Source organism: Nuphar pumila, chromosome 11 (assembly GCF_984573655.1).
Source record: "Nuphar pumila chromosome 11, dmNupPumi1.hap1.1, whole genome shotgun sequence".
Classification (NCBI taxonomy): domain Eukaryota; kingdom Viridiplantae; phylum Streptophyta; class Magnoliopsida; order Nymphaeales; family Nymphaeaceae; genus Nuphar; species Nuphar pumila.
This window is the reverse complement of record NC_143259.1, coordinates 114,604,134-114,748,312: the sequence shown is the minus strand read 5'-3', so window position 1 is coordinate 114,748,312 and position 144,179 is coordinate 114,604,134. Positions and strand designations below refer to the sequence as shown.

Here is a 144,179-nt window from a genome sequence, read left to right as displayed (position 1 = left end):
TCTCATTGTAACATCATTTTGCTACATAAGCAGTCAGGCTTGCTCTTGTGTTTGACATAATGATTGAACATGTTTGATCTTATGTCACAAGGATACTCCACTTTACTCTTAAGTTGTGTCCCCTTGTATACTATTCTTAATGAAAAATTAGATAAAAACAGTGTCTCATGTCCTTTTAGCCATGCGACATAAGTTTGATCAGCCTTGTGTTGTTGGTAAACTTTTCTCAATCGTCAACACCCAATTCATTTGACATGCAATCATACAACTTCATCTGAATCATTAATTCATCAAGCATGTAGTATATCTCTGGTGATCCAGGATGTGTTTTATCTCCCACAATGAACACATGAACCGCATCTCTAATCTCAATGGAGCTACGACCAGGGGGCTTCTTTGTATCCTGATCTCCCATCTTGCGCCTCAAGTTAGCAACTGAATCCCATCGATTTGCATTAGCATAAATGTTAGACAAGAGCACATGGGCTCCTCCAAACTCTGGCAATGACTCCATCTCCTTGGTAGCCAGTTCACCCACTTCAATGTTATTGTGAAGTCTGCATGCACTAAGCAGAGCTCCCCATATAGCCAAGCTGGGTTTCATTGGCATTGATCTAACAAACTCAAGTGCATCATCTAAGAGCCCAGCTCTACTCAAAAGGTCCACCATGCAACCATAGTGCTTGATATCAGGCACAATTTTGTATTCTTTCTCCATGCAATCAAAGTGCAGGAAGCCCTCATTCACTAAACCAGCATGACTGCAGGCACTAAGAACAGCAACAAAAGTAACTGCATCTGGCATAACTCCTCGATGCTTCATTTCCAAAAAAATGGCAATGGCATCCCAACCATTTCCATGCATCGCAAACCCGGCAATCATGGCAGTCCAAGAGAACGAGTCCCGCTCAAACATTCCATCAAAGACTCGATGAGCACAACCTATACTCCCACACTTGGCATACATATCAATAAGTGAATTGCCAACAAATACATCAAACTTGATGCTCAATTTCTCTACGAACGCATGCAGATTCTTTGCCTGATCCAACGCCCCCAGCTGAGCACAACAGCCCATGACACAAACCACAGTGGCCGTATTAGGCTGCACACCCTCCTCTCTCATCAGCTTAAACATCAGCAACCCCTCTTTAAAACAACCATTAACAGCATGGCAAGTTATGAAGCTAGTCCAAGAAGCCATGTCTCTCTGAGGCATATTATCAAACACTTTCTGTGCTTCGCTCAAACAACCAAACAACCCATATATGTGCACAATCCCAGTGAGCACATACACATCTAAGGCATACCCAAGTGCCAAAACATGGCCATGAAGTGATCTCCCCAACCCCAATCCAATCTTAGCAAGAGAGCCACATGCCTTGAACAAAAATGGGTATGTGTATTTATCAGGCAATATGCCTTTATGAAGCATCTTAGCATAGAGAGAGAGTGCCATCATGGGTTGGTCAGTAGAAACAAAGCCTCTGATCATTGTGTTCCAAGAAAAGATGTTGGGTCTCTCTAATTGGTTGAAAACAAGGCATGCAAAGTCTAGATTGGGTGACGTGATGGCACAGAAATAGATGACTCGGCTCATAGCAAAAGGGTTGTGAGTGAGTCCTGCAGTGATGATGTAGCAGAGTATCTCTTTGAGTTGGTCTAGTGATCGGCATCTCTCTAGAAATTGAAGCCGGGTATGGTTGGAGAATAGTTTGTTTTCTGATACCCAGCTTGGATTTTGGACCCAGGCCGAGTAGTGGGCTCGAACCAAGCAGTTCAAGAAGGGTTTTGAAGAACGAACTACTCGAAGCATGCCTACATCTTTTTCATGGGCCTGGTATTGGCTACGCACATTATAATTAGGGATGTAAACGAAATGACCTGTCACAAAGACACGTGGACATGCGGATGGGTGTCATATATTGGACTTTTAAATAAAAAAAATTAAAATTAAAACACGAGGACACACAATTTTTTTTAATTTCTAATCAATAAAAAACTAATTTTTTGTTATTATAATGTTAAAATATACATTTTATCAAAATTAGTCATTAAATATTAAAATATTATCCTTGCACTTTAGTTTTTGAAAGGCAAGCTGGGGTTAGGGCGACCCCTACCAGTTATACAATTATAACATTAGAATTTGAACCTGCAATGTTCAGACACAAGGTGACGTGCGCCCCTGTTGGTTACCCTTATGCTTTTGTGTCCTAGTATCTCCATTCGTGTCACCTAGGACACCCCACCAAAATAGCGTGTCGCTGTGACATAAGGTAGGATGACTAGTAAGTGAGCAAAATGGTCCAAAAAAAGTATTCAAGTTCGGCTCATTATTGTGATTAGCCAAGCCGAGCTTGAGTTTATGGCAAGCCTGAGTTAAACGACCAAGTTTGAACTGGCTCATTAACAGAAAAAAAGTATCATAGTTGAAAGTGATAGAAACTGAAACTCTACTGAGCTAAGCTCAAACTAACTCAGTATATAAAATAAATGCATTGTTTCAAAGCTGTAAGCAATAGGATTTGACTCTAAATTTATTTTTTGCAAACCAAGCGCATTATTCATCTATGAGCTTTATGATATAAAATATATTTATTAATAGTTAACAAAGCTTATACAAGCCAAGCTGAGCCGGCTTCACGAGTTCAAATGAGCCCTTTATGAGCAGAGCCATGAGTGGTACATCTAATAGCAAGCCTGAGCGTAACCCATATGGTCTTGAGAACATCTAATATATGTATTTTTACAAAGAAAAATGCAAACGGCACACTCGGGTCAGCCATGCCAACCGAAACCCCATGCCCTAAGTTGTATACATAAACAGAAATCAAAACAACATAGATTCGAGTGATTGATTCCAAGGTCGAAAACCCCCAAATAAAGTTTTATTTTGATAATGGCAGCCACATCCCCCAATTTCGTTTGCTTTGGGGTTTCCGTCAATCCTCAAAATCTTCTCCCATCCCCTTATTCGTGACAATCGAAACCCCCAAATCAAAGATTTGGGGTTTTCCGATATGGGATTTACCAAAATCCCCAACTATCACCACCTAAGCATCTTCAATAATCCTAAAGAAAAACATAGCATCTTGTGTAACCCCACCTCCCAAATCACTACCCGAAATCGAACTCAAGTTCGATCCCTCACCCGAAATCCAAGAAGCACCGTACCTGTTTCCGATGGGTTTCCCGGCGATCGAAGGCTGGAGGCGCGTAGGCACAATCGGTTGGTGTCGCTCAACGCTGCTGCCGTGAAGAAGGGAGTGTGGCTGCTGTTTGCCACGGCCTTCGGTGGTTGCTGGTGGCCAAAACTCGCCGACGACAAGACCCTCCCTCCGGCGTGCGCACACTGACAGAGAGAGAGAGACGGGGGAAAAGAGAGAGTCCGAGAGAAGAGGCTGAGTGAAGAGGGCGAGACCCCCTCTCCACTCCCCCCTTTATCGGCCCCAAGCCCTCTCCCTTGCCGAGGGGTGCGGGGTCGGTTACGCCCTGCGTAACCCCCCCCCCCCCCCCTTGCCCCCCTTTCTTTTTCTGTTAAGGATTTATCGGGCAACCCTTATCGGGTTGCCCTTTTTTTTCTTTAAAAGGGTTGTTACATGGGTGCGGCTCAGGTCCGGACCCGAGACCCGTAACCCGACCCTAATGAGATTGATCCACAAGTTGGATCCAAACGGATCCAACTGTGGATCCTCGGATTAACTTTTTTTAAAAAATTAAAAATTTTATTTATTTAAGATTATACATGTATATATATATATATATTAAAATATATATAGGTACATAGATCCGGTATGTGGATCCCAGACCCATCTATGCACCTCTTTCAAATAATTATTCTCCGAATTATTTAATTAATTAAAAATTATTGTACTTATACATACATATCAAATTTACGAGGTAAATTTATTCGGAAAACCCCTTTATGGGTCCTGGATCTGCAATTTGGATCTAGGCCCAATTTGCATATTTTAAAATATTTTGTAACAAAAATTTTCGGGTTTTACAGAAATGCTTAGGATATTATTTATGCATAATTGTTTATCTCTTCTTGATGATTCATATGTCCTTTAATGATCAAATTTTCTTACGACCAATGTTATGTTTTCGTGAAAAATATGTTGATTTTAAGATTATAGTTTGATTTCATAAAAAATGATCCTTAAGGGATACTCCTCTTATCTTTCTTAATGATTATCTAACGTTTCTAAAAATTATTACTACTTTGTTTGAAAATTCTATTCTTGTTTTAAAATATATTGGGTTTAAAATTTTTATAACTATTGGGCTAGGATATTTTCTTTGTGTAGTTGGAACCTTTTGGTTTGTTCTCTTTACAGGCTCTTAAACATGCGATGGATTGAGAAAGAATATCTTTGATGCATCATGTCATGAAGATTGAGAATGTCGATGAAGGTATTTGAGAATGATCACCAATAAAGACATTTGAAGACTTGTATTTGCAAAATTCTCTATGTGATAAAGATGGAGATCTCCCTTGAAGACACTTGAAGACTTGAATCCTTCCCATTAAATCTTTGTTGTATTTTCAAACTTTCGGTATATCACACTATAAGTTTGAGAGAGAGTGTTAAGTTGTACATGTACATATATATATATATATATATATATATATATATATTGTTTCATATTGCATATATATATATATATTACATTATATATATGTGTGTATATATATGTTATTTATAATAATGTAATAGGTAATACCCTCTAGGGGTATTTTCATCTTTTTGTAATAGATGTTGTCCACTAGAAACGGTTTTGCTTTTTGTTCTTATTTTATTTTTTATTTTCCCTTTATGGCATTGTATGGTTATTGGGACCATAGAGTCGTTAGGAGCCCCAACAGTTACATTTATGACCGTTGGGAGCTCCCAATGATTCCTATGGAAGCTCCCAATGGCTTTAGGCCTTGCGTCCTTTTGTATATAATGGCACTACTTGTGCCTATTTTTCTCAATGCTTCTCTTAAGCATTTATGCTCAATAAAGATAAACATTTTTTATGTTTTGTGTTTTTCTATTTAGTTATTTAATGTTTTATATGCACTTAGTGTTTGTGTTGTTGTGCCTAGGGATGGCAGTGGACTGGGGGAAAGCGGGGCCCCGCCCCGCCTCGCCCCGTTTGGACCGGGGATGAAGGGTATGAAACGGGGATGGAGGCGGGGGTGGAGGATAAAATCCATCCCCGCCGCGGAGGCGGGGCGGGGGTGGACGTGCACTTTTCCCCGCCCCGCCCCGTCCCCTCCACGATCCCCGCCTAATCCCCGCCCCGACCACTTTTCCCCGCAATATCCCCGCCCCGCCTCATCCCCGTTTGGACCGGGGATGAAGGGTATGAAACGGGGATGGAGGCGGGGGTGGAGGATAAAATCCATCCCCGCCGCGGAGGCGGGGCGGGGGTGGAGGATAAAATTTTGAGGCGGGGCGGGGGTGGAAACCTTGTCCCCCGCCCCGCCCCACTGCCATCCCTAGTTGTGCCTTGTTGGCTATTGTGTTGTTCCATAGTGGACTTGTGCTTATGCACATTGTGGTTGTGATCTTGTAAGCCCTTAGTGATATTGGTTTGTGCTTATGCACTGTTGTGATTGTGTTCTTGTAAGCCCTTAGTGGCATTGTTTTTGTATTTTCCATTATTTCATTACAAAGGTAACTTGATATCATTTACTCTTTGGAATCTATATTGGGCCAACATTTCTTGTACGGTTACTGAAGCATGTTCTCTGAATAAACATTAAATGTGAAAGTAGTCACCAAATTGTTCATGTTGCTGGCTTTATTGATTGGGTTTTGAGTATGCCTTCGCAGATCAGATATGCAAGTGATAGTGAGTAGTCTAGGTCCTATCACCCTGCCAACTCTTGTAATTGGTTGGACTATTTGTTGCGGTGTTTTTGTCAAAATTTCAAAACATATGGCCATAATTGAAGATTTCAAATTTTAAAATGTATTAATGGAATTCTAGAAGCCATATGTCAGATTCCCTTGAACACTGACTATGTTTCCAGTAATTGAACAAATAGTGGTAAAACTAATGATCACAAAAAAATTTACGACTTGGCATCAATGAGCAAACAACGCCAGAAGGAACAGATTCTGGTACTATGCACCTTTTCATTTAAATCATAAGTAGGCTCTTCATTTATTTGACAAAAAAATGTAGGTAAATTGCAGTGATCAGGTTTCTCCTTGTGGCCCTCTGCACAATTAGGGCAAAAGATCCTTTGTTCATGTTACATTTGAGAAATTGATATTTTGGTCAGTGGGTCTTAAAGCAGAACTGTATGTATTATTTTTAGTAGTAATATCTTATCAATAGCGATATAACTGATCAAAATTATGTTACTTTACAATCGTATGAAAGTTTTCTAGCAGTATTGTATTGTGTTGAACACTCCCATTCAGTCTGGACCAGGGTTACCGGAGGGAAGCGTGCTTTTCCGAAGCGCGTTTTGGAAGCGCGAAACGTGGCACTTTCGAAACGTGCGAGGAGGCGCCAAAAAAATTGGAAAGCATGCTTCCCATTTAGGGGAAGCTCGCTTCTCCCTCACTTCCTCTTATTTTTTCATTTTTTTGTGTTTTTTTTATTTTTCTTATTTTTTCTCTTTTTTCGCTTCCCCTCGCTTCCTAGGTTGCTTCCGGTTCGCTTTCTAGGTCGCTTCCGAGACGATTTCTGGTTCGCTTCTAAGTCGTCCCGCACTTCTCGCTTCTTAAAATTTTGGAAGTGCCTCGCTTCCCCTTCCACTTTCTGAATCGCTTTCCGCTCCCGCTTCCCTGAGTGGCAACTCTGGTCTGGACAAGATTTCATTGCTCGTGGACTTGCACTGTGTTGAACATTTCTGATGCAGCTTTCATTTGTGATGCAGTTCTCAGATGGCTACTTGGACCTGATCATGATCAGGGATTGCCCAAAATTGACATTAGTAAATATAATGTCAAAGCTAAGTGATGGTGGTCATGTCAAGTCCCCATATGTCTTGTACCTCAAGGTAAGATTGCTTATTGTGTGTCCCTACTGTTTTTATCATGCATTTGTTGTGGTCTATATTCAATTACAAATGCTCAACTTACAGCCTATGTCATGGTTGACATATGGCCGTGTATGTCACGTAAAAAAAGATTGTAAGAGAAAAACATGCTAATATAGTTAAATCTCGGCAGATGTTCAAAAATGTCTTTATTTGGAAAAAACGACTTAACACGGGTCTAAGCTTAGAGTTCTTTGTGGATCATGTGCTTCCGACTCTTACGATCCAAGGAAGAGCTATAATGACTTCTTAATTTGGAATCAGACCTATAGTGGTCAAGCACTCGACCCGGTTTCTTTGGTCATGTATCAATTTTGATAATCGTGTTGCTTCAGCCAGTGGAAATACTTGGACTGTGTTTGCAGGTAAAGGCTTTATATTTGGAACCAGGCCAGCGTGTGGACAAATCACACAAGGGGGGTATCATTGACTGTGATGGTGAAGTCTTGGCCAGAGGTGAAGGAACATATAAATTTGGGCAGCAGGACCTTATGGCTTATGGTCCCATATATATGACTGTCGACAAGGGTTTGGCCACTCTGTTCTCTCCAAAGTAACATTTTGCCATTATTTGATTGGTGTTTTCATTTTGATTAGACAAGCTCGCTATATGGATCAGCAAACTAGGGAGAATTGATGATTCATGTGTATAGCAGAGTCCACATTTCTTGCAGAATCGTGCTGGACGAAACAGTTTTCGGTTAGAACACCCCTGATGTTCAAGATCGGACAAGACCTTGTGACTAGTTTGCTGGTCCGCATTACACATGCATCTGAGTTACTTGATCACCACTTTAATGTTATGATATTTCACTAATATTATGATGTTTTTCTTGTGGAGGTGCCTCAACTTGACCTAATTGATAGAAGAATGTCAATCTCCCATGCCAGTTGAAGCACAAGTGGTGGTTTGATGCAATCAATTGGACCACACTAACTCTTTACGATTCTTTTCTGCTTCTTTTGTTATGTTTGTTGTGGTTTTCTTTCTTCTTATTGTGATGTTTTCATGTACAAATATTAGCCAATTCTACTTTAACTGGTTAATAATCCTTTTTACCTTTCCATAAACAAATGTATCTATATATTCTGGCTGGTTTGGAACAGGGATTTGATTTATGTTTGAATGTAGACTGGTAAAGGTTTGGTGTGAACTCATAGATATTTACGCTGTTTAGTCTTGGTTTGGTAAGAAATACTGTGCCTGAACTTGTTTTGAGCTTGGCAAGCCATGTTTGAGCTTTTTTTTTTTCGTGAGCTTTATATCAAATTTGAGCTTAGGTAAAAGAGATTTTTCTATCATCCATTTTTGAGATATTTCACTGTAAAGATAATATATGCAGGAATGGTAGGACTTTAAGCATAATAACATTAAGCAAAACAAGTTGAGGAGTCTTATGATTAATTTCAACAGAGCAGAGCTAATCAGATGGCTTTATTGCCCAGAAAAGGTACGAACACAAGATGCAAGAAAATATAGTAGGAAGTCAGATATAAAGAAGCCTGCTTCAATGTTGCTGGTCGTATTGGTGTTTGGTTTGAATGCTTAAACTCAAAATTGCTACTTGAGATTGGACTGAGTTGAGACAAGCCTTTAACAAGCTGAGTTTAGTTCGATGATGACTCCTTCGGGTAGGTGTTAGAATTGAGTTTGCAGAGTAAATAGACTAGACATGGCTCATGTAGTCTTGGTGGACTTAGTTGAGCTTGTTATGCTAGTGGTCTGGCTCATGCTTGGCTTGTAAAGAGCTTGTTCGAACTTGTTAAATAGGCTATGCATGCCAAACGCCTCGAAATCTTAACCCAAAATTTGAGATTTTTTTTTTCATAACAATGGAAACAAGTCATACTATAAGGTTAAGCATTCCGGAACATTACAGTGGGGAGGAAATCAAAATCATTTATTTCATTTCAATATCAATGAAAATTAACATCAGAGTTTTTTGAACTATCCCTGGAACAGTAAATCCAAAATCTCGATTGAAGTCTCATCTCGCAGCCGCTCATATACTTTATTCATTACCTGAAAATTGGTAAAATTATAGGAATTAGACTATAACTGTCTAAGTAAAAAATCTGTAACTTTTAATGCAGGTATATCATGAATCTAGTATGTGATGTGGGTGTCATGTGTGATTTTTCAGTATATAGAAGAATAAGTAAAGATTTACACTATGACAGTCAATAATTTATCAGAAGCTAATTGGCAGGTAACATCAATAGTAATATTTAAATATCTCATAATCACATATACAAATTCATGCAATAATTCAGGGGAATGTGACAATTACATAATTCAGGTAAGCATTCATGCAACATGATGCATCTGTTAGGCATAAAATAACATTAATCAATACCATGATGCACAATTTTAGTAAACAGAACTTTTGTCATGCATTAGAAATTGAACATCATGCAACCATCAACATGTAACAATTATGATAACAGATATCATATGCATGTTCTAATGCATAGCAGGAATATGTATGATTTATGTGCAATTAATGAACATTTTATTATCTTTATTTAAGGTTTTCTTTTTCCATATGCATGCCCTATTAAATGCATACAACTTTAAGTTTCATCTTTTTAATTACCGTTGTTCGCGGATACACCAAATGAGTATAATCTTCGAGATCAAGTTAGGTTCTTAGGGTAGCTTAGCACACAAATTTATATTTTATTATTGGGTTACAAACTTAGTCTTCGACTGAATCACCTTCGGAACATTAGACCTCCACATCTAATGTCGAGAACACAAGGGACACCCTACGCCCACAAGTGTCACTTTTTTTGTACAAAAAATAACAGCGGTGTCAAACACACCACCCCCAGGTAAAGTGACGGTCTTTCATTAAAACCGTGGCCAGGAGAAGGAACCTCAATATCGGGTTTAAGGGACAAAATAAAGCACACGAAGTTTTTGTATCCTCACAATCTCCCCAACACCGGATCTCTAAGATCTTCATTCTCCAGATGGAAGATCCTAGAACATATATTACATTATTTTTAATTATTATATTTTTATTAAAGTCAATTCTTTAAGTTTGAACACCATGTGCAAAAGTAAAGTGAAAACCCGCATCCTCCATCGCGGGGACCCTTCGGGACTCCAGCCCGTGAGGACAACATGAACAGTGTAATAGTGTGTCATACCAACTTGTGTGGTTTAAGTAATGCAATCAAAATATATATGAAAATGAATCACACCCACGGCTCTCCTGGCCGGTGATGGTCCATTTAGGCCATCGGTGCATCACATAACAAAACCAAAATAGTGTTTTATTCTTAACACTAGGCCAAAGTGTCAAATGCATGTGCACTCATGCAAAAATAAACCCAATCATAAACATGAGTTTACCATCCATGTGCAAGTGCTTTCATGTAATCACTTAACACACTTGCATTCATCTAAAATTCATAAGTACATTAGAACATTTATGCATGATTATACATGCCAAACACACATCGATTTCATGTATGCATGTGCACTTGAGACCAAATCATAAATGCATGATAATTAAACATGTCCCATAAAGGTAGGCACATGAAACTTTTCGTTTATAACATGTGTTAATCATCCACACACATGAACATAACCCAGACCTAGGAATTAAATTTTTGGGTTGCACACATTCATATCATGTATGCACATGTACCAAAACAAACTTTGCAATAACCTATTAACAAACATGCATTCATATCCATCAGGCTAAATCCAAACTAAAGCATAAGGAGAACTTCATTCCTCAGATTAAGTCCACTATCATATGTTTGGAACCAATATAACAACCTCATTCCTCAAACACAATTAATCATGATGCATACAAGCAATTCAAATCATATGTTTTCTGACAAAAAGCAGTTTAAGCATATGATAAAAGGAAACATCCAACAACCATTGCAACCTTGGCAGATCTAGACCGGATCTATCATGTTGAAGAAATTGGCAGGTCTGTCCAGATCCATCAACTCATGGGAATCAACAGACCTGACTAGAACCTCATGTGCATGTTATTCCATAGGTCTGGTCTGAAACAACACTAACTGTAAGCAGACCTAAACATTTTAAGGAAAAAGCATATGTATAAACCAATAAGATCAGCCCATGCATCGACTAAGAAACCAGATTGCATAACAGGGTTTCTGACTGCTGACTGTCAGCTGGTCATAACCCGATAATTCTGGACCAGATTTGTCACTCCATTTCCTAATAGAAATGACTATACAACCCGTGTAAAATTGCACCGCATTCAATGTAATGGGCAATAGCATTAATGGTGTGTAAAAGTGATGAGCCACTGTATAAACAAATGATAACATTGATTCTGTTCTTTCATTTTGCTCATAAAAGTATCTACCATTACACGGGCAATATCAAAGAAGAAAATATCACATTGAAACAACTCTAAAGGGTAATACTAATGACACAATATAAGAAGTAGAATTTCGTATACAGAACATGATTCATAAGAAATTCCTATCATCTTTGTTGTTCCAAATACACAATGAAAATGCTCATTACCCTATTGAACAAACAGTGTCAAACCCACAAGATCACCAACAAAACAATAACCATCTTCCCATGTTTAAGTTTAACAATGACTTCTGATAATGAAGGCTTCAAATCACATTTAATAACAATGATTTCTTCGTATCTGATAGGATATATTCTTTGTATTTCAAGAACATACAAGGAATCAAGGAAATGTTGTAATTATCTATATCAGTCCAAGATCCACATTTACAACTCACATTCTGAACCAGTTTCAGAACTTATGCGGGTGCATATTCATGATCAACACCTCCAGAGAAAAAAAAACATCGTACGGGAAAGCTTCGATCAACACATTTTTTTTTCAAGATTCAGATTATAAAACACACAAACCACCCACACTCTCTTAACCACATTCCATTGCAAGAGCCACCATCATTTTCTAGGACAAGAAACCCCAATTTCTGTTGATTTTGGGGATTTCTTTAATGCCTACTTAAATTCCCCAAATTTCTTAATAGAAATCGGAACAAAAATAAAAAACCCCAATTTCTACATATAAAAACCAAGAATACAATTAAAAGAAACAATAATCATGCTCGTAGCATTTTGATTGCAGCCCCCCCCCCCCCCCCCCACCCCACACACACACACACATCCACCGGATTTATGTTTTTTGGCCACCGAGTTTCCAGCGAGGTTCTTGGTAGCAGGCATAAAACATGGTTTTTCCTCTTTTCTTGACAAACCCCAACACAACTAAAATCAATCCATGACCTAACAAGAAAAATCACAGAATCCCTACCTGTTCCGGCGATTGTAGGAGGTGTGACCGCGGTTGGGAGGTCGCCGGCATCGATTGCTCCACTGCAAGGGAGCTGGTGTCGATGGACGTCCAGCGTTGTCAGCACCACCGCACGTCGAGGAGGAGAGGTCAAAGAGTGTACCAGAGAGAACCAGCGTGGAGGCTCTTTCGCACGCAAGGAGGGCAAAGCCGAGAGGGAAGCGAGAGAGGAGACAGAAAAAAAGAGAGAGGAGAGTGGGAGGAAGAGAGAAACATGAGGGCCTTTGTAGAAGGTTGCTCGAAAAGGGAGGGCCGTTACCCTTACCTGCGGCGGTTGTGCATCCCCTTCCTTTGCCCCTTTGCGATTTCCCGTTACGGGGGTTAGGGTTCACTCTGAACCCTAACCAACTTTGTTTTATCAGGCAACCCGTATCGGGTTGCCTTATATTACACACTTTTTTTTTACCTACCGTATGTACGCAGGGTGCAGTCTGGGTCCAAGACCGAGACCCGAGATCCAACCGTGAGTTGGATCTGAGGTTCACTTGCAGCGTGAGACCACAGATTCGCCTAGAATTTGGATCCGCAGGTTGGATCCATATGGATCCAACCATTAAGGTATATTTAATATATTTGCTATTATATTTCTATTATTATTATTGTTTCTTCCCTATATATATATATATATATATATATATATATATATATATATATATATATATATATATATATTATACGTATGTTTATATATGGATCCTGAATCCTAAAATTTTCTCTTTATTAGACGATTGAAACTATGGGTCCAAATGATGTAAATTGGATCCAAACCTCCAGTAGATGAATATGGCTCCAAAATAAACTACTATGGATCATATATAAAGTTTTCTCCTTTAAGATCTGATTATAAATTCGCAGATCCACATAATAAGTTTTGGATCCATTATCAAATCTTACCATGATATCGAGATTCCAATATCAAGGATCCGAACCAAAAATTAAAATATACTATTAGGTATTTATCTGGATCCAATTATCGAAGATCCAAATAGTATTTTAAGGATTCAACATCGAAGATTCGAACAGGACATCCAAGATCCAATTAGATATAAAAAATAAAACAATGAAAGTATCCTTGTAGCAGCTTCTGAATATGAAATTCAAGTTTATTTATCTGATAAAATTCATGGTTATTACATATTTTGTCATACAATTTAGTGTAGAATAAATTGTTGAAATGTTTGGCTTGCAAGCAACAGGTTTAGAATCAAAATCATATTGCTTCTAGCTTTAAAACAACAAAAAATGATTATATTGTATGGCAAAAAAGATACATTTTTTGAAATACCCTATAATTTTTGAAATATGTCCTATTTCCAAATTCACAAATATCTGACTTTTTAAAGATTGTTTTACACGGGTATTGCAAACTCTCATTAAAAGGTAGATTCACACATTTTTTTGTAGTTCACGAAATTTGCATAACCATATCTCTGAACTTCTTGTAACTGAAACTTGTCAAAATTATATAAATATTTTACTAAATTCACATATATAGTATGAAGTTCGTATAATCATATATGTGAACTTTTTGTAACAAATCTGTAAAAACTTTATAAATATTCTACTAGATTTGCATGTATAGTATGAAGTTCTCATAATTGCAAACTTTCTGTAACTAAAACCTGTTAAAACTTTGCAAATATTTCACTAAATTCGCATATATAGTATGAAGTTTGCATAACTATATATGCAAAGTTCTTGTAATTGAAACTTACTGTAACTTTATAAATATTTAATTAAATTCTCATATATAGTAAAAAGTTTGCTTAACCAAATATGTGAACTTTTAATTAAAACATGTCGTAACTTTGCAAATATTTCATTAAATTCACATAAATAGTATAAAGTTTGCATAAACAAATTTACAAACTTCTTGTAATTGAAATATGTCGAAACTTTATAAATATTTTACTAAATTTGCATATATAATACAAAGTTCAATTAAACAAATCTGCGAACTTCCTGTTATTGAAACCTGTTGAAACTTTGTAAATATTTCACTAAATTTGCATATGTACTATGAAGTTCACATTAGAATCGTACAAATATTGTTTAAGTAACTAATCCTCCAAGAGTTTCGCAAATATGGGGCAATCTACGCATATAACAAATTGCAAAGTTTCGTGAAGTTCACATTCTGAAATGACTATGGCAAAGAAGGTCATTGTGAATATGCTTTTTGTATGTGATTTTTTTTACATATTTGCGGATTTTCATAATGATCGCAAATATTGAGGATGAATAAAATGTAAATTTCTTTATTTTTGCATAGTTTTGTATGATCATTAAATGCAACTATTCAATTGTTTACAACACAAGGCTATTTTCGCATAAAGTAAAGTTTTTTATGGTCCTCAATGTGCTTTCCTCTATCAACAAATTTTGGCCATTATTATCGATGATGTTTTCTAGTCATCGGTGACGGTTCATTAGATGAATTCTATCTTATTAATATGATTAAAATACCCTTAAAATAATGGCATTTTTTTAAAATATAAGGTTAGTTTTTTAGGTTAAAAAGGTAACTTTGGTAGTTTCATAAAATAACTTTTTTGAAAAAGGTGTTTGACTATTCATTTCAATTCAAGTTCGAAAGACCTATAATTAATAAAAAAATAACCATGTATTTTTTTAAAAATATCATTCTTTCAAGGGTATTTTAGTTATTTTAAGAAGGTTGAATTCATCTAATGTTAAACACAACTAGTTTAATGTTAGATTAATCCTACATTGCCGAAAAAACATGATCCAACTATGCACCAGTATGGGTTATTTTGAAAGTCATAGTTGCATGTGTTTTTGTACTTATGTCTTTGTTATTGTTTGTTTAGTAAGAAAACATGATTTTAAAAAGACTATTTTCAAAAGAAAATTCAAATTTTTATTGCAACGTGAGTCATTGATTATTAGATTATTTTGAAACTCATCTAAACATAAAAAAATCAACATTTAATCTATGTTTTCTGTAAAACTAATAGTCGTAGTGGACCATATTCAAATTGGTAAGAGCATGTTGACTCTTCATCGTGAAAATGCTTAGTTCATGCATTTAAAAAAATGTTGACTAGTGCTTTTTTTAATGTGCATGGGGAGCTCCTCCGTGGTACAAATTCTAGAGCTCTCGATTATGATTGTCTAACTATCTCATTCCATCCAAACAATGTTACATGTACTTTTAGAATGTCTATATAAAGAGTTCACCATCCATCTCAACATTTCTCAAGATGGACACCCTAACTATCTTGAAAGATGGAAAGATGGATGGAACCAGGACCAGGTGCCATCACATGGCACACTTTGAGTGTGCCTCTGCACATGGCTGCCCCCACAACTGACAGACTACAATCAAAGATTGCTGACATTAGGTGCAGCGGCACACTTCAGAGTGTGCCATGTGATGGCACCTGGTCCTGGCTCAGATGGATGGCTGTTAGGCAGATCACAATGTTGATGTTTAAAGAGTTCACATAAAATGGAGTGGCGCTGCATAAAAATTCCTTCATGTTTAAATTGTTCATCATTCTTTTAACATATAAGCAAAAGGTCAGTCCAATATCCTAATTGTTGGAACGAGAGAGCAGCTTGTCCACTTAAAATGAGTGACTAGTAGGGGTGTCAATGGGTTAGGTTTGACCTGAACTTGACTAGTACCAAACTCTATGGGGTCAGGGTTTGGTGATAAATAAGAATGTCCTATTAGAATCCGGGTTGGAGTCGAAGGGTTTAATACAGATGTAACGCCCTGAAATTTAACCCAAATTGTTGAGGAATTTTTTTTTTATTTCAGCGAAAAGATTCACAATTAACCAGGCTAAACATTTAAAGCACGTCACAGAAATCATCAAAGTAATTATCATTCATTTTATTTCTAATAAAAAGTTTAAAACATAAGGTCAGGGTTTTAAAATGACTGTTTGACATAATTAATAATAGCCAAATTAACTTTTGACATCTCGAAAACACAATAGATCATATATCTAGGTCTGCACACCATCCCGCAACCGCTCTTGATCTTTTACTCTTCTCCTGAAAAATAATAAAATAATTTATGTCAGACTACAATCAGTCTTCGTAGGAGAATATTATGATTTTGCAGATGTACTATGTAACAATTATGCAATATGTTTGCTTAATTATAGACAGTGAAGCATGATACTAAATATGGCATAAAGAAACACGTAACATGAAATAATTTATTGTATATCACTAATCTAACTCACAAAAACATAACATGAATTAACATCTAATCAGATAAGTAAACACTGGTTTAAATACTTAATCATATGCTCAATTATCTAATCCCAAGTTAACAAATTCAAGTACAAAGCTCACAATGTTTGGTCTGATTGATAAGAAGTAAAATTTAATGTTTCTCTTGAATTATCTCACGGGTACTCGCAGGCCAAGGCAACCATAACAGAAGAGAACATTCAGAGGTTTATTATACATTGGTGTTTTATTAACCCGAATGTCTAACTGAAACTGAAAATCCTAAGGGAGTGGTTGAATAACCGAGAGAACCTCCCAAAGGCTCAAATAATAGGATGCATCCCTAACTTCTGCAGAAGATCGTAGATCTACCACGTATGACAAATTTGGTAGTCTGGGTCCCCTAACTCTGAAAACTGGAGACCAACGAGTCATTGCCGCTCGAAGCTAAAAGCACATATCCCTAGAGTTGTGTACCACCTACCCTCTCCAAGGTAAGCTAGAGTCTGAGTGGGTTGATATTCTTATTAATTTGTATTACCCGATTTGTTAGGATTTTTCCTGATCTGAACCGAGTAGCTAAAAGATACTAGAGTTTCCCCAAAAATTTGAATCCTACCATCGGAGTAGCAGATCCCCAACCATTCATACCTTACATGGGTATGTTAACCATATCTTTATCCATTTAATCGTACATACCCACCCAGAGTGCTCTGGTATCTTTAAACTGTCAAGCACAAATGCCCTGGTACCTTTAAACCAGTCAGGCAAAGTATTCATATATGTTTGAATTTACATTTGGATTCATTTTATAACTTCGAGGAATAGTGTGTGACCCTCAATATTCTGGCTTGACATATATGTTCCCACATCAAACCGACCTACAGGATCGGTTATGAGTTCATTATTTAAGAATTATGGGTACATTATACTTCCAAGTGAATCATATAACAGTAGGTGTAAAGCCTCATACCGATATTCATTTCATCCAGCCTAATTCTATGCTTACTAAATCTTGAATTTGTCACTATATCTGAGTAAGGCACATATAGTCGTTCCTTTGCATTACAATGTTTTTAAGTAGTTGAATAACTTCAGAGACATGAAATGCATAATTCCCATTTTCTTATTGAACCTATATGCCAAATATTCTTTTTTTAAAGTAGATTGCACTCTTAAATAAAATAGAGTATGAAACATACATAAAGCAACACTAGAATTGGATTGTGTATGAACTTGAATATGCTAGGAATATGGCCAAGATAAACATGTTCATCTCTGGATATGTTTTAAGTATGAAGTAAGAGCACATTTACATAATAAAGATGCTTTCTGAAAATGATATAATAGACTCACAACCTTTCTATAGTATGCAGTAAAATCGCAGACCAATTTCATCTTATGCAATAATTGATTCCTGTAACTACCAACACCATATTATACATTTTGAATTCATAGTGGACCAAGGAAGAGCAATTCACATAATATGATTGCATGTAACACACAAATTCAAGAAATGACATTTTTTTCATAGTTTTTCTACAGAAAACAATCATCAATTTCTGTCATTGGACTCAACACTGCAAAGTTTTTGTCAATAACCTAACACAAAAATTTTGAATACAGAATTTCCAACTGATTTTTTTTTTGCAGAACAATATGCTGAAATTAAAAGTTTCACAGGAAGCCAATAACAGCTGACGTAACAAGCAGATCTTGAGTTTGATTTACAGGCAACAATTTAACCGCAAGAAATCATGCCAAAAACAAAACAAACGCAAGTTGGTCTAACATAGGGTCTGGACCTTTATACAAAATACTGATTTTTGAGTATAAGCACAATACAAAAATTGATATATATATATATATAAAAGTTGAAATATGCATGTGAAAATCACTACTCATTGATTACTCAACATCCTATAAAGATGACATAGTTGAATAAAAGAAATGGGGTCTGAATCAACATTTAGTAAACCAAAAACCCCAATCCTTACTAATTACTCGAACATTTTAAGATGAATCCAAACTAGGTGATAAGTAAACATGATCTTATGCAACGATCGTGTATGAGTGCGCAGAGATAAACTGGGACAATAGATAATCATATAGGGATTTTTTTTCAATGAATATCTTATCGAATCTTAAAAGCAATAACACTCAAATCTTAAGTTCAAATCTCTTTTCTGAAACAACACACACCTAGATTAGAACTATGGATATACCATTACATAACTTCAAAGCTAAGTATGCAGATCAAGAGTCCCAATATCGAATTTTAAACTGGAGCATGCAGATCATGAGTTCCAATATGTATATATTTCAAAATTTAAGGCACGCAGAATAGGGACTTGACTTATTTCAGGAAATATAACTAAACACATCCAGCTTTTACTCATGGAACCAAACATAAACCAAACTATATTCTTTTGTAAATACGCAGATCAGGATTTTAAGAGTACTTACCAATGTTAAGTCACATATATTCACGTTGATCGGTCATACCAGAAGGTATTGACTGATTAGCTACCCAAGGAATCACATATTGTTGCATCCACTTAAAACCCTTCTAAAATTTTGAAATCTTTTTGATTTGGGGTGTGTTACAACCCATTGCAAACTTGAAACAAAATACACCCACAACAATCATAGCAAAACCCTACCTTTTTTAAGATCTTCCTCTTTCCACCGGCTGCTGCAGTGATTTCAGTACCATTGTGTGTCGTTCGTCCCTGGTCGTGTGACGACAAGAAGAAAGGAGGGAGACAATGAGTGAGAGAGGAAAGGTGGGGTCAGTTAAATAGAGAGGGAAATGGGAGAGGCGGTTACAGAGTTCGTGGGTGGGGGAGAGGAGTTGGTTTTTCCCTCCCCACGCGTCTCGATATCCCCTTTCGTAACCCCCATTCACCCAAATTTTAGGGTTTTGTGTTCACTAATCCCCCCCCCCCCTTCCCTCTTATTACACGATTTTTTTTGTGACTTCATTTTAACGCACCAACGGGTGCGGGTTTGGTTTGACCGAACCTATGACCCATGACCCCCATATAGTTGGCTCCACGTTTTGGGCCTATCTGGATCCATCCATGGATCTGGATCTTTTAGTTTTTTTTGAAGTACTAATATTTAAAATTTCGAATAGGGATCCAAATTGAATTACTATGGATCCAATTACGTTATCCTGAAATTAACGTAACTTACTATGGATCCAGGATCCACTTTATTTATAAATCTCTATAAGAGATCTGAATCTAAGGATCCAAGGTTTTTTTTATACTATGATTTGGAACTATGGATCCAAATTAATATTCATGGATCCAAAAGACTCTATTGTGGATTCCAACACATTATTATCGATCCAACCATTAAAAATTTAATTGGATTCACACTATATTTAAATCTCCACTGTCCAGGATCCAAATGAAGTAATGTGGATCCAAACATTACATAGGGTATACCAGTCCCACTAAAGGGTTGTAGGCCCAATATAGAAATTTTCTCATTACAGTTTTGATTTAAACTTCGCGGATCCACTCCATGTGTTCTGGATTCAATATTGAATTTAACCCTGATATTAAGGATCCAAAACTAGAGATCTGATCCATTTGACCAAAATGATTATTAAATATCTCATCTAATATCCGTGATCTGATATCTAAGATCTGGATGAAATATCAAAGATCCAAACTGGATATCAGGGATTCCAATCATTGAAGATCCAAATAAGATATCCGAAATTCATATACGAATAAACAAATACGACACTAAAAATATCCTTGTACCAGCTTAAGGATATAAATTTCAAGTTTATTTACCTGATAAAATTCACGGGTATTACAATGGAGTCGAGTATGATTTGTGAAATTTCATACTAAACCAAGGTCCCATTGTATTATTGAAACATTGATGTCATCTCTTAATTGCACCAAATTTTTTATCACCACGTGTGCAGCCACCAATTATCTTTAGACAGAGACATTTGTATTGCCTCTGACAAGGTGCAATAAATTAGTTTGATCAATCCAATACACTAGAACTTTTTTAAAAGGGTAATGTTTTCTTCCCTGGCTCATGGGTAAGAATTCCCTTAGTGATAACCCTCCATATGTGATGGATGAGTAGAAATCAGCTCTTAGTTTATGTTCTATATGTTATTTTTTTAGGGGTTGAAGAATCAATAGTCTATAATATATTGAATTTTCAACCATAAAAAAACATATTTTTATGTTGAAAAATACGGTTCAAGGGTGGGTTCATACTATTTTGACAATACTGAACAAATCTCTGTGGTTAGATTTAGTCAAAACAACCTCCCGTATAAGTTTCAACTAGGGGTTTCTTACTCACGAGGATAAAGAATATTTTGGCTTCTTTAAAGTCATAATTCACAAAAAACACACAATGTAGAAAAACCTCAAATTATCAAGATATAACACAATATTCAGCCAGATCCAAACACAAAACAAGAGCGAGTACAAAACTGGATCCAACCCATGCTCCAACAAGAATCTAAATCATGGTAAATCTAGGCCCCATGTATTGACAACCTCAAAACTAGGTGCCTACAACCTAGTACACATTACCCACCTTAATGCCCACAAGGGCTCCACTAATCTGGTAGGGGCTACTTGTAAATGTCACCTGGACGTCACAAGTTCAAAACTCATGGGTAGCGTCCCTTGCTGCAAGGTCTAAGTTGGGTGTACTCCCAGGTGGATAGGGGTACCTCAAGGGTTTTACCCACTGGAGGCCAACCAATGTGCAGTCGGTGGAGGGTTTTTTCTTTGGATTATCCAAAAAAATATATACACCCAATCTTAAATTAATATATAGTATGGAAGGACATGATTGATATGAAATAAATAAATAACTTGCTAAAAACTGTCTAACCTATCAACTATTTACAAAATATCATCCAACATTTATGTTACTTCATTTGTATATACTTTAGGTGTTATTTGGGGGCATTGAATTGGAGTTGTTTTGCAGTTCTCATCTGTGCTCTCATGCTCTACTGTTTGGGAGTAGTAGTATTGCTGAAACAATGCATTGGGAATGGAGTTAGCTCACACCAGCACCTATATCATAGGGACATGCTATTTTGGTTGTGTTTGGGGGCATGAGCAGACATGCCCCCACATATGGACACAAACACTGACAAATACAAATATTATTTTAATATTAATTATTGTTTAAAAGTATTTTTTAATATTAAAATATTAATAACATATTTTTAATAATTAAAAATAAAAAAATTTGTTTTCTTTTACCTATTTTCTAAAAAATATTAAAATTTATGAGTCGAACCGGCATCATGCTTCCACGTGTTCACGCCTCTTTGTGACATAGCCCCCTCAACACATTTCAACACCATTCACAAGAGGATGTTTTTGGCAACTCCATCTTCAATGCCACATTTTAGCAACGGAACAAAATAGGGTTTTCATATCAATGCAAGGCTCCCAAATAATTCTAAAATTAAAATACCTGCTTAAGGCATAAATTCACATTCATGTCTTTCTTCTTCATCTTTTTATTGAACAACTCTTTTTTGTCATCTTATGGTCTCATTAAGCAAATCAACAATAAGGGCATTTTACTCACAGCCTTTGACTAAAGAAAGGTCAACTAACTGATTTCTGGATCAAGTGTCTTTGAAATATAATTTATAAAATCATGTTGCTAAATGTAACAATAAAGAGTTAAAGCAGGTTTTGTGAACTGATTTCTGGATCAAGTGTGTTTTTGAAATATAATTCATAAACTCATGCCGCTAAATGCAATAATAAAGAGTTATAGCAGGTTTTGTAAATAACTGATAAGTTAGGCAGAAAAGTTTGCCTTTGAATGGAGCATGATTACCACAGCTTCCCTATTAATTCCAAACTGCTTCAAGGACCACGGCTACGTGCTGAGGTGTGCAGTAATTATTTATAATTAGAGTGTGATCTTCTCTCAGTGGTTTAGTTAGCTTAGGGTCTCTTGAGGCGGTACTTGTTTTGGTATTTTTTTCGTTTTGACCCTCATCAATTTCTTTCTTATTCTATTCCCTTTAATGTTTTCGTGCACGGCATGTTGGAACACTAATTACTTTAATTACAATATTAAGAAGATCTGCATGCTATGACCCTTTTTAATCTTAGTATTACCAAACACCCCCACCATTTCTAGTTTGAAGAGTCATGTTGTACATTAACTTGGAAATGGTGCAAGAAAATGATAATGTCAAGCGTAGGCTTATAAAACGGATTGGATCTGGACTGATCCAATTTGGCGGTTTGGCTTAGGTTGGATGGTTGGGTGCAAACGGATCAAGTTTGTAAGGACCTCTATTATGAATCTAACAATTTATTTTCAAATACATATCCTTGAAGTAATAAACATATTTACATATGTTTTACATCAAAGAGTGTATATGGTGGAAGTGTTTGGCACTTGCAAGCAATAAGTTTAGAATTCTAAAAATGACTGTATTGGACCTAAAAAATGAAGCATTTCTAAAAATGCCCCATAATTTATCAAATTCATCGAATGGACAATTCTACAGGTTCACAAATTTTTTTTATGCTTTTACCCCTCGTAGGTGCAAATTTTTTATATTCGCACGTCCTAACGCTAAAATAATACACCAATGAAATGTCAACAAAATTGCATATGAGGTTGCGATATTTCACGAAAGATTATAAAATTTTAAAAAATTGTGAAACTTGTGATGAGTTTCGCACGATAACTTGCAAAAATCATAAAATTTGTGAAAGTTCGATAATTGTGAAATTGTGGACGAGTATTGCAAGGCACGTTGCAAAAATCTTTTAAAGTGTTGTAGATGTCTATACCTTATGAAATTCTGAAAGAGTATCGCACGACGTATTGCAAAATTATGAAAAATTATAAAAGTTTGATACTGTGAAATTTATTAATCGAATCACACTCGTATTGCAAAATTACTTTTGCTTGCAAAATTTTGTCCCATATAAATGATGATTTGTTTATCAACCTCGTTTTTAGTTTCTCTCAACCAAGTTTTTCCGCAACCCCTATCGTTCTTGTGGTCCCCAATCCTTTCGGTGACATTTTGATAACATTCAGGTGAATATTTTGGCGGACAACGACTTTACAAAAATCCTTCATTGGTGGTGAAAAACCTTGAATTTTGGAAATTTTCAGCGAATCTCTCATGAATATTCTGGTAAAAACCTTTATCGACGACTTCATCAACGTCCCTGAACCGAGTTTTTTTTTGTAAGGTTACTAATGGCTAGGTTTTTCGGTGAATAGTTTTCCACTATTGTTTTATGGTAAAAATGTTTTTTTTAATTGGTTGCATGTGTTAGCTATGTCCATTGGCTAGCTTGTTTTTTCATATATATTATCCAGTTTAATCCAAAAAAAAATTAGGGGGGGGGGAGAGGGTTCGATGGTTAGAACATTGCATGTGAGTTTTCTTGATTTTTTTTTGTTTTTATTTATATTATCCCATCTACTATTGTTATCATAAAAAATATGTTTTTTATTATGAGATTGCACCAAATAAGAGAAAAAACATAATTTACACTTGTCATCACAAGAAAAAAATAAAAAGCCAGAATGAGTCGGTCAGGTTCTAAGGATTTGACGGTTATATGGTGTTTTATGAGACATCTTGACATGTGCAATAGGCTTGCCACTCCAATAGAGAGGGATCATGCTCCAATACTGAAATTTTGGTTGTTAGATCTTGTCCACCATAAATACAACTTCAACGATCTGTAATGTAGAAATTTGTTCTTATCCAAGCAGTTTTATGCACTTTCAACAAATCAACTACTAAAATCTTCAAACTAACCTACAAGTGCTGCTAATTTTGAAGAAAAAAAGTTGATGATATTGCGGCCATATATTTGTCTTCCATCCTAGAAGCATCAAAGGATGGGAGAGGGGACTCATTGGTGAAGAAGTGTAAGTTATTGGTTCATAGTGAGGTTGTCTCTAAATTGAAAGAGAGTAATCACCCAGATGTGGAGGAGAGTGAAGCTCGGGTTGGAACAATTGTGGAGTGTTGTCAGGTAGAAAATGTGATTATGGACCCATCAAAGAAGAATGAAGGCCCAAAGGTAGAGGAGAGCAATGTTGGGTTATACAGTGCACAAGAGGTTCCTCCTCTCCCTCCGGCGAGAGTGCATGTTTCGAGTAGGAGGTCACAACAACAAACAATGTCTGGTGTCGAGGAAAAAGTACTTTTCTATATTTATTTTGTATATAATTGTCACTTGATGCTAGATCATCCATTAAAAAAATTGAATTTTGATATTACATCTATGTAAATCAAGAATAATATCTCACCACAAGTTATAGTCGTTTAGTATCACAATAAATACACACATAAACACACACGCGTGCATGCATGTGCGCGCGCGCACACACACACACACACACACACACATATATATATATATATATATATATATATATGCTATGCATAGCTATGTGTTTATTTGTGTGTTTGTGTACTTGCATTTTAATCAGTAAAAATGTTATAACTACTGAATATGTGCATATGAGTACGAGTGACCCAACCCAAATCTATTTGTAAATAGTAATAATTATCAAATTTCCAACTTTTCATGCACCCAATTAATTATCTTTCTAGTTTTCATAAAATTAATGTAATTAATTAGGTAAATAGTAATAGTTACCAAGTTACTATGCAATAGATGTCTTTTTATTTATATTATTAAAAAATAATAAAAAATTCAGGCCCATCGGGCCGGCCTGGTAGCCCGGGTCATCCCAAGTCTGACCCACTTATATAACGAATCAAATTTCAGCCTGGTACCTAACAAGCTCAGGCCTAAAACCTTGGCCTAAACCCGGTCCATGGTCGGGTTGGCCGATCTGGCAGACTAGACTGTTGCCCACCCCTACATGTGAGTGCAACAGGCACATTAGTCTCCACCACCCTGCATGCATCGATTCTTCTGGCACAAAGCGCACTCGTGGTTTCTAGCACTAACAGAGTCCCACAAGGATTTGCTAGATCGGATGCATTTTTTAAAATCCTTGGAGGTCACCCCATGGAACATCAATCATAGTCTCGTAAATTCTATTATGCAATTTTGGAGTCCATCTTCAAAAACTTTTTGTTATATACATTAACTAAGTTTATTTTATTGAAATTTGTTATGTACGTTAATTAAACTTTGTATATTATTGAATTTTGTTATGTACATTAATTGAACTCTATTATGTTAATCATAAATTAATGAATGTGTGTGTGAGGTAATAAAGTTGTTTATGAATGAATTATGTATATAGCAGAGAATGAAGTTGTTTGATTCTCATTTTTTGATGAGGATGAGTTGTGTATATAACAAGTGATTGGTTTTTTTATTCACTTCAATTGTGTATAATGTGTATATAATAGGGAATGAACTTATGTTTATAACTGATAATTTTTTGCATCAAAAAAAAATTCACAAGGTATGTGATAATTTTCCTTGAGAATGAACAAAAATTATCATGTACCTTGCAAAAAAAAATTCTGATTTAAAAAGAATGAACGGAAATTTGCACGTACCTTGCAAAATTTCTTTATGATTTAAAAAGAATGAACTGAAATTCACACGTACCTTGCAAAATTCTTTCTTTTTGTGAAAATTACTTAAAGCCTATTGTTCAAAAGAGTAGTAATGCACCTAACTTTTCTCAAGTATGGATGAATGACATGAAATTCAATCATGATTGGATTAGAATATTGTTTATTGCAAGGATGAATAACATCAGAGTGACCCCTAAAGGTAATCCATCAGGAGTACCCTTGACCTGAACTTGCACATGGTTGAATGGTCATTGGTTCATTGCTTCATTATGTAATGGAGCCAACCGATAAAGAAAAATACAAAATAAATAATTGAGAAATATATGGGATACCAAAATCATTTTTGTATTTCAAATTTTCCATGGTTCAACTGAATTATACTTGTTCATAACAATTCAATATGTATGAGCCTTACTGCATCAAAGAATATTTTTGACAATCATTTTCCAAAGCATGTGGACATCCCAAGAAAAATTCATAATTGATTCTCATAAATAAATCAATTACATGTTACATAAACAACACATATAAAAAAAAAACAAGATCAAACAACTTTATTCCTTGTTATATACACAACTCATTCTCATAAACAAATCAATCACTTGTTAAAAATAGGTAAAATACATGGTAAAAAATCTGCTTAGTTATCCACATTTATAGTAAAAATTTGCATAGTCATCCACATAAAATTAAAATTTTATGTGTATAACATCCATAGTCACTATGTAATATCATGTTCACATTCATAGACTAAAATCGACATAGACATCCACATAGTCCTTAATATATACACATCCATCAACAACAATACCAATGATTGCTCAGAGCTCCTGTAATCTCTCATTGTCATCCGACAACTCATTGTCTGCTGTCGTCTCTTGAAAACTACTAAGTCTATGTATAAATCTTTCTAGGTGTTGCATTAAATAGGTAAATACAATCATGCTATTTTTAAAAGAATTGACATATGATCAGAACAAACAAACTCACTTAAAAAAAACTTATAATATACTTAACAAACAAAAAAAATAGTAGCACTTCACTATATTTTGGCTTTGCCTGATCTTCTTAAGTTTCAGCCACCACAATTGTGTTGTGTGATTGATCGTTGACTCCTTTGCTTGCACCACATTTATACATTGTGAGCTACCTATGATTTAAATAGCATACATTATACTTTATAGACAATAGAAAAATAAAGCATTTAATTAAAAAAACATTATATAAACTATAAAGGTTTGCTTGGGTAACCCAATATCTAAAAAATAAAATCCAATAAGTGCATTCAAAAAATAAAAAGTTTAACCTTTTCATGAATATTTGTAAATTTAACATCAAAACAAACTTATATGCAATTACTTTTATATGAAAAACAAAAAATAAGTTCAACTATAAGAATTAAAAAATATAAAAGGTCATATACATACCAACGCATAAATATCAAGATCATTTTTCTTTCTGCTAGACAGAAGTCAATTACCCATGAACTTTGTATTTCATTGTATAATCATAATTTGATCAAATGTATGTGTTCTAATGGCTAAATGACTTTCACGTTCTTTAGAAATAATGCACCAATTGAAGCAAAGATCAAAGAATCATGCAATATTTGTCCCCAAGTACTTTTAACTCATAATAACAACCTAAATTATGGACATGCATAGTTTTCTTAAAAAAATATGTGTTTGATACATTCAAGAAACTATGAACTAGAAAGCAAAATGAACAAGTAGAAAGAATTGTTACTTGCTACAAGCAGATGAACTCATGCGTAATTTAGAGACATGCACATGTATTATCATGGAAATAAGAGTCTAGTTACAAGCTCTAGGAATCTATGCATGACCCTAAAAACAACTTGAAGCCATCAAAGTATCTTGAGGAGATCAAGTTCTCATCTCATGGATACCATGAAAGATAAGGTCTCCAATTTCAGTCCAGAATAAATGAAAAAAAAATGTCATTTATGTAAAAGTTTCATGATCAAATGACAATAAAAATTATTCAGTTGAGTAATTAGCATGTCAGTATCTTCACTCTACCTTTTTTTCTACCTTTCTTTATATGGCAACATGCCACTTAAAAGCAAACTCTATGATGCATATTGGTGCCGACTTTTGCAAATGATATTAAGCATATAGCCTCTATTTATATATGTTAATGTTGACAAAACCAACGAATATTAGCAAGAAACATACAAAAATAAGTAATTACATCCAAAAATCATAAAGATCGTAAACCCTAAATGATAAATTCTGTGACAAATATTACATGTTTACATAGGTAACATTCACAACAACGGAACATGCATAACAAGTTAACAACAACAACCAAACAAAAAGAAGAGAAAATTACATTGTAAAAACAATAACAAAACAATAGATATATTGTATGAAATTTACCTTAATAGCTAACCAAATAAGTGGAGGAGAAGGATATCACAACCTTGTACGAGGTGGAACGAACAACTTTTACACGAATCACCGGAAGGGTTGGGGTTCAAGAGGGAGAAGGATTCAGGTTACTACTCTTTCTAGATACAAACGAGAAAAAGAAAAAAAACTTAAATACATATTTATATGAGACAAAATTTCACAATGTATGTGTGATGCAAATAAGAAATTTTGCAATATCAGACTTTTGCAAATATTTTAGAATTTGGCAATATTTCATGCGATACTCGTATGCAATTGCACAATTTTTTAGAATTTTACAATCCTTTTTGGAATATCACAATCTCAGATGTGGCTTTGTTGATGAGTTCTATGGGTATGTTATTTTAGCGTCATGACGTGCAAAAATTCAAAATTTACACATGCAAAGGGTAAAAGCATCAAGAAAAAATTGAAAGCCTATGATCTTGTTCATTTAGCCAATTTGGTAAATTGCAAAAGATTTTTCAAAATGCATTACTTTTTCATACAATACGATCATTTTTTATTTAGATTTCAAATCATATTGCTTATAACTTTGAAATAATGTGTTTATTTTATAAAATAGCTTGTTTGAGCTTGGCTCAGTAAGTTTAAAGTTTAATTTTTATATTTTTAACTTTGAAAAATATAATTTTTTTCTTAATGAGCTAGCTCAAGCTTGACTCGCTTATCTCAAGCTCGCCATGAGCTCAAGCTCGATTGGGCTTCGCTCACCAAAATAACGAGCCGAGCTTGAACTCCCTTTGTTTGGTTCGTTCAACTTATTTACCATCCATACTTTTCTTTGCTCCATGTGGCATAAATAACTTGTAATATGTTGTAACATACATGTATAATCAATCTTTTCCATATTTTAACTAGTTATAAATTTTGCAAATTCTACTTTTAGATCTTATGCTTCGATGGATGTGGAAATACAATAAAAGATAAGATTCGAAATGAGGAGATACGTAAGAAGGTAGGCGTTGCATCCATTGAAAATAAGATGAGAGAAAATCGTTTACGGTGGTTTGGGCATATTCGGCGAAGGCCTAATGATGCTCCAGTTAGAAGGATGGAGAAATGGCAAAATATATAAGTTAAAAGAGGTCGGGTAGGCCTAAGAAGACTTGGATGGAGATGATAGGAAAGGATATGAATGCTTTGAACCTCACCGAGAACATGGCATTGGATAGAAATGATTGGAGGAGAAGGATTCATGTGGAGGACCCCGAATGATTTTCTTTTTTGGTTCATATCGCCGACCCCAATTGTTTTGGGATGAAGGCGTAGTTGTTGTTGTTGTTGTTGTTGCTACTTTTAGATCTTATAAATATTGATCTTGCCTTAAGTCGGTTTGTGTTATTTATCTAATTAACGTGAAAGATTATAAGCATAAAAATTGCAAACCCTAATGTTATACCGCTTGACCCGAACCTGACCCAAATAATGTGGGTCGAGTTTGAGTTATGATTATTGTCAACACTCGCAGCTGACTGAAATTTTTGTACCTGGTTAGGTGAGTTGGTTTAAGGCTTTCAAGTTGGAGGAGGTCTAAAGTTCGATACTCGGGGTGCATGTCCTTTGCCAATAGTCCAAAACCAAATGAGAAACTATTCCTAGTAGGGGGAAGTACTCATGGAGTTTTAACCTACGACATCGACAAGTTCATGGTGAATGTGACATCTATCGTCCAATGATGGAATGTCTAAACCAATTTCGTCAGTATCGATATCAGCCCTGAATCGTTTGGCCAACTATTCAGGCGAATCCGGTTCTCAAGTGAATCGTTTTGAATCAGTTAAAAAATATTTTGTGTCAGAGTGTAACACTTGTTAAAACCATTAAAATAATATTAACAAATAACTTTAAGCATTTTTTATATTTATTAAAAAACAGCCAATTCAGGTTGGTATCATATGGATTTTCTGCCGATACGATACATATCGGCCACTAGAGGCCGATACTGACAACATTGGTCTAAACCATAGCAGTGGATATAAATCAAAAAAAGAAAAACAGAAACATTTCATATATTCTTTAAATATTATTGGGTTATATGTTTGAGCGACCATTTTCCCGTCCATACACGACCCTAATTTGAACCCGAATCCAACTACTTGTTATCTAGGCCAGGTTAGAGTTTACTATGGTGGGTCAGATATCTGACTGGTTGACAGCCCTACCGGCACCAAATATTTGTGACATTAGTTGGATTGAAGCCAAGATCCAAACCATCAACCCAATAATTGGCTTCAATCATACATTTACTAGGGAAGAAAACAGCTTAATACTTTTTTTTTTGGATAATCAAGGGAGAACCCCCATCATCTACTGCACAGTATAGGCTGACCTAAGGTTGAAAAAAAAAACTGAAGTTCTCCTGGCCACCTAGGAGTACACCTAGCTTCAACCCATTGTGTAATTTGGCCTTTGGAAAGTACGGTTGCAAGGTGCGTAAACTCAATCTGATCTCACAAATGTGTTCAACATGGTCTATTTGCTAGCAATCACACATTGGATTGTGTTTTCTCAACACAAAAAAGGTTTATGCTTTTTCAGTCATGAACTTTTGGCACATCATAAGCTATTATTTTTTAAAACTTCTGAAAAACATATTTATATATCATAATTAAAGGATTCAAAACCTATTTTTTACTAAACAAGCAATGGAGATCATGCCCCAAGGGAGGTTGAAGTAGTGGGGCCTTGGTTGCTAGATGGGCAGTCAAGGTTCGATTGTAAAGTCTATAATTTTTTTTGGAATCAATGAACTTTTGGATGTTAAAAAGGTATCTAGTATTTATAAACTTGTTGAGAATCTGGATCTCGATAGGGGATTCACAAAGATTGACATCCATAAAAGCCGGTTCCGACGGTACATTTGATACTTATGAGATTCACTGAATCTCTTAGTATATTATGTTCGGATCCAATATGGATCTGAGCTTATATAGCGTATAACTAAGACTCGGATCCATTTATTGGACCCGATCCGGGTTTATAGTATTTCAGAAAGAACAAAACTTTGGGGAGATCCGGAGTACTCGAAACCAAAAAGACATAAGCCTGGACCTATGAGATGGATCCAACCTCAAATCAACTTGGATCCAAAAGAGATCCATATTGATTTGGAGTCTAGAATTGGATCTAGAACTAGGGATCTATGCTCAAAACACGTGAAGACCTATATATATATATATATATAAACTATTACATAGATACGTGTATTTGGATCCAAGATCCAAATGAGACAAATATGACTCTCACATAAAATATTTGAGGTTCGAGTCCTTTCGGACCCAAACCGATTAAAAACACAAGCACCAATACATGAGTTGGTATTGAAATTCAATCTTGATCTGATCCAACTACAAACCATTTCCTAAAATTCTCTTTTAAGGTTGTTTTTTTTTTCATCTTTATAAGATTCAAATCCAAAACACAACCTTTACTTATTTGTGGATATATATATTAGAGTAAATGATTGAGTTGGGTCCAACTTGACCCAACCATATCCAAAACCTGACTCATACCCAAATCTTTTGGGTTGGATCCAACCAGGGATGTCGACTCCAACCCCCCTTCTCCCCTATTTAAACCCCCCTAAGAGGTTTTTTTTATTTCATTTGAAGTCTCTCACTGAGTGTTCTCTCTCTCTCTCTCTCTCTCTTACTCTCTCTTTGTCCCTTCTTTCATATGCCACCCCCAAAAGCACGAGAGGGTGGTGTATGTCCCCCCCCCCGATGATTCACTGAATCCCACGTCTGTGTTCGGGGCTTTGAATGAGCACCACGTATACAAGCACATGGGGCTCGTATTCCCGTGTATGTTGACATAACTTTGCATCAGACTCTGGTGTTGTTGAAAAGACTTAAGTACCCTTTCTTGCTATTCTTCTCATAAAGTGATGGTTTGAGAAAATGACAAAAATGCCATTCATTAAAAAAAGAAAAAACAAACAGTTCAAAAACAGGACAAACATGTCCTCCATCCAAAAAGTCGAGGATGATGTTGACTCTTCAAAGTCTTCTTCTTCTTTCTCCGTTCAAAAAAAGGACAAACATGTCTTCCATCCAGAAAGTTGAGGATGATGTTGACTCTTCAAAGTCTTCTTCTTCTTTCTCCGTTCAAAAAAAGGACAAACATATCCTCCATCCAGAAAGTCGAGGATGATGTTGACTCTTCAAAGTCTTCTTCTTCTTTCTCCGTAAAACACTGTAAAACCCTCTCTCTCTCTCTAGAGAAGAAATCAAGGGAGACAAAGAGTTCTTCCTGGAGAAGGCCATGAACATCAACCCTCTCACACTCTCTCTCTTTTCTCTCTACTTCTGTGCACATCCAACAGACGATCTTACATTGCTCCATCAAACACCGACTGACCTGCACACTGACTCTAGCATCGTTCAACTTGAAGAGTTGTGGAGTCTGATTCAGAGTTTTTGTCCTTACAGGAGAAGGGTTTGGGGGCTCCTCCCAGCGTGGGTAGCATCGTTCAACTTGATTTGTTGTGGAGCCTGATTTAGAGTTTTTTTCCTTACAGGAGGGAGGTTCAGGGGCTCCCCCCCGGCGCGGATCCCCTGACGGGGGGCTCGGGGGGCAGCGCCCTCCGGACCAAATTTTTTTGAGGCCTTCCAACAACGATTTGTAGTGTTATCGGGCTTTCCTACAGCGATTTATAGTATTTTCGGGTCTCCAACGAGCCCCACGATGATTTATAGTGTTATCCGACTTTTCAACAGCAATTTGTAGTGTCTTCCGCAAATCGCTATAGTGATTTATAGTGTTTTTTGATCTCATTATAGCGATTTGTAGTGTCTTCCGCAAATCGCTATAGCGATTTATAGTGTTTTTGAATCTCACTATAGCGATTTGTAGTTTCTTCCGCAAATTGCTATAGCGATTTATAGTGTTTTTGAATCTCACTATAGCGATTTGTAGTGTCTTCCGCAAATCGCTATAGCGATTTATAGTGTTATTCAGTAAGCAAATCGCTATAAATCACTACCTGAATTAGGACCAACTTGTCAGGGCCATATCTCTTTAACCGGAGGTTATATTTCAAATCTGTAAAAAATGGTGTCTTCGTTATTGAGTCTAGTTTATTCCTGTAAATTTTAAGCAATTTCTATTGTCATTTATTCTCCATTTTAACTAAAAACCAGACCCTTATTATTTTATGTTATTTGAGTTGCACAACACCATTCTCGCTTGACATCCACATCTTGATTCTGACATGCTCCCTGTTAGATTTTCCATTGATTTCTTCTAACCTTGCTTAAAATAAACATATGTTTTTCTCACCACGACACCTTGTGCATTTTTTTACCACGACACCCGGGACCCGTGCCGGGGGGGAGCCCCCAGACCCCCCTCCTATAAGGGCAAAACTCAAAATCAGGCTCCACAACGAATCAAGTTGAACGATGTTATCCACGTTAGGAGGAGCCCCCAAACCCTCCTCCTATAAGGGTAAAAACTCTGAATCAGACTCTACAACTCATCAAGTTGAATGATGCTACCCACACTGGGAGGAGCCCTCAGAGCCCCCTTCTGTAAGGGTAAAAACTTTGAATCAAACTCCACAACTCTTCAAGTTGAATGATGCTACCCACGCTGGGAGGAGCCCTTAGACCCCCCTTTTCTATAAGAGTAAAAACTTTGAATCAGACTACACAACTCTTCAAGTTGAATGATGCTACCCACGTTGAGAGGAGCCCCCAGATCCCTCTTCTGTAAGGGTAAAAACTCTGAATCAGGATCTACAACTCATTTAGTTGAATGATGCTACCCACGCTGGGATGAGCCCCTAAACCCTCCTCCTGTAAGGGTAAAAACTCTGAATCAGGCTCCACAACAGTCAATGTACAGGTCAGCCGGTGCTTGATGGAGCAATGTAAGATCTTCTGTTGGATGTGCATAGAAGCAGAAATAGAAGGGAGAGAGTGAGTGAGAGGGTTGATGTTCATGGCCTCCTCTAGGGGAGATTTCTTTCTCAGATAATCCTGCAGTGCAGAGACTGGGTCTTAAATAATCATCTTTGGGGCACTTAAGTCTTTACAACCACTCCTTTTCAAGAATCGTCATTTTTTTTTGCACCAATGGAGGAGAGGGTACTTAAGTCTTTGCAATCGCATCAAACTCCAACGCTAATTAATGCTGACAAACATGGGGATACGAGACGCACATGCTTACATACATGGTGCTCTTTGGGACCCCCGAACATGAGATGTAGCTAACTGCCCTGTTCGGGGGGGGGGCATATAACCTGCTTCGCCAAAGCACCGATGTGTTGATCCCAGTAGGTGTGTAAAACCCATGAATTTTAAGGAATTTTCAATGAAATAAAAACATGTGTTTATGTGAAATAATATGGTTTATGAAATATTCAATGTGATTTTGAGGCTTGCGGGCCAGTAGAGCGAACCCGGTAATGAATACTAGAAAGGGTACTTGGATCCGAACTTTAGCGAGATCCGATGATCCGACCCGGTTCATGAGGCCAAGTGGAGAAATCCGATGGTTTCGAGATAATAGCGTGAGATCCGAAGCACATTTATGGTGAGAGAGTGCAAGTTTAGAACCAACGGGTGAAAAATTCACTTGAAAATGAAAGAAATCCATCAACAAGGTAAAACATCCAAATATGACATAAATAGAATTTTCTTGCAAAAAGTAAACACCAAGTGATGGTGTGGTGTAGTGGTAGGATGCACGGTTGTGGGGAGCCACAACCCAAGTTCAAAGCCCTGGAGTGCCTACCTAGAAATGAAAAACATTATTTTTTTTCATAAAATCCGGAACAAGACTAAAGAGTTAAATACACTTTAATTCACACAATTTGCAACGAAAAATAGTGTAGCACAAGTGGTGGGGCTCGTTACCCCGTAGGTTGATGACCCCGGTTCAAAACCCCTTGTGCATGGATTCTTCCTTTTTGCACAAAAAGGGGATAATGTAGGAAAAAAAAAACTGCTATCTCATAACCACCTCCCACCAAAAACGTGTGGGAGTTGGTTTGAACTCCACTTTTTTCAAGAAATAAGGAAAATCCCACCAAATGGGGGAGGGTACCAATAAAGCAAACAACAAAAGTAGTTAGAGAAACTTGTGTTGAAGGTAAGTGGGGGCAATTTAGGAAATGTACACACCCACCAAAAACGTGGGATGAGGGTTGAGAATTGAATATTTGAAACTCCCCTAAGAAGGGGGGGAATTAAATGAGAACATTAATTATGATGGGGAGCCACACGAGACTACCCATCTCTCTCTCTCTCTCTCTCTCTCTCTCTCTCTCTCTCTCTCTCTCTCTCTCTCTCTCTCTCTCTCTCTCTCTCTCTCTCTCTCTCTTGTGTACAACCACCATTGTTGGAAGGTGAAAGTTTTCTTCTTCGTGACCAAGTGTGCTCCAACGTGGGAAAAAAAAAGCCACCATCGTTGTCGGTCAAAGCTTCAAACGAGGTAAGGAGTATTATATTTTATTTGTGCAAGTGTTCGATGTCCTGTAGCACAACCTTGTTGCAGCACCACCTTGTTGCAACACCACCAAGGTTGTTTGCGACAACACCATCGACTTATGCAGACCATAAGATTATTGAGGCCACTTGTGTTTGGGGTTGAGCCACCTATCCGTCTATATGATGGAACGCAGTGGTCCTGCCAATGGTTTTGGCCATGATGGGCATTGAGTAAGCTGGGTCTTACTGCTACACGCTTATACCCGAGTCAGTACTGTGAGTGGGCGTTGATTTGGTTACGCTATATGTATGGGCGTGCACCTGTATGCCAATCACTATGATGGAGTTAAGCATTCAGCAGTATATGCAAGCTGGTTTGCATATTTTGTAATGAATACAGACCAAGACAATTCTGAAAAAAAAAAAAACGTTAGGTAGAATCTTACCTACGCACAACCTTATGCATGCTGAACATTATAAAATTTCATATATAAAAAAAAAAAAATTTAAAACAATAACAGGCTGAAGGGAGCCGTCACATGCCATCGTGTAACCTTATTGATGCTGGTGTAAAACTGCTATACATATAATAGATATATATATATATATATATATATATATATATATATATATACAAGAGTACCAGGATAGAAATATATAGATCTTCAGGTTTGTAAGTTCAGAAATTTATATATTAGAAATATAGCACAAACAACTTGTTTCATCCCTGTTGTATCATGCTAATGCACAGGTCGATTACGGTAGTTCTTGTTTAATGAAATCTGCAATTTAGGAAAGCATTAAAGAGGTTTATATGTGTATGACATAGCATTAATTAAATGCTTCTTTTTCTTCACCTATGGCTGAACGTTGGACTGTCATAAAGGTTCTTGTTTTCAATCAAAGAAAATTATGTGCATAGATGTAATTGTAAAAGCATGTATATTAGCTCCTTGTTGTAACATGCATTGTGGTGATTACGTTACCACCATTTAACATGAGAAGTGAAGATTTCTTTTATGCTGTGTATGACAACCAACATATATAGTTAAGTTGGATTGGCATCAGCCATACAACTATCCACCTCGAAGGGGTGTGACTGGTGATATTAAAATATATATATATATAGTTATCTACCTATACTATTGTTGTTAAAATCGGTTCTGTACATAGGTGCAGGGAGATCGGGCTGGTTCGCTTGTTCCTTGTTGGAGTGAACCCAACCCACTGTGGGGTTAAATCGGATGGTGGCTCCTACCATCGTGTGGGGATAGTAGGCTAAATTAGTAGTATTTCAGCATTGGTGATGAAATTGGCCATGCCAAAGTAGGACTGGAACACCAATCTTTTGTGACGTGTTGGGCTGAATACCGATGCTAAATTTTCAATAGGTATGGGTGTGCCATAGTTAGCAGTGCCCATACCAGGTTTTGGGCTGGGGTCGTTTTGACTCCAGTCTGGTTCGGCTCATACCATGGCCGCAATACTGAATGGACCATGTGGGCAGTAGGCATCCGGAATATGGTTAGGTATGGTGCAACCACAGCGTCTAACTCTTCTCAAACCGGTAGTTGTAGCCTTGTACCAGTGAGGGTGATAACCAGACCAAGTGGTCCAACTCTTTCTGAACCAGTGGCGTTAAAGAGGTTACATGTTTCGGGTCTCCTACATCATGGTGGTAACTATAAGACCACCTCTAGTCAATGGTTCATGGTGCTGGAGCGTGCCTAAGGTTTTACCAAATCATGCAGGAGCCTGTAAAATATATATATATATATATATATATATATATATATATATATATATATATTAAGCCGCGTGGGTGGCTTGGTACGCGGGAGGCAAGTGCATACACCCTTGCTCCTAACTTAGATGATGACTGTGGGCTCCGAGTCAAGCCTTATTCCGAGAGATACTATCTTGATGGTGTTCATGGCACCCTAACAAAAAAAAATAAAATATAAGAACATATGATGTGTGTGAACCCCAATGCGGGTTCGGGATTTTTAGAATCCTCTGTGGTGCAACGACTCGCACGGGAAAATAATTGAGAAATCAAATATGAGGCTCTGGGTATACCTAAAAGAAGGTATATGTTACCGGACCCCTCGTAGTGTGATAGCTCGCACTTGGTTATAAAGAAAATTGTAAAATGAAATATAAAACCTTTGAGACTCTGGGTATACCTGAAAGACGGTATATGTTACCGGATTCTTCGGGCTCTGGGTACACCTGAAAGATGGTGTATGTTACTGGACCCATGATCTACCTCGGAGAGGGTAGGTGATACAAGCTTCGTGGACATTCTTGTTTTCGTGAGAGCTAGGCGTCTCACTGGGTCCCCAGTCCACGAAGTTAGGGGACCAGGACTACCAGTGCGTCCTAGGTGGTAGATCCAAGTCTTCTGCAGAAGTACAGGGTGCATCCTAATTTTTGTTCTAGCCACTGGGGAGTTCTCTCTCGGTCACTGACCGTCCCCTTTGGATATCCGTACGGCTAGTCATACGGGTTATTAAAAAAAAAAACACCCGTATGGTCTCGGTCCGCTACGAGGTCTATGTCTGTGCGTACCCACAGGGTAAGAGTAAGATAAACATTAAATATATTAAGTTAAATGAAATACTCATTCTTGAGGAATCGTGAATTGTTGATATGTCTTTCGTAAAACTTGTAGAATCTACAGATTATGCTAATGTGAATAATTGTATCTTTAGTTTAGTCATCTTTTGCACTATATCATGAATTAGAAAGTATAATCATTTTCTTAGAATGATATAAATTTCTATGCTGGTTATATCTGTAGTTGTTGCACATACTTGTACACAGGACACTGAGCACCACATATAAATATAATGCTTCTTACGCAGACAGGGGAGTCTGACCCTTCTGCTTTAAATGTTTTTCAGGTAGTAATTAAATCGGAGCATCGTTGGCATCGCGTATGGAAGTAGTCAAGAAATCTCAGTTTTTCAGTGTTTACTGTTCGAACTCTGATTAGTAGATTTACATTTCTGTTATGGGATGTAATTAATGACATTAATGTTTCAATTAATGAATGGTATGTTTAGTACTTCTCTGTTTTACCCTGTAATGCACCCGACTTGTGTTTTCTTACTTCCGCTATTTCAAAAAAAAAAAAATTTTACTCTAAAATTTTTACTATAAAAAGTCGGGGCGTTACAGCTTTGGTATCAGAGCCGGACTGAAAAATCTGAGATCTTGGCCCTTCCAGCGACCGCGATGGCTCTGTAAGTATGCAGAAATGTTGTTTTCTTAATGTAGAGATAAAAACATATAATTGCATATTATATTTTCATGAATTTATAACTAAGGTTGTAACGGCCTTTTTATTGCCCAAACAAATGGCTTGGGTAAACCATTGCAATGATATTATGGAGATGCTACATAACCTAGCCGAAGTGGTAGGACGGCAGGCTGCTGTAATGCAGCTGGTGGGCGACAATTTATATCATGTGACCCATTAGAGGATACATAAAAAATGAGTGCCACTTAATGTATGGTATAGATAATTTTTTTTTTTTTGGATGGGAAATATGGATGCGCTTGAGGGCGCAGCTTCCCAAGCTAGTTTTGTGACAACTCCTGCGAGGGTTGAAGTTCTGGACCGAAACTCAGAGACTGCTTGTGTATTTTACTGTCTAAAAAAATGATTGGTGAATCATAACGAGTCTCAAAATTATTATCCCAATCGCATTAGAAATGATGATTGTTTTGATAAGAGTCATCGGATTAGGCTCTAAGTTAATGTTTTTCCTTTTCCAACTTCGTTGGAGATGTTAGTGACCCTATCATTGATGAAGGGTACCTTATCGAATAATCTTTTGGACAGAAGGCGAAAGCCTTGTCTGTGCCCGTTGAACTTTTGAGTTCCTCGTAAGAGGATGTTGTAGATCCCCAGTTGTTCTTGGTGATGAGAACGTAAATGATGTTATATGCTTAGCAAATGGCTTCTGGGTTGCCGATGATGGCAATCGACTCCTGAGAGGGTCATAGTTGGGGACTACATAACACCAGACTTCTGGGTGTTATGGTTTTTGAGAGAGCATTGTGGGAATTCTTGTTTCTCAACCACAGTCGAAAGGGATTGTGGTGAGTTGTGTTGGCTCAGGTGGTGATTCCTGGTAATGCCAACATTGTCATTAGGGTGGTGATGCTCTAATAATGTCATTAGAGTGGTGATTCTCTAATGAGGGTTGTTGGAGTGGTGATTCTCCGGCAATGCCGTTAGAGTGGTGATTCTCTAACGATGCCGCTAGGGTGGTGATTCCCTAACGATGCCATTAGAGTGGTGATTCTCTAATGAAGGTTGTTGGAGTGGTGATTCTCCAGCAATGCCGTTAGAGTGGTGATTCTCTAACGATGCCGCTAGGGTGGTGATTCCCTAATGATGCCATTAGAGTGGTGATTCTCTAATGAAGGTTGTTGGAGTGGTGATTCTCCAGCAATGCCGTTAGAGTGGTGATTCTCTAACGATGCCGCTAGGGTGGTGATTCCCTAACGATGCCATTAGAGTGATGATTCTCTAATGAAGGTTGTTGGAGTGGTGATTCTCCGGCAATGCCGTTAGAGTGGTGATTCTCTAACGATGTCGTTAGGGTGGTGATTCCCTAATGATGTTGTTGAAGTGGTGATTCTTCAACAATGACATTAGAGTGGTGATTCTCTAATGATGTCATTAGAATGATGATTCTCTAATAAAGTGGTGATTCTTCAACAATGTCGTTAGAACGATGATCTTCTAACGATGTTATTCGAGTGATGACTCTTTCTTTATGATATCGGAGTGGTAATTCTCCGGATAGTTTGTTAGAGCGGAAGTTCTCTAACGTGAGTCATCTAGAATGGTGATTTTTTGACGATAGTGGCCTTATGCGGTGTCGCTTGAGGTCGTTCGAAGAATATATATATAAAATAAGTTATTGCACCAATAAATTTTATTGTGGCACTGATTGAATTGAGCATCGTGCATTTGAGAACTATGAAAGATTGCTAGGGATATTACTTAGCAAGCATAATTGGGTAACCTAACGATTAATGATTATTATATTTTTTTTTTCTGTCCTGATAGATGGCATGGAAGGCTAGGTGCAACGATATCATGAACACTGTGAACAACCTTGCCGAGGTTGTGCAACAACAGGTGGTTGCAATGCAACAAGTGGGTACGAACCTCCAACAGGTGGCCCAAGATAGGAAGAACCTAGGGACAGTCACTTACAAGCGCTTTATGGAAATGGATCCTCCTGCTTTTAAGGGCAAGACGGACCCTGAAGCTGCAGAGACATGGATACGCGCGATAGAACGTATTTTTCGTGTTCTGAATGTTCCAGAGGAACACAAGGTGAACTTCGGTACTTATCGTTTGAAGGACCATGCTGAGAAGTGGTGGGACACGATCTCTGCGGTCAAGTTCCAGAATAAAAAGGTTACTTGGGACGAGTTGTTTGAAGTTTTTAACTCTGCATATTTTCCTAAGCATGAACGTAGTAAGAAGATGCAAGATTTTTTAGACCTACAACAAGGGGCAACAACACTGGCAGATTATATTACTAAGTTTCGCTGTCTAGAACGATATTGCCCAAATGTGTACACTGTGGAAGAGGATTGAGCAATGAAGTTTGCTCGTGGATTGAAGCCAGCTTTGAAGACCAAGGTATTCACCCGAGGGCCAAAATCACTTGATGAGGCCATCGAAGTAGCGACCCTGTTGGAAGAAGACTGGGTCAAAGAGCAAAAGAATCAATGGAATAAACCCGAGCAACAGATTAAGGTGAGTACTAATGAGAAAAATCCTAGTGAAAAGAAGTTCACACCACCTACAAAAAAGAAAATGCGGCAGGAAGGCTACTCGAACTGCCAACAACAAAGGAAATCGCAATAGCCAAAGGTTCAACAAATTTGTCGACGGTGCAATGAGGATCATCCCTTCGGAGTTTGCCCTCTCTATAATGGCAAGTGTTTCAAATGTGAGCAACCAGGACATATTGCTAAGTTTTGCCCGAAGAAGTCTACTGAAAATTTACTTTAAGCTGATTTGACTCCATTGAAAGAAAAGACGTGTGCCATTAACTAAGAAATACCATAACTTTTGTGTAGATTGATGTTTGTGATTTCGCGGACGAAATCCTTTTTAAGGAGGGTAGAATGTAAAACCCATGAATTTTAAGGAATTTTCAATGAAATAAAAACATGTGTTTATGTGAAATAATATGGTTTATGAAATATTCAATGTGATTTTGAGGCTTGCGGGCCAGTAGAGCGAACCCGGTAATGAATACTAGAAAGGGTACTTGGATCCGAACTTTAGCGAGATCCGATGATCCGACCCGGTTCATGAGGCCAAGTGGAGAAATCCGATGGTTTCGAGATAATAGCGTGAGATCCGAAGCACATTTATGGTGAGAGAGTGCAAGTTTAGAACCAACGGGTGAAAAATTCACTTGAAAATGAAAGAAATCCATCAACAAGGTAAAACATTCAAATATGACATAAATAGAATTTTTTTGCAAAAAGTAAACACCAAGTGATGGTGTGGTGTAGTGGTAGGATGCACGGTTGTGGGGAGCCACAACCCAAGTTCAAAGCCCCGGAGTGCCTACCTAGAAATGAAAAACATTATTTTTTTTCATAAAATCCGGAACAAGACTAAAGAGTTAAATACGCTTTAATTCACACACTTTGCAACGAAAAATAGTGTAGCACAAGTGGTGGGGCTCGTTACCCCGTAGGTTGATGACCCTAGTTCAAAACCCCTTGTGCATGGATTCTTCCTTTTTGCACAAAAAGGGGATAATGTAGGAAAAAAAAAACTGCTATCTCATAACCACCTCCCACCAAAAACGTGTGGGAGTTGGTTTGAACTCCACTTTTTTCAAGAAATAAGGAAAATCCCACCAAATGGGGGAGGGTACCAATAAAGCAAACAACAAAAGTAGTTAGAGAAACTTGTGTTGAAGGTAAGTGGGGGCAATTTAGGAAATGTACACACCCACCAAAAACGTGGGATGAGGGTTGAGAATTGAATATTTGAAACTCCCCTAAGAAGGGGGGGAATTAAATGAGAACATTAATTATGATGGGGAGCCACACGAGACTACCCATCTCTCTCTCTCTCTCTCTCTTGTGTACAACCACCATTGTTGGAAGGTGAAAGTTTTCTTCTTCGTGACCAAGTGTGCTCCAACGTGGGGAAAAAAAAACCACCATCGTTGTCGGTCAAAGCTTCGAACGAGGTAAGGAGTATTATATTTTATTTGTGCAAGTGTTCGATGTCCTGTAGCACAACCTTGTTGCAGCACCACCTTGTTGCAACACCACCAAGGTTGTTTGCGACAACACCATCGACTTATGCAGACCATAAGATTATTGAGGCCACTTGTGTTTGGGGTTGAGCCACCTATCCGTCTATATGATGGAACGCAGTGGTCCTGCCAATGGTTTTGGCCATGATGGGCATTGAGTAAGCTGGGTCTTACTGCTACACGCTTATACCCGAGTCAGCACTGTGAGTGGGCGTTGATTTGGTTACGCTATATGTATGGGCGTGCACCTGTATGCCAATCACTATGATGGAGTTAAGCATTCAGCAGTATATGCAAGCTGGTTTGCATATTTTGTAATGAATACAGACCAAGACAATTCTGAAAAAAAAAAAACGTTAGGTAGAATCTTACCTACGCACAACCTTATGCATGCTGAACATTATAAAATTTCATATATAAAAAAAAAAAAATTTAAAACAATAACAGGCTGAAGGGAGCCGTCACATGCCATCGTGTAACCTTATTGATGCTGGTGTAAAACTGCTATACATATAATAGATATATATATATATATATATATATATACAAGAGTACCAGAATAGAAATATATAGATCTTCAGGTTTGTAAGTTCAGAAATTTATATATTAGAAATATAGCACAAACAACTTGTTTCATCCCTGTTGTATCATGCTAATGCACAGGTCGATTACGGTAGTTCTTGTTTAATGAAATCTGCAATTTAGGAAAGCATTAAAGAGGTTTATATGTGTATGACATAGCATTAATTAAATGCTTCTTTTTCTTCACCTATGGCTGAACGTTGGACTGTCATAAAGGTTCTTGTTTTCAATCAAAGAAAATTATGTGCATAGATGTAATTGTAAAAGCATGTATATTAGCTCCTTGTTGTAACATGCATTGTGGTGATTACGTTACCACCATTTAACATGAGAAGTGAAGATTTCTTTTATGCTGTGTATGACAACCAACATATATAGTTAAGTTGGATTGGCATCAGCCATACAACTATCCACCTCGAAGGGGTGTGACTGATGATATTAAAAAATATATATATATATAGTTATCTACCTATACTATTGTTGTTAAAATCGGTTCTGTACATAGGTGCAGGGAGATCGGGCTGGTTCGCTTGTTCCTTGTTGGAGTGAACCCAACCCACTGTGGGGTTAAATCGGATGGTGGCTCCAACCATCGTGTGGGGATAGTAGGATAAATTAGTAGTATTTCAGCATTGGTGATGAAATTGGCCATGCCAAAGTAGGACTGGAACACCAATCTTTTGTGACGTGTTGGGCTGAATACCGATGCTAAATTTTCAATAGGTATGGGTGTGCCATAGTTAGCAGTGCCCATACCAGGTTTTGAGCTGGGGTCGTTTTGACTCCAGTCTGGTTCGGCTCATACCATGGCCACAATACTGAATGGACCATGTGGGCAGTAGGCATCCGGAATATGGTTAGGTATGGTGCAGCCACAGCGTCTAACTCTTCTCAAACCGGTAGTTGTAGCCTTGTACCAGTGAGGGTGATAACCAGACCAAGTGGTCCAACTCTTTCTGAACCAGTGGCGTTAAAGAGGTTACATGTTTCGGGTCTCCTACATCATGGTGGTAACTATAAGACCACCTCTAGTCAATGGTTCATGGTGCTGGAGCGTGCCTAAGGTTTTACCAAATCATGCAGGAGCCTGTAAAATATATATATATATATATATTAAGCCGCGTGGGTGGCTTGGTACGCGGGAGGCAAGTGCATACACCCTTGCTCCTAACTTAGATGATGACTGTGGGCTCCGAGTCAAGCCTTATTCCGAGAGATACTATCTTGATGGTGTTCATGGCACCCTGACAAAAAAAAAAAAATATAAGAACATATGATGTGTGTGAACCCCAATGCGGGTTCGGGATTTTTAGAATCCTCTGTGGTGCAACGACTCGCACGGGAAAATAATTGAGAAATCAAATATGAGGCTCTGGGTATACCTAAAAGAAGGTATATGTTACCGGACCCCTCGTAGTGTGATAGCTCGCACTTGGTTATAAAGAAAATTGTAAAATGAAATATAAAACCTTTGAGACTCTGGGTATACCTGAAAGACGGTATATGTTACCGGATTCTTCGGGCTCTGGGTACACCTGAAAGATGGTGTATGTTACTGGACCCATGATCTACCTCGGAGAGGGTAGGTGATACAAGCTTCGTGGACATTCTTGTTTTCGTGAGAGCTAGGCGTTTCACTGGGTCCCCAGTCCACGAAGTTAGGGGACCAGGACTACCAGTGCGTCCTAGGTGGTAGATCCAAGTCTTCTGCAGAAGTACAGGGTGCATCCTAATTTTTGTTCTAGCCACTGGGGAGTTCTCTCTCGGTCACTGACCGTCCCCTTTGGATATCCGTACGGCTAGTCATACGGGTTATTAAAAAAAAAAACACCCGTATGGTCTCGGTCCGCTACGAGGTCTATGCCTGTGCGTACCCACAGGGTAAGAGTAAGATAAACATTAAATATATTAAGTTAAATGAAATACTCATTCTTGAGGAATCGTGAATTGTTGATATGTCTTTCGTAAAACTTGTAGAATCTACAGATTATGCTAATGTGAATAATTGTATCTTTAGTTCAGTCATCTTTTGCACTATATCATGAATTAGAAAGTATAATCATTTTCTTAGAATGATATAAATTTCTATGCTGGTTATATCTGTAGTTGTTGCACATACTTGTACACAGGACACTGAGCACCACATATAAATATAATGCTTCTTACGCAGACAGGGGAGTCTGACCTTTCTGCTTTAAATGTTTTTCAGGTAGTAATTAAATCGGAGCATCGTTGGCATCGCGTATGGAAGTAGTCAAGAAATCTCAGTTTTTCAGTGTTTACTGTTCGAACTCTGATTAGTAGATTTACATTTCTGTTATGGGATGTAATTAATGACATTAATGTTTCAATTAATGAATGGTATGTTTAGTACTTCTCTGTTTTACCCTGTAATGCACCCGACTTGTGTTTTCTTACTTCCGCTATTTCAAAAAAAAAATAAAATTTTACTCTAAAATTTTTACTATAAAAAGTCGGGGCGTTACAAGGTGAGCTCCACCACACTCGCCTTCTTCTCCTTCTTCCTTGCTAAATCATCAACAAACCAGAGCCACCATCAGCGGTGTCTCTAGCTCGCCAGATGAGAGGGTGCCTAGAGCTAGCATCCTCTCCTATGTTTTTCACGTGAAATCAACAGCAGTCGAAGGTTGTTGTTGATGTTCCTGGTGTGGTGATCGGAAGGAGTGGCGAACGCCACTCCCTCCCCAGTGACATCGTCCTCATTTGTCCTTTGACTTTCACCATCGAAAAACTAGAGCCACCATCTCATGTGACTTCGACCCACCGGTTGAGAGGGTGGTTGGCACCCTCTCTTGTTGGTTTTTTAGGGAGGAGGTTGAGCACCCCACTCACCTCCGCTCCGCTTCCTCTGTTCCACCACCTTCGGCCCTGCTACGCCCTACCTCCTCTCCACCTCGGTTGCTTGGCCACCCCTTTCACCCTTGTTTTTTTGATGACAGCAACATCCAGTTGCCGTTGTTCCCTAGACTGGCCTGCCGAGCTGAGCTCAGTTTGAACCGAGCCCAACTTGGTTCTTTCAGTAGGAGGACCGAACCTAGGCTTGGTCTTGTCTCGATTGAGGGACAGATCTGGCTCGGTCTGGCAGCTAAGACCTCTTCCCTCGTCCCCCTTTGATGTGCTCGAGTAACAACAACTTCTAGTGTTGTTGTTGTCTCGAGTATAATCAAGTTGAGCTTGGCTATCATCGAGCTCAACCCAATTCGGCCCAGTACCTCAGGCCAACTCAGGTGCACTGAGTTTGACTCAGCTTCACCGAGCCAGCCGGATTGGTTCTGCTTGCTCTCATCTTGGCTTGCCTAGTCAAGCTTAATCGAGCTGAGCTCGACTAGCACCAAGCTGAGCTCAGTTCACCCTTGGTCTGACACCTGCTCAGTTTTCTAAAACTGTGCCCGACTCGGTCAAGAGGCAATCTCAAGTTGCCTCTTGCTCGACTTAGCCAAGCTGAGTTTGGCAAAGGCTGAACTTAGATTGATCCATTGTTTTTGTTTTTAGCACCAAGCCCAGCTCGATCAAAGCTTGTCAACTCAGCTCTTTTTGTACCTCGTTCTGTCCTGCTCGGCTTGCTAGCCAAGTTATCTCGACTTGCTAGCTAAGCTAGCTTGGCTTCTTGTACCAAGCACCCCTTCCCTTTCTTTTCGAATCTAGCTTAGTTAGATAGAGTTGGCTCGAACTTGAGATTTCTGATTCGTAAACCAAACCAACTCAATCCTTTTTAAAGCAAGCTCGGCTTGGTCCAGTTGGCTCGAGTTGTGTTCGAGTTTGATCCCTACGACACAATCATCACCTCTTCCAATAATATGAGATTTTAACCTCATTCTTTGCACAATGATCAAATCCTTTTAGCGCATTACATCAGTGCAATGGATGAGACACACTTACCGAGGCACAAGCTTTTAAAAAACGACACTCGGAATTGTCAGAGATTCAGACCATCTTTGAGGTAGGGGAAAATTGCATGAGATGATGGTGGTGGAACAGTTTTGATATATATGTATTATATTTATGTCATATATATATATATATGCTTTTAACTCAAGGACGCAATTTTACATATTCTTATCCCATTTAAATTATATTATTTACTTTGTCATCATGCTATTACATGTAGAGGTTCCTATTTTTACGTAATTTACATAGCCTGATATATTGGTTTCATACACTAGGCTCTACTTTACGCAATTTACTTAATTCAATCTATGGTTTCATACAACATGCCATGTTTACGCAATTTACTTAGTCCGATACGTGGCTTCGCACGCTGGGCCTTGCTATATGCTATTATGTGTACATGCTTCTCCTTTAATATATGGGTCCTATATACACATATAATTATTTTGCATACTCTTGCTCTATTTCAATTATAGATGCATTTATTTATAGTACATAGTTTTGCGTACTCCTGCATACTTTAAATTACACTAGTATTTATTTAAAGATGCAGATTTGTGTATACTTACTTTAACTCAATTTCAAAAGTGTCTTTATGCGAGTTTTTAAGTTCGCATGCCCTAGATGTCTCATAAAATAAAATAGGTAGTTTACGTTAGCATGTTTGTGATATTCAGTGTACACATGTGTCCTATGAACAAACTAAACTTTTATGCTTACATGCATCAAAGTTATTACGCTCGTTTTGATTGGACAAATTCCAAGCGTTGGAGTGTTTTTCGAAATATCATTCCAACCTGGTTGAAACTTTAAAATAAATTGAGATTGACATGACTCAAGCATTCACAATCAAGTCTTCTCTTCAAACCAATATAACGCAAAGACTTTGACTACATAGACTTCTGTAATATAGATGTTAGGTCCTTCCTTTTGGCATTCAAAATGACCCGGATATGCCCCCGACCTAAACCCCAGGAAATCATGATTTCTAGTGTTATGATTGATCTTCTTTCTGAGAAACTAATATTATACTCATCATTGTAGTACTATCAAACATACACAATATGCTCATATGATGATGAATAGATTGAAGGTTTATGGCAAATCTCGTCGTGTGATAATGCACCATATTATAGAAAAAATACATAAACATACATGATCACCTTCACAAGTAAGATGCTCTATTTGATTTAAAAGATTAAAGCATAATGAATGAGTTATTGGATAAAAGAAGACCCGATGCACCTATTTATTTTTTTGTTCTGTCATGAGAGCGGATAAGAAGTACAAACTTTGATGCACAATATTGTTAATAACTATGTTCATCGAGTGACAATGACTGAGTGCCCTCAATCATCAGAGTTAGGGAACTGAGCTACCAATTATTATCCTAGGCGGTAGATTTCACAACTTCTGCAAAAGTTTGGATGCATTCCCTCGTTTACAAGTGACCTCTAAAGAGTTCTCTCAATCATTATACCGTCCTCTTTGGAGATTCAGCTAGTCATCCAGGATACCAAAATACATGAATTAATAAACCCCTGAATGGTCTTAGTTATTTATATGTTTTATCCTGTGAGTACCCATAAGTCGATAATTATCGAAACAAGATTATGATATTCACTCTGCTTTTCTTGAAATTGAATATTGTGAAATATAATAATACATATGTTAGTCTTGTTCTCTTGTATGATATCATTGCACCTATCAGGCTTTTATAACTCTGACCTGTTTTATGGGATACAGGTGAAAAATAGACGAATGCTGCAGGCGATGATGCAATGACAAGATGACATCAAGAATCTGCTCTCTCTGTTGTTTGCTCATGAATACATTTTATAATTTTGTACAATAAATTTTGTATAAACTTTTTATATTTAAAACCTTGTTTTGAATCTTCATGGTTTTGAATGAATGTATGAAAATGTGAACCCAAATCCAAGGCTTTTAAGGACCCAATTGGTTGGATGAAAGTTTCACCTTTAATCCACCCAAGGTTTGCCGAATTATTCTTTAAATTTTTTTTTGCTGAAGTATTAGTTTTAACTCTAAAAAAGGGTTGGTGGTTAAAATATTGTTTTTAGTCAAATTTACAAGTTTGAGATTTTAGAAAGTTATATCAATCCTTATGGCTGTCACCCCTTTGCGCAAGCCAACCCGTAACATAGGCCGTGGGGCAGGGGTCTTAGCCTCAAAGTTTTAAGCTACCGGCATGAGGATGATAGGTATGGCAGGCTAAGCTAGTGCAACAAGGTCTTCGTGTCGAGGGTGGTTTTTTTGGGTTATAAATTAAAAAAAAGGAATGGAGTTCACATCATGGTGTCTGATTCATGCAAACAAAAAACTGAAAAAATATGGAAAAAATAAAGATTTTTATGTGCGCTATGGCCAAAATTTAAGAGAGAGAGAGAGAGTAGGCCGTTCATGTTCAGGATGCGGCCAAGATCAAATTTGACTAGTCGGATGTTGACTAGGAGGATTTCAATTCAAATGATGAAATGCTTATACCAGATTCACTTTTTTACATGTGAACAGTCTCATATCCATAAAATTTGGAAATGGCCAAAAACCAAAACCTTATCTACATCCAATTAAAATCGGTTGTGGTTATGGCTTACCAAGTGCAACTAACGGAATTGAATTACGTTATGTCAGATTAAAATCCGCTTCATTGACATCTAGGGATGCAAACTGACCGGATGTAAAATGCCACTTTTATGATTTTTGGCAGTCCGACTTGATCCGGATCTGACTTATGGATTTAGCTAATCCGGATTCGATCCGTTTGCACCACTCTATATATGGAGAGAGAGAGAGAGCATTAATCCCACCTTATCGTGAAAAAATTTTCTACGTTAATGGCCTTTTGCGTGCTTGATCAATATTGCAAGGGTCTTTTGGTCATTTACCTCTACAACGTTTGTGGAGACAGTCACGCTGGGTTTGCCCCCTACGTTTTTGTCCGACTCCCGCGCCCAACGCCCACGTGGACAGAACAACCCTCCCAACTTATATTCCACGTCAGCAACCACCAATCCGACGTCAACGGCCATTTGTCTTTTTCCTCGGAAGACCTCAACACGCTCGTTGCTTCACGGACGGATTTGGCGTTTAACTTTTCAAGATGACGAGACTACCCCTTAAACGACTCGAACCGTTGCTGACCCTGTCAAACTCTGACCGATACGCCTTCCGGTCAAACCATGTAAAGCCGGTCAAGTTTGGAGTATCCTTTTTCTCATCTTTTTGGATCGGGCTTGGGCTCAAGTTCAGTCAAGTCAGGATAGTTAGAGGTTGGGGTTGAGGTTGACCCGGTTCCTTTCAGGATGGGTCTCATGGTTGACCCTCGGGGACTGGATCAGGGTTCTGTCAATTTGACTAAGATCTTGACGGCTTGGTTTGAATCATTGTTACCAAGCTGGTTGTTGGCTCAGTGGGTTTCTAAGCTAAGAGCCCTTAATGGTGGCATTTGGATTGGGTCCTAAAAAAACATGATATTTTAAGAATAGGACCCATTTTTAAATATTACCAATATATCGTGATATTATCTCAATATAAACAAGTTTACTTTTGTTTTTTATGTTGTATATATCCCAAATTTTCGTGATATTTTTCAGCAGAAGCAGATCTTTTAAATTTATCTCGAGGTTTTCTTTCATCTAGAAAATCATGCATCTTTAGTTTCTCTGATTTCATTACCAACATCACGTGAGAGTTAAGATGGCAATGCTGGATCGAATCCCACTAATGTGCAGGTGTGTCCGTAGCTTTAACATGGGTTGGGCACATAAGACAGCACGGTCGTCCACCCCACCAGGGGTTTACCTTGCAAGAAGGCAATGGGTTGGGTTGGGGTGGGGCCTTAGCTTCTAGATGAGCAGTCAAGGCTCTATTCTCATGGCCACCACCCTTCGGTCCAAGCCAAAGCGTAGCATAGGCCCCGAGGGCAGGGGTCTTAACCTCAAAGTTTTACACTGCCGGCACGACGACTGTAGGTATGACAGGCTGAACAAACGGAATGAGGTCTTTGTGTTGGGTGCGGTTTTTTCGGGTTATAAATTTTAAAAAAAGAAGGTAAGCCCATTAAGTGACCTGATTCTTAATGCAAGTTTCTCACCTTAAAAAAAAAAAAAACAATAAAAAATTTATTAGCTCCTCTCAAATGCAAAAAACTTCTTGCCATTAGTGGGAACCCCGAAATCTTGTAAAAAACTGAAAATTCAAAATGATCAAAACATACACACTTGGAGGTCATGACCAATATTATTGAATTTCCTTTAATTATAGTTATTGTTCCTTCTTATGGAAAAAAGTTATTATTCCTGTTAGTTGCCTCAAAAGCAGAAAGAAATCCAAAAACCATGACAAGTCCTAAATCTCAATATCCAAAAAATTTAAAACCCCAAGAATTATCCAAGAAATCACAATAACCAAGAAACACAGTCATGGGTAAGACAGTCTACCATCAAAGCCATGATTAGGTTGGCCAAGGCTTCGTTTGACCAAGACTTAGAAAAGGTTGACCGGCCTGCAGGACTCGGTCAAAGCAGCCTCGACTCCAAGCTTAGTCAACCAGTAAAAAGGTTGTGCTCAACCCGAATCAGTGAGGGCTAAACCGTTACGATCAGTTATCCGAGTCTAATTTCCGAGTCGTTTGGGGGTCCATGATAGTCCACCGACCAGTCCTTCGTTTTCTCGACATCGAGCGCACAACGTACGACACGCGAAGAGCGGCGTCCTCAATCCTATGATCCGATTCCCATCCTTTCAAGTCTCCAAGATAAACCGTTTTATTAATGATTTTGCTCTCTTTTCACTTTCAAGCAATGCCTGCCTGCGTAATAAGCCAGAGAATCCACAGATATTACAACTCTACCATAGTTTCAACAAATTTAACTTTTGGGCTTCCCCTTAGCATGAAGTCAGCCCTATCTTGCAGTATTTGTTGGACAATGAGCACTTTTTATTTACAAAATTAAAAAAAAAATCATCACAACTGTGGATTGGTTGATCTACTGTTGATTTATTGCAGAGTACACCCAGCTTTGACCGTTCAGCTTGACAAGCCACCAGGGAGTTTCAAACGTGTGATGTCTCGTCAACTTGGTGACATCCACAAGCTCCCTTACCATACGAGAGGAAGCCTTGTAGGTAACAATGAGCACTTAAAGCTTATAAAATTATAATAATAATCTCACTAGATTCATATAAGATATAATGGATGGCACGTAATTTCATGCTTATGATAAAAAACACTATCATCGTCATCATCGTTACAATTATTATCATCATAATAAAGTCCCAGTTTTCTAAGAATATGTTTGAATGTGTTTTTACCATTTAGGTGGTATCCCGTGCGCTAAATGGGGTTTTGTGTCAAGCTAAAGGCCCAGGATCGAATCCCTTTGCCATATGGGGCAGCTGTTATTCTGGTAGGGGTCCGCCCAACTTTAGGTACGAGAAAAAAAAAAAATAAAATAAAATAAAAACTACAGGTTTTGCTAAGTCGATTGCACGTACAATCGATTGTAGCAAACCTTTTCCCGGTATACCATCTGATTTTGTATCAAGATGGTGTATTCGTGATTTTATTGCAATATGCGTGCAGATTGGGAGAATCAAGGTATCTCCAAGGCGGGACGCCAAGACCTACGTATAAAAGGGCAGAGTGCCGGGAGGGCAAAGGAGAAAGAAAGAACGACCGCGCGCGCGCGAGAGAGAGAGAGAGGGAGGGTTTCGGGGGAAAAAGAGGGAGCAACAAAATAGTGTGTGTGTGAAATGTGTGGGAGGGCGTTACGTGCCTGCATGACCTTCGCGGGCCATGCAGATGAGATGCCAAGGAGCTACGGGAATTAATGACAGCGACGAGGCCGACGACGGCACCGAACCAGCGAAGCCCCGCCGGAGAAGGAGGAGGAGGAGCCCACGAGTGAGCTGCCGAAAATCCGTCTGTCTCTCTCTCTCTCACTCTCCCTTTCTTCCCTTTTTCCCTCTTTTTTCTCGCTGGGAAGATTGACAGGGAAGTTTTCTCGTTTTTTTCCCTTTTTGTTTTCTAGTTTTGGCCTCGTTGCTTGTTTCCTGTCGCGCTACGAGTGCTCTGAGTTCGTTCTTCTTCTTGTTGCGCGTCGGAGGGATGGCGGCCCTCGCCTCTTCTTCGAAGATCTGCTTCAACCCGAAGTGCGGCGCTTCGATGTCCGAGCGGTGGCGGAAAGGGTGGAGGCTGAGGTCAGGCGAGGTCGCCGAGCTCTGCGACCACTGCGGGTACGTTCTTCCGTTTTCTGCTTCGGTTTTGTTTCTTCTGGCCGGAGATCGGCGGAGGAAATCGGCGTTTTCGCGGTTTTTCTCCGGCGTTCTCTCGATCCGTGCGGTTTTAGCTCGCCAGATTTCAATTTCTATCTCGATTTACTGTTTTCGAAGTGTTTTCCCACTTCTTCGTGTCGGTCGCGCCGCGGATCGCTCGATCCTTGGAGTATAGCAGAGGATTTAGTACCGATAGGTGGATTACTGGATTTGTTGTTTGTTTCTCCTCCTCGCTTCGTTGCTCTGCCTTTTGCGTTTTTGTTCGGGGTTGGATTTGATGATCTTTGAGTTCTGCGGAAGGAAGGGTTAGGTTTATCGGGGGATTGCGTGAAGCCGAGTTCATTATCGTTGTTGAAATAGTTCCTGACGTTCTTCCTTCGCAAGATTAGGTTGAGGAGTGGCAATCTGGAGTTTTTTGTGCTTTGTAAAAGTTATCTGGGCCGCGCGGTAAGGATTATGATTCTCCGGGAAATGTTAACTTTATTGTTCTTCACGTTATTTTTCGCATAAATTGTCGGAGTGTGAGAAGTTTTGCTATTTGTGGATTCGCATGGTTTTCGTTCAGTTTTTCTCTCTGGAAATAATTAGGAATTTCGAAAGGTTAAGACATGATCTAGGATTTGACTCTTCGCGACATTTTTCTCACGAATATACGTGTACATATCCGGATTTTCGTCGATTATGTCAGATTTTGAGGTTTCTCTGTAGAAGAGGATCATCTTTTTCGGAAGGCTACCTGAAGACGAGGTCTTCTCTTTCTCTAGTGGTTTCGTCGCATCAATTCCTTCCACAAGTGCTAGGAATGCCATAAATAATTTCTCTTTTTTCGTTTTTGGGTGGAATTATAGCAGAGCCTCTCTGAATCTTCCTTTTTTTGGAGAATTTGTAGCGTATTCCATCTCTCTCTCTCTCTCTCATGTGCGTTTGTGCTGTTCTGGACGGTACCGGGGCACAAGGCTGTATGTCTTACAGTGGGTGTTTTCATTTTTCTTATGGTACAAAGTTGATCTTTCATGTCACTGAAGCATTGGTGCGCCAAAATGCGATCTTTCTTTTCCCCTTTTTAGGCCAACTTTGTAAAGAATGAAGCTGAATCTTATTTGCAAATACTTGTGAGCTGAAGAGCGTTTTTATTTTACATGGGGCTTACAAAGAGTGAACTAGGGTTTTTTTACCCCCGGGTTGGGATGGGGCGTTGGGTTGGTTATCATTATTAATTTTGCATGCTGGGAGTCCGGTCTTCATTGTCCTGGTCTAGTGATATGGCTCTAGAGTGGGCTATGCCTTAGGATCACTTCTTGCATTATTTGCTAGTATTGATCCCGAGGAACTCCTGTGAAAAATGTTTTGTTTGGTGAATTTCGTGTGTAATACAGGGACGTGCTTCCTTTTCCTTTTATCCTTTGCATTAGTGGGTTTGGTTTGTGGAGGATACCGGCAAGTTACCTCTCATTTTAGAGGTTTCATGTTGTATGTGTATCTTCTGTTTCCGTTCCTCTTTGCTTGGTTCTTTTTCTGTTGATAAAAAATTCTACCCGGTTATTTGGTCATATTCGTTTTTCATGGCTCTTGAAAATTTGATCCACTTTGAGTCTCTTTAGTTGCTTCCTACAGTAATTTTCTTTTATTTGCTGGAAAGTATTGACATCTATTGCAAAATGTTCTCTTTTGGTCTTGTCTTTTTCTTAAATATCTGTTTGTAAAAACTTAATATTTTTCAGAAAACAAATGTCAGTTGTCAGTTCCTGGCTTTCAATACCACTGGGATGGGTGGAAAATAAGGGGTGTGCTTTTCATGCTGGAAGATTCTTGACAGTATTGATATGTGAATGAATACTCTTATTTACTCTGGTGCATCTCAATACATTCTCTTGTTTTAAGCTATTGATATTTTTCATTTTGTTGATCCCATAGATCTGCATATGATGAAGTAAGATTTTGTGAAGATTTTCATTCTGATGCTGCTGGATGGAGGAACTGTGAGACATGTGGCAAGGTTAGAAACTGAGATCTAGCACCAGTTCTACTGGCATTCTGTTAGAATGTGGAAGATGTTGTGAACCACTTGCCTTGTTACAAAAGCAGTATCTCAAAGTGAAATCTGATTAGACTTTCTTGCTGAATTGCCATAACACTGACTCGAGAACACAAACATCACCTTGTTTTTTCTGTTGTAAAGTGTAGTTACATAGGTTCTGCTTCTATTAAAGATCATAAACCAGGACCCTGGATATTTTTTGAAACTACTTGAATTTTTTTCTTTCCCTAATGAGAAATTTCTTTGTCCAGCGTTTACACTGTGGGTGCATTGCTTCAGTCCATACGTTCTTGCTTCTGGATGCTGGTGGAGTAGAGTGCATTGCTTGTGCTAAGACAAGTATACTTGGTCCGGTAAGCCTTTTAATTATTGCCGTGACATGTCCTGTACCTTAGTACACTGCATTCTTTTTAGTTTAAATATTCTACTGCCACATACTTGGATTTTTGGGCATATGGCGACTGCTGATTCATGATGTAAAGCGCTGATGGCTATATGTTAATCGTTTGCATCATCAGTTATGAACTTGCACTCTTACTGGTCCATGCTCTGATGTTTATAATGGCTCGAGCTCCCAAATATCTGTGCTTCGTTCAGCATTTTCTTTTCCTTTTAATTTTATGCATAGTTTCAAGCGGTTCTATAGATAGCAACTTTTGGCTTTTGCATAAGGGATTGAACAGCACTAAAAACTGGTTGTGTAAGCCCAAAGAGCTACAAGTTCTGTGAGTTTTCATTGCACGTGCAATTAGGCTGGATTACCCTACAATGTGTATCCCAGATATGCACAAAAATTTAGCAGGTGAAGAGTATCCTGATCTGTTGGTGCTGCTTTGGAAATCCCTGAAAAATGCAGAACTGCTTTTGTGATGCTGACGGCATCAGCATGGAAATGGAGATGCTCAGCAACAGAGGATGGCTGATCAATGGTTGTGGTTCCTTGATCACGTACATGAAGGAAGACACTTGGAGTTGCTGTAATTCATCAAAATGCAAAGGGACCTGGGCCATGTTGATTTTACTAACTTGGTCTGACATATACAAAATATATATGTACATATGTATTATCTCTATGTACATACTTGGATAAACCAATTATTTTGTTCATTTCTTTTGTTTATTCTTAGTGAATGGATGTTGTGTTCTGTCTTTGACTATGATTGCCTTTTTTTTCATCATACACAAAAGAATAATATGACTGAGTCTCAACTAAAACCTGTAATGAATATATAAAAATATTTCAAGTGGGTGCCTCTTATGGGCATACAAGAACGTACACAATCAATGCCACTTGTGGGTCAATACAAGAGCACAACCACACAAGCCACTTAGGGGCTAAAACACAAGTAAAAAATATAAAAATATTATTAAGATAATGCTTGGAAGATCAACTATGGAAGTTATACATCTTCTTAGACAACTTATTGAGAGAAATAGAGAGAGGAACAAAGATTTGCATATGGTTTTTATTGATTTGGAGAAGGCATACGATAGAGTACCTAGGGACGTTCTCTGGTGGACAATGATGAAGAAAGGTGTTTCTCTCAAGTACATTAGTATAATTAAGGATATGTATGAAGGAGTAGTAACCAATGTCCGCACTTGTGGAGGGGTGACAACCAATTTTCCTATAACGGTTGGGTTACATCAAGGATCTGCTTTAAGCCCTTTCCTATTTGCTATAGTGATGGATGAGCTTACGAGATCAATTCAAGAAAATGTGCCGTGGTGTATGTTGTTTGCTGATGATATTGTTTTGATTGATGAGTCTAGAGCTGGGGCTAATGCTAAGTTAGAATTATGGAGACAGACATTGGAAGCAAGAGGTTTTAAGTTGAGTAAGAGTAAGACAGAATACATGGAATGTCGGTTTAGTAAGCAACAAAGTAGTGATGGGAGTGTAGTGAAGCTTGGTGAGCAAGAAATACCGGTGGATGATTGTTTCAAATATTTGGGATCTATCATTCAAAAGTATGGAGAAATTGATGGAGATGTAAATCATAGGATAAAGGTTGGGTGGATGAAATGGAAAAGTGCAACTGGAGTGTTGTGCGATCGTAGAATGCCATTGCGGTTGAAGGAAAAGTTTTATAGGACGACTATTAGGCCCGCTTTACTATATGGTACGGAATGTTGGGCTGCCAAGAGACATCATATTCAAAAAATGAGTGTAGCTGAAATGCGTATGCTGAGATGAATGTGTGGAAATACAATAAAAGATAAGATTTGGAACGAGGAGATACGTAAGAAGGTAGGCGTTGCACCCATTGAAAATAAGATGAGAGAGAATCGTTTACGGTGGTTTGGGCATATTCGGCGAAGGCCTAATGATGCTCCAGTTAGAAGGATGGAGAAATGAGAAAATATATTAGTTAAAAGAGGTCGGGGTAGGCCTAGGAAGACATGGATGGAGGTGATAGGAAAGGATATGAATGCTTTGAACCTCATCGAGGACATGGCATTGGATAGAAATGATTGGAGGAGAAGGATTCATGTGGAAGACCTAGAATGATTTTCTTTTTTGGTTCATATCGCCGACCCCAATTGTTTTGGGATGAAGGCGTAGTTGTTGTTTGTTGTTGTTGTTGTTGTTGTTGTTGTTGTTGTATAGTGCTTGTGCACAAATGTAACATACAAGAGGGGTTACACCCCCTATTTATACACAAAAGGAAGCAAAGAAGAGCCATTGAGAAATGCTCCCAACAACTAGAAATATAGCTGTTGAGAGCACTCCCAACAACTCCATTCCAAGGGCATTATAAGGACTATAATGCCCTTGAGGAAAAGAATAAAATACATTAAAAAGAAAAACCCTAAAGTGCCCTCTAGGAATTGTCATGAAATGACATGGATCCCAACACACTCCATAATGGTCTCCAAGAACATAAAACATTTTGATAAAAACATGAGAGTTAAAAGATTACATAGAAAAGTGAATGAACAATTCTATTTATAATGGACAAAGAAAAATTATATTGAATAACTCTAGTCACAATGGACACTAGAGATAAAAAAGAAAAATTACATAAGTTCTTCACTACATAATTTTCAAAACACACATAAAATACCTAATACTACCCATCACTCTCTCACTTTAGAAGGCACACACCCATACCCTTTTATAGAAAAAAGTAAAGGAAAGAAGAAGAGAAGAAGTAGAATAGAGAGGGGAGATCCTCTCTCATTAAATAATGAGAGAGAGCAAGCAACAACTAGAGTTCTAGCCGTTGGGAGCAAGTCAAACTAGCTTTGACTTGACTCCCATATATATTATATATATTTACAATATATATAATACATATTATTACAATATATATATATATATATATATATATATATATATATATATATATATATATATATATATATATTACATTAATCTTAATACCCCTCCTCAAACTTGCAATGTCTCACTGTAAGTTTGCAAATACAAGCTAAGAACCCATTACATTTGATTTCAACAAGTATTTCCATTCGTTGTTTCCTTGAAGGGTGCTCTTGATCTTCAACCATATGCTCTAAGCCGGTCTCTAAGATTTCCAATATCATCAAAGCTTCAGACCTTGAAAAAAAAAACTCACAAAATAGCCCAACTATACACATATATCTCTCTCTCTCTATATATATATGTATCATAAAAGATTTTGAAAAAGATTTTTAATTATATATTATGGAGAGAGGATGGTCAAACACACATATAGTATATAAAGTTAATTTAACATCATTTAACGTGAACAAATCATATGCTAAACTTTTTTATCACTTTAATCATTCATGAGAACATGCATTATTTAAAGTGAATACACATATTTATTACATAAAAAACATGATTTTTAAAGAAAGAACTCATAAAAGAGTTAAAATTTGAAGACATTTTTACACAGCGGAAGACATAAAGGCTATGTCACTTGGGTGCGGGTGCGGGGATGCGGCACTTCCAAAAAACTCGGGTGCGGGGGTGCGGCAGGGGCAAAAATGTAAAAAAAAATTATATATATATATATATATATAATTTTGAAGTTTTAACAGTTTAACATTTAACAGTAAACATTGTCATAAACTCATAATATGATTCATCATGCATACAATATATCAACCTAAATATCAAAATATCAATCAAATATGTAAAGCAATTACATAAATCGACCTAAATATCAATCAAATAAGTATAGTATAAAAGAACTAAATTACATACCAAAGTATATCCTGATGAAGTAATGGATGTTAATAATTTTCTTCATCATCAAATGCATCATTAGAAGGAATACTAGGCTCAGCTAAATCCATGTTTGTTACGTTGAATTCATGTTCTCCCTCGAAGTTACACTCTTCTAGGTTTACATCCCAAAATTTGGATGTTTCTTGTCTGCGTTATAAACCCAATTTGAAAATGATAAATACAATACAAGTATATTTAAATGAAAACTAAGAAATAATCAAATAACTAAGAGAGCAAATTAGTACCTGTATTCATTATTGCTTCACGAAAGTAATCGAAGATTTGAATGAACATATACTAAATCCTCTGCACGCTTGTTGGTGAGTTTGTTTCTCTTCGTGTTGTAGATTTGAGAATATGTGCTCTAATTTCTTTCACAACAAGATGAACTAGCAGGCTGCGATAGCAATCTTAATGCAAGACGTTGCAGAAGAGGTGTTTTTGATCCAAATGTTGACCACCATGTGATAGGATCTATATTATCTTCTTCTCTCGCGAATAATGCCGGTGCATATAATATCGAAGATAAAAATTTTCCAAACTCTTGTGTGACTTGATGTAGAAGATATGCTTCTGGAAAAAGTCTTGTCATACACATATTTCTATGTCTTGATAGCTCTGGGTCTAAATTTGGAGGGACACGACCAATACCACCAGCCCGCCACTTATTTGCATAATATTTTGGATTAAGAGAATATGCCATGCAATGCAAAGGAGTGTTGCTCTTATCTTATCTTCTGACTAAAATTGAATGAATATGATTAAAAAAATCTGAATCATCCAATGCTGGATTTTTTTCTTCATGCATGAAAACTATAGCTTGTATTTTTTCAATCATATTATCCCATATTTCATAAACTCTGTGAAGCATTGGCTCATCCTTATCAACTTCTCTTAACATTTCCCAAATAAGTTGCGTAAATTGAAGGAAGTATACCAATCTGTCCCAAAACTCATCATCAAGAATGAATTTCTTAATTTCTTGAGCCTTGATATCATCATCAGCACGATAGAATGTCCAATTTTCATCAGTCACCATGTTAATCAAAGCATTCTTCACTCTTTTAATCCTCTTCATCATCACAATGATGGACGCAAAACGTGTTTCAGCGACCTTCAACAATTTCAAATCAGAATGCCTATTAAATATAGCATTAGCACGATGGTGGTTAACAACAAAATTCCTAATGCTTTTGACATTTCTTTCTAAATCTTCAATCCATGAACATAAAACATATGCTTGTGAATTTTCTTCTTCTTTGGGGTTGCAGATGCTCTTTAGGGCTAGATTTAAGCTGTGTGCTACACAGGGAGTCCAAAAAATATGAGGGTACTCACTCTTCAAATTCAACCCTGCACTTTTACAAACTGGAGCGTTGTCTGTAATGATTTTTGTCACTTTCTGATCACCCACTTCTTTTATCACTTCTATAAACAATCCCTTCAAATACTCTGCATTTTTATATTCCGCAGATGCATCAACTGCTTTCAAGAATATTGGGTCAGTAAGCGAACAAACAATGAAATTGATTAATGGACGCCTTTGAATATCTGTTCATCCATCAGACACAATAGAAACTTCATTTTGCTCCCATGAATATTTTTTAATCTCTAACAACCTCTCCACATTTGCCCTCTCTTGGTTACTACTCCTTCATACATATCTTTAATTATACTAATGTACTTGAGAGAAACACCTTTCTTCATCATTGTCCACCAGAGAACGTCCCTAGGTACTCTATCGTATGCCTTCTCCAAATCAATAAAAACCATATGCAAATCTTTGTTCTTCTCTCTATTTCTCTCAATAAGTTGTCTAAGAAGATGTATAGCTTCCATAGTTGATCTTCCAGGCATAAAACCAAATTGATTCTCCGATATCATGACAACCTTCCTCAACCTAGACTCAATCACCCTCTCCCAAAGTTTCATAGTATGACTCATGAGTTTTATACTACGATAGTTTGTGCAATCTTGTATATCACCCTTATTCTTGTATAGAGGCACCAAAGTACTCTTTCTCCAGTCATTAGGCATCTTATTTGTCCGCCAAATCTTGTTAAAAAGATTTGTCAACCATTCTAAACCTTTTTCACAATTTGTGAGGTCTATTGTTTAAAATTTAATAGGTCAAATATTTAGGTTGGACATCGAAGTTTCTGGTTACTGATTTCCTTGTATTGTGTTGTATTGGACTTTCATTGTTTTAACATGTATTATATTTAGTTAGCAATTGGTTTCATGTGCAAGCATAGACTATCAATGTGAACATTAAATCCCTTTTTGTGTAACATGATACATGGAATATTTGATATATATATATCCATGGAATATACTTTAAAACAACTGGAGTGTTGAAGGATATGTTATTGATTCAATCAAAGGACAATCTTATTAGACCTTGACGGAAGCCCAAAACTTCAATGATTTTCCCCGTTAACTACCTAACATAGATTAATTTCTGTTTATATTTTGAAGTTTATAGGTAATGCTAGGGGTTCTGTCATAAATGTATTGAAAATGAATTCTGTGGTTGTCGATTTCTATAACTTGAAACGTCTATACCTAGTAGGTTCAAATTCTGTTTTGCTCTCGCTACAGACAATTAATCATTCAAGATAGATGTTGCTCATATGAGTTCTTGTTGTTTGTCTTTGAAAATCCCTGAAATTTTATAAAATGAGTTATGTCCTGAATGATTTTCTGAAATATTCAACGACCAATATGTTTTGAAATTAATAATGTTCAAATGCCTATTAAGATACATATACCTTTAGAAAGCACATGCTTATGAATAATCTATTTGCATATTGATAAGGCATTGCATGTGTGTATGTGCATATGGAATATGTGATTCTTTGTTATTGCTTTGGTTTTGGCGTGGGATGCATCGATGGCCTAAATGGACCATCACCGGCCTGGAGAGCTGGGTTGCTTTTCATATATGTTTAATTGCATCACCTAAACCACGCGGGTTGGTACTACACACTACTACATTGTTCTTGTTGTCCTCACGGACTAGAGTCCCGTAAGGGTTCTCGCTGGAGTGGATACGAGCTTTTACCTTTACTTTTGCATATGGTGTTGCAAAACTTAAAGAATTGATTTTTAGCAACAAAGGATAATAATTAAGAACAATGTAATATATGTTTTGGGATCTCCCATTTGGAGAATGGGGATCTTAGAGATCCGATCTTGGGGAGACTGTGAGGATACAAAAACTCTGTGGGCTTTATTTTGTCCCCTGAATCCGATATTGAGGTTTTTTCTCCTGGCCATGGTTTTAGGGAGAATCCGCCACTTGACCTGGGGGTGGTGTGTTCGACATAGCTGTTGTTTTGGTATACAAAGGAAGTTGCACTTGTAGGCGTGGGGTGTCCCTGGTTTCACCGACATTAGATGTGAAGGTCTAATGTTCCGATGGATAATGTTGTTTCCTGATATCGGTCAAGGGCTAAGATTGGAACCCAGTAAATAAATTATAATTTGTGTGCTAAGCTACCCTGAGAACCTAACTTGACCTCGGGGACTGTACTCGTTTGGTGTATCCGCGGGCAATGGTAATTAAAAAGAGGAACTTAAAGTTGTGTGCATTTAATAGGGCATGCATATGTAAAAGAGAACTTAAATGAAAGATAATAAGAGGATTCATGCATTACACATAAGTTATGTATTTTCCTGCTATGCATTAGATCATGCATATTCTAATTGTTCCCTCAATCATTACATGATAGTGAGTGTATGATATTTACTTCCTAATGCCGGTTAAAGGTTTGTTACTTGCTTCTGCTTTAATGTTTCTGCATGCTTAGCACTTATAACTGTTGTATAGAAAATTCTTTAAATGCTATAAATTTTCATATTTGCATTTATTTCAAAATAATGCATGAACCTCAAAATTATAATGGTAATTCATATGGAAATTGTAATATATAAATATTTTTGCCTGATTGGTTTAAAGGCACCGGGGCTTATGTGCTTGACTGGTTTAAAGGTACCGGATCACCCTGAGTGGGTTGTGAAATTAGTATAAAACGATTGGGATAAGATAAGATAAACATTAATTAGAACATTTTAGGTATCACACTGAGTAGAATTACTAGATTTGCAGTTTCACAGTTAAACAGTTCTTTCATAATGTATCTCTTTACTTTTAACATGCTTTAGAAATTGTAGCGGTGAGATTTAGATCCTGCTGATGTTGAAATGGTCAGTTAAGTTTTATACATGTTACTGTTGTTGTGTAGCTTCCTTTACTTGTTTCTATATATGCTGAAAATCATACACGACACCCACATCACATACTTGACACATGATATACCTGTGAAAAAATTTACAGTATTTCCTATTTAGACAGTTGTAGTCTAATTCCTATAAATTTACCGTTTTTTCAGGTGATGAGTAGAGTTTATGAGTGGCTGCGGGATGAGGCTTCGATCGAGATTTTGGATTTACTGTTCCTGGATAGTTTGAGTTCATTTTTAGAACATGTCATTAAAACTCTGATGTTATTATTCATTGATAATGAAATGAAATAAATGCGTTGGCTTGCTCTCCACTGTAATGTCCAGAATATTTAACCTTATAGTATTATTTGTTTCCACTGTTATATATATATAAAAAAATCCTCAAAATTTGGGTTGAAATTTTGGGGCGTTACAGTAAAGGAATGATGAAATTGCTGGTAGTATGGATTGCATGTGAGATATTCTGTTTGGTAATGATCAAGTATGCGAGGACCCCAATTATTTGGCAGTAAGGAGTAAGATCATTCAATGGTGTGCCATCATCTATCTTCATTTTTGCATTTATTACTTCATAAGTGTCCACCCTTTTCTGTAACGCCCCAAAAATTTCGACTTGTGATTTCGAAAACCTTATCGAAAAAAAAAACCCTTCAAAGATTTAAAGTTTAATATTTAAAACAACAGCGGAAGACATTTAGAAAGGAACACAAGTCAACAATCATGGGTACGTTAGCTGAAAAACCATCATTCACATGTACAACATCTTAAAGAAATTTAAGAAATAAGGCAAGAGATTAAAATCTGCAGTTTATTACAAAATGAGTATTTTATTCCAAAGTTCAATAAATCTAAGAAAACTCCAAAAAGTCCCAAAGCCAGCCGCCAGCAGAAAGAAAAATGAATCTTGATCCACGTTGCACCACGCCATCGGCCGTCAGTGAAGTCCTACTCCTCACCTGCCCATGAAATGGGTCAGTTTCATAACAAACCAGTAGGTGCACGAAACAGATAAGTAGAATAAAACAAAACAGGGCATTCATGAGATAAGCAGTTATGATATTTAAGCAATTAAAACAATTATAGTCTATTCTAACAAAAGTAATAAGTGCAAAGAGATGTTAGTTGAAGCAGTGTATGTCTTAGCCATCTATAACTATTCATGGATATATTCTTTAAGTTCTGATATTAACTGGCCTGTGGGTACGCACAGACGCGAAACGTAGAAACAGCCGAGACCGATCCGGGGGTTTATTATGTCAGGTGTTTTCATTAACCCGGATGGGTGACTGAGTCCGCCTTAAGGGGACGGTCAGTGACCAAGAGAGTAAATCCCCAAAGGCATTCGTGGCCCATGGATGCATCCAACTTCTGCAGAAGTGCCTGGGAATTACCACCTAGGATAATTTATGGTAATCCCAATTCCCCTAACTCCGATGACTGGGGAAAACCGAGTCTTTTGCTCGTAGGGTGGTTGTTAATAACCTGTCCATCGGAGTCTTTGTACCATCCATCCTCTCCCTTGATGAACCGTGAAGATCGGATGGGTACGACGGGGGTTTCTTAACCGCCGCCCCATCCTACATGCTCTGGTTCATTAGACCCACTCGAGCATCTTGCCTGTGAAGGCGAAAAGGTCACCATTTATGTGATCTCAGCAATGTGCTAATTGCACTCATCGAGGTTGCTACGACCTCATCAACCCACCATCGTAACCCTCATGGGACGTACTTGTCCAAAAGTACGATCATACCTTCTTAGAGGTACAATTACGATAATGTTTTATTATTTCTTTGGTTCCTACATGACATGTTTTGTTTTTCTGAGCAATTGGCCTGTGGAGGCCGATATTATCACATCAAAATCAATAAAGTGTAAATTTCACACTTCAATACACTCCATGTTCTTACATAAAATTCATACCGTACCTGCCTTAAGGTTCGATTACAATAGCAATTGCAGTGCATTCTGAGTCTATTCACAAAATCTACCTTAAGTATGCGGTTTCAAAGGAATAAGCATGCAAAATAGACAATTATCAGTTAAGTAATCTTACACGTAAACAGGCATGCCAATTAAACTACTTGATGAGTCTACCCAAAGAATTTACATTATGCAATTTCAAAAGATTCACAAAGAGGGAATTTTGACCAGTCAATATTTCTTCAGATACACCAGTATGCAAAATAACTATTCTATCTCAGAAGTCTTATTTTATTTTGTTCATGCATACTATTCGTGCGACTTTCCCCTACCTCGGGATGTCGTGCAGCTGCGTACGTCTACGCGTGTAGACGATACGAGGCTCGGGCCGCGGAGCCAGAGCGGGGGTTCGATGCGAGGTCTGCAACAGTGCGAGTATTCAATAATGATAATTTAATTAAATGGTGCGACGGGAGCAAGGGTAGGATTAAGTGACCGGGGATACCGGCCCCTTTCAGACAGAACAATAAAAGGCAGGGCCCTCCGCCCTTGCCTGACGAAATAGGGAATGGCAGGGGCCTCGGCCCCTGACTGACAATAATAGCGAATGGCAAGGGCCTTGGCCCCTGCATGACAAAACGCGAAGGGCAGGGCCCTTGCCCCAGCCAAACAGGTCACGCATGGCAGGGGTCTCGGCCCCTACCCCAAGATTAGGGAAAGGCAGGGCCTCGGCCCCTGCCTGGTACAAACAGAATGGCAAGGGCCCTGGCCCTTGCCTGACAAAAATGAAGAAATGGCAAGGGCCCCAGCCCCTGCCTGTCGAAAATGAGGAATGGCAGGGGCCCCAGCCCCTGCCTGACGAATCAAGAGACGGCAGGGGCCTCGGCCCCTGCCAGAAACACCTACAAATGGCAGGGGCCTCGACCCCTGCCAGTCAAAAATCGCGGAGCAGCAGGGGGGTGTCCGCCCCCCCCCCCCTGCGTGCCGAGGGTCAAGAGCGGCAGGGGGGTATTCCCTGCCCTCCCAGAAGCCAGAGGGCGGCAGGGGGGTGATCCCCTGCCAGCCCAACAAAATAAAGGGCGACAGGGGCATTGCCCCTGCCAGCCTAAACAGGAAGGCGGCAGAGGCACTACCCCTGCGCGCCAGAACACAAGAGGCAGCGGGGCGAGCCCCCGCCTGCCGGAAAAACAAGAAGCGGCAGGGGCATTGCCCCTGCCTAAAGATGGTCGAAAGGTGGCAGGGGAACTGACCCCTGCTGAAAGAGAGACCGGGGTGGGGGTGACAGGGAGGGAAACCGACCTCTCGTCAGTTTCCCTGTCACCCACAGAGGTGAGGGAGTGTCGCAGGGGCCATTGGTCCCCTGCCGGCACTCCGGCGCACCCTCAGAGGGAAGATGGGACGACAGGGGCTTTGCAGGCCACCTGTCGGCCCTCCGGTGATTACCGGAGAGGCAGGAGGGCACGGCAGGGGCTGTGCGCAGCCTGCCGGCCTCCCGACGAGGTGACAGCGAGGGGGGGGGGGGGGTGAGGAAAAGAAGAGGGAGGAGAAGAGAAGAGGGAGGATGGCGTACTTGGGAGCGGTGGCCGGCGTCGGCGACGTGCGCAGCAGGGAGGAGACCGGCGTGGAAGGGGGGCGAGGGCTGCGAGAGGGAGGAGAAGAGAAGAGGGAGGCGTGATCCCCCCCTCGCCCTCCATCCTTTCTCTTAAAGCCACAGGGGGCACCCGAAAGGGGAAACCCTCGATGGGTTTCCTTATCCAGCCCAGAACGAAGGGGGAGAAGGGGGGGGTTTGCGGCGCCCGACTGCTCGGGTTTTTACTTTTGAAAACCCTAAAATAAAAAGGGGGGGGGGCCCGGGTCGGGTCCGGACCCGACCCGGCCCGGGTCCAAACAGATTTTTTTTTATGGGATTTTACATCCTACCCCTCTTAAAAGAATTTCGTCCGCGAAATATCTATTACCTTGAAGAATCAAAATACAGGTGAGGATATTTTTCCCTAATATCGTTCTCAGGTTCCCAAGTACATTCGTCAATTCCATGATGTTGCCACCGAACCTTTACAAAGGAAAAGGTTTTTGATCTAAGCACTTGGTCACGACGGTCGACGATCTCCACTGGTCTTTCTTCGAATGTCCAGTCCCTTCTAATGTCCACATCATCATAATGAATGATATGCGATGGATCATGAACATACTTCCTCAACATGGATACGTGAAAAACATTATGGATCTGAGTATACTGCAGAGGTAACGCCACGCGATAAGCTGCTTCTCCAATCCGCTCCAGGATTTCGAACGGTCCGACGTATCTAGGACTTAGCTTTCCCTTTTTCCCGAACCGAAATACGCTTTTCGTCGGAGATACCTTAACAAATACCATCTCGCCAATATCGAAGACAAGCTCTCGTCGGCGTCTATCTGCATAGCTTTTCTGCCGACTCTGAGCGGTACGGAGTCGTTCTCGAATCATCTGTACTTGTTGAGTATAGTGTTGCAAGACTATAGGTGCCTCCAATTTTCGCTCGCCAACCTCGTCCCAGTAAACAGGTGATCGACATGGCCTCCCATACAAAGCTTCGTATGGGGCCATCCCGATGCTCGCATGATAGCTGTTGTTATATGCGAACTCCGCCAAACTGATGTGGGAATCCCACTCTCCCTTCCAGTCCATCATACAGGCTCGAAGCATGTCTTCCAAGGTTTGAATCGTACGCTCCGACTGCCCGTCCGTCTGAGGGTGAAATGCAGTACTAAACTTTAACTTTGTGCCCAACGCCAACTGAAGTTGTCCCCAAAACCTTGAAGTGAATCTAGGATCACGATCGGAGATAATCGAGACTGGAACACCGTGCAATCTCACAATCTCTCTAACATAGAGATCAGCGAGACTATCTAACGATTGGTTGAGACGGATAGGTAGAAAGTGAGCCGACTTGGTGAGTCTATCGACGATCACCCAAATCGCGTCATGCTTTCTCCGCGTCCTCGGAAGACCGACTATAAAGTCCATGGTAACATCTTCCCACTTCCATAGAGGGATCTCTATCTGCTGCATGACCCCACCGGGTCTCTGGTGCTCGATCTTGATTTGCTGACACGTTAAACACTTTGAGACATACTCAGCCACGTCTCGCTTCATACCGTTCCACCAATAACTGCGTTGCATGTCCTTGAACATCTTCGTGCTTCCAGGGTGAATGGTGTATCTAGACTTGTGGGCCTCCGCCAAAATTTCATCTCGAAGAATCGGGTCGTCAGGAACCCAAAGGCGCTCCCTCAACCATATACTTCCATCCTCCTTCAGACGAAAAGGTGTATCTGCCAATACCGCTTGAGCCTTCAACTTCTCGTAGCGTGCATCCGTTCTCTGTCCATTGATGATCCTCGCGAGTAGCTCAGGTTGAGCAACAAGGTGGGATAAACCGATTGAACCTTGAGTGATTGCGAAAGGTTCCCATGAGGCTAGGTCTTCGACCAACCTCCATCTAGCGAATAAGGCATTAATCGAAACTTCCGGTGTTTTGCGGCTGAGAGCGTCAGCCACGACGTTCGCCTTTCCTGGGTGGTAGGAGAGGGTGAAGTCGTAATCCTTGAGGAATTCAAGCCAACGCCGTTGTCTCATGTTCAATTCCTTTTGCGAAAATAGGTACTTAAGGCTCTTATGATCGGTGAATGCTTCGAACTGCTCCCCGTCTCCATATCTTCAGTGCGAACACCACTGCTGCTAACTCTAAATCGTGAGTTGGGTAGTTCTTCTCGTGAATTTTAAGTTGCCGAGAAGCGTAAGCGATCACCTTCCCATTCTGCATCAGCACAACCCCTAGGCCTGACCCAGAGGCATCGGTATAAATCACAAATCCGCCTTTACCAGAAGGTAAGGTCAAAATAGGAGCACTGGTAAGTCGCTCCTTCAATAATTGAAAACTCGCCTCGCACTTCTCGTCCCATAAGAATTTAGCCTCTTTCTTCAGTAACTTTGTCAGGGGTAACACAATTTTAGAAAAATCCTGAATGAATCTTCTGTAGTAACCCGCTAGTCCAAGGAAACTCCTGATATCACGCGCGTTCTTTGGTTGTTGCCAACCAAGTACAGCCTCCACCTTTGCAGGGTCCACGGACACTCCTTCTTTAGAAATAACGTGTCCCAGAAACATGACTTCCTCGAGCCAGAATTCACATTTAGAGAACTTGGCATACAACTGTTCCTTTCGCAAGGTTTCTAACACAACGGTTAGGTGCTCTCGATGTTGCTCTCGACTTTCTGAGTACACCAAGATGTCGTCGATGAACACGATCACGAAGGTGTCCAAAAATGGCTTGAACACCCTATTCATCAAGTCCATGAAAGTTGCGGGGGCATTGGTCAGTCCGAACGGCATGACTGTGAACTCGTAATGTCTGTATCTCGTCCGAAAGGCCGTCTTAGGAATATCCTCATTCCTAATTCTGAGCTGATGATATCCAGACCTAAGATCGATTTTCGAAAAAACCTTGGCCTTCTGCAACTGATCGAACAAGTCTTCGATACGCGGCAATGGGTACTTGTTTTTTATTGTGGCCTGGTTGAGCATTCGATAGTCGATACACAACCGCAAGGTCCCGTCCTTCTTCTTCACGAAGAGCACAGGAGCTCTCCAAGGAGAAACGCTGGGGCGAATGAATCCCTGATCCAACAACTCCTGCAACTGCTTCTTCAGCTCTTCAAGCTCAGCTGGCGCCATTCTGTAGGGTGCTTTGGAGATTGGTGTCGTACCTGGTAGCAATTCAATATTGAATTCCACCTCACGAGACGGGGGAAGTCCCGACAGCTCTTTAGGAAAAACGTCGGGATAATCGCGAACATCCAGCTCACCGATGGGAATAGGCATTGGATCTGACTGGATAACACTAACCAAAAAGGCAGTGCATCCCTTCCGCAAAAAGTTCTGCGCCTTAAGCGCCGAGATCCTCCGGCTTGCTCGAACAGGTCTGGGGATTCTGAATTCTACTCTCGAAGAGCCTGGAGGTGATAAAACGATCTTGCCATCATGGCAAAAGATCTTGGCATGATACTTGTGCAACCAATCCATGCCTAGGATAACGTCAAATTCAGTCATCTCCAGCAGGATAGCACAAGCAGGCAAGTGCCGCTCTGCCACAACTACGTCCAATTCAGGTATGAAAGTGGTGCAAACCGTGTTCTTCCCAACGGGGTTATACACGTCTAATGCATTATCAAGCGTTTTTACCGTTATATGCAATTGTTTTACGAATTTTTCTGACACAAACGAGTGTGTAGCACTACAATCAAAGAGTGCAAAAGCTGCTTGATCAGCAACAAGAATGGTACCTTGAACGAGATCTCCCTTGGTCAATTGATCGACCGTGGCTGCATAAACTCGACCCGGCTCTCTGCCGCTGCTTGGTTGTGCTCGTTGTTGCTGCTGATGAGGTGGTCGAGGAGGCTGAGCTACGTTGCCGGTTCGCTTGAGGTCATCTGCTGCTTTCTTCCGGCAGTCGCGTATGAAATGACCCATCTTGCCACAATACAGGCATCCGCCAGTGTCCCGCGGACAAGATTGTCCCACATGAGGCCTCTTGCACCTGGGGCAGTTATCACTCGACGGTTGCCTGGGCAGTGGAGGGCCCTGTTGTCGCTGGCGTTTTGCTGGAGGAAACTGTTTCTTCCCTGCTTCAGTCTTCACTGGAAAAGGTGGTCGCTGCCCTGGGCCGCCGGAAAAGGTCTTCTTCTGCTCACCACCTGACGCGGTTGACTTCTTGGTTTGCACACTTTTTGAACGCTCCCAATCCTCGTTTAGTAGGGTGGCTGCTGCTACTGCCGCAGAAAAAGTCGCGGGCATACTGGTGAGAACCCTATGCCTGAGTCCTTCCTTCAGTCCGCGTATAAACTTCCCGGCCCGCTCATGATCATCCTCAAATAGGTGAGGACAATAACGCTCCAACCGTTGAAATTTGGTGATATAATCGTTCAAATTTAAGCTGCCCTGGCACAGCTCCAGAAATTCCACCTTCTTCTTTTCCCTCGCATGAGGAGGAAAATAGTTTCCGAGAAAAACCCTTCGGAAGGCCTCCCACGGAATCACCTCAGCACCCGGAAACTGCACCTCCCGCGTAGTGTCCCACCAGTCGCGAGCGTCGTCCTTCAACCGAAAGGACCCGAACATTGTCTTCTTATCATCAGGAACAGACAACACTTGGAACACCCGTTCCACCTCTTTAACCCAACCCTCCGCCAAGTCAGGATCAACCTTGCCCGAGAAAGTAGGAGGGTCCAGCTTCAGAAATTTTTCATATGTGGCGGTTGGTGCATTCCCAACAAGGGAACCTGGATCCTGATGGGGGCGACCCTAGTTACGAATCGCCTCAGCTAAGGAGTTGAGGGTATCCATCATGAATCCCCTCTGTTCACGCAACTCATCGGCCATGCTGTGGCTTGAGTTTCCCGTCATCCTTAAAAAGCAACCAAGATAAAAATCAAAAACACTGAAGACGTACTAGTAGGCATAAGTATAGAAACAAAGGCAAGAACATAAATCTTTATTCCGAGAGTCAAATATTTAGAATCCAGCTGTGCTGGTACATAAGCAAAAGTTATATTCCACAGTTATAAATGAGTTCACAGACTCCAACAAAACTGGGTGCGTGCTACCTCCCCTTAGGGACGACTAGAATACTTCCTAAGATATTTCTTTCTATTGCCTGTGCGCCTGAATCTGCGCTTAGGGGTGAAGGGAAGTGACTCATCGTAGGAGGGCTCCTGCCCGTAAAGGGGCGTCGCCGGAGTATATTCCGGTGAGCCAAGACTATAATCTGAAAAATCCATCGCAGGTGTATATGTGGGTGATACACCGCCCACTGGGTCTGCCGGAGGTGGCGGTTGCTCGCCGGCAGTCGAAATTGCGATCTTGTCGTCATGCTCAGCCTTGTGGAAGCAAGCATCCATGGTGTGGCCTGTTTCTCCGCAGAAACCACACTCCTCTGCTAACTCAGGGGGAACAAAATCTCCCGATGACTCCTGTGGTGTCTGATGGTGCACCTGAATGTGTGAAGGCGCGAAACCACCTTCTCGAGCATGCACTTCAGCCCACGCTGCTGCCAAGGGTATCTGGTAGGTGATCGGTAGTGCGAAGCCTTGCTCATCCGTAAAAATGGGTAGAGGAGGGCGGTTAGCCCAGTAACCAGCCCCGAACATCTCACGTCCGCCCCTCCCCCTTACGGAACGGCCACGTATACTACGCGTGCTCCTACCGCGAATACCATTAGAACCAGTAACTGGATCCATATATCCAACGGTACTACGAATAAACAAGAATATCATTTAGTCTAAACATGCTATGAAATATCAAAGATTTACTTACAGCGCGATGGGATGCTCAATAGTCAAGATTCACTTCTTTCTGACCTGGCTCTGATACCAAGTTGTAACGCCCAAAAAATTTCGACTTGTGATTTCGAAAACCTTATCGAAAAAAAAAACCCTTCAAAGATTTAAAGTTTAATATTTAAAACAACAGCGGAAGACATTTAGAAAGGAACACAAGTCAACAATCATGGGTACGTTAGCTGAAAAACCATCATTCACATGTACAACATCTTAAAGAAATTTAAGAAATAAGGCAAGAGATTAAAATCTGCAGTTTATTACAAAATGAGTATTTTATTCCAAAGTTCAATAAATCTAAGAAAACTCCAAAAAGTCCCAAAGCCAGCCGCCAGCAGAAAGAAAAATGAATCTTGATCCACGTTGCACCACGCCATCGGCCGTCAGTGAAGTCCTACTCCTCACCTGCCCATGAAATGGGTCAGTTTCATAACAAACCAGTAGGTGCACGAAACAGATAAGTAGAATAAAACAAAACAGGGCATTCATGAGATAAGCAGTTATGATATTTAAGCAATTAAAACAATTATAGTCTATTCTAACAAAAGTAATAAGTGCAAAGAGATGTTAGTTGAAGCAGTGTATGTCTTAGCCATCTACAACTATTCATGGATATATTCTTTAAGTTCTGATATTAACTGGCCTGTGGGTACGCACAGACGCGAAACGTAGAAACAGCCGAGACCGATCCGGGGGTTTATTATGTCAGGTGTTTTCATTAACCCGGATGGGTGACTGAGTCCGCCTTAAGGGGACGGTCAGTGACCAAGAGAGTAAATCCCCAAAGGCATTCGTGGCCCATGGATGCATCCAACTTCTGCAGAAGTGCCTGGGAATTACCACCTAGGATAATTTATGGTAATCCCAATTCCCCTAACTCCGATGACTGGGGAAAACCGAGTCTTTTGCTCGTAGGGTGGTTGTTAATAACCTGTCCATCGGAGTCTTTGTACCATCCATCCTCTCCCTTGATGAACCGTGAAGATCGGATGGGTACGACGGGGGTTTCTTAACCGCCGCCCCATCCTACATGCTCTGGTTCATTAGACCCACTCGAGCATCTTGCCTGTGAAGGCGAAAAGGTCACCATTTATGTGATCTCAGCAATGTGCTAATTGCACTCATCGAGGTTGCTACGACCTCATCAACCCACCATCGTAACCCTCATGGGACGTACTTGTCCAAAAGTACGATCATACCTTCCTAGAGGTACAATTACGATAATGTTTTATTATTTCTTTGGTTCCTACATGACATGTTTTGCTTTTCTGAGCAATTGGCCTGTGGAGGCCGATATTATCACATCAAAATCAATAAAGTGTAAATTTCACACTTCAATACACTCCATGTTCTTACATAAAATTTATACCGTACCTGCCTTAAGGTTCGATTACAATAGCAATTGCAGTGTATTTTGAGTCTATTCACAAAATCTACCTTAAGTATGCGGTTTCAAAGGAATAAGCATGCAAAATAGACAATTATCAGTTAAGTAATCTTACACGTAAACAGGCATGCCAATTAAACTACTTGATGAGTCTACCCAAAGAATTTACATTATGCAATTTCAAAAGATTCACAAAGAGGGAATTTTGACCAGTCAATATTTCTTCAGATACACCAGTATGCAAAATAACTATTCTATCTCAGAAGTCTTATTTTATTTTGTTCATGCATACTATTCGTGCGACTTTCCCCTACCTCGGGATGTCGTGCAGCTGCGTACGTCTACGCGTGTAGACGATACGAGGCTCGGGCCGCGGAGCCAGAGCGGGGGTTCGATGCGAGGTCTGCAACAGTGCGAGTATTCAATAATGATAATTTAATTAAATGGTGCGACGGGAGCAAGGGTAGGATTAAGTGACCGGGGATACCGGCCCCTTTCAGACAGAACAATAAAAGGCAGGGCCCTCCGCCCTTGCCTGACGAAATAGGGAATGGCAGGGGCCTCGGCCCCTGACTGACAATAATAGCGAATGGCAAGGGCCTTGGCCCCTGCATGACAAAACGCGAAGGGCAGGGCCCTTGCCCCAGCCAAACAGGTCACGCATGGCAGGGGTCTCGGCCCCTACCCCAAGATTAGGGAAAGGCAGGGCCTCGGCCCCTGCCTGGTACAAACAGAATGGCAAGGGCCCTGGCCCTTGCCTGACAAAAATGAAGAAATGGCAAGGGCCCCAGCCCCTGCCTGTCGAAAATGAGGAATGGCAGGGGCCCCAGCCCCTGCCTGACGAATCAAGAGACGGCAGGGGCCTCGGCCCCTGCCAGAAACACCTACAAATGGCAGGGGCCTCGACCCCTGCCAGTCAAAAATCGCGGAGCAGCAGGGGGGTGTCCGCCCCCCCCCCCCCCCTGCGTGCCGAGGGTCAAGAGCGGCAGGGGGGTATTCCCTGCCCTCCCAGAAGCCAGAGGGCGGCAGGGGGGTGAGCCCCTGCCAGCCCAACAAAATAAAGGGCAACAGGGGCATTGCCCCTGCCAGCCCAACAAAATAAAGGGCGACAGGGGCATTGCCCCTGCCAGCCTAAACAGGAAGGCGGCAGGGGCACTACCTTTGCGCCCCAGAACACAAGAGGCAGCGGGGCGAGCCCCCGCATGCCGGAAAAACAAGAAGCGGCAGGGGCATTGCCCCTGCCTAAAGGTGGTCGAAAGGTGGCAGGGGAACTGACCCTTGCCGAAAGAGAGATCGGGGTGGGGGTGACAGGGAGGGAAACCGACCTCTCGTCAGTTTCCCTGTCACCCACAGAGGTGAGGGAGTGTCGCAGGGGCCATTGGTCCCCTGCCGGCACTCCGGCGCACCCCCAGAATGAAGAGGGGACGACAGGGGCCTTGCAGGCCACCTGTCGGCCCTCCGGTGATTACCGGAGAGGCAGGAGGGCACGGCAGGGGCTGTGCGCAGCCTGCCGGCCTCCCGACGAGGTGACAGCGAGGGGGGGGGGGGGTAAGGAAAAGAAGAGGGAGGAGAAGAGAAGAGGGAGGATGGCGTACCTGGGAGCGGTGGCCGGCGTCGGCGACGTGCGCAGCAGGGAGGAGACCGGCGTGGAAGGGGGGCGAGGGCTGCGAGAGGGAGGAGAAGAGAAGAGGGAGGCGTGATCCCCCCCTCGCCCTCCATCCTTTCTCTTAAAGCCGCAGGGGGCACCCGAAAGGGGAAACCCTCGATGGGTTTCCTTATCCAGCCCAGAACGAAGGGGGAGAAGGGGGGGGGGGGGGTTGCGGCGCCCGACTGCTCGGGTTTTTACTTTTGAAAACCCTAAAATAAAAAGGGGGGGGCCCGGGTCGGGTCCGGACCCGACCCGGCCGGGTCCAAACAGATTTTTTTTTATGGGATTTTACATTTTCTCATTTGTAATGCCAGACCTATCTATGATGTCAGAAGTAAACTTGGATTGAGTTAGAAAATAGCCACGAGCGGAATATGCAATCTCAATCCCTAAAAAATATCTATGAAAGCCTAAATCAGTCATTTCAAAATTTTGTTTCAAAACATTTTTAATAAAACTAACTCCCTATTTGTCTTCACAAGTGATGATTATGTCGTCAACATAGAGGTGAAGGATAACAATACCTGCATCAGATATCTTAATAAATATAGTATTGTCAGTATAACAGAAAGTCAAGTTTAACCATAACAGAACTAAAACGATCATACCAACATAGTTGGCAAACCCAACGAGTTGACTCGGGAATCGCCCGAGTCGACCTGGATCGGACCCCAATTGGGTCATGATTCAGGATTGTCGATCCAACACTTTAAAAAAAAATTATCATGTATTTTATTATTTTATTACATAATTCTTATATAAAGTCACTTGTTATGAAGAATCTAATATTGTTTAATGAAAAAAGTTAATAATCATGTATAATTATATGTTTTTATAACTTAGCTATTGACATATTAGCTTGAAGTTTAGTTATTTTCATGTCTTATTCATGTGCTTACACTATAAAATATAGTCTTGACTCGTTCGAGTCACCGAGTGTGGTGGGTCCATATAAATTTCTTCCTTCAATTCACCAGAGAAAGGTATTTTTGACATCCATTTGATAAATAGGCTAACATCTAATGACATCTACAACTATAAGGGTTCTAACAGAAGTCATTCTAGCTGCTAGAGCAAAAGTTTGATCATAATTTATGTTATACTCTTGAGAGTAACCCTTGACTATTAATCTAGCCTTATGCCTCTCTAAAGTTGCATTACTTTTGCTTTTAATTTTAAACACTCATCTGTAGCCTGTCGTCTTCTTTCTATGAGGAAGATCTTTTATATCCCAAGTTTTTGACTTTTCTAAGGCTAGTATTTCATCATTCATAGCATTCATCCATTCAGGATAATTCTTGGCCTGTTTGTACGAAGAGGGTTCAAAGTAAGAGAAAATTTTGGCTAGACAAACTCTATATTGAAGAGTAAAGTTTTCATAGAATAGAAACCTATCTGGAGGCCTATGTATTTTTTATGGTTTCTTAAAAGTGTTTTGTTTGGGATTTTCTATGCTATAATATTGTTCTAAGGTAGTGGGATATCTATCATCAATTCTTTTTCTATATTGGATAACTAAAGATCCATCATTAATACCATGGGACTCACCACACTAGATGTCATATTGAGGTTCATCATTAACAACATCATTGTTGTTTAACACTTCGTCATTACATTTAGGAGATAATTCCAAAAAGGAGTAATCATTTTTTTCTTTAATAGGCATATTTAAATCAAAGAAACTTTCTTTTTCTATAAAGATAACATATCCTTGATATATAAAGTTTATCATGCTTAAAATCATAAATCTAAATCCTTTTTTACTTTCCCCGTAACTAAGAAAGACCAAGAAAGACACATGGAATGGTTCTTGGAGAAAGTTTATCATTTTTATTGGTAAGAATAAAACATTTACATTCAAAAGTTCTTAGTCTGAAATAGATAGGGGTAGTTTTATAAAGTTTCCTATAAGGAGAAATATTTTGAAGTTTGAATGAAGGAAGTCTATTTATAAGGTATACCGAAGTAAGCGCAGCTTCAGCCCAAAAATGTTTTGGAAGTTGGAACTGTAAAAGTATCTCCACTAAGATACTAGGATCAAGACCTTAATATTCTTGATAATAAACCCACCACGAATACACAATAAGAACACTTAAGAACACTTGTGCACAAAGGCACAGCTCACAAATAACTCACAAATGCACAAAGGCATAAAAACAATGGAATCGATTTATTGAGAACTTGGGCTTTGACTCAACGTCTATTTGAGTGGGCCCCCAAGCTTCCTTTAAGTACAAAAAATAAAAAAGGAAAATAAAGAAAAGGAAAAAACTAAAAAGAAATTACAAACACATTCAAAAGGTGAATGTGCGTAAAATGGAGGAAAAGACGAAACTACCCCTACGACTAAATAAGAAGAAATATATATTTTATATATATAATAAGTAGATACATATACATATATATAAATATATGTATATGTATTACCTTATATATATAAAATATATATATTTCATTAGGTAATAAGGTACATAATTTAACACCTCCCCTCAAACTTAGGGCAGGATGACCGAGAGTTTGCTAAGAAGAAAGTTGAAACGCGGAGCACACAAGGCTTTGGTGAAGAAATCTGCCAATTGATATTCGGGCGTGACATATGGAAGGTCAATGATTCCTTTGAGGTACGTCTCTCGAACATAATGACAATCCATCTCTATGTGTTTGGTCCGCTCATGAAAAGTGTGATTTTTAGCGATATAAATCGCACTTTTGTTGTCACAGCAAAGCTTGGTAGGTCCTTCAATAGTGATTCCCATGTCTTCCAGCAATTGGTGAATCCAAACAATTTCCATGGTAGTAGTTGCCATGGCACGATATTCGGCTTCAGTTGATGATAGAGACACATTTTGCTGCTTCTTGCATCTCCATGAGATTAATGAGTTTCCTAAGAAAACACAAAAACCAGTGGTGGAGTGACGATTATTTGGGTCACCTCCCCAATCAGAGTCAGTATAAGCAATTAACCTTAATTCAGAAGAAGAAGACAGAAAAACTCCCTTATTAATGGTGTGCTTTAGGTATCTTACGACACGTAAGATAGCACTCATGTGAACAGAAGTTGGTGCATGCTGAAACTGACTTGCCGTATGCACCGCATGAGAGATATCTGGTCTGGTGATACTTAAATACATCAACGATCCTACAAGTTGCCTGTAGGGAGTAGGATCAGAGAGAGGAACATCATCAGCAATCTTCATTTTAGCTCCTACTATAGCAGGAGTTTCACAAATTTTATCATCTGTAATACCTGACCTGTCAATAATCTCAGATGAAAGCTTAGTTTGAGACAAAAAATATCCTCTATGAGAGTAAGCTACCTCAATACCCAAAAAGTAAGTTAAGAAGCTTAAGTCAGACATTTCAAACTTATCCTTTAAAATGGATTTTATGTTTTTAATCCCTTTAGAATCGCTCCCAGTTATAAGCATGTCATCCACATAAAGTAGTAGAATAACAATCCTTGCATTAGATTTTCTAACAAACAAAGCAGGATGAGAAATTATTTTCTAACATAACGGAGTTAAACCTATCATACCAAGCCTTGGGAGCTTGTTTCAAACCATAGAGTGCTTTTCGAAGACGAAGCACTTTTCCTTTAGGATACTCCATTCCAGGAGGAGCATCCATATATACTTCTTCGTTTAGATCTTCGTTTAAAAAAGCATTCTTAACATCCATCTGATAGATGTTCCATTTATTGATTGAAGCAACGGTTATAAGACATCGGACGGTGACCATCCGAGCAACGGGGGAAAAAGTCTCCTCATAATCAATCCCATATTTTTGACCATATCCTTTTGCTACTAAGCGGGCCTTATATCTCTCAAGAGACCCATCACTCTTAGTTTTGACTTTAAAAACCCATCTACACCCAATTGCTTTCTTGTCTTTAGGAAGGTCTTGAAACTCTCAGGTCTTTGCTTTCTTTAGGGCTTCAATTTCATTATTCATAGCGACTATCCATTCCGGGCATTTTCGTGCTTCCTCGAAATCCCTAGGTTCTATGTATGAGTGAATGGCGCTTAGACAGACTCTATATTTTGGTGAAAAGGACTCATATGAGATGAACCTAGAAGGGGGTCTTCTTGATCTTTCGGTCCTACGAAGATTTCCTTCACTTGAAGGGGTAGACTCACTATCATATCTTTCGAGAGCACTTCTAAAAGTATTCCTATCTCTATGAGAGTAGGCTATAGGATCTCTATGTTCTTCATTGATATGTTGATAAGAATGAGTTTCATTATTATTCAAGTCATTTTGATTTGTTTCATCATCACTAGTATCATCATCTTCAGTTAATAAATCAAACAAAAAAGAATAGTCTATATTCTCGTCATTGGTTTCAAGTTTTTCGAAACCACTAACATTTTCCAAAAAACTTACATTTCTGGAAACATATAGTTTATCACTCTTAACATCATAACAGCGAAAACCTTTATGAGTTTCAGAATAACCAAGAAAGGCACAAGGAATGGCCTTACGAGAGAGTTTGTCATTTTTATCAGTAAGGACAAAACATTTACATCTAAAAACCCTTGACCTGCTATAATCAGGTTCTTTTTCGTATAATTTTTCAAATGGGGAAATTTTGTTCAAGTTTTTAGATGGGAGTCTGTTTATGAGATAGACAGAAGTAAGGGCGGCCTCTGCCCAAAGTTTCTTTGGAATATTTTGTGAAATGAGCAAAGTTTGTGTTGTTTCAATAATATGCCTATGTTTTCGTTCCGCCAACCCATTTTGTTGGGGAGTTTTAGAACAAGACTTTTGATGGAGAATTCTATAATTTTCAAGATAACTTTTGAATTCATTGGAAAGATATTCGCCACCCGAATCGGTTCTAAGAATTTTTAACTTTCCATTGAATTGATTTAAAACCATCATATGAAATGTTTTAAAAGTTGAGAAAACTTCATGTTTATGTTTAAGAAAATATATCCAACTAAACCTAGTGAAATCGTCCACATAGATAACATAGTATGAGAAACCTCCCTTAGAGATCACCGGAGCCGGACCCCATACATCAGAGTGAACAATTTCAAAAGGTCTTGTTGTAAACATAGATCTTTGAGGAAAAGGGAGACTTTTCATTTTTCCAAGAATACATTCATTACAAACAAAATTTTCATTACAAAGATGCTTAATAAAGGGCAAATAAGAGATTTTAACAATGTTGGGATGACCCAATCTCTTATGCCATACATGAATATCTTTGTTTTGAACAACATTACAAAATTGATCCTTGGGAATTTTAAGAAAATCGACATAGTAGAGGTCGCCTCTCCTAGAGCCTTCCCCAATCAACTTCCCGGACTGGCGATCCTGTATCCAACATTTATTAGAAGAAAACCTTATATCGCAACCATGGTCCGAGAGTTGAGAGACGGAAAGTAAATTTAAGTTTAATTTGGGTATAAGACGAATTTTTGGGATAAAGAAGTCTTGTTTTTCAAAATTGCCCATTCCTTTAATTTCAAGAGGTGTTCCATCCGCCGTTGAGACAAAAGATGGAAGAAAATTTTTAGAATAATCAGTGAGAAAACAAGGACTTGGAGTCATATGAAATGAGGCACCGGAATCAAGGAGCCAAGATGACTTACCGAGAGAGGATGAGGATGACATAGCGGCTCCAGAAATGCCTCCTTTGAGAATAGGTTGAAGAGCATCCACAATTTGTTGAAGCGAAAGAGACTCATTTGATGACGAAGGTCGTTCTTCTGATTGGGATGCTAAAGCCGCGGCAAGAAATTTCTTCCATTTAGGACAAAGTGGTTTGATATGCCCCGGTTCTTTACAAAAATGGCAAGTTAATTTGCTATAATCTCTCTTCCCATATCGATCATTTCCTCCTTGCCCTTGATTCTTGAAATGTGAAGGTTTGTAGGTTTTCAAGTTATTTCCGGGTCTTGACACGGCATTAACCCCTTCATAATCACTTTGAGAAGGGGTAGCAAGAATACTCAGATTATTTTTACTAATCCCCATACGTGTTTCCTCACCACTTAACTTGGTGATGACATCTTCAATAGAAGGGGATGTGAAAGCGGATAAGAGAGAGGACCGAATTTGCTCAAATTCGGGTCTAAGACCATTTAAAAAATTAAAAAATCGATCTTCCTCTAGTTGCTTGTGTCTTAATTCAATAGCTTCTCCGCTCCATTTTGGTTCGAGCATAGCAAGCTCGTCCCAAATAGATGATAATTCGGCAAAATATTCCCGAATAGACAAATCATTTTGTTGAAGAGTCAAAGCTTTCTTTTGGAGATAATATTTGTGTGATAGGTCCTTTGAAGTATACATTTTTTCAAGGTACAACCACGCATCGGAGGCCCTTTTAAACTTAATGATGTTGGCATTGATCTTGGTTTCTACAGATGAAAAAATCCAAGATAAAATTTTGAAGTTCTTCATTTCCCACTCATCATGCTTTTTTGAATATTCTTCAAGGGCTTTTTGTCTATCTTCACCTTCAAGGATCTTAATATCCCCTTTCTCTATGATAGAAAGTTTGGGTTCGGGTTCCGATATGGAACCTTGAACGTATCCCCAAAGGCCTTTTCCTTTGATATGTGCTTCCATATTGCCGACCCAAACATGATAGTTCGAGCCACTAAGTTTAAACCCAAGAGAGAAGTGGGAGTCTTTTTCACCCATTAGAGAGGTAAGATGATAGAAAATAATGTGTACCTTAAGAGTTTTTCCAACTTTTCTTGACAAAAGTTGCTTCTAAAATATCGCCCGAAGAAGATGATATACCTCAAAACCTCACTTACTTGAGGGCACGATTACCGAGGTACTTCACAAGTGGCGGGATACTCTATCCTCCTTCTTCAACGAGGCTCTGATACCATGTAAAAGTATCTCCACTAAGATACTAGGATCAAGACCTTAATATTCTTGATAATAAACCCACCACGAATACACAATAAGAACACTTAAGCACACTTGTGCACAAAGGCACAACTCACAAATAACTCACAAATGCACAAAGGCATAAAAACAATGGAATCGATTTATTGAGAACTTGGGCTTTGACTCAAAGCCATGAGAGAATACAAGGGGAGAACCCCTATTTATAACCACACAAAAAGGAGCCTTGGAGGGGCTCCACTCATAGACGTTGGAGCCCCTCCAACGGTCACAAATGTGACCGTTGGAGGGGCCCAACGTCTATTTGAGTGGGCCCCCCAAGGTTCCTTTAAGTACAAAAAATAAAAAAGAAAAATAAAGAAAAAGAAAAAACTAAAAAGAAATTACAAACACATTCAAAAGGTGAATGTGCGTAAAATGGAGGAAAAGATGAAACTACCCCTACGACTAAATAAGAAGAAATATATATTTTATATATATAATAAGTAGATACATATACATATATATAAATATATGTATATGTATTACCTTATATATATAAAATATATATATTTCATTAGGTAATAAGGTACATAATTTAACAGGAACATGTTTGAAAATAGGCAATGTTCTAGTGGTTTCTATTATATGTCTGTATTTTCTTTCAACCAAACTATTTTGTTTAAATGTGTTTGCACAAGATCATTGATGAAAGATGCCATGATTTTTTAAATAATCTTTAAAGTCATTTGACATGTATTCTCCTCTTGAATCAGAATGAAATATAGAAACATTGGTTTTAAACAAATTTCTAACAAGGTTATGAAACATTTTAAAATTTTCAAAAATTTCATATTTGTGCCTAAGAAAATAAATCCACATGAATCGAGAAATATCATCCACAAAAATTACATAATAAGTAAATCCTTCTTTAGAGGCAATAGGAGTAGGACCCCAAACATCCGAATGTATTAATTCAAGTCGTTTGGAAGCAAAAAAAGTTCTCTTTCATTTTCCCAAGAATACAATTCGTACATTAGATTTTTTTTTCATTACAAAATTTTCTTAAATGAAATATATCGGATAATTTAGAGATGCTAGGATGACATAGTTTGTGATGCCACAAAAACATATCCAATATTTGTATATTTAAACAAAAAGTATCTTTGGGAATAATCAACTGGTCCATGTAGTAAAGGTCTCCTCTATGACCTTCCTCTATCAGCTTGCTGGACTATAGATCCTGTATAAAACATCAGTCAAAAGTGAAGGAGATACTATAACCATGGTTAATAATTTGAGAAACTAAAAGAAGATTTAAATTAAGTTTTGACACAATTTTGACTTTTGGAATACATTTTTTTGAAGAATTTATAAATTTTTTAATTCTTTTAATTTCAAGAGAGGATCCATCCGTAGGAAAAACATTAGATCTACTTAAATTAATACTATAGTTGGAGAATATAGTTTCATTAGGGGTCATATGAAATGAAGCATCAGAATCTATGAGCCAAGAGATCTTACCGGGTGGTGAGGAAGAGTTGACCGCGATACCGATTAAGGAGGATGAGCCTTTAAGGAGCGGTTGTAGAGCTTCAATGAGTTAAGGCAAAGACATTTTTTTGTAACCGGAGTTGTTGGTATCTTTGTCTTCTTGAAAAACTTCTAAGGTAGCTACTCTTTTCTCATCATTTTTGAATTTTGGACACAAATGTTTGATGTGCTTCAGTTCTCCACAGTTATGACAAAAGATTTTCCTTTTCTATTATCATTTTTCATGCAAACTTAGGCTAAAATTTCATGTAAAGGTGGAAGCTTTTCGTAACTTTTGTTCCGGTGGGTGATAAATACTCGAACATGTTCAAACTCGGGCCTAACCCCTCTCATAAATTGAAAAATTGCTCACCAAGGATTTAATTTTTTATACAGCGAGCATCATCAATGGTTTCCCAAATTTGCTCCATTTTGGCCATTTGGTCCCAAAGTCTTTTAAGAATACCATGGTACTCTCTAACACTTTTTTCACCTTGCTTGCAATTGTTAATCTTATCTTGCAAGTCCCATTTATGGGCACCATCATGTTGGGTGTAGGTTTGTTTGATATAAACTCATGCTTCATCGACCTTCTCAAATTCCAATATATTTTCACATGGTTTTTGTCCTTCTCAAATTCCAATATATTTTCACATGTTTTTTCACACATAGACCCCATAAATGGGGTTAGAACCTTGGCATGACCAACATCCCATGCTTTAATAGCTTTTTTGTAGTTTAGGAGAGCTTTTTCTCTCTCTCTGTCTTTAAGAGTTTCCTTTTTTATTTCACTATCTTCCCCACAAATAGATTTTATGAGAATAGGTTGAGGTTCTTATATGGAGCCATCAACATAGTCCCACGAGTCTTTGCCAACTAAGATTCTTTTCATGGTATAGGCCCACATATTATAGTTTTTCCTATCAAATTTGATGGGAACAACCGTAACTACTTTTTCGGCTATTGTATCAAGAAAAGAAAGAGTAGAGGAGGATAAAAGATAGAGAAAAAAGAAGAGAAAATGAAGACAAGAAATGTGTTGAAGAAGTTTGATGGCAGACTTTCCGAGGCAACAAGCCAACAAATCACAACTTCACCGCTTTTCACGATCTTCCTCTTGTTCTTCACATATGAGATACAACCCAAAAGCACCAATGCTCTGACAGCATGTAATGAAAATACAAAAAGAGTACAAGTGGGCCTCTTATAGGCATACAAGAACATATACAATCAAGACCACGTATGGGTCAACACACGAGCACAACCACACAAGCCACTTAGGGGTTAAAACACAAGTAAAAAATATAGGAATATTATTAAGAGAATGCTTGTGAACTGTTAAATGATGATTAATGTAATATCCTATGTAATTTTTGAAAATGTCACAACATTTTCATGTCTATTAGCTGTTGCAAAAATATGATATGATCGTGATATTTTCAAAATATCAGCAACACTGGTGACTATGATATACTTTTATTTTTACAATCCTCATATCATTTTCAAATCAATTAATGCTGTGAAATTTTGTGCATTTTTTTCGTGCTTTCTTAAATTATACGTTTAATGAGAAAATGAAGAACTCTTTCTTTTCTTTCCTAGTCAATGAAATTAGAGATCACTTTATGCAAACAAGAACTTTTTCTTTATAATATATTTGTTTTTATCATAAATATTGGAAGGTTTGCTTTTTGAATGCAAGAGTTTATGTACTCAAATTTCCCCATTTCTTATGAATGCTTTATTAATTAGTTTTCCATTCTATTATTCTTTTTCATCAATCTGCTTGCTAGGCATCCAACCAGTTGAGGCCACCTTCTTGGTTCTTTTCTCTACCTCTGCTTGATGGCCTGACAAATCAATCCACAAAAACATGGAGCCAGGTTCCTGTGACAAGCTCTGGCGTAGGACAAAGACAGCAACTTCCCGGTCTTTGGAACTCTCTGGCTTGGCATTCTGAGTCATATTCAAGGATGAAATATAATGACACAGAAAAGGCAAGTAATAAACTTCTAAATATGGAACGGTCATCTACCTGCTTTGTGGAGAGCAAAAATGTTGATGACTCACTTGAAAAGGAAGCAGATAGCATCTTCAAGTTCCCTGCTCACAACAGGATGGATAATGGGAATTCAGAAATTGATGCACAGAGTTCTTTGGGTGCATCTGTTCAAGAATATATAGAGGGGTTGCGGGATTCCAACCATGTTAAAGGAAGGAAGAGCCATGAAACTGGAAGAGACATGACTGCGGATGAGCTTGAGGTTAAAAAATCTGCTAATGGTTGTAAGTACGAGCCACCTGGTTTGCATCACAATATAAAAGAATGGTCTACTTCATCAAAGGATGATGCTTCAACCGCTCCAGGTCTTTCTATGCCCTTCTCGCTGCAAAATGATACAAAAGATTCAAGCAAGCCTTCTGTATCTCATGCTCAGCAACAAAGGCTATCACAATTGTTGCCAAAGGACTATTCTCCCAACCTTTATGCTGGACTAGACCCTTCTAAAGAAACACAAAATCAAATGAGCTCTGCAAGAAATCACAGTGAGGGATGTATGATAAATCAAATACTTCCTCGATACTGGCCAAGGATCACTGATCAAGAGCTTCAGAAAATATCAGGAGAGTATCCACTATGTTATTTAGCTGTTAGTTGCAAATTGGAGCATAAAGTTCTAAATTGGCATGTTGTATTTACTTGAAGCAGTAGAATCACTTTGAGAATTGTGTTTGATCAGTTTATATGGAACTAAATCATTCAATTGATCCGGAATTTGAGATCCTTTACTTTTTTTTAAGCTCAAGTTCTGTCATCACTCCTTTATTTGAGAAAACGTTGAGCGCTAGTGATGCAGGTCGTATAGGACGCCTGGTGCTGCCAAAAAAATGTGCAGAGGTGAGCCTTCCGAAATTTTCTTTGTTGTCTGTTTTGAGAACAATGATCTGCTTTAATTTCATTCATCTATGGATACCTGTGGAGAATGTAGACTTCCTCCTATTTTGGAAATCTCTCTCTCTCTCTGTTTTCCAATGATACATTTCAAATATGTGAAACCAACTTTATCATATAATCTTTTAGCTTTTGTATCTTATATAATGAGCCTCAAATCATTTAAACTTTAGGGATGCTGCTATGTTAAGGGAACTAGTATCATAGAATACAAATCAAATATAATGAGATTTTAATAGATAAATGGAATGTTAAACGTATGGCCACTTTTTGAAGAACTCATTGGAGTACTTCAGCATATCTTGAGGAACATAAACTGCAAGTTTTGAATTTTCTTTATAGACTTTGAATAGTTCAATCCTATCACACGGACTCTTCTAACAGGGCACCACACCGGGATCGCACCCGCACCCAGGCGGGTGCGACACTTGGACACAACTTCCTTTGTGCTAGGTGAAGTCAACCACACTGAGGTTCATTTCTATCCAAAAGTAGATTCAGTTAACCCTAATCAAGTCCATTTTTATGGTATTAACTTAAAACTGTTAAAAATTATATATATATATATATATATATATATATATATATATATATATATATATATATATATATATATATCCTCCCCGCACCCCCGCACCCAAGTTTTTTTAAAGTGCCGCATCCGCACCCGCACCTATGTGACATAGGTTCAATCCATACCATTTGCCACCCTACCAAATTATGATACTTTTTCACTTTACTATATAGATGAAGTTTTTCTATCCACTTGTCTCTAATTGATTCTTATTTAAATCTTAATCATGAACAGACGTACTTCCCAGCAATATCTCTTCCTGAAGGGTTGCCTCTTAAAATCCAGGATGCAAATGGAAAGGAATGGATGTTTCAGTTTCGATTTTGGCCTAATAATAACAGCAGGATGTATGTATTAGAAGGTGTGACATCTTGCATTCAGTCTATGCAATTACAAGCTGGTGACATAGGTAATTTATGTACTCTTGATGATGCCATTTCTTTGGGTGTGTTGAATTCCTTTTTTTCTTTTTCCATTTCTTCTGATTTTAGGAACACTACATCTGGAGTAATTATCTTGTATCATGTCAAAGCTTACATGACTTAGATTGTGTTTTTGTGTGATGCGTGCATGATATATTCCACTGCCCCCTGCGTGTATTTGGCACCTTGATTGGTGCACTCTCTATTGTTGATTTTTGCTATAGAAAATAGCATTATCACACATGGAAATTTAAATACAAGTCTTGGTAAGTATTAAATGGATCACTAAGATCAAATCTTATGTTTTAGTGGGAACTAGGAAGTGACTAAAGTATACAAAAATATTATATGTTTCGTTAGTAAGCTTAAGTCTTTTTATATCTGTATGTTATTTAGGATGAAAATAATTAAGAGGTCTTTCATTGTCCTTGTACATTTCAATCATATTTTCATTCATGAAACATTGGGTTCTTCTCTTCTTTTTTGTAATGGTGTCCAAATATAATGATGATACTTTCATTGTACTTGCATCTTATAGTTACTTTCAGCCATGAATGTGGCAGTAGTTAAGACCTAGCTCATTTTGCTTTTATATAGCGTTTTCTGTTAGTTGACTAAAAAATAAAATTGAACATATAAGAGCATTATTTTGTTCCTTTAATTTCATTTTGCCTTTCCTAGACTTTTCTCTAGTTCATTATTTCTTGTGTTTTATATAATCCATTCAGTGAGTGCTAACTAAGAGTTCATCCTATCTCTTCAGTAACATTTAGTCGGATAGATCCAGAAGGAAAGCTTCTGATGGGGTTCAGGAGGGTTTCAAGTACTCTATCAGATCAGGTTTGTGATGCTAGCAAATGGGATATTTCAATTATCTGTTTGTTGCATTTAGTTCCATGTATTAGATTTTTTATCAGGAAAAAGGGTGTACAATGTCTATCTATCTGTACTGTTAACATTTAGCTTCACTTTTGGATATCTCTCATTCTTGTACTATCCAATCCTTGCAATTGTTAGATCTTTTTTGAGTTTGCAGCCATTTATATACTGATATATAAATTGCTGACTAATTTTTGAGCTACTTGTGCATTGATAATCATTATATCATATGGTTTTGTGAATGTTTTGTGTATATAATGTTAAGGAATGTAATATTATTTAGTGCTGCTGTTGGAAATACCCATTCTTGTATTGGTAAGACAGAGGCTACTTGTGTAATTTAGCTTTAAATCTGTTGTAGTCAAGATGTGAGATCATTTCTGGTCCAAATTCAGTCAAGATATTTGTAATAAGGGGGTTGACTCCTGTATGTTGTAGCTCTCTTTACTTTTGGATTAAATGAAGCTTCTAGTATTTTTCCTTGCCCATTTCTCAATCTTGTGTTCTTCATGGCTTAGTGAATTTGTATATGGTATCGAAGCCATATGAAAACCAAATCTGAGTAGTATGTGAGTGTCTTAGAGGAAGAAAGACTTTATTCAAAACTTGGCTACAACCATACCATGGTTTCTGAATCTCTTTGTTGGCATCCGTACTGTCAGAGGGATTTCACTTGTGTGAGGTGGGGGACTGGTAGTTATTGATTTTAGGAGTTATTTGAATAAAAAATTGGGATCATTGGATATGATTTGGATTTATTATAAGTTTTCTCTAATTTTCAAGAAATAATATTAAACAGTGACCAGATTTGAGTTATATGTCTTGTGATTTAATTCACAGTTTCTGTTGACTGGATTTAGTTGTAATCTGGTTGTTTTTTACCTAAGGAAGTGATTGATACCATTCTTTGGTATCATTTTGCTGAGTTTTTGTGGTGCATTAACTTGGATTTGGGCAGCTTTTCTTGTGCCAACTGTTGTATGTGTCTTGACATTGCTGAAATGGGTGCTGGTTCACTTCTGATATAGAAATCATGTCATCTGGTTGAAGGGTTCTCAGTTTTGTGAAGTTTGGTGTGATTCTTACTTGCTTAGTGATCTCAACTAAGTGTTTTTGGTCCTTTATTTTGAGATTTGTGTGAAACTGTTTTGGGTATTGGTCTGCTGTTATTAGTGTTTTTGTGCAGCAAACTGATTTTGTAGTTGGGGGTTGGAGTGAGTATGGAGAAAATTGAATCCATCGAGTTGATTCCTGTGAATTTCGATGGGAATTATAATATTGGTCAGACTTTATGACTGCAGTGATTAAAAAAAGAGGCCTTGGTGGTTATCTAGATGGGAATTGTCACGATGTGGTGCGGATTCCAATGCACTCCAAGGCTCAAAACATTAAACAAAACTTAAGAATTAAAAGACATTAAAATGTAAAAGGATAATTTTATTCATAATGGACATTAAAAGAAATAAAAAAATAAAATTACATTCAAGCCTCACTACAATGTACTCAACGAAAAATAATACAAAACCCTAATACTACCCATCACTCTCTCCACCTTACACATTCACACACACACTTTATTTATAGAGGAGAAAGAGAAAAGAAAAGTAAAGAAGAGGAAGAGAGAAAGTCCTTTCAACCTCACTGCAATGCACTCAACGAAAAATAATACAAAAACCTAATACTACCCATCACTCTCTCCACCTTACACATTCACACACATCCTTTATTTATAGAGGAGAAAGAGAGAAGAAAAGTAAAGAGGAAGAGAGAAAGTCCTCCTCCCAACCTATATGTATATGCTATACTATATACATAAGTATGTATATATCAATATACATATGTATATATGTTTATATATAAAAAGATACATTTAATCTTAACACCCCCCTTCAAACTTACAGTGACTCATTGTAAGTTTGTAAGTACAAATAAGCAACCCATTAAATAAAATATCATTTCTCTTTATCGATTTTCTTCATTCATTGCTTTCTTCAGGAGGTGCTTTATCATATTCTTCATTACACAAGAGATCCTTAATTGTCATCACTCCTTGAAAACCTGTAAATAGAACAAACAAAACAACCAACTATACAAAAACATATCTTAAGAAGATTTCAAATCATAATTATATTAGCTATATATTTATGGAGAGAGGATGGCCAAGCACACAGTATAAAAACTATTTAATGTAACATCATTTAAAGAGAACAAACCATTAATTTCAAATAAGATAAGCTTTTAACATTTTAATCATACATGAAAACATACATTATTTAAAGGAAATACACATATAAAAGACATGATTATTAAATAAAGAACTCATAAGAGAGTTAAAATCATAAAACAGTTTTACACAGCGGAAGACATAAGAGACAAGAGTGTTAAAGAAACATTAATTTTTCAAAAACATTTAAAGAATTTTAAACAGTCATTAACTGCAAACATGATAGTCATTGACAAACTCAACAATAATAGAATAATGTTACGAGAGATGAAAACAATGAACATCATGCACATATATATTTATCCCAAAAGACATACTAATGTATAACAATCCTAAATTTTTCATCATTATCAACACTATAAAGGAATAACTCAATAACAAACCATCTTTCCATAGCGGAAGATATAAATAGGCATGGATCAATTAGAAGCAATATTTAAGCTAACAATTAATGCATATATGAATAAACCATGCAATAGTTTAGAATCAATAAAAAAGTCACATATGGACCAATAATAAAAAAACAAACTTTAAAGAACACATACTAATAAGCAAAAATAAAAGAATCCTAATGAAGATTCACACAAATACAATAGTGTAATGAAACAAGGTACAATAGAACAATAGAGAAACAAACACAATGCCAACAAAGGGCTTTAATAAACTCACTTAAAGTTGGTCACTAATGGACCAAATACAATCTCAAAAGAGATAAAAATACCAAACAGCACAAGAGGCATACAAGCCTATAAGATGGGAAAAAACTCTAGAGAAAACCCTCAAATGCTTCTAAAAGCATTGAGGAATAACAAGGGAGTGAGGCTCTATTTATAGAGCCTCACTCCAACACATGGGAGGCAGTCCAGCTATTTGGACTGCCTTCCAACAGTCATTATTATGAGTGTTGGGTGGCAGTCCAACGTCTAGTTGGACTGCTGCCCAACAGTCATATTTTTGACTGTTGTGCCTATGCTGTATGACAGTTTATTTATTTATTATAATGTTAAATTACATTTCAGTCCCTAGTGGACTGTATTATATGATAAAAGACAAAAATACTCTTATTGGGTATTTGGATACAATTTTATTTTTAACACTCCTCAAACTTATGGGGAAATCACCGAAAGTTTGCTAAGAAGATAAAAAAATTAAGGTAGTGGAAGAGCTTTGGTGAAGAAGTCTGCAATCTGAAATTCGGACTGGACATATGGCAATGTAATGGTCCCCTTCAAATATTCTTCGCGAACATAGTGACAATCCATCTCAATGTGTTTTGTTCGCTCGTGAAATGTGTGATTGCTGGCTATATAGATGACACTTTTATTATCACAGCATAGCTTTGAAGGTTTTGAGACATCAACACCCATATCGGAAAGTAGTGCTCTCATCCACACAACTTCAGTGGTTGTGGTAGCCATTGCCCTGTACTCAGCTTCCGTAGAGGATAAAGACAATTTCTGTTGTTTTTTGCATCGCCAAGAAATGAGAGAATCACCTAAAAACACACAAAAGCCAGTAGTTGAGTGACAGTTATTGGGATCTCCTCCCCAGTCAGAATCAGTGTAAGAAATAAGACTTAAAGATGAGGAAGAGGATAAGAATAGTCCTTTAGATATAGTTTTCTTGATATATTGAACTATTCTTAATACTGCACTCATGTGGACGGTTGTGGGCGCATGTTGAAATTGACTTGCAGAATGTACGACATGCGCAATATCTGGCCTTGTAATGGACAGGTACATCAATGATCCAATAAGTTGTCGATAAGGGGTTGGATCATCTAATAATACTCCATCTTCAGCTCGCATTTTCGCATTTATTACTTCAGGAGTATCAGCATATTTTGTGTCCGTGATTCCTGAACGCTCAACAATATCAGCTGCAAACTTGATTTGAGATAAAATATATCCTCTTGGTGAGTAGGCTACTTCAATTCCTAAAAAGTATCTCAAAAAACCAAGATCAGTCATATCAAAAGATTTTTTAAGCAAAATTTTAATATCTTCAATTTTCTTTTGATCATTCCCTGTGATGATCATATCATCAACATACAAAAGAAGAATGATCAATGAGGTACCTGTAGATCTCACAAAAAGAGCAATGTCAGTGTAATAAGATTTAAATCCAAGTTTTAATATCGTACCACTGAACCGATCATACCATGCTTTAGGGGCTTATTTAAGCCCGTATAGGGCTTTTTGAAGACGAAGGACCATGCCTTTTTCAATAGACAGACCAGGGGGAGGATCCATATATACTTCTTCATTTAAGTTTCCGTTCAAAAATGCATTTTTAACATCTAACTGATATATCGGCCATTTTCGAATGGATGCTATAGCAACTAGAGTTCTAACTGTAGTCATACAAGCTACTGGGGCAAAGGTTTCTTCATAATCTATACCATATTCTTGAGAATATCCTTTTGCAACAAGTCTTGTTTTATATCTCTCAAGAGACCCGTCATTTTTTGTTTTAATTTTAAACACCCATCTACACCCTATTGTCTTCTTTCCGATAGGAAGAGGTTGAATTGCCCAAGTGTGAGCCTTGTGTAATGCATCTAATTCAATTTTCATGGCTTCAACCCATTCGTTTATATTTTTGGCCTCGTTATAGTTGGATGGTTCATGATAGGAATGAATGGCTAGAAAACATGCCCTGTAGTTTGGTAAGAAGGATTCATATGAGACAAACCTACTTGGAGGCCTATGTGTTCGTTCTGACCTTCTAACACTAGTTTCTTCAGTATTTGTTAATTGATTATATCTGTCAAGGGCACATGGATGCTCCCGAGTATTTCGTCTAGAGTATTGAAGAAGATCTTGAGATGGTTCACTACTTGAGTCATTAATAGACTCGAAGGTTTCAATATCATTACTAATACCTTTATTGGGTAACAAATCAAATAAGAAAGCATACTCGGATTCTTTCTTAGGAACTTCAAAATCAAATCCATTGTCATTTTCTAGAAAGGTAACATTTCTAGAAACATAGAGTTTATCATTTGTTTTATCATAACATCAATATCCTTTTTTATTATCAGCATAACCAAGAAAGACACATTTTATGGCTTTAGGAGAGAGTTTGCTATATTTTTCAAGAAGCACGAAGCATTTACAACCAAATACCCTTAGCCTTTTTAAATCAGGAGAAATTTTAAAGAGTTTTTCAATAGGAGACTTGTTTTCCAAAGTTTTAGAAGGCATTCTATTTATCAGATAGACTGCGGTTAGGGCAGCTTCAGCCCAAAATTGCTTTGGAATTTCTTTTGAAATAAGTAGGGTTCTAGTAGTTTCAATGATATGACGATGTTTTCTTTCAGAAATCCCATTTTGTTGAGGTGTCCTAGGGCATGATTTTTGATGCACAATTCCATGATTTTTTAGATATAATTAAAATTCATTTGAAAGAAACTCTCCCCCATAGTCAGAGCGGAAGACTTTAATATTTGTTTTAAATTGATTTTTAACTAGATTATGAAAGTTTTTAAAACATGAAAAAACTTCGGATTTGAGTTTTAGAAAGTAAATCCAAGTATGTCTACTAAAATCATCTATAAATGTAACATAGTACGAATAACTACCTTTTGACATAACAGGGGCGGGACTCCACACATCCGAATGCACTAATTCAAAAATTTTATGTGTCACAGAGGTTCTAAACCCAAAAGGTATCATTTGCATTTTTCCAAGTATACAATCTTCACATACAAATTTTTATCTTTACAAAATTTTTCCAAAAATGGAAAAAGAGATAATTTGGATATACTTGGGTGTCCTAATCTTTTATGCCAAAGATCTTTATTAATGTCTTTGACATGATTACAAAACGAGTATTTTGGTAAACACAAGAAATCCATGTAGTAAAGGTCTCTTCGTCTATGACCTTGCCCAATCAGCTTCCCTGACTGGAGATCCTGCACCCAACACGCCTTAGATGAGAAGAATACTTTAAAACCATAGTCAACAATTTGAGAGACCGAAAAAAGATTCAAATCCAGTTTGGGAATGACTCTCACTTTTGGAACAAAGAATTTTTTTGAAATATCATCAAGGTTTCCTAAGCTTTTGACTTTTAAAGAAGTACCATCGGCAGTTGACACACATGAAAAATATGATTTAGTGCAATCAGATAATAGAGACTCATTATGAGTCATGTGGAAAGAAGCACCTGAGTCTAGAATCCAAGAGGTCTTACCTGGAGGAGACGAGGAAGAGATGGCAGCTTCGGATGTAGAAGGTGCAGCTTTAAGAAGTTGTGAGACGGCTTCTGCTATTTGAGCAAGATTTAATTCATTGAAGCTGCCCCCTTTTCTTGATTCTTGAGGTTCTTCACTTAAGGCGGCCACCTTTTTAAATTTGGGACATTCCGGTCTTATATGTCCGGGTTCCTTACAATGATGACAAATAATTTTTCCTTTGTATCCTCCCTTGTATCCTCCTTCATTGTGTCCTTCTCCATTGAACTTCTTCTCAAAGTGAGGTGGTTTATATGTTTTCACAAAATTTCCGGGACTTGCCATGGCAAGGACCTCATCATTAGACTTGTGCATTCCAAGTCTTGTCTCTTCTTGACAAATTTGAGCAAGGGCCTCACTTATAGAAGGAAAAGTGGTCCTATGAAGTAAGGAAGATCTTACTTGCTCAAATTCCGGTCGAAGGCCATAAAGAAAGGAAAAAAGATTTTCTCTTTCGATTTGGGTCCTTCTCATATCAATAGCCGAACCTTCCCATTTTGGTTCCAACATGGCTAATTCATCCCAAATAGGAGATAAAATACCGTAAAAATCTCTTACACTTTTATCTCCTTGTTTTGAATTACGTACCTTATCTTGGAGATAATAAAGTCTAGCCATATCCTTTTGGATAAAAGTACTTCTTAGAAAGTTCCATGCGTCACATGCCTTCTTGAATTTGATGATATTGGTGGCGATCTTGAACTCCATGGTATTCATAAACCATGAGAGTCTTTGTGCATTGCTTGCCTCCCAATCTTCCAATTTATTTTGGAATTCTTCCAAGGCTTTTTCTTTTTCTTCTTCGGACAAGGCTTTGACTTGATCTCCTTCTCTTCTAGTCAATTTGAGTTGTGGTTCACTAGTAGAACCACTAACAAAACCCCACAATTTTTTTCCTTTGATATGATTCTCCACAATTTGAGTTGTGGTTCACTAGATGCGGAGATTAAGGAGAGATGGAAAGATTATTTTGATAAGCTATTTAATGAAAGTCATGCTCAGGATCTTGGAGACTTTTCCATTCCTTTTCATGAGATGAATCGTGACTTCATGCGCAAGATTCAAAAGAAAGAAATTGCAGAGGCTTTGAAGAAAATGAAATCAAGAAGGGCAGTTGGCCCAGATGGTATACCTATCGAGGCTTGGAAATGCTTGGGAGAGAAAGGTTTAGTATGGTTGACAAATCTTTTTAACAAGATTTGGCGGACAAATAAGATGCCTAATGAGTGGAGGAAGAGTACTTTGGTGCCTCTATATAAGAATAAGGGTGATATACAAGATTGCACAAACTATCGTGGTATAAAACTCATGAGTCATACTATGAAACTTTGGGAGAGGATGATTGAGTCTAGGTTGAGGAAGGTTGTCATGATATCGGAGAATCAATTTGGTTTTATGCCTGGAAGATCTACTATGGAAGCTATACATCTTCTTAGACAACTTATTGAGAGAAATAGAGAGAGGAACAAAGATTTGCATATGGTTTTTATTGATTTGGAGAAGGCTTACGATAGAGTACCTAGGGACGTTCTCTGGTGGACAATGATGAAGAAAGGTGTTTCTCTCAAGTACATTAGTATAATTAAAGATATGTATGAAGGAGTAGTAACCAATGTCCGCACTTGTGGAGGGGTGACAACCAATTTTCCTATAACGGTTGGGTTACATCAAGGATCTGCTTTAAGCCCTTTCCTATTTGCTATAGTGATGGATGAGCTTACGAGATCAATTCAAGAAAATGTGCCGTGGTGTATGTTGTTTGCTGATGATATTGTTTTGATTAATGAGTCTAGAGCTGGGGTTAATGCTAAGTTAGAATTATGGAGACAAACATTGGAAGCAAGAGGTTTTAAGTTGAGTAAGAGTAAGACAGAATACATGGAATGTCGGTTTAGTAAGCAACGAAATAGAGATGGGAGTGTAGTGAAGCTTGGTGAGCAAGAAATACCGGTGGATGATTCTTTCAAATATTTGGGATCTATCATTCAAAAGTATGGAGAAATTGATGGAGATGTAAATCATAGGATAAAGGTTGGGTGGATGAAATGGAAGAGTGCAACTGGAGTGTTGTGCGATCGTAGAATGCCATTGCGGTTGAAGGAAAAGTTTTATAGGACGACTATTAGGCCCGCTTTACTATATGGTACGGAATGTTGGGCTGCCAAGAGACATCATATTCAAAAAATGAGTGTAGCTGAGATGCGTATGCTGAGATGGATGTGTTGAAATACAATAAAAGATAAGATTCAGAATGAGGAGATACGTAAGAAGGTAGGCGTTGCACCCATTGAAAATAAGATGAGAGAGAATCGTTTACGGTGGTTTGGACATATTCGACGAAGGCCTAATGATGCTCCAGTTAGAAGGATGGAGAAATGAGAAAATATATTAGTTAAAAGAGGTCGGGGTAGGCCTAGGAAGACATGAATGGAGGTGATAGGAAAGGATATGAATGCTTTGAACCTCACCGTTGACATGGCATTGGATAGAAATGAATGGAGGAGAAGGATTCATGTGGAAGACCCAGAATGATTTTCTTTGTTGGTTCATATCGCCGACCCCAATTGTTTTGGGATGAAGGCGTAGTTGTTGTTGTTTGTTGTTGTTGTTGATATAATTCTCCATAGCCGTCACCCACATCAAGTAGTTGTTTTCATTGAGTTTGTAGGTGATGACGGTGGCGAACTCTTTTTCTCCCATAATGAATACTTGAGTTTAGACTAGAGGAGATAGGGAATGATCAATGATCGAAGAACACTTCTTTCACGAGATTCTCCTTCTTTCAAGAAGCTCACTCTGATACCATGTAATGAAACAAGGTACAATAGAACAATAGGTAAACAAACACAATGCCAACAAAGGGCTTTAATAAACTCACTTAAAGTTGGTGACTATTGGACCAAATACAATCTCAAAAGAGATAAAAATACCAAACAACACAAGAGGCATACAAGCTTATAAGATGGGAAAAAACTCTAGAGAAAACCCTCAAATGCTTCTAAAAGCATTGAGGAATAACAAGGGAGTGAGGCTCTATTTTATAGAGCCTCACTCCAACACATGGGAGGCAGTCCAACTCTTTGGACTGCCTTCCAACCGTCATTATTATGACTGTTGGGTGGCAGTCCAACGTCTAGTTGGACTGCTGCCCAACAGTCATATTTTGACTGTTGTGCACAACAGTCATAAATATGACTGTTGTGCCTAAGCTGTATGGCAGTTTATTTATTTATTATAATGTTAAATTACATTTCAGTCCCTAGTAGAATGTACTATATGATAAAAGACAAAAATACCCTTATTGGGTATTTGGATACAATTTTATTTTTAACAAATAGAAGTGCCCAAGCACTCAAGAGAAATCAAATGCACACAATAGCCACTATGGGCATACAAATATGAGATTTTACTAATGAAATGCTTAAAAAAGCATGTAATAAAATATGCGGAATTTACAAAAAACAAAGTTTTAAGGGCACATACAAGTACAAGCATTGACAACATAAAGATACGAAGGCCCAATACAAGCACAAAAGTGCGTAAGTATAAGTCTATTGTAACATAAGAGTCAACAAAGGGCAAACATAAACAAGAAAATATATATATATATATATTTAATGAGTATATGTTTGAAAAAATATATACTTATACAAATCATACAAGACAATTAACCATGGAATAACTCATGCAACTAAAGCATAATGCAAAATGCATGAGAATATTTCAACAATCATTTCTCATAAAAGAGAAAACGAGTTTAGATAAATTATGAATAAATTTACAAAAACACATACATCATAATGAATGAATTTTGCAAATTAAACACTGGTTTATCCACTACAAGCAGTGTTGTGAAAAGCGTTGAGGCGTAGCGAGGCGCTCCATAAAAAACCGAGGCAAGGCATAAAGCGTAAGTCTCAATTTTTTTTTGAAAACTTTAAAAAAATATCTAAAAATACAAATAAACAAAGAAATGCTTTATTGATGAAATAACAACCAATAAGAAATAGAAAATCTCAAATAAGTACTAAAAAATATTAGATTAACATATAAAAGTAACTAAAAACTGAATACATAACTGGAAAATATATGAGATTAACCTACAAAAGTTAAAATATATGAGATTATTCTAAAAAATATGAGATTAACATATTAAAGTAACTAAAAAATGATTACATAACTGGAAAATATATCAGATTAACCAACAAAAGATAAAATATACTAAGAAACCAATTACATATCTGAAAAATATATGAGATTAACCAACAAAAGTTAAAATATATGAGATTATTCTAAAAAATATGTGATTAACATATAAAAGTAACTAAAAAACTGATTACATAACTGGAAAATATATGAGATTAACCAACAAAAGTTAAAATATACTAAGAAACTGATTACATAATTGAAATAACTGAAAAATATATGAGATTAACCTATAAAAGTTAAAATATATGAGATTATTCTAAAAAATATGAGATTAACATATAAAAGTAACTAAAAAACTTATTATATAATTGGAAAATATATGAGATTAACCACAAAAGTTAAAATATACTAAGAAACTGATTACATAACTGAAATAACTGGAAAATATATGAGATTAACCTACAAAAGTTAAAATATATGAGATTATTCTAAAAAATATGAGATTAACATATAAAAGTAACTAAAAAACTGATTATATAACTGGAAAATATATGAGATTAACCAACAAAAGTTAAAATATATTAAGAAACTAATTACAATACTGAAATAACTAAAAAATATAAGAGATTAACCAACAAAAGTTAAAATATAGTAATATACTAAGAAACTGATTACATAACTGAAATAAATGGAAAATATATGAGATTAACCTACAAAAATCTTGTTGATTATGTTTTAGAAATCTTGTTGTATTTTTTTTTTGTTTTTGCACCTCGAGGCACAGAGGGCCACGCCTCAAGGCGAAGCATGCCTTTTGCGCCTCAAGGCGCATTTTTGATAACACTGACTATAAGCAATCACCTCCTAGGCCTTCAAACCTCAAATATCAAGTGTATCAGCGACTAGAGCAAGAGCATAATCATCATGTCACTAAAGAGAAAAACACACACACGAAGGTGTGTATAAACATTTCTTGTCTATATATAATGACACTTAAAAACAAGTGTATCCGCAACTAGAACAAAAACATAATGCCAACGAAGAGCTAAAATCACACACGAAGGTGTGAATAAACATCTCTTGTCTACATATAATGACACTTAAAAAACAAGTGTATCAACAACTAGATCGAGTATAATACCAACAATGGGCTAAAATCACACACGAAGGTGTGAATAAACATCTCTTGTTTATATATAATGACACTAAAAAATAAGTGTATCAATGACATATCAAGAGTATAATGCCAACAATGGGCTAAAAACACACACGAAGGTGTGAACAAACATCTCTTGTTTACATCTAATGACACTTAGATAAGAGGTATAAAAAGGAGAAGACACTCGAGGTAAGAAGGCTTGTAATGGAAACACATTAATGCCATCCATAAAAATATCAATTTTAACAATCTTTCGAAACACCATGGTTTAAAAAATAGACAGCATAAATGCCATAAGGGGGCAATAAATACTCACGAAAATCAATTTTCAAGTGAGTGAGTTCATATATAAGAACCGATTTGAAAGATAAAGTATCAAATCAAATCAAATCCTAATAACGGTAGATGTAAGTTTCGAATGAATATAGTGCAATCATTTACACAAGAAGTGTCAATTGATGCAATTATATGCAATACAAGATGTCTCATGGCAATTTTCATAATCTTGAATAAGCAAATAACGAGACATGCCCAATATAAGTACTCTTCGTAGAGGTGGTGAAATTATGAAGTTTGAGAATCTCACAAAAGCTGATAAGTCCACCAATGAGAACCAAGTGCACTAAGCAAATCTTATATAAAAGATCAATAAATCTCATTAAAGAGACAAGAACACATATGACATAAGAAGTCAGAGCTAAATCATAAGTCTATTATGAAGCAATTGAAGACAATCAAATCGGAGATTCCCAAGAATATCAATATGCAAGAGAGAAATCTCAAAAGATAAACATATTTTATACGAGAACAAGTCAAGTTTATGCCTTTCAATAATTAAGGCATATAAAAAAAATCTTAATCCAACACGTGTCATTTGAAAATAATCTTTACGTAATAGAGCAATATTGCTCAAGTATATATGAAATAACACACTAAAAAAACCTCATTAAAAATAGATCACGATAAAATATTAAGCTTGATCACATCATAAAAATTTCAAAGATACTTTATACATATGTCAAGAAATATAAATTTTAATATTTTTTCAAAATACATAATATTATAAGAAGCTACATATTCAACTTGAGTGGATAAACTACAAAGGTGTTCTCCAAGGAACACACATACAATACCCATAAAGGGAACAAAAAAGAGGTGTTTTAAACGAACACAATCACAAATTCCACAAGAGGATACACAATAAGGAACAATATAATAAATATTTTTGATCAAATAAAATGAGTGTGTAGAAGCATATGCAAAATATAGTTTTACACTACACATATCCATAGTCTAAGACATATCAAAACATCACAATTTTTCACATAGTTCACAAAAAATATTTATTTTTAACATAACTTCTTTTTAAAACTTATCATACATATAAAAGACAACCAAAGATACATACAGAAATGCAAAACCTTTGAATCCATTTCATTTGCCAATACGAATCCTTTCCAAGATCGATGCCTTGCTTTGATAGCATGTCACGATGTGGTACAGATTCTAATGCACTCTAAGATGATCTCCAGGACTCAAAACATTATACAAAACTTAAGAATTAAAAGACACATATCAAAATATAAAAGGATAATCTTATTCATAATGGACATTAAAAAAAAATAAAAAAATAAAATTACATTCAAGCCTCACTATAATGCACTCAGCGAAAAACAATACAAAACCCTAATATTATCCATCACTCTCTCCATCTTACTGTAACACCCCAAAATTTCAAACTTGTAAACCTTTTTAAAATACTTAGAAAACCTTTCATTTTTCAAAGTTTTTATCAGCGAAAATGAATTTTTTTTGAAAAGCAAAACAAGTTGACAACTTTGGGCACGTTACCGTGAAAATCCATCATAAAAAACCATCGTTTTCAAAAGCATTTTAACAAAACAATTAGTGAGCCAAATATATATTAATGCTAAACTTCAGTTATACAAAATTGAGGGTTTTCCCTTATACAAAACTCAAAACCAAAACAGGTATCTAGGACACAAAACTGTGAGCACGAGAGTGAGGGTATCTAGGACACAAAATTGTGGTGGATACACGATTTTGATTGAAGGCTCTTGATTCATTGCATACTTGTCATTTATAAAATATTAATTTATATGCCTTTAGTGGATTTTATGTACTCTTAGTGGCCTTTGTGATCATCCATTGGTGGATTGTTATGCCATGTATCATATGTTACTTCTCATATATATCTTGCATTAGATTAATCTATCACTTGCATATGTGCTTAAATGTTTCTATGTATATCTTATGTGATTCTTTATTGTTTTTGTATAGGATATGTGACTTTAAGTTATTAAATTATTGTATATACATGAATTTTGATCTCTTTGGGAGTATCCATGATTAGTTGTACTTGTGTATTCTCTTGGCTTTCTAAAAGGTCCTTTGAGAATCTGTATATACGTTTTGACCCTCTTTAATGTTATATGTTATTGTTGACTCATAATAGACTTGTAATCTAGAATGCGCCATCTCTATATATATCTTGCTTATATTGCCCATGCCTATTCTTCATTGATTTTGATGTAATATTGATTGCATTTATGAAAAATTATCAATTGACATCTTGTTTTTCATATGATTGTACTTTATTCATTTTAAGTTTTCCATCTACCTTTATTGGATTTGATTTGAAATTTTGTTTTCCAAATTGGTTCTTATATATGAACCCTCCTTATTTGGAAATTGGTTTCCATGTGCTTATATCGCCTTCTTAGGGCATTTGTTTTGTCTATCACAGAATTATATATAATGCATCATTTCTTTTTGGCCTTATTGTTATTGGGTCGGAGTTAGTCGTTGAGGTGAGTTATGTGTACACCTCAAGTCATCTTATCACTCTGAATCATCAAGTTTATGAGTGTCTTGTTGTTAGTTGTCTTGAGTCTAATTGATAGTTGCCTCTGGATCCTTGTTGCTTCTGTTTGAACCAGAGATGATTGCTGGGGTGAGTTATGCAACTTGGTTATTGTTAGTTTAGATTGTTAGCGTGTAGTTTGACTCTAACTGATAGTTGGTTGATCTCTGATTCTTTGAGTGTGTTGTATCACTCATTTATATGCTTGGCCATCGTTATTACGATGGATGTTTTGGGGTGAGATGTGTGTACCTTGGTTTGTGTTAGTTTAGATTGTCAGCTTGTAATTTGGCTCTAAGTGATGGTTGGTTGATCTCTGATTTTTTAAGTGTGTTGTACCACTCATTTGTATGCTTGGCCATCATTATTACGATGAAGGCTTATTATTATGTTTATCTTTGATGGCTATCTTTTTTTAAAACCATGGTGTTTCAAAAGTTTGTAAAATTTAATATCCCTACCTTGATTTGTAAATCTTTTTTCTTGTCTTCTTGATGACATTAGTTTGATTTCATTACTAGCTCTCTTTACCTCGTTGGTTTCTCCACTCATCCCTCTTATTTGAGTGACCTTTTTATTGCATAAGAAATTTTTGTTTATGAGTTTTACAACTATGGTTGTGGTGAGTTATGTGCATCCGTTGTAGCTGATGTTGTTTACAATTTTACAATCATTTGTGAGGTGAGGGATGTGCACCTCTTGTGGTTGTAGCTGGTATTTATCCCATAAGTGACATTGTGATTGATCTCTTGTCCTATGCACTGATACACTTGAATTTTGAGTTGGAGGTCAAAGAGGTGATTGCTTTGAAATGAAATGGGGATCTTCGAAACACGAGCTTTGATTAACAAGAGCAAGTGTCAAGAATGACACTAAAGCATAACCCTTAAAAAGGGTATAACTGGAAACAAAATAAAAATAAAAAATGTATTCTTTATTGATATGAAAAACCAATTGCTTAAGAAGCATTGGGGTAAAATACAAGAGGGGCTGCACCCCTTTATATACACAGCTGAAAGAGGACTCAATAGAGCTGTTGGGCACAGTCCAACAGCTCTATTTAGAGCTGTTGGAATGTGTCAGTCCAACAGCTCTATTAAGAGCTGTTGGACTGTGTCAGTCCAACAGCTCTATTGCTAGTCAAGTCTGGACAGGACTTGACTAGCAACAGTCATTCTAGTTCAAACTGAACTAGATGACATAAAAACAAAAAATAAAAATAAAGGAAAAAAATACAGAAAAGAAAGAAATTAAAAATGTATTTATATATATATATAATAATATAATATTATTATATATACATATATGTACAGTTTTACATTTTAACACTCCCCCTCAAACTTACGGTACAATGAGCGAAAGTTTGTCTAAGAGAAAGTAAAATCGGGGAGCAGCGAGAGGCTTTGTAAAGAAGTCTGCTAACTGATATTCTGAAGTGACATATGGCAGATCAATTATCCCGTGTAGATATTCCTCTCTGACGTAGTGACAATCCATTTCGATGTGTTTGGTGCGTTCGTGGAATGTTCTGTTACTGGCAATGTAGATCGCACTTTTGTTGTCACAACACATTTGTGAAGCCTTTGTTGCTTCAACTCCCATGTCAGCAAGCAGTCGTCGGAGCCAAACTACTTCCATGGTCGTGGTTGCCATGGCTCTGTATTCAGCTTCGGTGGATGAGAGAGATACCTTCTGCTGCTTTTTACACCTCCACGAGATTAATGATTCCCCTAAAAAGACACAAAAGCCAGTGGTTGAGTGTCTGTTATTGGGATCACCTCCCCAATCAGCATCAGTATATGCAATTAAATCAAGAGAAGAGGAGGAAGATAAGAAAAGTCCTCGTGAAAGAGAGGACTTGATGTATCTGATAATACGCATGACTGCTCCCATATGAACAGAAGTAGGAGCATGTTGAAATTGACTTGCTGTATGAACAGCATGTGCTATATCTGGTCTGGTAATGGATAGATAGGAAAGTGCCCCGACAAGTTGTCTGTAAGGAGTAGGGTCTGCAAGAAGTTCTCCATCATCAATCTTCATTTTAACATTAACAACTTCTGGAGTGTCAACTTTCTTATCATCAGTAATACCAGACCTGAAAACAATATCAAAAGCAAATTTAGTCTGAGATAATAAATATCCTCTAGGAGAATAAGCAACTTCAATGCCTAAAAAATATCTCAACAAGCCCAAATCAGTCATTTCAAAATGAGATTTAAGAAGTGTTTTGATTGTTGCAACTCCCTGTTTATCGCTTCCGGTGATGATCATATCATCCACATAGAGAAGAAGCACAATGATCCCTGCATCAGAATTCTTAATAAACAAAGCAGTGTCAGTTAAACAGAATTGAAAACCAATATCAATCATAACACGACTAAACCTATCATACCAAGCTTTTGGTGCTTGTTTAAGTCCATAAAGAGCTTTTTCTAAGCGAAGGACTTTACCCTTAGGAATACTTAGACCAGGAGGGGGTTCCATATATACTTCTTCAACTAGCTTTCCATTTAAAAAAGCATTTTTGACATCCATTTGAAAAATAGACCATTTTTTGATAGAAGCTAAGGCAATTAAGGTTCGGACAGTAGTCATACGAGCCACCGGAGCAAAGGTTTCTTCATAATCAATCCCATATTCTTGGGCATAACCTTTGGCTACTAAACGGGCTTTATATCTTTCAAGAGTACCATCACTCTTGGTTTTAATTTTATAAACCCATCGACATCCTATAGTTTTCTTCCCTGGAGGAAGATCTTGAATATTCCATGTAGAAGCCTTTTCAAGTGCATCTAATTCAGCTTTCATGGCTTCTATCCATTTGATATCATTTTTTGCTTGAAAATATGTGGATGGTTCTTCATATGAGTGAATTAATGCAATAACTGCCCTATATGTGGGTGAGAAAGACTCGTATGATACAAACTTTTCTGGAGGCCTCGAGATTCGGGATGATTGTCTAGTTGGAATGTTAGAATATTTCTCAAGTGCACATGGAGTATTAGACTCTTGTCGCCTGGAATATTGAATACTAGTATCTCTATGAACTTCTTCATTTTCAACATTAAGATCAATAATTCTGTGATCATCATCAAAGTTACAATCAAGGTCATATTCATCAGATGTTGATGTTAGATCTAGCAAAAAGGAGTACTCAGTGACGTCTTTTAATTTTCTAAAATCAAAGAAGCTCTCCTTTTCAAGAAAGGAAACATTTCTAGACACATATAGTTTATTATTTTTGAAGTCAAAACATCTATAACCTTTCTGGTTTTCAGCATATCCTAAAAAGGCACAGGGAATCGCACGAGGGGAAAGTTTATCATTTTTGTCAGTAAATATGAAACATTTGCACCCAAATATTCTTAATCTAGAGTAGTCTGGAGAAATGTTCATAAGTTTTTCAATGGGAGTGATATTTTGTAACGAAGAAGATGGCATCCTATTAATGAGATAGGTGGCAGTTAAGGCAGCTTCTGCCCAAAAGTCTTTAGGGACTTGATTTGCTATTAATAAAGTTCTAGTGGTTTCTATAATATGGCGATGTTTTCGTTCTGCCAGTCCATTTTGTTGAGGTGTATAAGGACAAGATCTTTGATGTGTGATGCCATGCAATTTAAGATAATTTTGAAAATTTGTGGATAAAAACTCTCCCCCTGAATCTGTGCGAAAAATAGTAATATCATTTTGAAACTTGTTTTTAACCATATTATGAAAAGTTTGAAAGTATGAAAATACTTCAGACTTATGTTTGAGAAAGTACATCCACGTATGTCGGGAGAAATCATCGACAAAAATAACATAGTAAACAAATCCTCCTTTAGAAATTACTGGTGCAGGACCCCAAACATCCGAGTGTATTAATTCAAGTGGTCTTGAAGAGAAAAAGGTTCTGTTCTGAAATGGTAATTTTTTCATTTTGCCGAGAATACAATCTTTACAATCAAATGATTCAGAGTTACAAAATTTCCCTAGATTTGGAAAATGTTGGATTTTGGCTATATGTGGGTGACCAAGTCTCTTATGCCACAGTTCCAACTCTATTTTTTGAATATTATAACAAAAAGCTTTCTTCGGCATTTCCAAAAAATCCATGTAATAGAGCCCTCCTTCTCTATGGCCTTCCCCAATCAGCTTGCCTGACTGGCGATCCTGTACCCAACAACCATGAGAAGAAAAAGAAATATTACACCCATAATCAGAAATTTGAGATACAGATAAAAGATTTAAATTTAATTTGGGAACATGTCTAATTTCTGGAATAAAAAAATTTTTTGTTTTATAAATTTTTTCAAAATTTCCTATTCCTTCTATTTCAAGAGAAGTCCCATCAGCAGTAAAGACCTTTGACACACTTGTTTTATTTTTAACACATTTGGATAGACTTTGATTATTTGGGGTCATATGAAAAGATGCACCAGAGTCAAGAAGCCAAGAAATTTTACCTAAATCAGAAAAAGATGAGGCTGCTGCGCCGGTTGAAGCTTCAGATGAGGAAGAGGCACCTTTGATGAGAGGCTGAAGAATCTCCATTAGTTGGGCCAGGGAAACTGGTGCATCCTGATCTTTAGGCTCCGATCCAGCAATTGCAGCTCTTTTTTCTCTCAGTTCCTTAAGTTTGGGACATTGTGGCCTGTAGTGTCCCGGTTCATGACAGTGATGACAAATAACTTTCTTCTTATCATAGTCACCATTTTGTCGGTTAAAGTGAGGAGGCCTATATGATCGAACATGATTCCCTGGTCTAGACACGGCTAAAACGGAATCATCTTCAATTTTTAAAGAACCTTTCCGGAGACGATTTTCTTCCATTGTTAACTCTTCAATAGTTTCAACAATAGAAGGAATTTTTCCCCTGTGAAGTAGGGCCGATTTAGTGGTTTCAAATTCCGGCCTTAATCCAGTGATAAACTGGTAAAAATGTTCAGCATCGAGTTGTTTCTGACGAAGCTCGATGTCTTCGGCACAATGCCACTTTGGTTCTAAAAGGGAAAGTTCTTCCCAAAGTTCGGACAACCCATTGTAATATTCACGAATAGTTTTGTCTCCTTGTGTCATCATTCGAACTTTTTCTTGGAGGTTGCACACGTGTGCAATATCTTTAAGGGAATACATATTCTTAAGGTATTCCCATGCCTTATCGGCATGATCAAATTTGGCAAGACTTGAGCATTTTTTAATGTCAACGCTATTGATAAGCCATGACATTATCTTCGCATGAGATATTCTCCATTCTTTCCATTTCTTCTCGTATGAGGCAATAGCCTTGATTTTCTCTTCTTCCGATAGAGGGACCTCTTTATCTCCCTCCTTTTTAGTAAGAGATAGCTTAGGTTCCGAATCGGAACCATCCACAATCCCCCATAAGCCTTTTCCCCATATATGGTGCTTCATGATTGAAGCCCATGTTACATAGTTCGTATCGCTTAGTTTCATAGGCATGATGGTGACTTTATCATTGTCATCCATCGATTACAAGGAGAGAAAGAATAGGGATAGAAGAGAAACAAGAAGAAAAATGAGAAAGAAAGAAAAAAAAAAAAAACAATACAACAAGATGTGAAATCTTCTCCAATGAAGTGATAAAACACTTCTCTTCAAGTGGCGAACACTTTTGCAAACGGGCACGGAAACCGAGGCAGCTTTTCCTCAAGATTTAGTACTTCCGCGGCTCTGATACCATGAAATGAAATGGGGATCTTCGAAACACGAGCTTTGATTAACAAGAGCAAGTGTCAAGAATGACACTAAAGCATAACCCTTAAAAAGGGTATAACTGGAAACAAAATAAAAAAAAAAAATGTATTCTTTATTGATATGAAAAACCAATTGCTTAAGAAGCATTGGGGTAAAATACAAGAGGGGCTGCACCCCTTTATATACACAGCTGAAAGAGGACTCAATAGAGCTGTTGGGCACAGTCCAACAGCTCTATTTAGAGCTGTTGGAATGTGTCAGTCCAACAGCTCTATTAAGAGCTGTTGGACTGTGTCAGTCCAACAGCTCTATTGCTAGTCAAGTCTGGACAGGACTTGACTAGCAACAGTCATTCTAGTTCAAACTGAACTAGATGACATAAAAACAAAAAATAAAAATAAAGGAAAAAAATACAGAAAAGAAAGAAATTAAAAATGTATTTATATATATATATATATAATAATATAATATTATTATATATACATATATGTACAGTTTTACATTTTAACATGCTTGTGGTGAGCAAATTGGTGTTGAGATTTGCAAATATCATTCCTTTTGTTAGGTGGGATTTTTTAAATCTCTTTATGAAATTTCTAAAATTTTGCCCTTATATGGAAACTGTTTATTCATTGAAATATTTTTATTCATTGTTATGTGCCTGAAAGATCAACTATAGAAGTTATACATCTTCTTAGACAACTTATTGAGAGAAATAGAGAGAGGAACAAAGATTTGCATATGGTTTTTATTGATTTGGAGAAGGCATACGATAGAGTACCTAGGGACGTTCTCTGGTGGACAATGATGAAGAAAAGTGTTTCTCTCAAGTACATTAGTATAATTAAAGATATGTATGAAGGAGTAGTAACCAATGTTCGCACTTGTGGAGGGGTGACAATCAATTTTCCTATAACGGTTGGGTTACATCAAGGATATGCTTTAAGCTCTTTCCTATTTGCTATAGTGATGGATGAACTTACGTGATCAATTCAAGAAAATGTGCCGTGGTGTATGTTGTTTGCTGATGACATTGTTTTGATTAATGAGTCTAGAGCTGGGGTTAATGCTAAGTTAGAATTATGGAGACAGACATTGGAAGCAAGAGGTTTTAAGTTGAGTAAGAGTACAACAACAACAACAACAACAACAACTACGCCTTCATCCCAAAACAATTGGGGTCAGCGATATGAACCAAAAAAGAAATTCATTTTGGGTCTTCCACATGAATCCTTTTCCTCCAATCATTTCTATCCAACGCCATGTCCTCGGTGAGGTTCAAAGCATTCATATCCTTTCCTATCATCTCCATCCAAGTCTTCCTAGGGCAAGAAATACCGGTGGATGATTGTTTCAAATATTTGAGATCTATCATTCAAAAGTATGGAGAAATTGATGGAGATGTAAATCATAGGATAAAGGTTGGGTGGATGAAATGAAAAAGTGCAACTGGAGTGTTGTGCGATCGTAGAATGACATTGCGGTTGAAGGGAAAGTTTTATAGGACGACTATTAGGCCCGCTTTATTATATGGTACAGAATGTTGGGCTGCCAAGAGACATCATATTAAAAAAATGAGTGTAACTGAGATGCGTATGTTGAGATGGATGTGTTGAAATACAATAAAAGATAAGATTCGGAACGAGGAGATACGTAAGAAGGTAGGCGTTGCACCCATTGAAAATAAGATGAGGGAGAATCGTTTACGGTGGTTTGGACATATTCGGTGAAGGCCTAATGATGCTCCAGTTAGAAGGATGGAGAAATGGGAAAATATATTAGTTAAAAGAGGTCGGGGTAGGCCTAGGAAGACATTGATGGAGATGATAGGAAAGGATATGAATGCTTTGAACCTTACCGAGGACATGGCATTGGATAGAAATGATTGGAGGAGAAGGATTCATGTGGAAGACCCAGAATGATTTTCTTTTTTGGTTCATATCGCCGACCCCAATTGTTTTGGGATGAAGGCGTAGTTGTTGTTTGTATGTGCATTGAATATGCTTTGATTGCATGTTGTATATGTGGAGGATATTTAGATTTGTTCTATGATTGGTTGTCTTGCTTGATTTAAATCATGATATGCCTTAGTTGCTATATTTTGAATGTATTTATAGATATTGTTTATATTATTGTAATTTAAATTGTTATGATTAGTTTCAGTCTTTCATCTCTTTGAGACAATGTTTGCCATTGTTGCAAAATATCATTTCTCTTGTTATGATTTGTATGTGGGATTTTGAACCTCCTCATTATTTTTGCTGTGCATTTAATATGGCTATTTTGAAAAAACATTTTTCATGAATATTTTTATTTTTCCCTTGTGAATTTAACTCCTTGGTGAGCTGTCTTGGTTAATTGTTCTCTTTTGATCGTGTTCGTAATATTTAAAGGTTCATATTTATGTGATAAATATGACTGTATGTTAAATATATGTGTTGATTATCTTAAATGCATGAAGTTAACTCCTCTTTGTTGTTGGCTGTTTTTTGAGTTTTCATATCTTATGCATGATGATGGAGTTTGCTTAGTATGTTTTATTTTCTCATTTTGAAGTATTGGGATATTATGCATGCATGATTATTTAATAACATGTTCTTTTGTGCTCAAATTCTCTGATCAGTATCTACGAAATATGTGTTGATTTTGTGATTACATTCTTCTAAATTAGATTCCTTTGAAGTATGATTGTCTTATATATGTTTTTTTATTTGTTCAAAATTGTTCTTAAACCTTTTTTATTATGTTTAAAATTCTGTGCTGAAAATTATTAAAAACATTTTGCCTTAACACTCGTCTTTTTGGATATTTTCTATGTATATATATTGTATTTTTGGTGTGTTTGGTCATCTGCTCTCCATAATGAATATCTAATATAGTTAATTTTGAAATCTTCGTTTATGTTTTATGATATATATATATATATCCTTGTGTATAGTTAAGATGTTTTATTAGCTCTATTTACAGGTTCTCAAGTATTGATGATATTGAAGATCCTAAAGACCCTTTGAATAATAGAGAATATATTTGAAGATCAAGAGTACCCTTTAAGAAAGCAACAAATGAAAGAATTTGATGAAGTCAATAAAGACATTTTATGTAATGGGTTCTTTCTTTTCTAAGTAAGTTTGAGGGGGGTGTTAAGATTAATGTATCCTCTTATGTATATATAATATATTATATATACGTATATGTGTGTGTATACATATATAATATTTATATAATATTTATATAATATATATATAAGTCAACCTAAGTTGACTTTGACTAGCCGTTGGAGGCTAGTCCAACAGCTAGATATTCTAGCTGTTGGAATAGGTCCAATGGCTAGTAAGGTTTTTCTATTTTTCTCCTCTTTTCTCTATATATTGTGGGTGTGTGTATGAGTGAAGGTTGAGAGAGTGATGGGTAGTTTTAGGTTTATGAGTGAGTGTATTTTTGTAGTGAGGATATTATGTAATTTTAAATTTCTTTATTAATGAAACTATTCATCCACATTCCTTATGTTTCATTTTATTCCTTATGTTTTTGTCCAATTACATTATGTTTCGATTCTTGAATTACTTTTTTGAAGTACATTGAGATCCACACCATTTCGTGACAGATCACATATCCAAGCCATACTGTATTTTGCTGCAGCTTGATTCCAGAGGGCACTCAAATAATGAAATCCATGATTATGTGTCATATCAGGTGCCCTCAAAGTCAAACTAAACTAAGGATCACACAGTGAATCATCAATGATGAATGTACATTATCCTTCTTTGTGGACAGAAGGTATTCATTGTTATACTAGCATGTGGATAGAACCATCCATCTTTTAAATTTTTATATTTTTAGATCAACACTTGTTTTTTCTATGTTTAATGATTCTGTTGATCTACGAGCCTGATCTGTATCTAGTGCATCAATAATCCATGTATGAAGGAGCCATATGTTGTCATTAGTGTTATTATTTAGTTTTATGATCACTCAATGATTTTTGTGTCTTATGCATGACATATAAGTATGCTTATGATTGTTCTGAGTGGTTCTTCTTTATAGTTTTTTTGTGATAAAAAAAAATTATGGTTATTTTCAGATTTCTAACCAGTCATTATGCTGGAATTGTTGATGCTTCACAGGATGTTAAGTCACTTGAGAACCAGAATGGTGGAGACGTTTCAAGCAGGATTTCAGGTTGTAATGCAGTTGTAACAGCTCTCCCTGCGTATTCTTCAAAGGGAACTGTTGAATCAATCCATGATTCATCCCGGAAACAGATTGATCCAGTTGATGTTTATTCTCTGTCTGTTGATAAAACAGCAAGCAAGCCTAAAGATGCCTCTGGTTCGAAGTCTGTCTTGCTCGATAAAAGGAAAAGTAGAACTGTTGGTTCAAAAAGCAAGCGACTTTGTGTTGACAGCAAGGAGATCACAAAGCTGAAATTGACATGGGAGGAAGCACAGAAATTACTACAACCACCTCCTAACCATGCTCCCAGCATTGTAGTTATTGAAGGTCATGAATTCGAGGAATATGAGGTATGTGGTTTGCTTTGTGACTGATTAGGAATTGAGCTTTGCCATTTCTCTATATGCTGCATAAAACTTTCAATAATAAGTTTTATCTGCATTTGATGCCAGGTTTTTTCAACTGTAAATGTTATGACATTACAGTTTGAAGAAATAATAAAATAATCTTGTTATGACATCTCGCTTATTACTAATCTTGTTTGAAGCTGTCACAAAGACACGTGGACATGAGGACACATGACGCTGGTACGACTTGCAAGTTCAATTTTGTTTTGGAAAATAGGGTGCAAGGACACAAATTTTTAGTTTTTCTAATCAACAGAAAACTAAGTTTTTGACATTTTAATGTTAACAATGCATTTTTATTGAAATAAAACCTTAAAATATTAAAAAAATGATCAATATGTGTCAGTGTCCATGTCCGGTCGTGTTCACTCGTCTCACCATGGACACACCATCAAAATGGCGTGTCCCTGTGACACAGGTTTGAAGAAATTATTTATGATTGCACCGTAAAATAGTTTTACTTTATGATGTATCATAAATCTCATTAGCCTTGGACCAAGCATAGGAAAATTCTAATTGGTTAAAATTTAGCTAGAAAATAAAGAACCACAAATTGTAATCAAATAATGATGGAAAAAAGTAGACTTAATTTTTTCCAATTTATATTTCTATGCAGTATCTTTTGTGGAACCATTTACCAGGAATGGGAATTTAGGTAGGACTCATGCATTTACTGAGAAAATTCAACATGAAGTAATTAAGGAGCAAGCTATGTCACAGGGACTCTCCAACTAGGTGCCGCACCCGCACCCGATGCGGTCAACCTGACCCTTAGTGCAGTCAACACACCCAGGGTCATTTATGTCCAAATTTTGGACTATATATATATATATATATATATATATATATATATAATTTTTTATATTTTTGCTGCACCCCCGCACCCAAGTTTTTTTAAAGTGCCGCACCTCCACCCTCACCCCCGCACCCGCTGTAACGCCCCAAAATTTTAACTTGCGAACCTTTCAGAAAACAGGCAAGAAACTAAAAAAAATCTCTTTCCTTTCAGAGTTTATTTATGTAATCAGCGAAAGATAATTCTTTTGTTGAATTTAGAAAGGCAAGCTAACAACTTTGGGCACGTTAGCTAAAAGAACCAAAACTCACTACACATGTTACTTGCAAAACACTTGGAAAAGCCACTTTCATTTAAAGAAGTTCCCAAATAGTACAAAATTCGGATATCCCAAGGAAAATCCGTGACAAAACCTAAAAACGTTCAGGACGCGAGCTAAGAGTAGGAAAAAGAAATCTTGAAGCCATCTTGCAATCGCGCCATCGCTCGTGATGTACCTAATCACTTGTACCCATAGAATGGGTTAGTTTCGCGAAAAACTAGTAGGTGCACAAGAGAGACTACAAAAAACTGAATTAAGAGCATTTAATTCAGCATGCTAAGCAGTTTAAAATAGATCAGCAGTTAAACAGGTAAGCACATGCTAAGCAGTTTAAAGCAGATCAACAGTTAAACAGGTAAGCAGTTCAAAACTCGATTGAACAAAACGTATGTGTGATTAAACTTTTGTCTTCACAAGAGTTTATACAGAGCCATAAAAAGGGTTTAGCAGAAGACTATAAGAATGTTATCTTCTACTTGATTCGACACGGATGAAGAGACACAATGAGACATTGCTCTAGCTTGTTTTCGTTCCTTGAACGGGGTCTCTGCATTTAATCATTATCAGGTCATCGTTTGTCGCTCTCACTATTTCTAACAAACTCTTTGTCCTGAACAACCTTAATTTATTCTAATCTCTCAAGGCCTTACGCGACCAACTGTCACCTGTTATGACTCACTTAAGGCGTCATACTTTCTCAGAAAAACCCACCCTTCCATAGAAGGTCCAAAACATGATCTAAAATCAATAAAGATCTGATTCTCACATCTGGGTTCAACATATAATCATGCTAAAACAGAAAGTCAAATCTATAGATTCATAACTGGTTATTTCAATCAATCTCAGAAGATCATCACAGCTCACCATAACTTTTTATGGTAATCAAAATTAATAAGTTCCACGTCGGATCACCTGGTCTGGGAAATGTACGACCTCACAAGGAATTATCGCCCTAGATGGTATACCTGGTCTTGGACAATACACTTCCTTACAGGATTTCGCCGTCTTTGCGGCTACCCGCTCTTTGACAGTGTACTTCCTCACAGAGATTCTACCGCTCTAGCCGATTACCAGATCTTGATCATACATACCCTCACAAAGAATCCTTTGGGGACCCTGTCCTCAACAAATATTATATTCAATAAAAATTATTGTGATACACGTATCAACACAAATGACCGCTCTCAAGGTCGATAGTCACTATTATAATTAACAAGATCAACGCCGGATCACCTGGTCTAGAAAATTTACAACCTCACAAGGAATTACCGCCCTAGATGGTATACCTGGTCTTGGACCATACACTTCCTCACAGGAGTTTGCCGTCTTTGCGGCTACCCGCTCTTAGACAGTGTACATCCTCACAGAGATCTACCGCTCTAGCCGGGTCACCTGATCTTGATCATACACACCCTCGCAGATAATCCTTTGAAGATCAGGTCCTCAACAGATAACATACTCAGTGATACATGCATCAATACAATCGACTACTCTGAACAATTGACCGCTCTTGGAGTCAATAGCCACCAATATGGGTACAAACATGTATACCAACAATATGCATCGTATCACTTCACATGGTAAATCAAATCACAAGGTCACATATTCCTCCAATAAGGTTCCATGAACCATAAACATTTATCGCATGCTTTCAACATTTCTTATCACGTGGCATTTCAATCACATCATACAGAAGCATATTACACCACACATCGCATCATTGCCACAAGGAACATTGCATTCCTCAAATAGGACCTCAAAGCATGCGAAATCAAAGCATGAGTTCTATACATATGAGAACACGCACATAATATATTATGAATCAACTAAACTTCAACATACGTAACTCTTATGTAGTTCAATAAATTCACATAGGATTCAAGTTATATGTGCAAATATTCAGATCATTGCATCTGTTAGAAAATAACGGGTTCGATAATGAACCCATAAATGCACACTAAAGGTGCAAATACATAAGCCCACTAAGGGGCAACCAAAAACACATAAAGTGCTAAACCCATAAACCCACAAAGGGGTTAAGCCAAAAGGCTAAAAGAAATCTTTTTGTTATGAAAAATAGGGTAAAAATCCTTTTACAATGGAGCTAAAGCTCCCAAAAGAATGTCGAATTACAAGGGGGAGACCCCTATTTATAATACAAGAGAGGAGCCACATAGGGGGCTCCCAAAGGAGTCGTTGGGAGCCCCCAATGACTCTTTTGGGGAGCCTCCCTAGATGGCACAAACCACAAAAATAAAAACAAAAAAAAATTATAATCATATTCCATGAGTAAAAATAAGTGAAATGACTAAACTACCCCTACGGCTAATAATAGAGAAATATATATTTTATATATATAATTAGGAATATACATATATACCATATATGTATATGTATCATCCTTTATATATATAACACCCCCCCCCTCAAACTTTGTGTGGGGGAACGAAAAGATTGATGAATATAAGAGGAAGAAACTCAAGGCTCCAAGAGTCTTCAGTAAGGATGTCATTAAAATTTGCAAATGTCTTCCTCCAATTGTTTTTAATGGTGAGCATCTTTCATTATCTATCCAAGGTATTTCTTTTCATCTCATCTTTACAATCTTATGGAACAAACCAAGAAAAGGTCCAAGTAAAAGATATCTTTGCACTTTAATCAAGTGGAATATTCCAAACAAGATGAATCATCCAAGAAACAATGGTGCAAAAAGATATTTTATGCATAATGAAAGCATAACTATTTTATTTAAAACACATGATTCGTCAGGACAAGATAATTACTTATGCATGCAACATGATTTTAGAGGACCAACTTTCAAAATCATATACTTAAAAAGTAATGAGAAAATTTTAAAGTGTACGCGAAAAAGTATAATAAGAATGCTTAATGCATTCATACGATTCAATGACGAACAACCAAGAAGCCACAATGAAGAATATTGAAATAGTTCATGAAGGGACAACATAAAGAGCCTTCAAAGAGCCAACTCATAAGAAAATATATGAATCTTAATCAAGTGAGAGCTTAAAAAGACATTATGAGCATATGCATATTGAATCAACACTTAAAAGAGTCATTAATGAACATGCTCCAATCATACTTTAATCAAGTAATTACTTGAACTTACAAGATAGGAAAACAAGTGTTATTGATTTGAGCAATTTTCTTGAAGGCGATTTCACAAAAGAAATGCTCAAGAGCATGTGATAAAAGAGAGTGTATAAAATACAAGAGTTCAAAAGTTTTAAATCTACTTATGAGACAAAACAATCAAAATATATTCTTTGATTTGAACATGTGCACATAACAATTGTGCTATAAAAAGAATATGAGTTAGAAAAACTCATATCAAAACCAAATTTCAAATTCTCATAAATATAAAATTTTATAAATCTCAAAAATAACTTATCCACTACAAGCAACCACCTTATTAGTCCTCCAAAATCCCATAAATCAAGGGTATAAGCTACTAGAACAAGAACATAATCATAATGCCATTAAAGGCCAAAAGACACACACAAAGGTGTGTATAAACACCTCTTGTCTACATGTAATAATACTTGAAATGAGTGTATCAACGACAAGAACAAGAGAATACACGCCAATATGGACCAAAAGCATCTCTTGCCTTCGTAAAAAGACACTCAAAATCAAGTATGTTCAGCTACTAGAACAAGAGTATCAAGCCAACCATGGGCTAAAACACAATACATCTCTTGTCTACATAAAATGGCACTTGAAATGATTGAAAGAAGTCAACCATGGGCATACACTATGTCACAGGGATTCGGCTAGCAGGGTGTCGCACCCGCGTCGATGCGACTCGACACGGGTGCAGGTGCGGTCAACCCGACCCTGGGTGCGTTGACTGCACCCAGGGTCATTTTTGTCCTTTTTTTGGATTTTTTTTTTTATTTTTTCCCTATGAAATGGGCTTCAAAATTTTAAAAAAAATCTTTGGGGGGGCTGCCCCCCTATAACCCCCCACCAGGGGCGGCCCCCCTGGACCCCCGCCCACGCTGGGGGGAGCCCCCGGACCCCCCTTCCTGCAAGGGCAAAAACAATGAATCAGGCTCCACAACTCATCACTTTCATCTTTGGGACAACCATATAAGATAAAAAAATGGTAAAAAGTAAGTTGGGCATAAATGTCACGGACCTTAACAGCTACCATACATTCATACATATACACTGTACATGATATATATATATATATATTTATATATATATATATTTACATTTTTGCCCCTGCCGAACCCCCGCACCCGGTTTTTTCAGAAGTGCCGAATCCCCACACCCGCACCCGCACCCGCGCCCGCACCCATGTGACATAGGGCATACATCTCAGCGACTAGAACAAGGATACAAATGCCAACATGGACTAAAATTACACACCATGGTGTGAATCAACGTGCCTTGTCTGCATATAATAGCACTCAAGACAAGTGTGTTCAGCTACTAGACCAAGAGAATAAAGCCAACAAAGGGCTAAAAATACACACAAAGGTGTGAACAATATGTCTTGTCTACATATGATGACACTTAGATAAGGGGCATAAAAGGAGAAGACACTTGAGGCAATAAAGCTTGTAATGGAAATACAATTAAAGAACATCAATTTCTCAATATACCTTGAAACACTAAGGTTTCAAACTTTAGACATCCATCACAAGTATACATAATTAAAAGCATCCATAAAAACAACGGCCAAAAAACAAATGAGTGACACTCATAATTAGATATCTCAAAATAAGTCATTTTAGAGTCAAACTACAAGTTGACAATCTAAAATGACATAACACGAGGTGCCCATAACTCACCTCGATAAACATCTCTAATATAATAATAAGGCAAAAAAGGATTGATGCATCATATAACAACTTGTGATGGACAAAATAAGTGCCATAAAAGGCAAAAATACTCTTTCAAAAACATAATGACATATAAAGAAATTCTTGGGACAATCAAGAGAAAAAAACCAAGCTATTAACAAAGAAATCACAAGAACCATAACGGTTCACAAAGAGAGCTTTAACACAATACCCAAAGAAAGAATATTCAAAAGTACTTGAAAATTTATAAAATTGAGATTAAATCCCATACAAGTTTTAATATTCTTTGATTGTGATGAGATATGCGGAAACATACAAAGTGTTATAAGCACTTACAATGTCTTATAATGATTAAACAAAAGAGTTAATATCCAAGTCCATTACACTTTCACAAAAAGAAATGTGCACAAAAGCTTCATAATGTAAAAATGTCTACGAAGAGACAATACACGTACAAGCACAAAAAGCTTTACAAAAGCTGTGCACAAAGGCACTCACACAACACTTGAACAAATACGCACAAAGGCGTAAACATAGCAAACATGCACTAAGGCATGTATTTCATAGAAAAGAAGGAATGCATACAAGCGCAAATACTTTTGAAACAAATGTGCACAAAATATGTAAAATACACAAACGTGAGCAAGCATGCACTTAAGGCATGCACTTTATAAAAAAACAATGCTTGAGACTCTCAAGCTTTAATTATGCAATTATATGCTTAATAAATATAATTTAAGACAAAGGAGACCATATTACGGCTAACATAGGCATCCTTTAAAAGAAGAGATACAATCAAGAGGTTTTGAAATCTTATGTGAAAAATACAAACAAACAAGTTTATAAAGTTGCATCATTAGAAGAAAATCAAAACTAATGAAATCTTTTATACCAAAAGATGCAATAGACACACTATGCATATTAAGATTCTATGTAGTGTGGGAAGTTCTTTTAAAAGATCTTTCTTAATGAACACAATGGTTTATACAACATATTTAACACAAAAAAAATTCAAAATTCTTTAAATAAACCAAAAACATTGAAGGACCTTTAGGAGTTCTCACAAATAGTTATCGTTAACAAGAACTACTTAGGATTTATAAAAAAGTGAACAACAAAGATTTAGATGTGAGAAATTCTCATACAAGAATTATATCAATTTTTCACAAAAAATGCACTAAAATCCATAAACAAGAAAGAACCTCAAAACAAATTAGGCTTCGTATGAGAGTCAAGAGCCTTTTAAGCAAAGATCATTAATTTAGCAAGAAAACATATATAATTTTAGAAGTTAACTTATAGGTCAATCATGAAACAATTATGTAAAAAATCATAAATCTCATATAATTGAAGACAATTTTGAAAAACATAAATTACTATTATATGTGATGGGTAATCGATGAATGCATAGAGAAGTATCTGAATTATCACAATCCTTCATATACAAAAAAAAAAATCAATCTCATTTAAACTTTCTTTAAGAACTTATTACAGATACAAAAGATTTTTATCACAACCATGTATGCTCATTTATATAAAAATCTCTAAAAACTATTCGTGTATAAACACAATGCTAAGAAGTGTGCACAAGGGTACAAGGAGAACTCTCACAAGTGCACAAAGGCACAGATACACATGCACACAGACATGAAAAATATGAACTTCAAACTTTTAATACTTGAAGTCAACATAATAGAAAACACCTAAAGCCATACGAGTTCAAGTAGGATTGACATCAAATTTAAAAATATAATATACGACCCATTTTTGAGCAATCATATATTTGAAAAACAAACAAGTTTACCAAATTTAAAATGAGATATTTTAAAACATGCGAACACGTGAAATGTGAAAAGAAAGGATTCAACTATCATAAACACTAAATATACAAAACATATGCAAGAAAAATAGTTTCATAATGCATAATACTTTAAGAAAAGGAATACATACCGAATAACTTCAAAAAAAAGAGAAGAGCAATGAATACTTCACCATTTATTGAGTGACACGTTTTTTGATGCACCAAAAGACAACCCGATCGTAACCTAGCTCTAATACCATGTTAGAAAACAACGGGTTCGATAATGAACCCATAAATGCACACTAAAGGTGCAAATACACAAACCCACTAAGGGGCAACCAAAAGCACATAAAGTGCTAAACCCATAAACCCACAAAGGGGTTAAGCCAAAAGGCTAAAAGAATATCTCTTTATTATGAAAAATAGGGTAAAAACCCTTTTACAATGGAGCTAAAGCTCCCACAAGAATGTCGAATTACAAGGGGGAGACCCCTATTTATAATACAAGAGGGGAGTCACATAAGGGGCTCCCAAAGGAGTCGTTGGGAGCCCCCAACGGTCACATTTGTGACCGTTTGGGGCTCTCCAACGACTCTTTTGGGGAGCCTCCCTAGGTGGCACAAACCATAAAAATAAAAAAGGAAAAAGAAAAAATAAAAAGAAAATTACAATCATATTCCAAATGAAATATGCGTAAAAATAAATGAAATGACTAAACTACCCCTATGGCTAATAATAGAGAAATATATATTTTATATATATAATTAGGAAGATACATATACATATATACCATATATGTATATGTATCATCCTTTATATATATAAAATATATATATATAATTACAATGATTGAAGAACACATTTTAACAGCATCACCATATGCATTCACAATTCTTATCTCAAAGCACATCGCATTCGACCTTTCTAGCGTGTAACTCACACACATATCTTCAAGACATTTTAATCAAATATTCATGATACTTATCAATCATGTTATACAGGTATGATATATTCACACAGACAATCGTAATGCAATCTTCTGCAATACAACTATGTAGGTGTGATGTGTCATTTACCTGCATAAGCATCATAATCATAAGAATCTCGGAAACACCAAAGTCATATGTAATTTCATCGATAAGCTTTTACTTGACAAAAAATATGTACCCAAAACACACGAAAGTCTTATGGCCCTTCAACCAGTGTGAACAGACTTATGTTTCGATATTACTGGCTTGTGGGTACGCGCAGACAAATCGTAGAAACAACTGAGACTAGTTTGGGCATTTGTTATTCTATGTATTTTTAATAACCTGAATAGCTAGTTGAGTCCGCTCCTAAGGGGACGACTTTCAATCGAGAGAGGATTCCCTAAAGGCAGTTACTTGGCAACGGATGCGTCCAACTTCTGCAGAAGTCCATGGGATCTACCACCTAGGATAATGTCTGGTAGTCTCTTTTCCTAACTCTAATGATTGGGGAAGTCAGATCTTTGCCTGTGGGGTGGTTGTTCATAACCTGTCCATTGGAGTTTTTGTATCGATCCATCCTTTCCTTTGATAGAAACCAAAGGGCGAATGGGTGCGTTAGGCGTTGCTTAACAAATGACTCATTCTACATGTTGTGGTCTTTCAACCACTCGAGCATCTTGCCTGTAAAGGTGATCCCATTTTTATGTGTTTGCAGCATTGTGCATTTAGCATTGTTTGAGGTCGTACGACCATCTCATCCGATCATCGCAGTACTAGCGTGCAGTGCACGACTACAAGTACTCTAGGATAAAAGGGATATAGCTCCTCAATAGGAGCCTTAACAGAAGTGTTTCGCAAAGATGTAATGTTTCTCAAACTTTACTTTTGATATTATTATCTTTTGAAACAGCCAACAACTTGTGCCAACATTTGCCATGCGATTTTCTAGAATCCCATCCGCTATCGTGGTATCTACATGCCTCGCATGACTCGATATCGGCCTCGATGAACGGGATACGAGTTTCTCAACAGAACCCCCGCTAAGAAGTTTGCTCAAGCCCCAATTCGGGGATACTGGAGATATGTCGGATAGACGAACAGAACCAGTCAATCACATCCTTCCAAATACTTCGATTTGAGCAGTCTTTGATACTTTTGTGCACCTCCCTAAATTCTCAAGTCTACTTTGCAGGATTGCTTACATCCTTCCAAATACTTCGATTTGAGCAGTCTTTGATGCTTTTGTGCACCTCCCTAAATTCTCAAGTCTACTTTGCAGGATTGCTCACTCGAAAAGCCAGGATCCCTGCTAGGGATCCCTCTTCTTAGACGATGATGTATCGTTAAGCCCCCGACTCAACTCTAATCGCAAGAGGGAGAGTAGTAAATGCCCCTTGCATCCTCCACGAGGATGCCTTTATAGCACATGCAATGAGCGAAAACCTGAGCATCATCTGCAATGGCAAGGCTGTAACGAAACATTTGCAAAAGCACGAGCTTGGGCGCAAAGTGCGATGGCAAAGTAAAGACTGTAAGCAGGTGTGCAAACGCAAAGCCTGGGCGTAAAGCGCGACGGTAAAGGAAAGATTGAAAGCAGGAATGCGTAAGCAAAGCCTAGGCGCAAAGCGCGACGGCAAACGAAAGACATGATAGAAAGTAAAGGACAAGGATCGTGAAACCGCGTCCTTGAGTTAAATGTGTACTCGTATAAATATACATATATATTTATTTAATTATCCTTTTTAGTTAATTGAACTCAATTCAATTGTCCAAGTCCTCTGTGCACTCTTCCTCTACCTTGAGGAGTTACGAGATTGCTAGCGTCTGCGGGTGTAAGCGATGGACGGCTCGGGTTGTGGGCCACTAGAGGGATCTGTTGTACGAACTGCAAAAATGAGATGTCAATATACTATCTCAAACAGAAAGGTTGAGAGGACATGGGCGTTGTCGTTGTCCTGACGTGAAAGAAGCAGAGGCAGGGGCATCGTGCCCCTGCGAACCTGTTGAACGCGAAAAACGGGGAGGCATGGGGTTGCACCCCTGCCTAACGATGGTTCATACAGAGGCAGGGGTTGCACCCTTGCCTTTCGAAAAATCGGACAGAGGCAGGAGTTGCGCCCCTGCCTTTCGAAATCGAGAGTAGGCAGGGGTTGTGCCCCTGCCTGACAAGGTGGAAGAGAGGCCCTAACAAAAACAAGGGAGGCAGGGGCGAGGCCCTTGCCTGTCGATCACAAAGGGGGAGGCAGGGGGCTTCACCCCTGCTTGCCGAAGTTAGTGGAGGCAAGGGCGACGCCCCTGCCTACTAGAAGAAGAAGGCACAGGGAGGGGGCTCGGTCCCTCTCTTGCAAAACGAGTGCATAGGGAGGGGCTTGGCCCCATCCCTGCCAAAGGGTACATAGGGAAGGGGATCATCCCCTCCCTTGCATACAAGGGGTACAGGGAAGGGCAGAGCCCCCTTCCCTGTCGCTGGAGGTTGCAGGGAGGGGGCTCGACCCCTCCCCTGCCCCCTGCCATCAAGGGGAGCAGGGAGGAGGGAGGAGGTTGGGCCCCTCCCCTGCTAAAGGTGGTGCAGGGAGGGGGTTGGACCCCTCCCTTGGCCGTAGGGAGCACAAGGAGGGCTCGACCCCTCCCCTGTCGAAAGGAGACGCAGGGAGGGGGCTCGACCCCTCCCTTGCCTACAAGGGTGCAGGGAGGGGCTCTTCCCCTCCCCTGCAAATAGAGGCCACCGTGAGGGGGCTCGACCCTTCCCTCGCTAAAAAGAGTCGCAGGGAGGGGGCTCTGCCCCTCCCCTGCGATTTAGGGCAGCAGGGAGGCGGCTCAGCCCCCCTCTCTGTGCAACAGAGAGGTGAGGGAGAGAAAAATGAATAAAGGAGAGGAGGAGGCGGTGCATACCTGGAGGGTTGCCGGAGGGAAGGTCGTCGGCGTGTGAGCATCGCTGGAGGCCACTGCTCGGCAAACGCAAGGAGAGTGGGAGAGGGGGTTGGGTACCGAGAGAGATACGAGAGAGCGAGAGGTGGTGGCGAGGGTGCAGAGAGAGAGAGAGAGAGAGAGAGAGAGAGAGAGAGAGAGAGAGAGAGAGAGAGAGAGAGAGAGACCCTTGTCGCTGCGTGCTTTTATAAGCATGCATCCGACTAACACCTGATGGATCCGGGTCGGGCCTGGGTCCGGCTTGGGTCCAAATATTTTTTTTATTTTTTTGTGGGTTTTACACCCATATCCGCACCCATGTGACATAGGGAGCAAGAAACTTCATGGAGCACTGCAGAATCATAAAAGAAAGAAAAGAAAGTTTCTTGCTGTCGCATATCACTATTCCCATTTGTAGGGTTTTGCATGCTACATGTATGTATAAGCAATCAAAACATCATATTGTTATAATATTGTGTACAAGTATTATAAGGGTAATGAGAAACTAAGATGGTTTGAGTTGTACAATGCTGGATCCATCAAATTAATCTTGGGAAGCTTGTTGAGACTGGCAATTACCTTGTGTAGTTGGCATACAACACCAAGGGCGCAAAGCTGCTATGAGAAGGTTCTGTATAGACTTTTTTCTTAATACTAGTTTCTGGTCTCTTTTTTATATCTCAAAATTTCAAGTAATTTTGTTTTACTTCTTTCTTTTTTTTGCTTCACTATTAGGGGAAAGTTTTTATTTGTAAATCTATGTATCTATTCTCTTACCGTTTTGATAGTTTACTAAAAAAAGAAAACTTTCTCTGTAAGCCTCTATCATCCTTTAGATTATTTTGCAATTATTGGAGAATGTATTTCTTGATCCTTGACTCTCAACAAACTGTGCGCTTTTTCTTTAGCTTGCATGTTGAATTCATATTCTATTCAGTTCTTTATTTGTTTCGGCTTGCAACTATTCAGCATGATGGACATCATGGAGAAGGAAGTTAGAGGATGGTAGTCTTTTAGTTGTCTTCACCATGCAGTAATATTGCATTTAATTGGAAAAAAAATATTAAGGCATTTGTACTTTCATTTAAGATACATAAATTTTATGTCCTTCAGCCAGTTTCTTTCATTTATTAAACTTTTATGTCTCCTATTCATTCTTTAAGACAACTGCTTCTATTGCCTGCTAATGTGGGAACATTTTGACAGGAACCTCCAGTTCTAGGGAAGCGAGCTATAGTTACTGCCAACCAGATGGGGTGATCACTTGCTTTTCTGTTACAACTCTGTTGGGGTAGTTCCATTTGAGATATGAGTTTGGTTCCATTTTATTGCCCTTGCTTTTGCTTGGAAAAATAGTAAACTGAATGTCACTTGGGCTGTATTGCAATCAGAAAAAACATGACAACGGAGTTTAAACTGTTTTTTCCTGCCTCAGTTGAAAATCAACATTCAGTTGTTTTCCCTTCTGTAAAAAGGTGAGATCACCATGGATTTTTCCTCATTACAATAGAAAACTGAAAATGATGGGTTTGCATCACAAGCTGCATTGGATGCCACCTGTTCTTGCGTGATAGATTGATAGGTGCCTAACAGAAGAGAAAGACAACAGCAAAAAGGAAAAGTTAAGTGTATTTTAAACCAGTTAATGCCTCTCCCTTGAATCATGCGGACAACTATGTTTTCTCCTCATGAATTCATTAATTATTAATGCATAATCGGGAAGTTTGTATTCACCGTGATTGTGTCGGGCAGCATAAACATAATATTGTTTTTTGACTTTTACCTTCTCATTGGTGATATCCTGATCCACTAAAATGAAGAACTTAAATCGGCTTTTTTTCAAATAGATCTTTCTACAAACTAACTGGGGAAGAGTGACCCTGTTTTGTGGGTTTGTTACCGTTTTGGAAGGCTCTTCCATGCACTAATGTGGTCTCATTGCTTTGTTGCGGCTGTCTTCCTGTTGTTAGATGATAATAGCAATGACGATAATAGTGATGATGACCACAATTACATGGTTCTGGTAGTAGTAACAGTAATTCAGTAACAGTAACAGAAACAACAATAACAATCACGATAGTGCTGATGATGATAATATAATAATAAAAGGAATAGCACTGCTACTACTGCAATCTCAACTGTTATCATTCTTGTTCTCATTGTTTGTGGCTTTTGCTTTTACTGTGATTATATCTAGTATTATTGTTTTCTGTTTTGTTGTCATTATCATTTTTGGTACTGCAAAGTGTATCAAGAATATTGTGTTTCCTTTCATACTAGGGATAAGACACAACGGGTGCAGTGTGAGGACTATTCAAAGTGGCGTAAGGTGCCCGTGGGTGCTCGTCTGCCTCTGGGATGGGTCTGCTCTGACAATGTATGGGATCCAGAAAGGTGACTTAATTTTAATTCTGCCAATGATGCACCATTGCAGCTTATTGTTTTATTCTTGAATGGGTGTGCTATCAATCTTTTCTCATGGGAACAAATAAAGGTGATAAAGCCCATTAAGGGGCAGTCTATTGTGTGGCAAAATTTTGAGGGTGTCTATCTGATGTTCCATTTTCAATCTTATGCCGAAATGCTTTATAATTGTTTATTGGCATGTATTTTCCTAAATTTATAATGAGCATTTCCTGTCTGAAACAAAAGCTACATCTTGCATGTCCAACATCCGATTAATCTGTTTCTTCTGTCAAGTGGTTGGACATAGCAGGATTTAGAGGTGGGAAAGGTCTACCTTCTTATGGTTAACCATAAGTAAGCTGACACCTTGATGATGATGATTATGATGAGGTATTCTAGGTGAAACCGCCACCATATGGTGTAGAGCATCAGTGCTATTCTATCTTGTTTACTATTCTCTTAAAGATGATCCTTTGCAGGTCCTCATGTTCATCAGCTCAGGAAATTTCCACAGAACAACTTGAGGAGCTTCCTTCAAAGTTTGGTATGTCTATTAGTTCTTTCATTTGCAATTTATTTGGTTTCTAATTGTTGAACATAAAGGAGTAGATTGAATTGCTCTGACACATTTTATACTGAAATGTTGAAATTCTTTCTTGATCTTAAATCTTGAACTTGTTGCAGTTTGGTTCTTTTTAAGTCTAAAAGCATTCTTTGGATCTTGAAAATGTTCAAATTGATTGAAATATATCTCATCAGTTTTTAGAGCAGATGGAGTTTTTCTTGGAAATATGAATTATTTCCTGATGAGGAGCTCAGAACCATAATTTAGTGTAAGGAATTATCTCTTGGTCAGTGGATGCATGCCTAATATTTTCCATTACCCGAATTACTAAGTTTCTGAGCCTCATCCCATGTTCTAAGTGATTTTGTCTTCACAAGAAACATGATTGTGCATAAATGACAACTTTGTTTCCTGATTCTTATGATTGATTCATCCCTGTGCTGCCCAGCATACAAAGAACCTAGTGTGGCAAAAAAGCTGAAAGGTGGAGAGCCTCTCACGAAGCTTGATGAGCTCGCTGACCTAGCCATTCTTGATGAAAATGAGCAACATCCTCCTCCAACACATGCACCCACCACAAAGCATCCACGTCATCGCCCTGGATGCTCATGCATAGTTTGCATCCAGCCTCCAAGTGGCCAAGGTCCCAAGCATGATCCCACTTGCACGTGCAATGTCTGTCTGACAGTCAAGCGACGGTTCCGGACTCTCATGTTGCGCAGGAAGAAGCGGCAGTCTGAGAAGGAAGCAGAAAATGCTCAAAGGAACCACCACGACTCCCCAGAGAAGACAGAGGAGAAGTCAACTTGCATTCAGAAAGTGGAGGCTGAGAAGCTGGATGACAATCCTAGTAACAAGAATTCAGATTTATCAAGAAATGCAGCAGATACTGGAGGGTCACTGTCCTATTCAGCTTACAAAGAGAAGTGTGGTAGTGTAGTGAAGGGAGAGATTGATTTGAATTCTCAGCCTGAACGTGAAGAGGATTTCTCTCCTCGTTCAGATTCAGTCGACATGATAAAGCCATTCCATGATTCCATGTGGATGGGGATCCCCTGTTCTTCCACTGACCAAGAGCAACAGACAGGCACAAATACTGTTGTAGATCCTGTTGGTGAAAAATCAGAGGCTAATGGCGATCTCCATGATCTTAGCTTGCAGGAAAAAGATATGGGTAGTGCTGAAGCAGCCCACTTGTCCCAGTCAGTGGCAACACCAGCGACCACTGCTGCGTGATGAATGTCCACATTTGATCTGCTGTGGGGTTCTCTTGGCTAACCAGCAGGGAGGATGTAAATGTTTCAGAGGACTGGATAAATGAAACTTGATTATTTGTCCTTTGAAATATATTGCACATCTAACAGAGAGACTTGCGCAGGGTGAAGCGCAAAGCTTTGCGCAGTGCAAAGCGCAAAGCAGAGGAAAAGCGGCTCTCGAGTTGCATATATGGAGCAGCCGAGGTATGTAACCTTGTACAGAGCTATAAGACTTCAAGATGGGAAGGAGAAATTAAATTGTAAACTTAGCACATGGTTGTCTCTATTATTTGTAGAACAAACAATTTTTTTATAACAGAGTAGCGAGTTTAATGAAACATTGCTGTTTTATTCTATTCCAACTATACTTAATCTTAAGATGAACAGAGATAGTGGTACAACCTTTTATTTTCATTGCACAAATATGTTGATCCAGTTTGTGTGGAAATTAGTAGCTGACTTGTGATCTCTTCTTGATGTAAAATTACTTGCATCATACAAAGGTAAACACCTCCTGTTTACTGCCTAGGGGTGTCCTCCACAAGGGTATCAATTAACAATTACCAAAGCTATGGGAGCCTTCTGTTGTAGATACTAGATATGGGCTAAATATTGGCTACTAATGAAGGTAAGGAATCAATGAGTAGAAATCACTCTTCTTCAAAAAAAATCAATTTTTTCTAGATCAAATGTTATGTATGTGATCTAAATGGTTTGTTTAGTAGGAAACTTATTTTGAATCATGTGATTTTGACAAGTAATTAGGCTTTTTAAGAGGTTCATAAATCAACGGCCCACAATGTGCCAAAATTTTGCAAGTCTAAAACTCACGTTTCTACATCAAAAAAGCACGATCCAAGGCTTGGTCCTTATCCAACAAACCATGCCTAACACATCTCTGTGGTTGGATTGAGTCGATACAACATGCCCCTATGATTTCTAGCTCCTTGGTTCCTTACCTTCGTTAATAGTAAATATTTTTCCCTAGATATGGCCTCAGTTTAGAGTAAAATAAACATTTTAATGACAAACATTTGTAGTGTCATTGGCACGTAAATATACTGTTTTTTTAAGTTAAATCAGGGATACTTTGGTCAAGAAATCTTTTGGTTTACTTTATCGTAACCAAGGGGGTCTGGAGTTCGAATCAGCAGGGAATGTTTCTCAGGTTTGTCTAACAAAACAATGGAGAAAAAACGAGTAGGTGCGATTTGGCTTATTTAGTATAAAACATTTTTAAGATCTTGGACCGTATTCAGTTTTTTTTAAGAGCTTTATGAATCAACTATAAATGTTTAAATTTGAAATTCATGTTTTTAACATAAAATAAACTCAACAAACTGTATTTCCCGGTAAATAAGCTGCGTTAATCACATTTGGGTCAGGTTGAGCAAATACCCCTCAAAACTATGATGTTTTGCTTGATAGTATGGAGAAATCTTCTTTCCACTATGAAGACTTTAAAGATTATTAAAACAGCAAAGTTATTCTTTGTAATGCTCTTGGAAGATAGAAAAGTTGTAGAACTTCATACTAAAAAGAATTTATATTTAATTGCATAATTTCCATAAGTATTAAATGATGATGATATCATTTTCTCAAAAAAAAATGGTGCATAGTTTGTAAATATATAGATGCTATATCCTTAAATTGTTTTCTAAATGTAGTAGTATAATATGTTAGTATTTCCATAATATCGACAATATTTATGACAAATATAACGTTGTAAAGCATTTAACGCATTTAATGAAAATATTTTTAAAAAACAATCGTACTGTATTTTCACTCTGTACGACCGCTTTATTCAAGGTTATGGAAAGAATGTAAAGGAATCCAAATTTTTATAATGTTTAATCAAATGTTGAATTCAACAGGAAAAGGTGAAAGTTTTTTTTGGGGAAAAATTTTCACAGCTTTATAGGTGGCAACGAAATGTCTGAAGGACAAATTGTCAAAACTCACTCATGCATCAAGCAAAAGTTGAGGAAAGTGGCTTTCGATAGAAAAGCAAAGAGAGACTTGATGAATTGACTGCATTTTTGTGTGTAAAGCATTGTAACACCTTTATATTTACACAGATAAAACACCCTCAGGATCAGAGACCTAGCCGCACTGGCTCAGCCTGCCGTACTTACGATCACTGTTCTGGCAGCGTAAAACTCCGTGGGCTTACCCCTTGCCCCCAGGGAGTCGCCATTGTAACACCTTTGAATCGACTAAACTTTTATGTGCAAAACATCACATGAGCTTGGCTAGGTTGACATGCTCAATTTGGTGATATGGGCTCTATATTATTATAGTTTTGGATTCAAGCTGGTAGGTCGTTATATATGTTCTGTTGGACTTAAGCTTATAGTCAACTTGACCATACCAGGGTTTTATCTCGCAAAGGAGTGGACCCATTAAGTGACCCGGTTCTCAGTGAGGGCTCCTCATCATAAGAAAAACAGAAGCTTATAATCAACTAGACATATAGCCATTGGCTGATAATAGTCAATTTCAGTTTTCGGGTTCGGTTTGTCTGACAAATTGTATTTTTCAGGTTTTGGTGCAAGGCTTGTCTTTTAACAATCTGATCTGACTTGCAGTTAGTAGACAAACTAGTTCTTTTGGTAGCCAGAAAATTCATTTGGATATAAAAGCTTTCATCGCATTATCACTTCTAAAACTCTTCAATCCATGTATTACTAAGGTATCATGTTCTATAATGTTTCTTTCACGACTGAGATATGGCATATACTCTCATAAGTTAAGAAGCATATGTTAACTTGTCCCGATGGGGGTGCCCACTTGGCTAGAGAGCAAGCCAATGAGGTGGTGCTAAACCCGTGTCATGAGTTCGAACCCCAGAAGGGGCATCTCTGTTGCACAAGCCAAAGCAGCAGGCTCTTCCGAGGCAGGTTAGTGACTGCTGGTTTTTATGCCGCCGGATAAGTGATCATAGCTCGGCAAGAATTTCTACCACGGCACATCTCTCACTTGGAGTGTAACAAAGGCAAAAATGCATACATGAAATACATACATTGACATCCTTGATTGGCTTCGGAAGTTCCAAGCGTAAGTGTACTTTCAAAGATAGGGAAGCATGGGAAAACTCGCTTCTTATATTATAAAAAGAGTGATTCCCATTCGCTTCTCAAATCATTTTCCTCTCGCTTCCTCTTTGCTTCCCACTCGATTACTATAGTTTTTTACTTGTTTCCTCCTCATTTCTGTCTTGTTAATTTTATGTAACTTTTATATTATTATTTTATTAATTTTCGTTTCCCACTTGGGTCTCCCTCGTTTGCTATACCTTTTCTCTTTCTCTTCTTACATGATTCTACAATAGCTTTCAAAATGAATCTTGCTTCATGCTTCATACTACCTTTTTAATACTCGCTTTCTCACTTCCACTTCACGCATCACATTTAGTATTCATTTTGTATCGTGGTAACCATGGTTCCAAGTTTGCTGTGCTATAATTAATGAATCTATGTAGGCGAGGAACCCTTTGTATTGTCACAAAGAGACAATTGTAATAAGGGTAAGCTCCCTCGTTGTGTCTTAGAGGAACATAAGGATTGCCTTCTGAATTCTCATGGAAATACATCGCGAGAACAAAGCTCCATGGGTGTCATCATGAACCCTTTGCATTGTAGTGGTAGCCACTGATCTTAGCTCGCATATCATGCATAAGAGAGAGAGAGAGAGAGAGTATGGACCCTCTCCATTGTATAGTGAAATAATGATCTTGCAGTGACTTAAGGAGCAGTCATCATGAACCATCAGCCATGCAACGTGTGGCACAATCATCCCTCTCATGCACTCTTCGACCCAGCTAGAGAGAAATGGGATCAGGTGCAATCACATTGCACAAACATAATATGCCGCTATTGGGTGGTCAGGTACAGCGGCACATTATAGATGACAGATCAGGTACAATCACATTGCATACTTTAGTGTGCTGCTACACCTGATCCACCCTCCATTTTCAGTTGGCCCTCACAGCTGACAGGCTGTATCTCAGAGATGGAGGGCAGTCGGGTGCAGCAGCATATTCAAAATGTGCAATGTGATTGCACCTGATCCGGCCTAGCTAAAGATGTCAAAAATGTGGATGTTTCACGTTCATAGGGAGATGCATTATGGAGGGAAACATGATTTCTTAAATTATTCCATTTTTCTAGATAAGTGCAACCAGATCTGACTAGGGGTGACAATGGGTTAGGCTTTGACCCGACCCAAACCTGACTTTGAGTTACTGATTCTGGTTTTGGAACATGATCCAATCCGACCTACCATAGGGTAAACCATACCTAGGTCCTATAAAGATCGCATAGACCAGACCTAGTTCATGCCCAATAAAATAATATTTTTTTAATGTCTTCTAAATTGAAAATTTTGTGGACATTAATTGAATACGGGTGGGAGCAGGCTCTGGTATGAATTCATAAATCATGCTTGACTCGACCTAAATTCTTAATCAGATGTCCTTAATATCAAATTCAGTTACATGAAAAAATATTTATTTTCACACGAAAATGACTCAATTCTCACTTTGCAAAAAATGTTGAGATCCATCATCCATTATCTCAAGAATAGAAAAATAGACCTTGCCAAAGAAACTCAAGTAAAATCCACCCTCCCTCTCTGTCTCTCCCGCCCTTCTCTTTCTCTCCTCTCAAGTGGCTTCAAGTATCTCTCTCTCCCTGTCTGTCTTTTGGCCCAAAATCTTTTGAGTGTTGGATATTAGGTGCATTTCAATGCGATCAATGTTATTGTTGATAAAAAAAATCAAGTTTCAACCTTTATCCTCCAACTCGTTTCTTAAACTTGTCAAAATATCTTTTACTTCACTCTTCGCCCTCAATGGTTTAAGGATGCCTACTTGCCCAATATGATAATGATGAGAAAACTGAATATGCTATTTATTATATAAGAAAAACTTTTGTGAATTATGAGAAGAAATACAATAGAATGAAGTCTTTTAAGCTAGCTTTGACTTAGAGCTCAGTGTTCAACCAGTTCTGAATCCAAACCAGTGCCCAGGTACAAAAGCAAAGGCTTGTTTCAGCACAAGTGGATTCAAGAGATATTCCTTTAATCTATCGAATGAATCCTAACATTCCCAATTCCAAATGAACTCTGCATCTTTTTGGCTCTGATCAAATCCATCAACATTTTTAATCATTAGGTCAAAGCTTTATATTTTGCATCATTGTTGGTACACACAAAATTCAATTTGAAAGCATGTTGGATCTTCTCGTGATTAGGATTAATAATCTAGTTTGCTATCAAGGTTGTTAGATGCGATGAGGCGAAGTGAGGCGTTGAGCCTGCGCTTCTCCTCTGAGGCGTACGCCTCTCACAACTGGACTGAAAGTGAAGCGGTGGGAGGGGAGGCAGTAGGAGAAGGACCACACGCCCAGCTGGTACGGAAGCGAGGGGGGGCCGCGTCCGGTGGTCGGAGAAGACTGAGCAGCCAACAGCGAAGTTCACCACCGGGGAATTTGTAACCGGGGAACTGTGATGAGGAGCAATCTGCGCATCACAGCAACGCCTCAGTACCTTGAGCGTGTGCCTCGCCTCTGAGGCGTACGCTTCAGGTACTGAGGCGTAAGCCTCTCACTGTTTTCTATTAAATGTGATATAAAATTACCGTTTTACCCTCAATATCACAATTTTCAAAAATACGCCTAACAAGACTGGAGTCCTTGAAGGGTTAACTAATAAATTAACTCATCTTGGGTATGTTCTGGACTACTGGACATGAATCTGCAGATGTGTGACTGCGCACAAGTTGTGCTTGTGCAGTGAATACGTGCAATAGTATGATTGACCCAAACAAAGAAGTCTTGGATCAAGAGCAACATAAAGAGAGAGACAGAAAGGGAAGATTACTTAGAAGAACATGAAGATCTAAATTTTAAAAAATCCTTCAACTACAGGGTCAAGAAGCATAGTCTACTTTCAGTGTCAAAGATTTCCTCAATGAAAGAGAGAGAAAAGCTATGGAAAATACACCCAAAAAGTTCATAAATTTAATGAGACATGATACCCCTACAATCACATGACAGTGTTCATAAATGTTAGTAACAAGAAAAAGGCATGAAAAGTGGATGTAATGTTGTGCCTCAAAGGGGTTTGGCATTGTGGGATGGGGCCTAGGCCGCTAAGCAGACGGACTAGGTTCAAATCCCATGGGCGTCACCCCTTTGTAACTCCCTGGGGTTAAGGGGTAAGCCCACAGGGTTTTACGTTGTCAGGACAGTGATGAAAGTACGGCAGACAAAGCCAATGCGGCTACGACTCTGATCTTGGGGTAAGTTTCTCAGTATAAATATAAAAAAAAAATGCATGGAATGAAGCAAAAAGGATGCAACGCGCTATCCTCTCAAGTATAACCAAAAAACAGTTTTTTATCATATTTTGGTCTGCAAAACATCCTTCAAATATTTTTATTAAAAACCATATATATATATATATATATATATATATATATATATATATATATATATATATATATATATATATATATATATATATATATATATGGCCACCAAAACGTGAGAACTAAGAGTGCCAACTAGGCATTTCAGATACTTTTTTCACAAATGCGGACCTGCAGATGTTTTCAACATGGTCCATTTGATAGAAATAGACTGTTGTTCATGTTTTTAGACAAAAATAATTGGATGCTTAAATATTTATAAAATTTTTAAGTTCTTGAATTTCAAGCCTTAAAAAATCATGCTTTTGCACCGCAATGGGATGATTCAAGAGCAGATCCCTTTAAAACCAACCATATAGATCGCATCTTTATAATCAAACTTAAGAAAAAAATAAATAAATAACCATAAAAATGTCAGTTCGCACTCTAGTTCTCATATATATGGAAGATAACCAAAATCAACCGAATTAGATCTATGTAAAATAAAACCTTTGACTTGGATTTGATATTGGGCCAAATATACATTTAAGTTTACATCTAATACATTTAAATGTGGACTTTATATTGAACTATTACTCATATTTTAGCTATGAATTTACAACTTATTTGGATCCATCCTATTTAAATATGAAATCAAATCCAATTTACAAAATCAGTAAGACCACTAACTTTTTGTATCATAAAACATGGCAAATTGAAATGCATCTATATTCGTATAGTTCAAAACAAACATAAGTTTTCGCTCCATGAGGTTCTTGGGAGCTGATTGCTTATTGTGTAAATTAAGTTGTAAATTCAATTTAGTTCAAAACAAGCATAAGCATGCGCTCCATTATGTTCCCTTGGACTATGATACATGAGCACAATGCTTTATTGCATTTTTTTTATATCTTTATTTTTCTAGATATTTTTTGAGGAAATACCCTGGTTCAGGTGGTGGGGTCCGGGAGAGAATAACACTGCCATGTGGCAGTGTAACCTCTCAGCCACCCCCTCTTATCAACCAAGAAGCCTGCCACTTTGGCGTTGCAACTAAGGATGCAAAGGATTCGGATTTTGGATCAGAAAAATACATTGAAGAGTTGGATCAGATCGATCTGAGACAGCCAAAATTTGCAAAAGCATGTACCTCATGTATTGAAAACTCTTAATGTCCTTCAACTTGAACGCCTTAAACCAATCACCCCACATAGCTAGGTCTGATGGAATCGTTGGCCATTTCTTGCAATTGGCTAGGTTGTGGTATTTTTCTTCATGAAGACCCGCCATGCATGCAAACTTGGTCGAACTGTTTGTGTTCTCGTGACTGGTGAAATCACACCTAGGGGGTTGTCAACAGGTTGGGTTGGGTTGGGTTTGGACCCTGGTGAAACCAGACTTGGACCAGATTTTTGGGTATGGTATTAGGTTCGGACTTGAGTCTAATTATGTACATGAACCAAACCCGGAGCATACCCGGTAAAACCATATTTTTTATTATTTTTACATTGAAAAATTATGGGTCTTAATCGGAACTCGGGTCGGGTCTCGGTCTGGTATAAAATTTCACAAACTATACTCACGGAAGTATGTATTAATTGGACCTTCGAGTTAGGACCCGGGTCTTAATCAAGACTTCTTATTTATCACCATACCCGGACCATATAGGATTTGGTTCGGGTAAGGTAAACCAGACCCGTTGACACACACCCCAACTCAACCACACAGACCAATGTGATCATGTCAATGAAAAAGAAGATTTACTTTTTTTTCAGAGCTTTTTCCAATGTCGTCAGTATCTCAAGCGTCACCCTTGAATCGGTTTTTAATAAATATAATTTTTAATAGTTTTTAAATATTATTTTAATGGTTATAACACGTGTCACATTCTGATTGAAGCGTCATTGGTGCAACCGCAGACCAAGGTAATTGACTAATTGAAATGGAGTCAAACTTCATCAACGTGTGCCAATGTTGTTAGGTATCTCAGATCGGAAGAAAATCGATAAAGAACGATTATATTTTTTAATAAATTTTAAAAAACACTAAAATTTATTTTTTAAATATTATTTTAACGGTTTTAACACATCGTATTATTTGTTATTTTTTGGCCGATACAGAACGATTCACTTGAGTATCGGTATAGCTGAATCGATTGGCCAAAAGATTCAGGACCCATACCGATACTGAACATTGGTTTTTTTTCCTTAGACGATATTGCAAGCTCAAAACCAAACTGGTGAGGGTCTGGCCTAACCATATTTGATTTTTCATAATCGTCCTTACATTGAAAAATTGTTAGCTTTCTACCGCAACGTGGAAATGGTTTTACTCAAATCTGATTCCAGATCTTTAGTATAATCTTTTCAAGATTTGATAGATTTAAAAGATTAAGATGGGATTTATCCCTCTCCTTATTCTACATCTTGATTATTTCTGGTATTGTTGTAGACAGTTTCTTTATCTGGATCATACACATGTGAGTGAGAAAAAGATGAAAAAAGAAAAGAATGATTTTGGCAAACACGCAGTGTTTTCAACTTTCACTTTCTTAATTTCTGATTTTATTTTTTTATTCAATCCATTATTTATTTTTCACAAAAATGTCTACTTACTTGAGGTTTTGCCATGGTTGGCAAAAAAGGGAAGAATGATTTTGGCAAATGGGACATGGTTTTGGGTTAGCCTTCTACTTTGCATATTTTATGGTTGCATGTACTTTGCATATTTTTCATTTTGCATGTTTTCGCATTTACATTTTTAGCACTGCTTGTGTGTTTGTGTTGTGAAGGATAGTGTGGAGTGAAGGCAAGTGAGTGAGACACGTGGTGGTGCACATCCGATACGTGACACAAGGCACGAGCGTAAAAGACAATTTTTTTATTTTTCTTTTAGAATTAAGAATTTAATTCTCATTTAATTTTTGAGTTTATAATAAAACCATTTTAAATCCTCTGCGTAAGGTAAACATTTGATGTAATAGCTAAGTAGTTTTATTTTCTCTCACTTTTTCATTTGCGGCAATAAAGCATAGTTTAGTCACATGTTTGAATACAAGTATTTCCCGTTCTCTGAGATCGACTCAGACTCCACCACTCGTGAGAGCCGATTTCACGTCGTATTTTCAATTAAAAAATCTTTTCAAAAATCATTTCACAAAATTGACATCAAATTAAAACGACAAGTAATATGAGTATTCACTTTATTGTTACTGTTTGTTCACGTTTTTTAGGTTGCTAGTTTACTTTTATTAACTACGGATGATTAAAGACCACCCCTCATTTAGGACCCAGCCATCTTCACTCAACGGCAATGAAAATTCCTAATAATTGGATTAAGCAAGAGCTCAGGCTTGTCAGGAACGGGTGCAATCACATGGCACAAAATGTATGCATTATCATTCCTTGGGCCCCACAACTGACAGGCCTGTCCCCAGGACGGAGAGTGATCAGGTTGCTTAATGCACAAATATTTGTGCAATCATATTGCACCTGTTCTGTTCTTTTCACCCTTGTCATCCTGTTTTTTTTTCCTATTTTTTTTCTTTGCTTCTTACGCTTTTTCACCAACTCTCCCTTTCCTTTGAAGTCTTCATTCAATACAAAGAGGCAATAAATGATGGCAACAAAACACCATTGAAGAACACCCACAAGACACTTCCATATCAATCGATCAAACTCATTCAAAACCGTAGTTACACAGCTCACAATACCCACAAAGAAGAGAGACCCAAATTCATTAATCAATTAATTCAATTCAAACGTGTTCAAAGGGAACCATATACTTTCTCCAGCAGACTTTACAACATCATCCTTCTAGCTTCTAAACCTTACATCTGTGCAACAAAAACAGAGAAGGCACCAACCAACCCTATTCATCGTAGACGAAAAATCTACAGTTTTCACTAAGAAAAGAAGATTAGAAACACTTCATATTCCTCTAATATTATAAACCGATTTCCCCAGTACCCACAAACAAAAACCACCAAAACAAACAGGGGAAAGGAAAAGAAATCATACATAACTCTAGTGACTCCCACGGTTTACCATCTCCATGTAATGGTTTAGAGACTCCTGCCTCTGCAGCCTCATCTCCTCGTTGAACTTCTTGATGAAAGCCTCGACGCGCCGGTTGAGGTCGTCCTGGCTCAGAGAGGGGTCCTTCCGGAGGCCCGGCCTGCCCGAACCCGGCGACGGCGTCGCCGACGGCGAGCTACCCGCCTTCCCCTCCTTCACCGTGTCCGACTTCCTCATCGTCGGTGTCGCCACCGCATCGTGTCTCGGCCTCGAGTACGTCTCCCACGTCTCCGACTTATTCAGGTGCCGGGCGAGCGGGATCGACCGACCGTCCGTGATCGTTTTCCAGGAGCTCTCCAGCGTCTTGTGGCGCCGGGACCGTGCCACGCCCAGAGCCTTCCCTGCAGGGAGAAACCAAACGAATTCGATCAGGGAAAAAATGACGCGATTCGATAACGACCCAGATGGGAAAAGCGTTAACTGTCAAGTTTAACCAGATGACGGAGTTTAACGAGTTTAACGGGAGAAATTTGGTAGAAAACGTGGATACAAAAAGCATTGTAGCGTGCTTTCAAGAGATCTTGGCGATTTTTAGCGTGAGACGTAATAATTCAATTCAACGGCGTACAAAAGACGCCACACTTTTCACTAGCGACAACGTAGACAGGTCCCAACTCGACTCGGATTGATGAGTTTATATCCGATTCTCGTTAGACTCAACCGGGTCTTCTCCGATCTCCCCGGCCGGCCAGGTGATCCATTTCAGGGACTTCCGAGTTTCGACGCTCGGCAAGAAGCAGAAGAGACTCGTTTTTATCCGAGTCGTCTGTATCAAAACCGGAAGAAGCGAGTCTCGTATTGAATGAAAGTCGGCTCAGCGACGAAGTTATTTGAACCACGAGAAAAAAAAAAGCCGATACGCTTCAGCTCCTTACCTTCGGGGCTCGCCTTCACGCTCCTCCGGTGGCCGAACCGTACAGACGCCGGCGGCCTCTCGTCCGTGACGCAAGAGTCCTCCTCAGACGGGAGTACAACGTCCTCCGCCGGCCTCCTTGTCGCCGGAGACCAGTCGGACCTCGCGATAAAATCCTCCTCGTCGTCGTCGTCTCCGGCAGTCATCACCTTCGTCGACGTCGTCATCGTCTTGATCTCGGGAGCCACCGCCTTCAACTCAGGCGCGTCGTAGGCCGGCATCACCACGAGGTCATGCGGCGAAGGGTCCGCCGGAACTCCGAACTCCATCGGCAGTCCATCCACCGCCTTCCGGCCAACTCCGGCGTTTGAACCATCTCTCAGCTTGTGCTGGAAGCTAGAAGACGCTGCGATCGTGAGAATGATAGCGTTGATGATGATGTAGAGGTAAGGCGGGGTCAACCAGAGCCGGAGCGAATTCCACAACCGGGGCACCTCCGAGACGAGGAACTCCACCACTAACGGGACGCTAATCTTCAGAAGAAGGACCGCAGAGAAGACGCCAAGAGAGACCAGGGCGATCTTCAGGATCAGCACCGTGCTGCTCGAGCTCCGACCTGCTCTCGCCATTCTTTCCGGTGAACTTACCTGTCTCGCCGTAAACGTCGCCGAAATGAATGAAAGAGAGGGTCTCGGGAGAAATTTTCCGACGATGGTGATGTTTCAGAAGAGAGGAAGCGCTAGGGTTCTGTAGAAGAGCTCTTTATAGAGACTGCGGTGGTTTACTGGAAGCAAAGTGGAGCGGAGGGGTTTAAATCATGAGGAAGACGAACGGTCGGTAAGCGAACCCAAGGGTGGAAAGGTCGCATCACAGCCGTCCATTTGGATGGGGTTGCGTGACGTGGGTCTCTCTGGTGGCGTCGAGTGTGCGTACGGCCACGGACGCTACCCCACTTTGTACGCTCGATTTGATTAGTCGTTTCACGCCCCCCCCCTTTCATGAAATTACCGATGGGTCCCTAGGATTCGGATAACGACGGTTGAGGACAGGCCCCAGGAGCTTCTAGGGAGCCACTGAGCTTGGAACTACTGGAATACCCTTTTTCTTTTTAGAAAATGACAAAATAAAAGGTTTTCTCTTGGTATTTAGGGATATGGATACGGGTTGGCATTATTGGACCCAAGTGCTCCTCGATCCGGATCAAGTGATGGGCCAATTACTTTTGTTGGTTAAAAGCATAGTCACAAATAACAGGATTGTTTTAAAGTTTTTTTTTGTAATTTTTTGTGATATTTTTTCATAATTCAATATAAGATTAAGTTGAAATATTTCCAAAACTTTAACCATCCCGAGAATATCCTGATCTTATCACAATATTAATGTTACATTTACCCTATTTAATGCTATTTCGTATTTTTTTATTTTTTTCAATGTTTTAAAACTTTATTAGATGTCAATAATTTCCCTAGGTCTTTCCCAAAAGATCAACTCCTTTTAATTTATCTTGAGAACTCGCTACACCCCAGAAAATCCCAAAGAACAGGACTTGTGGAATAGGAAAAAGGAGCGAAACGGTATTCCGATCAGAGAAAACGGAGACTGGATCAGTGGATCTTGACCCGTTAACAGTGGACGCTATTCACCAATGGCAAGTGAGGGGCACGTTGGTCATAAAAATAGAATTTCGTGAACATATTAGTCAATCCGGATCCATTACACGCCAAAAGCTTTCGGGCTCTCCACCAAATTTGTTTTTTTTTTTTTTTCAAATTTTTCTCTGTTGCTCAACGGTCATATTATACTATCCGTTACAACCGGGGGTGGCTGCAAGATCCCTGAGGACCG

At 38.0% G+C, this 144,179-nt stretch overlaps 2 protein-coding genes, 1 long non-coding RNA gene and 2 pseudogenes across 3 annotated transcripts; 3 read left to right on the top strand and 2 right to left on the bottom strand.

Annotated features, from left to right (window-relative positions):
• Positions 1 to 226: 226 nt before the first annotated feature.
• Positions 227 to 1,459, bottom strand: LOC149822953 (pentatricopeptide repeat-containing protein At1g59720, chloroplastic/mitochondrial pseudogene; annotated as a pseudogene).
• A 4,630-nt stretch (positions 1,460 to 6,089) lies between these two features.
• Positions 6,090 to 7,608, top strand: LOC149822952 (sphingosine kinase 1 pseudogene; annotated as a pseudogene).
• Positions 7,609 to 7,617: 9 nt separating this feature from the next.
• On the top strand, positions 7,618 to 8,205 carry LOC149822951 (uncharacterized). The gene is made up of 2 exons (XR_016426137.1): positions 7,618 to 7,805; positions 7,893 to 8,205. It is a non-coding gene; the product is annotated as an uncharacterized LOC149822951 (long non-coding RNA).
• Positions 8,206 to 53,607: 45,402 nt separating this feature from the next.
• LOC149822950 (B3 domain-containing protein Os07g0563300-like) lies at positions 53,608 to 131,389 on the top strand. The gene is made up of 13 exons (XM_089980450.1): positions 53,608 to 53,804; positions 53,914 to 54,118; positions 56,072 to 56,153; positions 56,447 to 56,548; positions 87,167 to 88,002; positions 88,176 to 88,272; positions 89,135 to 89,309; positions 90,086 to 90,162; positions 114,679 to 115,077; positions 127,973 to 128,022; positions 129,047 to 129,160; positions 129,652 to 129,716; positions 130,186 to 131,389. The coding sequence occupies exons 2-13, from the start codon at positions 53,991 to 53,993 to the stop codon at positions 130,971 to 130,973; spliced, it is 2,913 nt and encodes a 970-aa protein (XP_089836576.1). The 5' UTR covers positions 53,608 to 53,804; positions 53,914 to 53,990; the 3' UTR covers positions 130,974 to 131,389.
• Positions 131,390 to 141,128: 9,739 nt separating this feature from the next.
• LOC149822949 (uncharacterized) lies at positions 141,129 to 143,062 on the bottom strand. The gene is made up of 2 exons (XM_089981337.1): positions 142,357 to 143,062; positions 141,129 to 141,822 (listed from the first exon to the last, which is right to left on the bottom strand). Exons 1-2 carry the CDS (start codon positions 142,961 to 142,963, stop codon positions 141,431 to 141,433), a joined length of 999 nt encoding a protein of 332 aa, XP_089837463.1. The 5' UTR covers positions 142,964 to 143,062; the 3' UTR covers positions 141,129 to 141,430.
• Positions 143,063 to 144,179: the final 1,117 nt, after the last annotated feature.

Bases quoted from the DNA above. Each gene is read 5' to 3' on its own strand.
- LOC149822949 (XM_089981337.1), bottom strand. From the start codon at position 142,963: ATGGCGAGAGCAGGTCGGAGCTCGAGCAGCACGGTGCTGATCCTGAAG. The intron at 141,823-142,356 runs GTAAGGAGCTGA...TTCTCCCTGCAG, and splicing joins CGTGAAGGCGAGCCCCGAAG to GGAAGGCTCTGGGCGTGGCA.
- LOC149822950 (XM_089980450.1), top strand. From the start codon at position 53,991: ATGGCGGCCCTCGCCTCTTCTTCGAAGATCTGCTTCAACCCGAAGTGC. The intron at 54,119-56,071 runs GTACGTTCTTCC...TTGATCCCATAG, and splicing joins GAGCTCTGCGACCACTGCGG to ATCTGCATATGATGAAGTAA. The intron at 90,163-114,678 runs GTTTGTGATGCT...GATGCTTCACAG, and splicing joins CAAGTACTCTATCAGATCAG to GATGTTAAGTCACTTGAGAA.